Source organism: Athene noctua, chromosome 1 (genome assembly GCF_965140245.1).
Source record: "Athene noctua chromosome 1, bAthNoc1.hap1.1, whole genome shotgun sequence".
Taxonomy (NCBI): Eukaryota; Metazoa; Chordata; class Aves; order Strigiformes; family Strigidae; genus Athene; species Athene noctua.
Window position 1 is genome coordinate 170,859,838 of NC_134037.1, and position 113,975 is coordinate 170,973,812.

Sequence of the window (113,975 nt, forward strand, 5' to 3'; positions counted from 1 at the left end):
AGACTACTGGGAATGCTGGAGCAGTCTTTCATAAAACTGTCTAGTTTTAGTCACCTGTCTGGCTACTAATTTCAGTTTCAGATCCGTGTCTTTACTGTGGAATCTAGAGGTATTTCCCGGCTTCTGGATCTGTGTGTGTCTTCTTCCTGCTTCCAGACCTGGGGCTGATTCAAGACTTGGATATGCAGCTCACCCCTCACCCCAAATTCCAAAAGCCTGCATGAACTGGCTGGAGAGGAGCAGTGACACCCTCTACCTGCTCTTCTAACTGAAAGAGGCGAACAGGTCTGCAGGGCTCACCACAGTGCCACCATGGTCTATACTACCTTAGCAGTAGTCATGAGCACTTCGTACTCCGCTGCAATCTGTTCTCAGTTTCTGGTGTATCAGATGATTCATAACACAGGGGAGAAGAATAACTAGATATAAACAGCAACTCTCACCATGCTCCTATTAATCATCTCAGAGTATTATTGTCTCACCACATTCCTCCCACTAGCTGATACCCCTCCAGAGTGTTCATGTCCCATATGCTTATGCAGCAAAGGGTGGCTAAACATGTGTGAAGCTGTGCTCATGTGCATTTCCAGTTCTCCCAATAACCAGCGATTCTCCCGTTGTTCCTCCTCGAATCTCAGCAAGCCACTCCCCACCCACATGCCCTCCATCTGCTTCAGGCTTGTTGGTGCCGTTGCTGTACCTGTGTGAGAACAACTGCACAGAGCTTATCCTCAGAAACATGTCAAATGTGGCTTTCTTTCCAGTCTAGAAGGAGGAACTGTGGGAAGGATATGGAGATCTCCCCTTTCCTGGTTTCTGAGACTTTTGAAAAAATATCTTTTCTGTAACGATCACAACACAGAAATGATCTGGCTTACAAAATGCTCTTCTCTCCTACACAGACTTCAAAACACACCCCTTGCACGGATCTTTCTTTGGAGAATGCAGCCTATTGACAGTACTCTGCTATTGTTGGTATGAATTGTTATAGTGTTTCCTAAGTTTCCTTGTTTCAGTAGGTGGGAAAAATACAGCACTTCTCTGACCTTTTGAACGGCTTGTTTTTCTTAGTTATCGGCATAAGTCAATGTGCAATATGTAAAAAGGGTAGAAGAATATACATGTGTGTTGGTCTGTGAAAGTGGGGTCAAGTGGGTGAGAGATAGAAATGGTATAAATATAGGTATATGGATTTATCTTCTTTAGGCTGTTTTCTATATGTAGTCCACCCTGTTTCTTGGCCTCTACATGAGCAGGTATGTCCATACTTACCCTACACAGTGCCATTAGCACTAGAAGGTTCTCTGGAAATTTTTTTTATGCTAATGAATTCAGCTCAAGCTCCCTAATGGGTAGCTCATTTCTGTAACTGGGTGGTTTTTCTCTAACTTAATCCACACTACTTAAAAACCCATCCCTAATGTATATCTTCACTGGGCTAAGCAATAATATTTGTTTTCTAAATGCCGTTAGTTTAATGTGGGAGTTTTCTGTGTTTGGCACAGAAGTGGAAAAAGACATGTTCTCACTGCAGTTGTGTTGGAGCTCACCTGAGATACTTTCAATTACAACAGACACTTGGAAGCTGCAGATTTCCACATATCAAAAGGCTACATAGTTGTCCCTGCTGAAACAAAACGGGGAAGGGAAAAAGGAAGAAATAGTTTTCTTTTTAAATATGTGTAATAGTTCAACTGACTAAAATGGCTTTTGAAAAATTTCAGAACAATTCTCTTCCTCCTGAGGTTAAGTTAGAAGAATTGTTAAGAGAATTAGTCTGAAAGTTCAGAACTGAAATCACAAATTGAATAGAATATCTACTGGAGATTTCACAATGGAAATATTGTCCCGTTGAGTGTTAATAACATATTTGCTGTTGCTTTCTGTCCATACCAAAGAAAAGAGGGAAAAAAAAAAAAAAAGTGATAATAGAAGGCTAAATGCTTTTGTATAACGCGATGTTGCGATTTCTCTCCTAGCTGCCAACAAAAGCAACACTTTGAATTTTGGCTGATAATTCAGATGGGAGAATTTCAAAGCAGTTTACAGATTAGCAGAAGAACAACTGTAACATGAATAGCAACAGAGTCTAAGCAAAACACCAGCAGGAGAAAGTGTAAGGTCTCCACAAGAAAACACTGTGCATCTCACCTGCAACCAGCTAAGTCCCTTAAGTACAACCGGCCCTTTACCTTTGCAGCCACTACACCCAAGAAGCACGAGCTTCAGGGAAGTGAAACAAGATGTGAACTGGGCAGATCATTTATAGCCCCTCTTTTCTAGTGATGCTTGGAAGTGGAACTTTCTGTAGCTCTGAACTTAAGCAGCAAAGCATTTTTTTTATCCTTTTGTGGTGCCTCCACATTATAAATTTTTGATGCCTCATATGTATTTTGAGACCCGCCTGTATTGCTTACGTCATCCTCATCCTTGATCATTTCTATCTTCAGCACCCAAAATAAGATCACCAATGGATGATATGGATCATGTCCCCTGGCCGAGTCTTCAGGTACACGGTTTGTGAAAAATATTTCTGTGGACATGCTCTGTCCTGCATGGGAGGGGAAGAGGGAGGAAAGATAATGCAATACATTTCCTCTATTCTTGCTTTTGCAACCTGTTGATCATCTGTAAGTATTTTTTTTTTTCCCCCTTTAGATAAATTGCCAAGTGTCCAGAAAAGAAGATGCATTTATCATAAACTTGGAGATGCTAGAGACATGAGGAGCTTAGTGGTCCCTAAGACTATCTCTTGAGACAGCATTCCTAAAAAAACATTATTCTTTCCAGGTCTTTGTAACAGATAGTGAACCTTCTACTCTACCTTAAAGAAAGCTCAGTGATATTTCCTTCACTTTCCTTTTGCCTCTTACCAAAGAGGCAATAGAAGACCCAGACTGTTTTCAGATCATGACAAAAATGGGAAAAATCAGAAGGCTCCAGAGGTTTCACCAGAGGAGTTTTCTTTCAGCTCTAAACAGTAAGAATGAGGAAAGAAGATATGGCTTTGCCATAGCCTGCTGAGTCCATCATTTTTCTTTGTTAGTGAAGTACAGTATCTGTGTTCATAGCACAAAAATGCAGCCAACAAAACCTAGACATACCATATATTTCATGGGTTTAGCAACTCATAAAAGTTGAGAGCAGCATCTGATTTATCTCAGCAAATGGCTCCAGTTCTCAGGAACATATTTTTTTAATCAAAGGAGGTGTTCCCTAAATTAATTCTCTATTTGAATCTCCTTTCCCAGGGATATGTTTACAGAACTATTTGTAATATATTATCTACTTCATAAAAGCATTTTGAATGCTTTGTTAATGCAGTGTGGTGTGACTTTCCTGTAATCATTGTTTCTTCCCAGTGGTAACTAACATGATGATTAGTAATTGCTGCATTATCAAACAGTGCATGAGCTCATTTTCTGGCCTAAGCAAGTTGTTAGAGTTTCATAAATGCTCAGCCACATACATTTTTCTACTATACTAACCTATTACAAAAGAGACCACTGAGAAGATGACAAATGACCCATAGAGGGACAGAGGAATATTTACTTTCCTAAACGATCTGGGATTTTACTTGCTTGCTGCCTATGATGTTGCTTCTTTCCAGTGTGAATTCAACGGATGCCTGGCCCCTGTGTACCACAACATACTGATAAGAGGATAATGACAAGTGATGATTTTATACAAATATTTGATGTTCAGCATGGCCTGGTTTTAAATAGTGAGAGCAATCTTTACTCATCTGTGACCATCCAGCATGGCTGTTTTACAGCCCATCCCTGCTCACTCCCCTACCAACTTTTCTTTTGTCCCTGAAGCCTAAATCCTGATATGACACAGAGATGAAAAATCTTCAGGCTGGTCTCCATTGGAAAAAAAGTCTATTGGTCTTCACGGGCCTCCATAAATCACCAGATGACCTTCTTTGTTCCAGAAAGGAAATCGAAAGAGGAGCATGACAGATACATATTTTTGATTGGTTAATACCTAATTTTAACTGGTAGGTGAATATATCGGAAAGACAAGGCAGAGGTTTTTTAGAGGGATTTTTTTTTTCAGTAGAAAATGCCGGTTTGGAAAAAAAACATTTTTTTTTACTTTTACATATGCCTTTCACTAAAATATTTGCAGAAAATGCTGAAATATTCTATTCTTACCTTTTTGCTACAGCTTTTATGTTACGCTGTTATTTTACATGAATGCAAAATGAAGTCTAACTGAGTAAGTCCAAAGAAAACAATTTGTCCTTAGTGACTGAACATTTCCCTCCATGAAAAAAATGTGACAGTCACTTTTATTTATGATACAGAATGAAACTAAATTTTGAAGTCCTGCAGCTTTCCCAAGAATGGGATGACTGGTTTCTGACTGTCCCTACTTCTGGGGCAGTTGTGAGACAGGCAGCAATGCTGATCATGCCACAGAAATGGGACCAAAGGGATGCAGCACATGACATAGCCTGAGGTCTCTGCTCTGTAGCACAGCATCCAAGGTGCCACAAAAGCTCCATTAGGCAGTGTCCCTGGAAAACTCCCTTTTAAACCCCTACAATTGCTTTTTAATTTCTAATTTATTGGTTTGGGGTTTTTTTTACTTTTCTCTTCTAAGGACTGTTTTCACAGTCTTGACTTGCTTTTTCTTTTCTCTCTCTTATGCTCTCTGTTGGCAGTCAATATGTAGGTTAGAGAACAAGGAGGAATGCTTTGCCCTTGCCTAGAGGTGGGTAAACTGCCTAAAACTTCTTCATGGGAGACGTATTCAAATCCCTGCAGGAAGGTGGAAACATGGATGATATAAGACTAGCCTATTTCATGGTTTATGACTTTTATCAGTATGTAAATGAAAGACAGCAAGTGGCTCTTTCAAACTTTCACTGTTAAAGTGTTCATTTGGTTATAATATCAAAAAATAAGCAATGAAAGAGATGGTAGAGAGAGTCAGAGACGGGGATGTGACTAGCGTATGAACTGAGTCATCTTAACCTATACTCAGGGCTGTGTTGAAGACTCACTTTTTGATCTGAGGAAGTAATTCACACAGATTTTCAAAGAAGCCATTAACCTCGGGAGTTCAAATTAAAACACTGCAAGAGGGACTCCTGTCACTGGAGATGTCCATATGTGAGGTGGTCACTTATACCCTGTTTATGGCTAGGACAAAGTAACAGCTGGGTCTAAGACATGTTACCTCTGGACTACTTTGGATATCCACGTGAGGATGAAATGCATCTCTCTCAGAAATGCCTGTTTCTATCCCCAGCCTACAAGGAAAGCTGACACGGCTAACTCATGCCCAAGTATCAGCAGTGTAGATGTCTGAAGTTATGGGAGAGGCATCTGCCCTGAGGCATCTTGTTTCATGAAACTGCTGAGTGGTTGCAAACTCCCTAACCTCAGATGACACCTGTATAACGGGTATATTGGAAGCAAAACCATTTTCTTCTGATCCAGTACATGGATCTTGCAAAAATTTTAAATCTGACAGCCTGGATTTTTTTTTTTTCCTCAGGGAAAATATGTTCTCAGGATCATGCCATTTCTGCTTCATGATTGTTAAGGCTCAGGGCAAAAAATAATAAGCAAAGTGAAAAGATGTTATTAGGAAATCACAGATACTGTTAAGAGCCTAAACTATTGTGCTGTTCCTTTCAGAACACAATTGCTTAAGCAAAAATTGCCTTGTTTTTGGAATTACAGCAGGGCTTGGGTAAGATCAGCATCATGTGTATCTTACTAATGGAGATGTTCACCCTGGCAGTGTCAGCGCCTCCCCGGTTGACATTTCTCGTGTTTATGCATAGCTGTAAAACTGCTACAAATCTCAAATAAGGAACAAGAATCCCTAAAAATTATAAAGTGTCAGAACAGAGAAACAGAGAATAGAGAAAACTCACTCAACACTCCCTACCCATTCTATCTATCTTTCCTGTGAATTACTAAAGAAGGATAAATATCTTGAAAAGATCAAACAGAAACTTCTTAGCTTTCGAATAGCAATCCACTGTACTAATGTGCATCCCAGGCCAAATTCAGCCCTCATGTAAGTGACTGGAACACTCATGAAGTCAGGAAATTCATGGAGTCAGGCTTATGCCTAAATTTGGCTTCATATGTTGTATGGAAGAGCTCATATTCTCCTTTCTTGGAATGAAAATACAGTCTTCAACCAGGATGTGATATACCCCTTCAAAAATAATATACAATTCCTTGTAATAGAAGCTCAGCTACACCAAACAGAGCTTTATGCAGCACTCAAAAGCAAAAGAATAAAGAACTGTTACAGTCGTAACACAAGCTGGGATGAACATGATGCGTATCTGACTTCTGGTTTAAATTCAGCAGGCTTCTCTATTCTAAAAGAACAAATGGATCTTGTTTCCCCAAGCATATGGCAGCAACACATGCAATTTACGTCCCATATGGGGTCTCTTTCAGGCAACCGTCAGACTATAAAATGTCACAAGAAATTGCTTTAGATCCCCATTATATAGTGCAGACACTTAGCATTCCCCTTCGTAGCACTGTCCATAGCTCCAGGAGAGGTGCTTTTAATATAATTGTTATTTGTGCTGCATCAGTACCTGAAAGTTAGGGAGCATTGCAACACCTCTGCCACCATACTGTGAAAAATGTAGGATTCCTTCAGATACCCGTGGTCTAATTTAGCAGTAGATGAAACCAGTTGGTGTGACACATAATGAGAAAGAATGGGACAGGCAAAACAATGCTCTATGGTTATTACATTGCATATTTTATCCCTTGGTCTCAAAGCACTTGGTAAACAGGATAAGTAAAATTATTCCTTTTTCAAAGAGGGGGAAACAGAGGCACAAGCAGGTGACTTTTCAGAGCATGCCAAAGCACTGGCAGAGCTGGCATCAAAACCTAAGTCACAGTCCAGTTCTTTATGCACCTACTCACACTGCCTCCTCCTCACATACTTTGGTCCTGTTTAAATAGATCACGCAACATCTATGAATAGTTCAGTCACATATATGTAAATGTGTGGGCAAAAAAACCACACAGAATAGGCTTTTTTATTTCCTTGGCTGCCTGCACAATCATGCTTAATTGGCACCGTTGTGTAGGCAGCACAATAAAAATGCCTAGCAAAATGATCAGGCGCAGATTTTAAAGCCTTCCTTCCATGATGAAGAAAGCATGAGTATACTCAGTGGGAAACTAGATATCCAGGCAAATGAGGCTAGAATTTCTGGCATAGCAGAGGATGCAAATCAACAAGGCATTAAAGTAAATAAACAGATAGAAGCCTGGAAAGGGAACAGAGAATATTTGTCCTTGATGTAATTACAAGGAAGATAGCAGCACAAAGGGATAAAACAGGGAAGGAAATCACTTCATCAGTGTAAATGCATTAGGGTTTAGGTGTTTTTGATAGGAAGGCCAAGAACAGGAAGGATTCATAAATTTCCAGCACAGTGGACTATTATGAACACCATGTTGGGCACAGCAAGTAACTCAGATGGTGTGAATTCAACCTTACAGTGGACCTGAAAGACAAGGAGAGTGGTCAATCAGAGATCACTGAGGTCAAGGAGAATGGTGACAACTAAGGGAAAGGGAGTAAGATACAAAGGATATTGAGGTTTTAGCCTAATAATGTGACTACCACATTAATGAGACACTCTTATAAGCACATACAAGTATGTAGTTGGGTTTCAGAGAAGGTACTGTGAAATTCTCTTTTCAAAGGAAGAACAAACAGAGGAGGCCATTGACAAGAAGCATTAAAGGAATAACCAGAAAAAAAAAAAAAAAAAAAAAAAAAAAGAGATCTTGAGAAGGGCAGAACTGTCAAAGCCAAAGAAAGAAAATATTTCATCGGGGTGTAAAATTGATGGCACCAAAGCCAGTTATGAGGCTTAGGACCTAAGGAAGATATGGAACGGTAGCTGGGAAAAATGAGATGGCATGTAGTGTAGAAATGCATGAGCACGGGACCACTGTTCATACCATTTCACTTAGCCTTGCACAGGAGCATATGAGAGAATTTTAATTGTGTGGCAAAAGCCTTGTCTTGAAGGATATTACTTCTTTTCACAAGCCAAGCTTATATCATATTCTTCAACCATCCTAACGGTGACCCTGCTGTTAACACAGCTGACTTGAAATGGCAGTGCCATGAAACCCAGATAACTGTACTCTGAAAACCCAAGCATTTCACAGCACATCACATAGCTGGTCTCCAGTCAGTAATTTGCCTGCAGTATTGGCCCCTTAGCAAGAATTTGCAAAATCTGGAGAATTTAGGCTGGGCAGGAGCATGCTCAGTGCAACCCTCTGAAGTTCCTACAGTTCCTACAATCTGATGTTTTTCTTTTACCTCTTCTAGTTATCCTGGCTCTTTTTATTGAGACTGTATATTAAGTCACTCTAGGCTTCACCTTTAAGTTTGCATGCTTCAAGTTTTTGATGTATGGTTTTACTAAATTTTCTTTAGTTCACTCAGGCAACAACTTCCCCAGTGCCAAACACCCATGCCCAGCCTGCTGTCTGCAGGAGGCTTCACATTTACTCCAGTGAGACAGGTCAAGCCAGTCAAAGTCTCACTCCTGGGAGGCTCACACTGGGGTATAAAACTGACAATGACATGAGGACAGCAACACTAGTGCTCAGGCACAGTAATTGCTCAGCAGTCCATGAGAGAAATATTCACAGTATAGAGTAAGCAGCCAGCACGGGGAGACCAGAGTCCAGAAACACAAACATATTGTTCCCCCATGGAGACCTCTAGATGACTTGTCTCTGCCTTCGTCTAGACTGGAATTAACCTTACGAATTCAGGTAATTATTCTTTGTCCTGACTCTTGTGTGAGCGGCTTCAGAGAGCCTTCTCCCTGCTGTCTCCAGCAACATCAGTCCACAAGGACATTTCGGATCTTAATTGAAAGGGAAATGTTTACCAAAGGTCAGTTCAAGTGGAAGAAAAGCCCCTTTCATTGTGGCTGGGGGGAAAGCAGAGCAAATAATTATCTCAAAGGAGGCATGGAGAGCCTTTGTGATTTGTTTATTTGGAGGCAGGTGGGAACCAGTGTATTTCCCCCTTCTTTATTTTTGCCCAGCCTTTACAAACTCAACACATTTCTACCAAAGACATACATCTCAGCACACTTCTCAGGACTGTCCTTTTTTTCCTACACTTAGACACACACATGATAGATCACACTGTTTATAACTTTGTGTGGGTTAGTGCACAGGAATGTTTAAATAAATGGTTGGAGTGGTGCATGTCACTTGCTGATGACCACCAACCACTTTGAATGCAAAACAGCATTCAGATACCAGAAGGGTATCCCTCTTGGATTTCACCTGACATCACAATGCCAATGCTGATGCAGAGTGAAGAAAAGGATGGGAAATTGCAAAGGACGTGCTGAAGATCTCCTGAAGGTTTGAAGCAGATGCAGAAAATACATCATGAACGATTTTAGCAAAGTCTTCTGCCAAACTGGACGTCTACTTCTGTGCTGTGCAGAAATTTCTCTATAGACCCGGACATCTCTGGCAGCTCTCATTTTGTTCCAAAATTTTCCATCTCAGATGAATGTAGGATCACTTCTCTCTTATTTTTGTGGTTGCTGACAATATATGACAGAAATGAAAGAACACATTGTATTCATTATTTAAGAGTGGGTTGACTTTTTCCTTTTAAAATGTCTCATTTGAGGCCTTTGTTCTATACTGTATTATACTCCTGGATGTTGGGAAGCTGAGAGATACATCGGGATTCTGGGATAGAGAGATGGGAATGGACAGAGGAGGCACAGTCGGTCCGTTTTACAGATTATTTTGATGATTCTGGACATGCTGAGAGTCTCTGAAAAACAGAAGTAAGATCATGGCTACAAGACAGTCCTCTGACAAGCACGTCAGTGCAAAACACTGCAGGTGGCTCCAGGATGGTCAGACCAGGAGCTCAGGGTGTCTGGGAGTCCAAGCCATGGACTTGGATGCTTGGGAAGGAGGTTATACACAGTTTGTAGGCTCTCGGCTCTCTGTGCCCTCACCAGGTAAACACCTGGGTTAAAGGACACATGTTCTCTTCAGCAGCATGGTGAAAACTCTCAGAGAAAGTAAAACATTTCCTAAAGAAAGATTGAGCTCTATCATGAAAAACTCTCTTGGCAAAGTCAGTTCTGATACTGAATGTCACAACTGCAGCTGAAAAAACTGCCATCAGTTTTTCCAGAGGTTTCACAGATAAACGTCCTCCTGCTTAAACATGTGCTTAAGTATGTCCCATGTTTGCTTCTGCAAACAGCCACTGTAATACATGTTCTCTGTCATCATCATGGTATTAGGCAACCAGGCATCTCTGTGAACAATGGCTCTCCATCAGCTGGTTGAAAAAGAGGACTGCTTCAAGGAAAGGCACTCTCTACCTCTGTTGGAGATGGTCCAGACATTTAGGATGTAAAGGCTAATCCAGTTAAGCCATGTAAGGCAAATACTCTGCAGACTACCTTTTTCAACCGCTTAGACTTTGGCATAACAACCCTGACATGCTGCCAGTACAAGGGCCTTCTTTATTTTTTAGAACAGCCTTTGACACCTGTTTTACACAGGCAGCAGTAATCTGGAGACAGGTAGTATGTGCTAACTTTCAGAGATACTGAATGCTTAAGGTCCATGCAGTTTCTGTGAATTTATTTCTCCCGAAGGTCAGGTCCCATGTCTACAAAGTAGCCTGACAACTCAGCAGGGCCCCTTTTATTGTCACTTGCAATGTATGATGTTCGTAATAAACATGCGTGTTCTCCTTCATCTGTCCACCTTAGTGATAGGGAGGAGTAGGAAAACCCATCATGGTCCTAAGCATTAGTAGCAGGCACTGGGAAACAGCCTTATCCCATTGAAAAATGAGGCAAGTCCTGAAAGTTACAGGAGAAGCAACTGCCCCGGCTAATTGGTGACAACCTCACAGGAACACCTTTGTGAGCGGGAAACTCCCATAGTCATCTAGATTGAAATAGTGGTATTACGTCTAGCTGCAGAGATGGGAACAAGAAAGGGTTGACTTTCTGATGTAGTCAGAGCTAAAACCTTCAAACTGGCAATAATTGACTGCCCCCACAATTCAAAATCCATTCTGCCTTTATCTGATACAGATTGGTCTCAGTGACCTCTCAGAACACCAGAAAACCTTTTCCTTGGCAGAACCAGTTATTATCCTGCAGTATGAATACCTAAAAGCAATGTGTGCATGGTCACTACAATAGTCTTTCAGAGGAATTTATTTAACATGTTTTCCTGAGCCCTTAATTGCAGTCTTGTGAATCCTAGTTACTACCCTGACCGAATCAACAGTATTTCTGGAAGAATAACTATAATCTTCTGGTTTCCTTTTCCCAGGAAGGCAAGCAGTAAAATAGATAGTTCTGCTGTACTGCAACTTCCTATAGCTGTTTTTGATTGCATTTTCTTCCCTAGTGTTACAATAAGAATTAAACTCCTGTCTCTGGAGCAGTTTTCGGATGCTCTCTTGCTGTGAAGAGATGCTCTGAAATGCCCAGTGATTCACAGCTCTGATATTTCATGTCTAATGGAATTATTTCTGGACGGAATTGTTACCTTTCCTGAGAGAGAGACACAGTCATAAAGCCAGTAGGAGACAAATTGTATGTGTCTACCCTTGTCTCCTCCACAGAGCTTCGAAAAATCAAATTACTTGGTCACACTTTTAAAAATTCCTCCTATTTCAAGAATGTGTAAGCAATTTAAAGTAAAACATGGGGCACTGTAATTACGCAAAACACAGGAAATTAAGGGTTACAGATAGACTTAAGAAAGACCCAGTTGTGTCACAGCACAGAGAAGTAAGAGAGGGGGATCTGAAAGCTCTCAGTACTATCAGTAGCTCTGCATTATAGGATTATATGTCTATGAGGCATATGTATAGATCATCACATGAGCTGTGTTTTGTAATTGGTGGACTGGGATTAAGATATTTTATTACTTGAAGCCAGTCTGAGTTTAAAGCACATTGAACCTCCCCTGTGGTTTTTGCCTCCTCCCCTTGGTGGTGACTGTCCCCAGAGGACCAAACAGGGCTGTCCTGCCACAGGGGAAACCCCCAGGAAAGGTACATGTGTCATTCACCCTCTAGTGTCTGGTCCTCAGAAATCCCCCAAAACTGCTCTGGGATTTAAGTCAGAAATCTGAGTTGTAGAGTGGGTCTTGAAAGCCTGCTGGTGACTCATGCAGGGATTTGGTGGTGCTGGGAGACATTTCTTTTCAATTAGTTAAATTCCCAAAGTAAGCAAATATCCTTCAAATAATATCAATTACGAAATATTCTAGTCTGCCCAGGGAAAGTGCAATGCACCATCGGTGGGGTGCCTCACACAGGCAGGTTTACAGGATGGGTGCAAACTTCGCCCTGCTTGAGGCTACAGTGGGCGGGGGGCTCAGCCCCACAGCTCTGGGCAGGGGGTCCCGGGCAGCCTGGCCCTCTGGCAGTGCAGTGGGTGCAGGGTGAGGATCAGCCCATCAGTGGGACAGCACGAGCTGCTCTTGAGCAGAGTGGTTTGCAGAAAGCACTGCGGCTAAAGCCTGCCCATGGGAAGAGCGGGCCCCAGGCATGCAGGAGAGCGTCCCAGGCAGAGGGGTGCATATCCCATCCTTACGCCACTGGAGAGCATGTCAGGCTGCTCTGGCAGGGGGTGGCGTGAGAGGAGAGCACTCTCACACCTACATTTCTAACCTGGCTCTTCTACAGCCCTGTGGGGACCCTAATGTGCCTTTGTGCAGCTGCCTGTACTTGGACTCAGTAGTGTAATTTTTCTGTGTGTACACTAGAGTGTCTCGTTTCAGGTTCTCACAGGTTTTCTTTCTTCATTACCCAAGAGAAGCAGCTATCCATGAGCACTGTCTCTGGTGGAGAACCCAGGGAGTAGTGGGTGGCAGTTTGTCGAATGTAATTCTGTAGCACAGTAAACACCCAGGCCACATTCATCTGGGGAACAGCATAGGAAGCATGATGGGAAAGGCTATGGCCTCCATTTCATGACACAAACAGAATCCAGTTTCTGCCAGACAGCTTTCTGTGCTGTGTGCGCCACCCCAAAACAGGTGTTTTAACATCACTGAGTTGGTGTTACTGTGATCAGCCTGGTCTTTACCTTCAGAAACTGGTGCCCCATGCTGGGACATGCAGAGGGTTTGTGGATCCCATGTGCAGTACCTGGGGGCATGGGAGAATTCCCACCTTTCAGGGCTGGGACACCAAACTGACTGCACACCCAACCCCATATGCCCTGCTTCCCACCAGCGGGGAATCAGGGCATGTGAGCAGCAAGGGAGCCACGGCGTGCTCCTCCGTGCCCGCTAGTCCAAATTGTCCAGGAGCGGGCCCATGGCATGTCCCGTGGAGAACATTCACCTCACATTCAGACAGCAGGTGAGTGCTTCAGATGACCATGCCGGAGAGGACAGAAGTCAGTAAGGTGTGAGCGATACTGTTGAACTTGCTAGGTATGAACTGGAGAGGTACCTGTAAAGTCCCATAACCTTTGTGAGTAGTTTAGCTTTCTCCCTCCAATGAACATTATTTTGTTCTTAAATCACCAAGCATGACCTGCATCTGCCCTACCCACTCTTCAGTTCTCTTCTCCAGCTATTGCTGCTGTTCCTCACAGTTGGACATAAGTATTGGCTAAACTAAATAACTTTGATCGGCCAAGTTTACAATTTTGATGCTCATCCCTCTTTCTAGATACATTACGCTTGTGTTGGAGCGTAATTTGCACGGGTGCCAATCCCCTTAAACCAGGCCCTTTAGAGAACAGCAGAATTCAATAGTCCTCTAACATGTAACACAGACCACAAGCAGCTTTCCAAGGGATTTGGCAGGGTCAGGCAATGCTTTGACTGTGGTTGTGAAAGATCTGCTCTCTGAATGGAGTCACCTCAGATTGCTTGCCCCTAGAGAAAAATCCTCTACACACATACACATGGAAGGGATCATCAGTATTTACAGAGTCCACAAAGGTTTAGGGTTTCTTCAAAGAGTTGGTAACAAGATTGTGTAAGAATCAAATAACCTCGCAAATAGCTGTATCCCATTAGTCATGACAGCAAATGCTGAGCTGAATAAAATGTTTATTGTGGCTTATGGAGTGTCTCTGTACACATAACCTTGGGCAAGACCCAGAAATTCCAGGCTCTGCATTTGAAAGGCAGCTGGTTAAATAGCCATGGCAAAATAATCTAAAAAGCACTGTTTATTTGCTCAATACATTAACCAAGTGATTAACTGAGTAATGGGAGACCCAGAAGAAAGAAGAAACTTTTCCCTTTGTGTGAAGTCTGTTTTTCAGACTTTCCACCAGTATCACACATTCCTGGAAAACAAAATGAAGCTCAACTAAGTCATGAAAGCTCTCCCCAGACTGAATGATCAGCTTGATGTATCGCTCAGACCTTCATGCAGCGCCTCCTCCCTCTCTTGCAAAATTTGAAAGGCAGCAAAATAATTATTACTAACTTACTGGCCTGTCTTACGCGGTGTAAACATTAATTCGGGAGTTCTGGAGGACTTCACACAACTAAACTTGGGTGCTTTCTTGATATTTAATTAATCTTATTAATCCTGTATTTCCCTCTTAGTAACTCTGCTTCTCACAGGAGACTGCTTCTGCTACCAGACAATGATTAAAACTGCTGTAGATTTTTTCCTGTGTCATTCCTGCTGTAAGCTCGTGCAAATAAAATATTTGTTTGAGAATTCTGTCTTTTCTTTATTCCTTCCTGGTTGTCCAAGTTCCCTATTCAGTCCTCCCCAAGTTACTGCTCCTCATATTCTTAGGGATATTAATTATTTGCGAATTCTTTCTGCAGGCCTCTCACCTGCTGTAGTTACTGTGCTGTCACCTAGCTCTGTAGTACACAGGGAAAAAATGTTGTTCTTACTCCTTGAGAAAATTATAGAGAAGCATTTTGCCCCTCTTTCTCTAATGAATATCTAATTAATGTTAGATCACTTTCAGAAGATCACGTAAGGGTAACCAAAGAATCCCACCACTGCTGCTAATGAGCTGCAGAACTACTGCTTGTAGAGTGTGCAAATGGCTAATAAGCAATACTGCATTTCTAAGGTGTAGAAGAGGCCCCCTGTGAAGGACCATGAAGATACAGAGGGAGTGGATAGGGTGCCAAAGCACAAGACCTAGGGCCATTTGAGATGCTGTAGCATGGCCTTACTGGCCAACCAGTTTCTGCTCTAAGTGCAGGAATGTCACATCTGCCAGGTCTGTGCAGATGTCTCTGAGACCCTCAGCTGTCTAAAATGACATTAGAGTACCACTGTGCCCCTGATCCTCCCCAGTGCCTCAGCTGGGATCAGACTTACCCTGGTTATATCAAAGCCAGATTTATTACCAGCTTTGGGGCTGTGGATGGGCTTTGGGCAACAAAGTTAGCACACACATACCCCTTGGGACAGAGCACAGCCACAGTGCCTGTCTCAGTGTGTGAGGTCTGGATGTGATTGTACATGGAGTAGCACACAACCAGCCCCACAGGGAGGAGGAACAGGGCAGGGGGGACAGTTGTCCCTTTGTGCCCCTGAGCAGGTGATGAATTAGGCTGGCAGCTGCCCCCGCTGGTGCACGGCCCTGGAGAGGGACTGGAACACAGCACTGCAAATGCATGAAGGTGAGATACCGGAGCAGGGTGTTATTAAATGAGGAGTCAGATGTGGGTAAGACTCGGCATACCCAAACTTGCCCAGGACTGTTCTTTAGGTCAAACAGAAGAGTGAGGCTTATGTGGAAAGAAGGTCTAGGCTATCAGGAACCAGGCAGGAGGCCCTCTGTAAGAAGGCGGAGAAAACAGTATCTTATCCTTCAAGTGCACTCAACAATGAAAACAGCACTTCTACTGATTAAAGCAAGGTAAGTGTAATGACAAACACTGTAAGCTATTAGTGACTGTTACCTGTTATGCATTTGTTTTAAGCCCTTGGAATGCTGATAACTACTTTTTTTCCCCTAGAAAATCTTTCTACATTATTGCTGTTGCCTTTACTCACCGCATTTGCAGTCATCCCTCGTAAATTGAAGTAATGAATTCATGAGAAGTCTGGATGGCATAATAATAGTATCTTGCACACTACCACAACTACCACCTGGCAATCCCAGGATGCTTAACCTGCGCAAGTGGATTAAGCCTCGCAGTGCTGTTCTGCTGTGTGGGGAGGCAGTGAAAGTCCCTTCAGGCAGAACAGAACCCCTTCAGGGCACCGTATTTCTGGGTCCCTGAGGCGGAAAAGTACATGCCTATTTGGTACCAACCCAGCGCCTCTAGGAAGTGTCAGATCTGCTCTGCACGCACTGTGCAGACAGCCTGCACATGTTCAGCAAATCTGCCCTGCCGGGATGTGTCTGGCTCCCAGCACACAGCAAAAACTGGATATTGCACGTGCAGAAATGTGTAGTACGTTCAGTGCTTCCACACAACAGTCAGTCACCCAGGATGTGTGCATTAAGTCTACCCAGCACTTCTAAAAAGCATCAGAATAGCTGATGGTGTGAGCAGTTTGCACAAGACAGAGCAAGGACTATCATCCTTTGCTCTGTGTGTTCACAGGGGACTAGAAGCACATGATATTACCCCCCCGGAAATGTTGGACTCCATTGCCCACGTGCTGTGCAGCAAATCTATGCCTGTGTTTTAAAAATGTCAAGGGGATTTAGATGTCTGGCATCCTGCTCAGATTCCTAAGTATAAAAAGAGTCTGCAATAACCTAGATGCCCATTACCTCTAATCAGAACACAGAGAAGCAAGAGTAGGAGACAATTGTTAATCTGTTCACCATGAAACATTAACAAGACAGCTTTGTTATTATAAATCTGCCTGACTTCTCTGATAGTACATTAATCAACATGATAAAACTGATATTAATGTGTTTTGTGTAAAAGAACTAACAAAGTGAGTTGTCTCACTCTCAGATAGCACTAAAATCAGGTTAGTAAGGATATCTACAATTCTAAGCACTTGAACAGCTCACTAGCTCCAAGAGGACCAATCATACTTTTAAGTATCTTGCTGAACTGGAAACTAATTCACAAAACAGGACCTAATGCAACCAGAAATATACTGTATTGCATACGATTTCCTACACATACTAAACTGGGAAGTAAAACACTGATTTCTGGCACATACACTATTACTCCATCATTGACTCTGCTGAAGTGTAAATGATCACTGAATTATTGAAACCCCTGTAATGTTGTAATGGAAAATGTTAATTTTAACAAGAGACACACAAATACCTGCAAAAACAACAAAACAGTTATAAGTGGATAGATAAACAAATGTATTTTTATTTCTGGTTTGGTGATCTGTGTGGCCCAACAGTGAATTCCAGTTTTTAAAGGAATTAAATAATGTTTTGCATCTGGTCACAAAATGGAAACCCATTTTCAGAACTTTTAAAAAATCACAGACATTGTTACAGTATTACAGCAGGAAAAAAATAAAAATCAACAGATTCTTGAAACTAATCAGAAACAACAAAGAAGGTGTTTTTTAATAGTACTCAAAGCTTTACCTGAAATATTAAACACACACATCCAGACATCATAAAAATACCATTGTCATGAATTTGTTTACTACTGGGAAGGATTAGCTGAAATGTACACCATGTTACAGTGCCAGACAAAATGCAGCAAATTCTTTCCACAAAGGACCGGTATACAGTTCCATCATATGGTGACCTTCATGTTTGCTTAGAAAAAAAAAATAAAAATTAAAAACTTGCTTCTTTAGCCAAAATTCTGTTAGGGAGTGAAGGTCTAGGGGAGATGGACAAAGAATGAACCGGTTCCTTCCAGCCGTCTCTCTGCGGCATCCAACTCTGTGGAAGCTGTTCTATTCCAATTCTGCAGCAATATCCCCCTATGCCAGCCCACAGGAATGTCATGGAGGAAGATGATGCTCACAAGGTCTCTATATTTTTGGTGTCAAACAGGAGTGGGATTTGGAGGTTGTCTGGAGGACAGAAACAGGAGCCAGGGTGCCCAGGAAGTGCAGGCAACCAAGGCAAACCAAAGCACTTCTTCTCTGCGTACACCTCCTGAGGTCAGCAACTAAATGGGACAGGCTTAGGGAGAAGGCTATGTCTGTCATATTACACTATACGAGTTCCAGCACAGCTATGCATAGACTATGTTATGCTTATGGTGCTGGTAGTTAAATCATTAAAGTGCAACCTTGGAACATTTTCCATGATGCTGATCACTAGAGAGGATAGCCAGCTTGGAGCATCAAGAAGAAAAGCAGCTTTTGCAATGGTGTTTATTGTCTTGAATATTTTCATGAAAGTAATGCAATATTATACAGCTAACTATATGGTTTTATTAAAGAATCATTCATTGCCTTGATCCTTTCTGAAGAAGATCTATGTCCTCATGGACCAGAATATTCTGCCGATGAGGAATATTTTTCTCTTGGCAGGAATCCAAGCATCAAAATGTAGGCTTTTGTAGCTGTGGTGAGTAATCTGTCAGCAGGGAAACCATGACAGCCTAGAGGAGGAAGAAAAGAAAAAATCCAATCACACTGGAAACAGATACTCCATAAAAATAAATAAGGGGAAAATACTTCCCAGCTCTAAAGTCTTGTGCTGAAACTTATTGTCCTGACAAAAACTGCACACTTAGATTTATTTGCTAGAATTTCTGATGATGAATCAGGAAAGAGCTTAAAATCAGTTAGGATGTTCTCTGTTGCAGCTGATAGATTTTCTTAGTGTGGACAAAATATATAATGGACAGCCTAGGAGAAATTCAGACAAAGCATTTAGATCAAATGCTGAGGCCTTTCTGGCATATTATATATTGTATCCTCAGCTACTGCTAGGAGATTCTGTAGGCAGCCAAACAGCACATGTGTTTGCTTGTGGATTTCAGCAGAGCTTCCATTAGCATCAGTGAGAGCCATACTAGAATGAGGACTTTGAAATTTATCCCAGTTTAGCTATACTTTCTGTAGAAAAACATAGAAAATCCTCACTGAGGTTAATAGTGTGTCATCTACCCCTCCTGACCTCCCCTAGTACTCCAACAAACCTTAGGGATGGCTGTGAAACAAGACCAATGGGAATGTCAGCTAAATAAAATGTGGCGTTGCACCAGCTCTGCTGTCTTCCCCACACCTGTGTACATAACAAACCCCATGCTTGCTTGGTTTTGACAAGGTATTAATTACCTGGTTCAGACTGTTGCAATTTCACAGCAGCGTTTGACTGCAAGTTGTTCTTTTGGCCCATAACTGGATTTACAAGGGTTCTCCAGGTCTCATTGCCTGTCCTTCCTTTCCCTTCAACCCTTCTCAGTGCGATAGGTAGTCCCAAGCACGAGTACTGAGTACACAGCTGTGCAGCCCCTCGCTGCTACCCATGTTGTAGCTGCACTCAGACGTGTTTGGAACTACAGCTGAGAAAATAATTTACTTTTCAGTTTGCTGTCTGAGCTGAAAGTGGTAGAAAATAATGTACAAACAAGATCTATCCAGTTATTATTTTTATAGCTTGAAAAAATACAAATAGGACATTTTTCTTAACCCTGAAAAAAGATGTGCAGCTGGATCCCAAAGTAAAGGGTTTATTTTCTTTGAAAAAATATTTAGGACAATTAAAAACAGTGCAAAGTTAAACTAAAAAATATGAGTACTTTTTTTTAATTCTTAGGTGAAAACTACGAATGTAACACAAATTTATTAATAACTTTGACCATGTCCAAAAATCTGGAGTTATGGCAAATACAATACTCAACCACTTATTCACTTGGAGCACATCCAGAGTTTGCTTGAGAGATATGACAATGTAATTTCTGGGATTTTTTTCACCTCTGAAAGTTTTCACTAGCTTTTGTCAACATGATGGTTCTAAAGCCTCCAATAAGTAAAAGATTACTGAGATCTGGCAGTAGTTTTCTGAAATTCTAGGAATGCTGAGAGGGGAGTTGTGGTTTATGTTAAATGCCAAGTATCCTCTCATGGTTCCCATGGATCACACAGTATTACCCACACCATAACCTTTCAGGGTCCTTCAAAGCTCTGCTCTTACAGTACTTCCTCAGGGAAAGTTCCTACTGGTGTCAGTGGCAGTTTTTCTTGAGAGAATGTTTCAGAACCTCTAGCTTTAAGTGTTTAGGAAATTACAGTTTCTAAGACCAGTCCCTGGGACCTCAGCATTTACCATGTTTTAAAACTGAGCGGCTGAGTTAATCATTAGAGTAAACCCAGTGATTTAGATACCAAAAAATTACAGCTTATACTGTAGATTTCACTTAGTGATAAAAACTGGGTCAAGCAACAGCAGATTATCATCAAAATAGGTCACATATGTGTCCAGCAGTATTTATGCTACATATATATGTTGCCTATAGTCAAAACTGTGATGTGCTGTGGGGTGCATTTGAAACATATGTATTAACATTTACTATTTATTGAGGAACCAGACTGAATCCAAGTCTGTAGTGGAAGGAAGAACAGAAGCTGACCCTAACCTCTAACTACTATTATCTTCTTTTTTTTACCATAATTGTCCATTTTCTGTTTTCAGCCTCCTGGAAAACCAATGACCGTGGAGAATAAAATACTTCATCATCAACTTCTTCAGGTTTTCTAGGTAAACAATGTAAAAAAGTCCAGTTCGAAGCAGCAGACTTTGCCATCTATAGATAAAAAAGCATATAAAAATAAAGAAATATGTGAGGACATTAATAAAATCTTTTAAGGCTAACAAATTTTATTTTAGCTCCCACTCTTGTTACTTGGATGATGAACTCAGGAGAATTCCACTGACTTCAAAAGAGTTCTTCATCTGTGAAGAAGATGGGAATATCCCCATTTAAGTCAGTAGGAGTTCAGTGCTGACTTCACGAAAGTCAAATATTTGCTCCTGTTTCTCTGGCTTTTGTAGAGGATTAAAAATTTCAGTGACCTAATGGATCAGTAAAGTGCAATACTATTGATAATTGCAATAAAAACATGCTAAACCATAATTTAAAAGGCTATATATTTTTTTTCTTTTGATATTGTCACTCATAATATATTGATCTGATGCCACTGAACAGTGAATTAAAGCACTTTAGGCCAGTTCAGAGACATACCGATCAATAGTATTTTGTGAACTTATGTTAAAATAGAGTCAATCAAACCAGTAATTCTATCAGCAAAGAAAATGTCCTTTTTATCTTTGACAATTAATAGTTTATCCTTTGTTTTCTCTAACTGATGTTGTGCTGATAAGCATTTCAACTAGGTGATTTTAAAGACATGTATTTAATGTTTTATTCATTGACAGATATACACAAAATTGCCCCAAATGCTATCCAGGCATTTAAGAGTTAATCTGTGAGCTGCTCATTCTAAATTCAATATAAGGGATCATTTCTGGTAGCAAAGAGGAAATTCAAAGTTAGAAATAGTTTTTAGGTCATAAAGAAGTAAAGGGGTAGCTCTCCTGTACATGTTCTGGAGTTAGATATTGGGAAGCTCTGAAAGAAGCCAATTCATGTGAACTGTATAAGATAATTCAAACTTTGTTATCTTCATGAGTTTTTCAAGTTGGAGGAAGGTTTGCATGGGGTTGTTCCATGGCCCCACTCAAAAAAAATCAAACCCATGCTTTGCTGATGTTGATTTTTATCAATGCAAACTGTAAAAGCATCAACAAAAAACTAAAACTCAATTTTTACCTGCATTGTAATCTGATAACCTTGAAATGCCTTTAGTCTTTCTTTCTTTTCCTCTTCTTGTCCCATACTTATCCACGTATCTGTAACTAAGACATTGGCACTGTCGGCAGCTTCAAAAGGATCTGTTGTGAGAAGTAACTTGGTGCCATACTAATGTGAATAAAATAAAGAAGATCAGGAAGACATGGAACTTCGTTTCTTTTCATTTATAATGAAAATACACTCTATTCAAACTACTTTACTAGGCTATTTCTTAGGCTCCTACCTCTTTGGAGTACTGCTCAGTTATTTCAGTTATTCTGAGGTCTGGTTCAAACCCCTGCCAAAGAGATGATAGGTAACATATCATGGAATGTATGTAAGATCTTTACTGATCACTGGTTAGAAAAATACTGATTGATCCATTTGCTATGGGAAGAATGTCTTTCAGAACTGTAGAATTTGAGGAAATTATGCTGATTTTGTTGAAAGTTTATTTTGGAGATAAGCTGGTAGAGTGTTTTGATAAGGTAAGAAAAATTATTTCAACAGTTACAGAATGAAATGCTTATACTTCTTTTTTTGTTGTTCTAAGTTGATTATTTGTTGTATATTTTATATTGTATTACAATGCAGCATTCTAAAGAGCCACATCACCAATCTGAGCCAACCAAGATGCAACACTTCCATCAATCTGAAACAACTTTCAAAGACAGAGGGCACTGGATGACTTTGTAACACTTTCTCAAATGGAATTATCATTCTCTGTGATTTATACTGCAGTCATTAATTCCCCTCAGCCCTTCTGAAATTGGACTCAATAGAATTGCCAGTCAGAGAGGGACCTGGGGGTGTTGATTGACAGCCGGCTGAACAGGAGCCAGCAGTGTGCCCAGGTGGCCAAGAAGGCCAATGGCATCCTGGCTTGTGTCAGCAATAGCGTGGCCAGCAGGGACAGGGAAGGGATCTTACCCCTGTACTCGGCACTGGTGAGGCCGCACCTCGATTCCTGTGTTCAGTTTTGGGCCCCTCACTACAAAAAGGACATTGAATGACTCGAGCGTGTCCAGAGAAGGGCAACGGAGCTGGTGCAGGGTCTGGAGCACAGGTCGCACGAGGAGCAGCTGAGGGAACTGGGGGTGTTTAGTCTGGAGAAGAGGAGGCTGAGGGGAGACCTCATCGCCCTCTACAGCTACCTGAAGGGAGGTTGCAGAGAGCTGGGGATGAGTCTTTTTAACCAAGTAATAAGGAACAGGACAAGAAGTAATGGCCTCAAGTTGCGCCAGGGAAGGTTTAGACTAGATGTCAGGAAGCATTTCTTTACAGAAGGGGTTGTTAGGTGTTGGAATGGGCTTCCCAGGGAGGTGGTGGAGTCCCCATCCCTGGAGGTGTCTAAGAGTCGCGTCGATTTAGTGCTTAAGGACATGGTGTAGTTGGGAACTGTCAGTGCTAGGTTGACAGTTGGACTAGATGACCATCAAGGTCCTTTCCAACCTAGCTGATTCTGTGATTCTGATTCTGTGATTGTGTGAATTACTCCTGCTTTGCATTGGAATACTAAATCAGGATTCTGAACTCTGGTTCTGAAAGCTGGCCCTCAAGATATGTGCCTTCCCCACTAAGTGAGGCCCTTGGGAGTTATCCAAGTGGCTGAGAGAAGAATGGGCAATGTTTGCCTTTCTTACTCCATCCACATGGCTTTCTTACCTTGGGACTCGCAATACGCAGGTGCATTCCCAGCTTTGCAGCACTTATCATGATGGAGTGGAGGACGTTGTTTCCATCCCCGATCCAGGTGACAGTGAGTCCATTCAGCCCACCATAGTGCTCCTGCCAGATGAATCAGACAGCCCTGGGATTATGTACCAGGCAAGCTAAACAAGCTGATGCCCTAGGTAGGAGGGGTTGATCAGACAGGTCTGGTGCAAAGAAGGCTGGTTACCTTCAAATGCCAGCTGCATGGATCCATACCTTTAACTGACTTTACTGCAGCTACAAGATGCTCAGGGAGGGGAAGTCTCCTGTGTCTCAAAGGCCCAAGTGCTGCAGCTTTCTCTAGTGAAGGACACATTGACACATATGCCATATGGTAGGGCCCAGGCTGAGAGACACAGCACCAGACACACAGTAACTTTAGCACCAAAGCCACACACTATGAGTGGTGCTCACAAATATCAGTGAATGGTAGAAATTCTTAATTTAGAGTCAGTCCTAATGTCTAGGATAGCACTTCTTCCAGCTTTCCCCCAGATTGTGAAAATATCCCTATTCAGGTTTGTTCTGGCTTGGTTGTCTCTGCACGATGTTCCCTGCAGTCATGGCAGTGGTCATGCCCTTAGAGTGCATGTTAACTGTCACTGCTGTACTGGACAGCAAAGAGCAATACTTTGAAATCAGCTGTGCTGCTCATGGCCTGCAGGGTTTGCTCTCTGTTGTACAGCCAAAGAGTGCAGTGATTTTTAAAAAGTGCGGAGTACCCGAACTTGAAACAGCATTACAGTGTTAACTGTAGCTTTGCCTGATAGCACTTACAGCCTGTATGTGTGTGGCTGCTCCGGCCCTCAGCCACCAACAGATAAGGCCTAAAGAGGAACAAGAGTAACAGGAATTTCATATTCCCAGAGCAGGACAATTTGAGGCCTTTTAGCAAGCCTTGTTTTAAGTATGCATGCTTATAGATAAGTTGATACCAGAAAGTTTGTAAAGACATAACCAAATACTTCTATATGCCAACTCCACCTCATGACTCAAAGGACTAAAGACACAATAGAGAGCCTTTTATTCTTAGTTCAAAACTAGGCCATGCTACAATTGCATTGTAGTAGCTGGAAGCCAGACAGTGCTTCAACACTTTGTGTGACATGATTCAATGCTTGTCAGAGAGGATAAGCATCCACACTGTAGAGCTGTAGTAACTGGCAACCTTGCAAGCAGTCGCAGCAAAGGTGCCAAAAGACTGAACAGGAAAAGGGCTGAGACTACCCCCTCCTCTCCCGGCAGCAACTTCTCCCAAACAAATAGTTGTGAAGTTGTTCCAGAACAAAGTTATTGGTGTTTCTGCCAGTGACCACAACTGTGAGTCAAAAATAGTAGCACTTGAAATATTGAATGACATTAAAATGCTGTTGAAATCTAAACCTAATAGAGTCCTAAGCTGCCTACAGTTTAAGGGCTAGAATTATGTTATCATAAAACTGTAACTTTTTCAGCTGAAGTTTGTTAGCAGCAAGCTCACCTGCAGAGGTTTGATGCAAGGGCATTTACAGGAGAGCAAATCGGGACTTTGTGGACGTGGAAGTTATTTCAGTCTAACAGTTCTGCAGGTCTCTAAGGATCTTTCAAAGTCCTCCCACATCTCCTAGCAATGGTGCTCCTAGGAGAAGGCCAAACTAAAGCATTTATTTAAGGGGTTGTTTCCAGCTAGGGCTTAATGATAGCTGAGACATGAACCCACAGCCAGAAGAAAACGAGACAGCCCTGAGTTCTTTTGATCTCATTGTTTAAAAATAGACATTGCAGCCTGTAATGCTCAAAGCACTGACTAGTGAGTCACAAATATACTGCTATGTTAAATAACTTCCACCTTATTACCAGCTGCTACTCTGCATTGAAAGGAGCACAGTGCATACTAAATACTTCTCTGTTTTCCCAAGCTACTAGCTGTTACAGATAAAATACAAAGTATTGGAGATGTCTGTATAATAACCCTCAATACGCACTGCAAATTGCAAAGCCACATCTGCAGTGACTGCTGTATAGAGTGGACATAGCTGAGTTAATCTTAATGAAGATGTTTTGCTAATGGAAGAAGTTGCAGACAAGGCAGAATCAAGCTGTGTGTGTCTATTTTATATCCTGTGCTAAGCTTTATGCTGCCACTGGTACACAGCTGCTGTAACTCAAACCTCTCCAGCCCGCTATGAGTGTGACTGTACTGCTTACATGCCTACATGCTCAGCTGCCAAGAAAGACGAGATGATTGTATTGGTCAGAAGCATAAAGCTTTGAGGCAATACAAAAGCTACTAGTAGATGAGACATACTCCCCCCCCCCCCCCCCCCCTGTTTTATAGTATATATTTATACAACTGCACAATGAAAATCTTGCTAGAAGTGTTTTGCCATGATGGTAACACTCTAGGTTAAACCAGAACCTTTACAATACATGCTGATCCCCTGAGCCTCTGAAGATATTTTTCCCCTTACATCCCTCTCCAATTTTTCCAGACTCTCTTGTACTGATATAGGCTTTTTACCTGCTTAGGTGTTCTGCAGTTTCTCTTTACATTTGGAACCTGACTTCAAAATACTTATGCTCCTAGTCAAGCCATACAAAAAATAACATATTTGGAAATCTTAGAGCCCTTCTCCCTTAAGAACGTCTCTTTGGCAAACTAGTGATTGCTGCTGTAGTACCACAAAACTTTGGCTTTTCTATTCTCATGAAAAATCCCACCTAAACAATTAATGTCAATTTTACGGTCAACTTTCTCAGCCTGGTACTGCTTTTACAATGTCTCATTCTGTTCTTATCCATAGTTGCAGTGTATCAGCGTATCAAACCCAGGGAAAAATAGGCATGCTCAGTGATTTAGCACTGTTTTATGTTTAGAGAAGACTGGTTTAACTAATTACTGACATTCGTGTCTGCCTCTGCCTAGACTTGCTTCCAGCTAGGCTGAAACTCTGACACCATTATAGATTACTTCTGAAATGTTTGACCACAACAGTCATAACAGCCCTCAATTAAAACAAGCTTTTGAATAATGAATCAATAACTTGTCAAAATTTAAAATGGAAAGCAGGGCCCTAGTCAAAGCTTTTAGCCATTTGGGAGACAGAGCAATCCAGTAGATAAGAAACTGGGCAAACTTGGATCTCTTGGCTCTCAAACTGAGCTGAAGGCAGATGCTGGGCCAGTTATCTTTCTTACTCCCACATTGGTTTTTGTCATGGTTATTAAAACAGTATATTCTAGAGGATCAGTCCAGATCTTAGGTGGGATCTAATTCTTAGAATAATGATGATGATGAATTTAAAGACTATAATAATTTGAGCTCTTTGGGCTCATTGAGAAGTTGAGAATATACGGCAGCCCTCTTCGAGCTGGGCAACATTAATTTGTTACACTGTTTGAAAAGGAATCACTAGTATATTTCTTAAGCCAACAATTTATTTCTGAAAAAGAAATTTCCCTTCAGACCAGTGACATAAAAGGCTAGTGGCATATGGATCCACTCTAATTACCAGTCTGGCCATCCTGCAGTCAGCTACAAGTTAGCTGATTTGGCCAGTGACATTAATATCAGTTGAATCAATGTCAATACCTCACTTTGTCCCTGGAATACAAATTGTGTGATGCTGCCCTGCAGCCAAGCTTCGCAGAGCAGAAGTTGTGAGCCACAGCTTCCACCCAGGAGACTGAGAGGCACCGGGTGGACTCAGCAAGGGGCTGTTACATGTCTTCAGCACATACAGAGAAGTGGCTCTGCATGTGCATAGTACCAGAATACAAACTTAATAGTCTTTAAAGGCTGAAGCCCCAAACACTCAAAGTCTGGTTGCATAATGTTACAACCATTTCTAGTGGGTTATATCCCAAGAGCAAACTCAGCTCAACCCAACTTTTAAGAAAGAGGGTAGCATGCATGCTAAGAAAAACATCTGTCTTGGAATAATAGAGGGCATTAATCCTGACTACAGTATTGAAGGACAGACCTAGCTTTGACATCAGACATATGAGGGGCCCCAGATTTCCCAGGAAGAAGGCACTGGGCAAGAGGAACCTGAAGAATCTCACCCCAGTATTCTTGACAGGAGCACACTTTGTGACCTGACAAGAACACCCTGAATACAGAACAAGAACTGACAGCCCTGAAAATAAACCAGCCACACTGTTTGGGGAATGCAACAGACTATACTAAAATAACCACACTAAAATGCACCTGTGAAAAGGAAATCAGAAGCCTTAAGCAAGAAGACATTCTGACAAAACAAACCAGGAAATCAGGCAGTTTCAGACTGAAGAGAAAGCACTTGAAGAGGATTCAAGAAGGCACATGATAAAATTAACAGGATTTAGAAAATGGAAGAATAAAAATGTACTAAGCATGAACAGGGCCAGAGTGTGTGTAGTGCTCCACTGACAAATGCAGCAGGAGAAAAAAGAGGCAGAAAAAAAAAGTACATTTGGGGTATGTACTGACAGCAAGGGAGGAGCAGTGCCAGGCAGAAAAAAATTTACAGATATAAGGAAGAGACATTTTTAAAGAGAAATAAGCTGCACAAAATCTGTAGCTACATTTACATATAAGACTAGCCGTCTGTGCCACTATTGTAGTTTGCATGTATATATAAATCAAGTAAATTGCCTTTACATTGCAAGAAAGCAGTCCAAATGTTATATATTAACTTTCAACTCATTTAAAAAATCAGTGGTACTATTCAACATCTCTGTATTAATCTTCTGGCAGGCAGTACTCAAATAATATCTTTTTACCCTGCTGAAAATCCCATGAGAAGTTTCATTGTGGTAAGTAACAACTAGACCCTGTGGCTCACACTTCTTCAAGTGTTAATCCTACTTCTGTGACCTGGTGAAGTTCATTATATGACTAAAACGCCATTTTATTACATGCTACTGGCTGTAAGACCAGTCTTCTCCACCTCAGTGTACAGTGCAGAGATGAAAAAAAGCAGCAGAGAGTCAGGTCAGAAAGGGAAAGAGCAGGCAGTGCCAACACCCACAGTGCACCGCTGAGAGCTCCCCTTTGCCTGCCTCTTTCTCCTGGGTAAGAAAGCAAGAATAGAAAGTGGGTCAGAAACCAGTGGTGCAGCATGCCCTTGGCAAAGTGGGGTGGCCACCCAGCTGCCCTCTAAAGACCTCCTGGCAAGGTCTGGGCTAGAGAACATGCTGGAAAGGCTTGGGGAGCAATGGGCACAGCTGGAGGAAACAGTGCTCTGCTTATCAATCACGCAGACTGGGAAAGCGCTGTAAATTTTAAAAAGCTTCTATGTCTGTCCAAAAGCTGACACATTCATTGAGATCTCTGTAAGTGCTCAGTTTGTCATACCTCTCCATGTCCAGTGTTTCTTTTGTTTGAGCATCAACTGTTACGGTCCTGTTTCCTCATCATGTAAAACATGCTGGGACACTCTTTCCAAGATATCCTTCCCAGTGCTTGATGCAAAAAGGACACCTGCCTGCTGTTGCTGCTGCCCTAGGTATTCAAACCAAGGAAAAATCCATCCTGTGGGCTCATGTTCACCTAGAGCTTCTACTATGGCTGCCCTACAGAAGGATACAACAGAGGAGGAGCAGAGGATGATCAATAGGGCATGTACTCTTTCTGCTTATTTCCATAGGTTTCCCCCTAAGATCAGTGGAGAAAGAAATGCATCTCTAGAGGGTGATTGAGATGCTCAGTGGTCTCTCTTCATTGAATGGAGATGGAGTGCAGGACAACAGCACTCTGAACTCTGGTGCCATAGTTAGTGGCCCAGATAAAACCAGGTTTTGGCATAGAGGTATCAATAGTCATGTAGACTGTGAGTCACAGAGTATTCCTGAAGCCTGTTATTCACATGTGATAAGATGCTAATAACTAAGGTGTTTGCAAGACAACCCCCCACAAAACACAACCGTAAGATTCACCTGGTTTACAGTTACACAGAGTGTTTAAATGAAATTATGACATTTAGTGATTGATGACATTCTCATTACAGCTTACTGTTTTACATAACTTGAACAGTTCACTGAGGCTGGCTCAACGTGATCTCACAAACGTACCTTATACTAAGGTTATGTAAAGCATTTTAGTCTAAAGTTCACCAATTTTTGCTGGTCTCTTCACTTTAAGTATTGCAAAGTTTATGAAAAGTACTAATCAAAGTAAGGAAAAAGTAATTTTCACTAAACATAGAAGTCTTTCAGTATTTAAATATTAAGGCGTGAATAATTTAGTATTACTCTCACTAGATCTTTTCCACATACTGAACGTCCCATAACAAAGTCTTCGACACCTGAGAAACACAGCTGAATGAATCAGGAAATTATTCTGCCCTCTCTTTTTTCAAGCAGTGTGATTTTTATTCATTCAAAAAGTAAACAAGGTCAGAGGAGTTTATCATAGTTGTCAAACAGCACTGCAATATAATGATTTTTTTTATAAGCCTCAACTGATTGTAAAACAGCACAGTCCTTCTGTTCACAGATAAACATCTGGGATTCTATGTGTAAAACGTTATCCTGCTGTCAAATTGACTATTTCATTAGATTAAACTATAAAATATGATCTTTTTAAACTATTCTTTTATGTGAGCAAAGTTTAAATAGTTTTAAGAGCCTAAAGACTAGGACTTTGAACTGTTAGCATTAACTGGTTTTTCAAAATGGATTTGTTCAGTCCATTTCCTAATATATGGACAGTGATTATTTTTAAACTGATCACAGGTGAGGGAGGAATCAAAAGTGAACTACTGAGTTTTTTTAAAGTCAGTGGAAAAACTTCCACTGGCTTGGTTGAGCCAACATCTCACTTTTATCTTAATATGTAAAGCCCCCTGCACATTTTTTGAATTGCATCCTAATTCCAATGAAGTATTTAATTTTATGCTTAACTTCAGTCCCAGTACAGCCGATAGGACTATGTAATTGTTTTAAATTAAACAGATCCTTAATTATATTGTTGGATGAAGATCTTTTTAACTAAGTGCCACATAATTACCACTTAGAAAAACACAGGAATAAATGATTTTGAATGTTACTTCCCCAAATACTTACCAAGACTTTGCAAAAAAAGTTGTTATTAAATGGGGATTATATTGTTACCTGAAGAGTTAGGTAATCAGCTAAAATCTGGAGAGGATGGTATAAATCAGACAACCCATTGATTATTGGGATTGTGGCTTCTTTCGTCATTAGGTCCAGATCGTTATGCTTATAAACTCGAGCCAAGATTGCATTTGTCATGCTGGACAGCACCCTAGAGGATAGCAGAAAATACCCAAGTCAAACATAATAAATATAGCCCAGTTGCACTCTTCAGCATGCAACGCATAAATATTGAGAAGTAGTAAGAATCAAATTTTTTCAGCTACCTGAATAATTTATCGTGCCTGAATAACACACTTAAATGAAGACATTTAACAAGCTTCTAATAAATAAGCAGTTTTACTTATTAACAAACTATAGTAAGTAAATGAAAACTGCTGCTGTATTTTATGCTTTTTCTCTTTAGCATTTGATTGTAGCTACAGATGTAACATCCACAAATGTAAACATATCTGAACTAAGATAAGGGATTGCACAACAATGTAATATTTGAAGAATTTGATAACTTCAGAAGAGATAAATTTAAGATTTCTTGAATCTTTTAGCAAAGAAAAATGCATCACTGACTGAATATTAGTGTCTCTGCACGGTAACCTGATCTTTGAGAGGATTAGGAATACAGATCTGTTTTAGTTTACCACAATTCTTTACTGATTTTAATGAACACAGAAACAGGAGGCCAACAACACCAGCCTGTTCTTTCTCCTACCTACACACCTGTGTATTGGCACAGATGGTATCAGCATTGAAGTAATGCCCAGATTTGAAACTCAGTATACTAATAGGGGCATGCAGGAATCACTGTACCACTCTGGCCTTAACCTCACTTGCCACGGTGTGAAAGACTAAGAGATTAGAATAGTGGATTAGCACAGTATAGTCAGTATTCAGTGAATTCTTTAGATAAATTAAATATGGATGGAGCTCGGCATTCTTTGCATTTCTGTGTTATAATCAGGTCCTGAAGACTAAATTTGAAGTAGCATTTTCTGTTTTCATGTTATCTCTAATACGACCTTAAAACAAAACAAGGAAGAGACTGATTAGAAGAGTATGAAAAATCCTTGCAGTATCTATCTTCCTGATTAGCCATGAAGAATTCTGGTATCTTCTCTTGTGAAAATATGGCTGTTAATGCCATGGCCTTTACACAGACAAATCTCCTGATGAAGGTGGTAACAAATATTTTCTACAGACACTCTTCACACAGACAAAACTTTTATAAAATGTTACAAGATTCCCTGTAGAGTGCTCTCTGAAGAAAAGACTGCCGGTAGCAGCTACTAGTGAGAAGAAGGAACTGAACAACTGATAGCAAAGCATTGGAATAGTTGCTGTTTGTGCCATTATTTCTTCTGAACTCACAAGGTTTTTTTCTCTATGTATGTACTTATTGTAGCTTGAAGCATGTGACTGGAAAACCTGTTCTGTTCTGAACTAGCTACCATGGATGGGATGCATGGTCCCTTGTGTTAGCCATCTAACGGGTGTCCACCCTAAACAAGACATAGCTGGTCCTACCAGTCAAGGAAAAGAAGCAATCACATGGGGAAATTGTCCATTTTTCTTAGACATTTTTTAGGATGTCAGGACAGCTGATTCCTACCTGATATGACAGATAAAGAATTTAAAGAAGATGGTTCCTTTACAGGATATACCATTAGGGGCAATTCAGTTATAACCAGTTACCAACGAGTGAAAACTGCTGGATTTTGTTCCTTCATCTGTTGAAAGTAGATACTAGACTAAACCTTTACCAGCAAGATATCAGATAGTCCTTCCGCCAGCATTTCTAGATGTCATATCTTACAGTAAGAAACTCAAGTGGAAATTGAGTTTACTCTTTGTGAAATCAAAACCAAATTGAACTCAGAAAAAAAAAAAAAATAGACCTCATCTGAATAGATTAAGTCTCCTGTAATCAAATCAATTTAAAGGAAACCATGTAAGACTGGGATTGCATAGGTAAAAGACCTGGCTAGATAACAGTCTTTAGTAAAGGTGAAGTTTTGGAAGGTGAGGAGGAGTAAGCACAGGGGACTTTTAATTTAGGGTTCCTATTTATCACCAACTACAAAGTGGTTTTCTTTTTTCATTCTTTTTGCAAGATTGTGAGCCTACAAACTTCAAAATCTGAGAGCTTGGAAATATTTGAGTGTATTTGAGTGCTGCATCTCTCTCTTTTCAAAATAACTTTTATTTCTACAGAGAAAAGCTGGAAATTTTTACTCAAGTGTATCCTCCAAGGAATTCAAAATTAAACAAAAATAGAAGTATGCCTTTTTGGTGTGGCTGATCTCTGGATTTGAAAATGGGACATTAGTATATATTTTGAGTAGACTATTGCTATCCAAGGTAGTGTTTTAGTTTTGTTATGAAAGTATGTATTGATTCAAAAGGTTTAAATTTCTAACAAGACTACTTCATTGTCATTCATAGTCTTACTGGGGCATATGGTGGATGTGTTCTCAGTAAGTGGTGAGAAGTAAACCCATTCTCCATAGATGCAGAGTCATCCCTTAATAATGCCAGTGGACTGGTAAAATTATCCTATGAGTTCTTCAGTGCTGTCACTGAACCTTACGGCCACTGAGCTATAGTAGTGCACAAAGGAACTGCTCTACTATGGAAAGATTCATTTTACATAATATATCAGACGTGGTAAACAGCACTGAAAGGCTTAGAGTTCCTTAACGGATGGTAACTTTTTGCTCCTGTGTCAGAGTAAATGTAAATGTCTTGTGAAGCGTGGAAGAACTGTATTATGAGCAGGTAATAAGTCACTAAAAATATGTTCACAGCATAAATGTTTTCAACTCTTACCTGCAGCAATTCTAATAAAAACTGTGACTTTTATAGATCTGTGCCCCTTTTGCTTTAAGTCTCAATCTCAAGTACTTCTAAAGCCTTCAGAGACCTAGACACATGGCTGTAAATATTTGAAATACCCTCGGAGTTTACTACAGGCATTATTTTTTTGTTCTTACATTAACTGAAAGATGTTGGCTTGTTATCCTTCATTTACAAGAAATGTCAAGGAATTAACACTTGGGTTGTTCTTCTGGGCAAACTGCTCAGCCTTGATTATGCAAAGTCAGTAATAATTCTACTAATGAGAGTAGGAGTGAAGCAGAGCATGTGGGGTTCTGTAAGGACCTGGGAAAGTCCTCACTCCACTGTAGCAGGTAAGTGCTGTGACTCAGCAGAGGTGCAAAATCCCCAGGCCAGGGTCATAAACAGGGGCTTGACCTGGAAGAGCAAGTAGTGGCAGAGAAAAGGTGGGCTAAAAGCTTGCATGGGAAGTGGGTATTGTAGGAGCTTTCTCCACAGAATGGGGACTCCTCCAGAATGGCTGGAAGATTTGCTTGCTTCTACTTTTTGCCTTATTTCTTGTAGTTTACTTCTTCCCTTTTGCTTGTGCAAACAAAAGTCATTCAAGAACCAAAGATTCATTGGCCCTTTACTATCCCATTTGGAAGAAGAAATGAAAACTGGCTGTCCTGGGTCAGCTAGGATAGGGTTAAGTTTCCCCAGCACAGAAGGGGGAAGGGATCTCCAGGCGGATTATTCATACCATGCTGATGTCAGATCCGGGCATGGGAGCGCGGGAACTTTTTCCTTTGTGGTTTTGGTGGCGGAGAGCATCGCGAGCGAGCTGTCTGTAACCATTGCGGTATTTCTCTGTATATCTTTTGTCTTGCTTACTGTTATTACTGTTTACTGTTGTTATCATTGCTACTGTTGTTGTTCAGATTGTTTATCAAACTGTTGTATTAAATTTCTTCTTATTTTAACCCGGGGTTTGTGCCTCACTGCCAGCCTGACCGGCTGAGGGTGGGGGAGGGGCAACAGCAACGTGGTCTCCAGTCCCGGCAGGGCCTAAACAACCACAGCCTTTTTGGCACACCAACGTGGGGCACAAGAGGCCTGAAATAAGAATCAAAAAGGGACAGACCCTGACCAGAGTGTGTTAGAGCAATCTGTTGGGTGTAATTTTTCTGTTTGTATTTGTATTTGTTTGATAAGAAAATGTTTGTAATGCTGGCCCACTTGCTTGCGTGGTGGGGCTGGATTAATCCTTATATCCAGTGTATGATCCCTGTGGTGGCGCTTGTTATCGGTGGAAAATGTATAAGGGGTCTTATGTTGTTATACGGGCTACTGACTGTTTATAATGTGTTTGTTATCACTGGGGGGGGGGGTGGGCCGGTACCTGTTTGCTGCCTGGGCTTTTGTTAGGGGTCTCACCCCCTCTATGGGTGAACCAGGGGAAGAGATCCTCTCGGTTTTGAGGAGTTTCAGTTACTCTTGGAGCCTGCAGGCCAGTGTGATTGCAGTATAACGCTTTCTGAATGCCTGATTTTGGTTTTGGCCATGCGGCACTTCTCTAACTTCTCTAATAGCAGTGCCCGGAAACCTGCCCCGAGGTCAGATAATAGTGAGTGGCAAGGGGTGTGGGAAAAGATGGGCAAAGGCCTGAGTCGGTGGTCGCCTCCAATGCTTTGGAATTTCACTCCCGAACAAATGTAGAGCCCTGAAAAGCTGATGGAGTGCTTAGAAAGGGTGTGTTACCAAGCTGGCAAAACCCAGGAGACACAAATCGCTGCAATGCATTGGGGACTTGCCCATGCCTACCGTGTCCTCTTTAATACCACCCACTGCCCTCAAGGGGGAGAAAAGGCTACAGAACCTGAGAGTGAACTCACTGAAACAGTATCTGGGCCAGGGGGACAGGCAGAGCCAGTCTCAGTCGCCTCCACCAGCACAGCGACTGAGCCAGACAGCCAGCCAGTGCCGGTATCAGTCGCCCCGATACAGAAAACAAAATATACCAGAAAGTCAGTTCGCAAAGTCGGGGATGGGGATGAACCAGGCCCAGCACGGGAGCAGGAGGAAGGGCCAGAAATGATCGTCCAATCTCTATCCCCAATTGAGTTGCGAGATATGCGGAGAGATTTCAGCCGCCTGGGAGGCGAGCAGATTTGCACCTGGCTGCTCCGATGCTGGGACAATGGAGCCAGTGCTTTTGAGATGGAGGGGAGAGAGGCCAAGCAGCTGGGATCTTTGGCCAAGGATGCTGGCATTGATAAGGAAATAGGGAAACAGACTCAAACCCTCAGCCTTTGGAAGCGACTCCTGTTCAGTGTAAGGGAGAGGCACCCCTACAAGGATGATATCCTATGTCAGCTAGGCAAATGGACCAGCATTGAGAAAGGCATCCAGAACCTCAGGGAACTGGCTGTGTTTGAGATGATCTATGGTGATCTGAATGATGAACAGTCACCCATGGACCCAGATCAGGCCCCTTGCACACACCTGATGTGGCGAAAGTTCCTGAAGAGTGCACCAGAAGCACACTCGAAAGCATTGGCAATAGTGTCCTGGTGGACAGACACCCACACTCTAACAGTGGATGAAGTGGTTGGCAAGCTCCGGCAATATGAGGGAAATCTCCCTTCATCTCAGCATTCCTGGGTCTCAGCTGCGGAGGAACTGTCTCAGAGGGTCCAGAAAATGGAAGAGGACATGTCCTACGTTTCACCTGCACGGGCTAATGTCTCAGCCATTAGAAGTAAACATTTCCCCACCCAAGAGAAAGGCAGCAGAAGGTACACACCACGAGGCACCCTGTGGTTTTTCCTCCACAACCACGGAGAAAACATGAGGAGGTGGGATGGACAGCCCACTGCCGCCCTAGCTGCACGAGTAGAGCAGCTGAAAGGGAAGACCATCACAAAAGGGGAGTCCTCCAAGAGGAGCGCAGCTCCAGTGTCCAGTCAGAAATCCCCCAGGCAGAACAGAATGGCAAACGTTATGTCTGACCCTCTTGAGGGGACCAGTAAATAATTCTTGCAAGAAGTGAGTGATGATGAGCAGGATTAGAGGGGCCCTGCCTCCAGCCAGGTGGAGGAAAGGGATAATCTGATTTACTGGACAGTGTGGATCCGATGGCCTGGCACGTCAGACCCACATGAATATAAGGCTTTGGTGAACACTGGCGCACAGTGCACCCTGATGCCATCGAGCTACGGTGGGGTTGAATCCATTTGCATCTCCAGAGTGACAGGGGGATCCCAACAGCTGACCCTATTGGAAGCTGAAGTGAGCCTGACTGGGAAGGACTGGCATAAGCACCCCATTGTGACTGGCCCAGGTGCCCCGCGCATCCTGGGCATAGACTACCTCAGGGGAGGGTACTTCAAAGACCCAAAAGGGTACTGGTGGGCTTTTGGTGTAGCTGTCCTGGAGGAGGTTCAACAGTTGTCCACCTTACCCGGCCTCTCAGAGGATCCCTCAGTGGTGGGGCTGTTTAAGGTTGAGGAGCAGCGAGTGCCGATTGCTACCAGGACGGTGCACCGGCGGCAGTACCGCACCAACCGAGATTCCCTGGTCCCCATCCATCAGCTGATCCGCCAACTAGAAAGCCAGAAGGTGATCAGCAAAACTCACTCACCCTTCAACAGCCCTATATGGCCAGTGAGAAAGCCTAATGGCAAATGGAGGCTAACTGTGGACTACCGTGGCCTGAATGGAGTTACGCAGCAATGAGTGCTGCAGTGCCGGACATGCTCAAGCTCCAGTATGAACTGGAGTCGAAGGCAGCCAAGTGGTACGCCACGATTGACATTGCTAACGCGTTCTTCTCCATTCCGATAGCGCCAGAGTGCAGGCCACAGTTTGCGTTCACTTGGAGAGGCATCCAGTACACCTGGAATCGATTGCCCCAGGGGTGGAACCACAGCTCCACCATTTGCCATGGACTGGTCCATACTGCCCTGGAGAAAAGTGGGGCTCCAGAACACCTGCAGTTCATTGACGACATCATTGTATGGGGGGACACAGCCGAGGAAGTCTTTGAGAAAGGAAAGAAGATAATTGAAATCCTCCTGAAGGCCGGCTTTGCCATTAAGCAAAAGAAAGTTAAGGGGCCTGCAAGGGAAATTCAGTTCCTAGGAATAAAATGGCAAGATTGGCGTCACCACATCCCAATGGAGGTAATAAACAAGATAACAGCCATGGCCCCACCAGCCTCTAAAAAGGAGACTCAGTCTTTCCTGGGCGCTGTGGGGTTCTGGAGGATGCACATCCCAAACTACAGCCTGATTGTGAGCCCTCTCTACCACGTAACCCGTAAGAAGAACGATTTTGAATGGGGCCCTGAGCAACAACAATCCTTTGAACAAATTAAGTGGGAGATTGCCCAAGCAGTAGTCCTTGGGCCAGTCCGGGAAGGGCAGGAGGTTAAGAACATGCCTACACCGCAGCCGGGGAGAATGGCCCTACCTGGAGCCTCTGGCAGAGAGCACCTGGGGAAACCCGAGGCCGACCTCTGGGCTTTTGGAGCCGGGGATACAAAGGCTCTGAAGCTCATTATACACCAACTGAGAAGGAGATACTGGCAGCGTACGAAGGAGTTCGGGCTACCTCAGAAGTGGTCGGCACTGAAACACAGCTCCTCCTGGCACCCCGACTGCTGGTGCTGGGGTGGATGTTCAAAGGAAAGGCCTCCTCCACGCATCATGCAACAGATGCCACGTGGAGTAAATGGGTTGCGTTGATAACACAATGGGCTCAAATAGGGAACCCCAGCCGCCCAGGGATACTAGAGGTGATTATGAACTGGCCAGAGAGCAAAGATTCCGGGATGTCACCAGAACAGGAGGTGACACGTGCTAAGGAGGCCCCACCATATAACGAGCTGCCGGATGAGGAGAAGCGATATGCCCTGTTCACTGATGGGTCTTGTCATATTGTGGGAAAACATTGATGATGGAAGGCTGCTGTGTGGAGTCCCACACAACGGGTCACTGAAGCTGCTGAGGGACAGGATGAATCCAGCCAATTTGCAGAGGTGAAAGCCATCCAGCTTGCTTTGGATATTGCTGAGCGGGAAGAGTGGCCAAGGCTCTACCTCTACACCGACTCGTGGGCAGTGGCGAATACCCTGTGGAAATGGCTGCAGCAATGGAAGCAGAACAACTGGCAACGTAAGGGTAAAACCGTCTGGGCTGCTGAAGTATGGCAGGACATTGCAGCCCGTGTGGAAAACCTCGTTGTGAAGGTGTGCCGTGTGGATGCCCATGTACCCAAGAGTCGGGCCACTGATGAACATCGACACAACCAGCAGGCAGACCAAGCTGCTAAGATTAGAGTGGCTCAGGTGGACTTGGACTGGCAGCGCAAAGGTGAACTGTTCATAGCCCGGTGGGCCCACGAGACCTCGGGCCACCAAGGTAGAGATGCAACGTACAGGTGGGCTCGGGATCGAGGGGTGGAATTGACACCATTGCAGAGATCATCCATGGATGTGAGACTTGTGCTGCAATCAAACATGCCAAGCGGGTGAAGCCCCAGCGAAATGGAGAGCGATGGTTGAAATATAGATATGGAGAGGCCTGGCAGATTGACTACATCACACTGCCACAGACCCGCCAAAGGAAGCACTACGTGCTCGCAATGATGGAAGTAACCACTGGATGGCTGGAAACTTACCCAGCGCCCCATGCCACCACCTGGAACAGCATCCTGGGCCTTGAAACCCAAGTCCTGTGGTGACACGGCACCCCAGAGAGAATTGACTCAGACAGCGGGACCCACTTCCGAAACAACTTCATAAATGCCTGGGCAGAAGAACGCGGCATCGAGTGGGTCTACCATATCCCCACCACGCACCAGCCTCTGGGAAGATCAAGCGCTACAATGGACTGTTAAAAACCACATTGAAAGCACTGGTAGGTGGGACCTTCAAAGACTGGGACATGCATCTAGCAAAGGCCACCTGGCTAGTCAACACAAGAGGATCTGCCAGTCGAGCTGGCCCGGCTCAGTCAAAACCTCCACGTGCTGTAGATGGGGATAAAGTCCCTGTGGTGCGCATGAGGAATATATTGGGAAAAATGGTCTGGTTTAGTCCTGCGCCAGGCAAAGGTAAAGGCAAACCCATCCACAGGACTGCTTTTGCCCAAGGACCTGGGTGTACCTGGTGGGTGATGCAGGACAATGGAGAGGTCCGATGCGTACCACAGGGGGACTTGATTCTGGGTGAGAACATGCCGGGAATTATGCTGTGCCTGTGTAAATTGTTATTTTGGTATTGCTAACTGCTAAATGGCAGCTGGACATGACGCAGATGATATAGAATAAAGGGGTGGATTATGTCCTGGTTCAGCTAGGATAGGGTTAAGTTTCCCCAGCAGAGAAGGGGGAAGGGATCTCCAGGCGGGTTATTCATACCATACCGACGTCAGGTCTGGGCGCAGGAGCATGGGAACTTTTTCCTTTGTGGTTTTGGTGGCGGAGAGCATCGTGAGCGAGCTGTCTGTAACCATTGCGGTATTTCTCTGTATATCTTTTGTCTTGTTTACTGTTATTACTGTTTACTGTTGTTATCATTGCTACTGTTGTTGTTCAGATTGTTTATCACACTGTTGTATTAAATTTCTTCTTATTTTAACCTGGGGCTTGTGCCTCACTGCCAGCCTGACCGGCTGAGGGTGGGGGAGGGGCAACAGCAACGTGGTCTCCGGTCCCGGCAGGGCCTAAACCACCGCACTGGCCTATACATAGCACATCTATTTGTGTATCAGACCACACCTGGGTTTGCTTCAGGCTTGGTGTCTGAATGTCAGAAAGCCTCCTGATGACAGTCCTGCACATCTGGTGGGATGGCGCTTGGAGAGGTTATTACAGGGGAGTGCTGCTTAAGGGCCCTGACTGCATCCTTCCCCTTCCTGGATGTTTGACTTCTGGGGCTCAGAGCCAACTTTGCAATAGTGCAGCTGAGGGCTACCCCTCCACACTGATGTCAGGGAGGAGAGGAGGCTTCCAAACAGCACTGTGAGAAGCCTCCATCAGGGCCAAGTCCTTTCTCTTGGTCACGTCTCTTGCTGCTTTGTAACTATGCCGGTGCTGACCCTGACCTGGGCCCCATCTGCAGGCTGATGTCCCAGCCTGTCCTTGGCCCACCCCAACCCCACAGAGGTGCCCAGTTCCCTGGGCTGTGGCTACCTCCAGCTGCCTCCCAGCTGCCCTACTCCCTGGCTGGGGGCAGGGGGCTGGGTGCTGGCTGACGAGACCCTGTCCTGTCTGACCCAAGAGGATTTCCTGGCACCTGAGCCTCCCTAGTCCCCAAAGAGCCACCAGCCCACATGGCGCCCTGACATGCTGCTCTGAAGACTCTCACCATTTGTCCTTCCCTCTCCATTTACAAGTGCCACAGTGCAGTTTCATATTGGCCCTGGTAAATTAATCCTTCCTTTGTCTTCACCTATCACGTTTGGTGGCACTGCAATCCTTCCACATCATTTTGTCTTGGAGCCTGAAGTCAGTCCTTCCCAAATGTGACACCCTGCACTTTTTCATTCATTCCCCACTGCTCTGGTGTGACCCATCCCTTCTCAATTTCAGTTCCTTTAAGCTGATGTAAATAACTGATCTTCGTCTTTCCAGCTTGGCATGCCAGTACCCCAGCTCACCACATCAAGTTCTGTCTCTTCAGCCCCTGTCTCAGCACCAGCCACCCATCTCCCTCCTACTGTGCCCTTTGCCAGCACCTTCTCCTCCTCCCCCTTACAGTGGTCCAGTGAGAATGCAAAAAAAAAAAAAAGGCAAGATGCTTGGAGAATAGTACTTATTTACATCAGTGTGGGGGATGAAACTTGAAAAACCCTCCATCTCTCATGCCAGTAAAGTTGTAGCAGGGATGCATGTGCTCTGAGGCACTCAAATGGCACACTTTGATGAAGCTATAGCTGTACTTCTTAAACTGGGGTTATGTCTCATGATGTCTGAAGAATTTCTTTTGAGGGGATGTATTTGAATCTCATGGCAGTGTGTGATCTCTGCTGAACGGGACAGAATGGCCACTGGATACAGTGGTCTAATGTACCTCAGACTTGACTGTTAAGTCTCAGACTAATCTGTTCTCTCTGTAGGCCCACACATTTACACGACTTCTGAATCTTTTAAACTCATAGGTACTAAAGCAAGGCAGTGAGACACACTTTTGTTGAAACATCTGAACACTACCATTGCAGCATACTTTGATACTGGCAGAGCTAGGTTTCTAATGGGGAGTGAACACAAAGTACTTTGAAGCCTCAAGAGACTGAAATTTTGACTATTATCAACACCCATATGTCTTCCACTTCCAGTAGTCAAAAGCAAGAAAGGAAAATTTCCAATTGTAAAAGACCAAATGTTTGGTCTTTTTCTTACGTTTTCCTTGGATTTCATCACAGAGAGAACAGCAATATAGTTCTCAAACAATCTCTCCCACTGACTGTGAAAAGGGTAGTATACAGCAGAAGCAATGGAACCTTAGCTGGCTGATTGCATATTTTCAATTGAGCCTGATGAGCTTGTCACTGCGTATCTTTCACCAGAACAAAAAGGACCTTTTGGACACTACTAACCTTCCAACAGCTGAGCCTAACTGAATTGACCTCAGGCTGCAAAAAGGCTGCCTAGAAAGCAGCACAATACTGAGGCTGTATGAGTCTTTAATACATGGAGTACTATGAAAAATAGCAAGAGTACCTGCAAAAGATAACCTCATGTTCTGCTTACTTTCTGCAACATCAGAGGGAATCCACTGGAAAAAATCTTTGAGATCAGTTCTTCCCTGCTATGGCAATGGGAATAGACTGTTACCTACCAATCCCTTCATGCATGCGGGACTGGGCATGATTAAGATCTTCCAAGAGGGCCGGTAAGAGAACAATGCCATAGCCCAGCCTCCACAGCAGTCCTGGCAGTGGGTACAGCAGTGAATGAGGGCACATGAAATAAGAAACTGGAGGCAAATTGTTGGCCAAGTTTGGTGATGCTGAAATAGGGAGATCAGAGTGGCCTTCAGTGTGATCCTGTCACTGCAGGTAGGCTAAGGCCCACCAGCAGCTGGCCTAACTAGGCTAAATAAAGTCTTTGCTTTTTGATTTGCCAGTCAGTTGTACTTCTAGCTCCATGAGGAGCAAGAGAACCAGAAGGTTCTAGTATTGTTTGAATATATGTGCTGTCATCAGTGGAGCTATACTACCGAGGTGCATAAAATGTTTCCATTTGTGTGACTGTCACTCTCATTAACACTCCATGTTCCAAATTTGATAAAAATATTTCTTGTTGTGAGATGATTTGGAGAGCTAGGTGGATGGAACGATAGTATACTGAACTACAGATTCTGTGAGCTGATCTGCAAATATTTAAGAAATTTGGAGTGCCTTTTGACATTTTCCAAAAGAAAATATTATCTTCCAAAATTCTGTAAGATAGGTTTCAGCCTGATCAAGTACCAAATACATGGTGAACAATCAAGTGACATTTTACCAACCTTGCTGTATCTGTGAGACTCTCATTAGTGCCCAGATGTATGTCTTGTGTTGTAAGGAAGGAAGGATGTCCTCCAAGGAGAGCAAATCCTACAGTGAAGGCAAATTAAAAAAGAAATTAAACACCAGCATCTCATATTTACAGCCATGACTCAAAATCTTCTTCATGTAAAAGATATTTACAGCAATAAAAGTAAAACTTATCAGGGCATCCAAACATTTGAAACACTTAAATTCTGACACGCAAGACACAAATAAATGTATTTTGGAATAAAACCACTCAAAAGTGATGCTTTGCTGAAATCCTTAGGCATGAGTTCTGATCTGTGTTCATAGGAACAGTCATTCAAGCTGTAAGGCTACATATTGCCAAAAGCATTACTGTGGCTCCCTGTTAAGAGCTAGGTAATCCATTCATCATGCTGAATTTCTACTTCAAGGGCCTTCGCATCCTAGAAGGGCCATTTGAGTCACTAGGTGAAATTCCACACCCTTGCAAGAAGCTTCAATTATAGTCACTCAGATAGAAAACCCTAAGTCTCCTCATACACTATAACAAACTAGAGCTTGGTCACAAATGACCAAGTGCCTCAAAAATTACAATGTGACAGAGAGAAAAGATCTCAAGCACTGCCAGCATCCATCCACTCTGCAATACTTAGGAATTTACAAGGTAAGCCAAGGAACTGGGTGGATGAGGTCTTAAGAATGAAATCCATTTCTAAACAGGAAACCATGGAAAGACCTGAGCATCACTTAAGAACATAAACCACTTTGGGGAACTTAAAAGATGGCTGGACAGTATTTTGAATAAAGGCAAATTACATGCTAAGGGAAACTCTTAGGTTATGTCCTGCCTTATTTATGTCGCACCATCACTAGAAAGCTACCACAAGCAACCAGCTGACACAGACAGGGAGGAAAACACTAGACTCTCCCTGCCTTTGCCTGGTTTAAGCCTAAAGCCCCCCTCCACCGAATCTCAAATGTAAAGTCCATCATGGCCACATATTGGGAGGATGGGTCCTGAGGGGGACTGTTTTATGAAATGTCACAAATGGTTTAACATAAGCCTATCATGGGACACAGGGTTCTACAATTGGGGATGTACAAAGTGTAGGATTGGAACTGGGCCGTAGGCAGACCTGTAAGGCATTTTCTGTGCACTGGGGAAGATTTTCCACATAAGAACAACTCCCTTCTAGTAAAGAAAGTGTCAGGGAGACCTTGCCCTATCACTAATACCCATGATGAAGGAAATATCCAAAGGATTTCAGTGTGGACAAACTAACCATGTCAAGACAGCACTCTGGGGGAGTGACAAAAATCTAGAAGGAAGCCCATCTTATTTTTACTGGCAGGAAGAGAAAGGCTGCATACAGCACAGAAGAGCAGAGACCCTCCTTCTGTACTAAACTGTTATCTCTTGGAGATGCTAACAAATTTCGTGCAGTTAAAAAAAATAAAAATAAAAATAAAAAAAAAGGTTAAAAGCTGCTTGGGCTGATTGTAGCCATTAGATGGCACTGCAGACATCTCCAGGACTGCAGCTTCAACATGATGTTTGTACAGGCCTGACAAAGATTAAAAAGTTGATCCCACAGCTACTCTTCAAAAAAAGGATTAAACCAGGAGTGAACACTGAAACCTTCCACAGATAAAACCAAGCAACTAGGTTTAGGCGGCAGGCCTGGGTCCCACAACTGGATCCCTAACACAAAGCAATCCTTATTAACTTTCATCCCATGTGGGTAGCAGGGTTGAGGTGAGGTCTTCCACTTTGTGTCAGTTCAGCCAGTCTCTAGACTTTAAAATGCAATAGCTAAAAATAATACTGGAAAATCATTGCCTTTTGACTGCCTCAATTTCCTTAAAAGTCAGATCAAAAATAATGATGTTCCAGACACCACATGAAGGGCAAATCTCTGCTCATTTTATTGAATGAGCCTGATTTGACTTTCCCTTTGTCATCAGTAAGGGAATGATGACATCATCTGACTCAACAAGATTACAGTCAGACACAGCAAGCTTTTAAGAATAAAGCATCACTTATTCTACTATTACTTTTGCTGTTAGAAAGCACCATACATTTGCTGATTGCTCTACCGTCCTTTCTTGGCTATTCAGAAGCATATTTCTATTAAGGCAGGAAAAATGTTTAGGTTTCCTCAAATACTTTCACCTCCCTCTGCAGCTCAGGCACAAACACTATATTTTTATGGGAACATGTATGCCAACTGTTGCTTAGACACTACAGCCTACCTATTCAATGCAAGTTTTCAAGTCAAGACCTCAAGGATGAAACGTTGTTTGTAGTAACTTTTCCTGTCCAGCTTCTTGTGGTTTTTTTCAAAGTCATATACAATTATGTCAGTGATTTATCCCCACAAGTTCCACATAACACAACAGCTCTGCATTTTAGGCTTCTAAATGCATGGACTTTAGTAGATGTTTCACAGTCCCTGGACATGTTCTGTTTTCTATAAATGATGCCCAGGTAAAAAAAAAAAAAAAGAGGAATCTGGCCATTTATTCAGAATTACAAGACATCAGGCAGCCCAGTTGGAGCTACCACCTGGAGTCTGTGTACATAGCAGAGTCCTAATGTGTTGGGCTTTCTGTTTGTGAACCGGCCATCTGTGCAGGGCCTGGGAACATATTTCCATCCAAAACTTTCCATCTGGAAATACATGAGCTCTGTGCTCTACTTGGTATATAGTTGCAGAGACAGAATATTTGGTTCAGATTCTTTCATCCAGACTACTAGTAGAAAGAAAAAATTATGACTTTTGAAGATATGCAGGCACCAATCCAACAAATAAGCACATGCTGTGGTGGTGTGTTAAACTGGAAGATTAATTCTCTTTGTTGTCACAAGCTGGTCACATCCAAAGCCACATGCTAAGTGTTTATATGAATCTTGGTATCTTCAACAAACTGTATTAAATGTTCACAGAGCAGAGGCAGAATAGATTATCTCATGCCCTTATTACTGTTAGTTTTCAAAAGTGGACAGTTCTGCGCCTCAGGCTGTGACACATTACATTACTGAGCCCACTTATGCAAACTCTTTCATGTAGGACATTGGTGGTTGTACAGACATAGGCTAAATCTCCATTCCGGCCTGTCCCTGATACACTGGGTAAGTTAGTGGGTCAAAGTGAATTCTCTAGTTCACAAGTTCAATACACAGCTGTGGGGCTGCCCTGCTGTCACCAGGACACATACACAGCCATCTTCTCAAACTCAAAGGAAGGATCCTTTTTTGTATTTCAAGACATGTCGATTTGAATTTGTTAGTTTCCCTCATTACCTGCCAGGACTTACAATCTAGAAAGTATTTTTCAGTTTAGACTGATAACAAAGAACTCTTCTAAGCAGCAATTACAGGAATATAATAGCAGTTATTATAATATGATAAGCAGTTTTTTTAAGCTACCTCTCTAAGTGGAGAGTAAGCTAAAAGACTACTCTTGTCCCCTCCATAATGTGGCCAAGCTAAATAATACTAACCATTCCAACAAAAAACAGACCCTGTATGCCTACCATGTAATACCATCCCCACTACATTAGAACATATGAAGTGATGGAATTATTTCTGCGACTGTACATATTAGTCTTCAGGCATGGACATCATGGTGTTCTCACCCCATTGTGTAAGAGGAGTGAGTTGGGAGTAATTCCACTAAAGCCAGTGGCAGTGAACCTCTGTGAAGCTGTTAAGACCTTGTATATTGCAGTGCACAACAAAAGAAGGTATACAGAGCTTTTCTGCCTGTATTGTTTCCTCTCCATTTCTACACTGTGACATAGTGTCTACAATCAGTGTCTTTGTTTATTTATGACTTGCTCACTAAAACGTAACTGCAATTGTATATTTTAAGAGCAACAGTGACAATCAAAATATTTTACACCAGAGCTATAACAAAACCAGGGCATTCACCTTTATGCTGTGCCTGAGGATGTTTATTTTACAAGTAATATATGACCACGTGGAATACTTTTGCTTTCAAAAGGTACACAAGATTTTATGCAGAATGGCTATGGGATTCTGATTACAAAAAGATGACATTTTCCAGTATAATAGCAGAGATGTCACATTTTTCCAATATAATGGCCAGTGATAGCAATAAATCTAGTAGGCTCCACAAAACTGGATTTACTCAGCCAATACCCTATGGAAGTTACTTGTAGCTCTTCATTAAACACACAACACCACTACTACTCTTAGAAATGGTAAAATAATAGGAGTTTCAGAAATTAGAACAAGCTTATATTTGTTCAAGAGAGTAAAGGGGCTATGAATTATACCACAAGGAGTTGTACACTATTCAGTACAGTTTCAATGTCATCAGAATAAAACAGTTTAGTGGCACAGTATGTTGGAAAAGTCACAATCTTCAACCATTCTCTTACAATGCATTATAAATTAATGTTTTGATAATCTTGGGAGCTGGGAGAAATGCTCAAAGGCTGGAGGAAAGCAAATGTTACCCATCTCTTCAAGAAGGGCAAGAAGAAGGACCCCAGGAATTACAGGCCAGTCAACCTCACGTCGATTCCTAGAAAGGTCACAGAGCAGCTAATCCTGGACACCAAGAAAACAGTCAGGAGTAGTCAGCATTGCTTCACTGAGGGGAAGTCATGCTTGACCAATTTAATAAACTTCTATGATGAAATGACTGGCCTGGTAGATGAGGGGAGAGCAGTGGGTATTGCCTACCTGGATTTCATTACAGCCCTTGACACTGTCTCCTGTAAGATCCTCATAGACAAGCTGTTGATGTATGGGCTGGATGAGCAGTGAGGTGGCTTGAGAACTGTCCAGGCCCAGAGGGTGGTGATCAGTAGCACAAAGTCTAGTTGGAGGCCAGTGACTAGCAGTGTGCCCAGGGGTAAATATCAGATCCAGTCCTGTTTAACATCTTCATTAATGATCTGGATGACAGGGATGAGAGTGTGCTCCCACAAAACTGGGAGGAGTGGCTGATACACCAGAGAGTTGTATTGCCATCCAGAGGGACCTTGACAGGCTGGAGAAATGGGCTGACAGGAACCTCATGAAGTTCAGCAAGGAGAAGCACAAAGTCCTGCACCTGATGAGGAACAATCCCATACACCAGTACATGATGGGGACCACCCAGCTGGGAAGCAGCTTGGTACAAAAGGACCTAGGGATCCTGGTGGACACCAATTTTAACATGAGGCAGCAAAGTGCCTTTCTGGCAAACGTGGTAAACGGTATCTTGGGCTGCTCTAGACTGTATTGTCAGCAAGTGGAGGGAGGTGATGATCCTTCCCCTTTATTCAGAACAGGTGAGCCCGTACCTGGAGTGTGCAGTTCTGGGCTCCTCAGTATGAGAGAGACATGGACATATTGGAGAGAGTCAGTATGTCCATGTTAACAAAGGGCCATGAAGATGACTAAAGCATCTTTCATATAAGGAAAGGCTGAGAGCTGGGACTTCATTGCTTAGATAAGAGAAAGCTCAGAGAAAATCTTACTAATGTATTAAAAATACCTGAAGAGACAGTGCAAAGAGGATGGAGTCAAGTTCTTTTCAGTGGCGCAATGGGCACAAACTGAAAAATGGGAGGTTCCCTCTGAACATCAGGAAACACTTTTTTACGGAAAAGGTGACAGCACTGACACAGGTTGCCCCAGAAGGTTGTGGAGTCTCCATCGTATGCTATTCAAAAGCCTTCTGGACACCGTCCTGGGTAATTGGCTCTAGGTGGCCCTTTGTGAGCAGGGGTGTTGGCCCAGATGTCCTCCAGATGTTCCTTCCAATCTCAACCATTCTGTGGCTCTGTTTGTTTATTTTTCAGTAATGGAGTTGTTTATAGGCATAGGGACAGCAGGACTTCTGAAAAGACTTCCATGGTGTTCATATAGGGAAACAATCTCCTTGACACTGTGCAGAGCAGATTTTGTAATCAGTGCTTTCCAAGTATCTACTCCTTTATAATGAAACCCATTGACTTCATCTAGTTGTTCCTAAGAGTTGCAGAGTTTGTTTAGATTAATCTAATCACCAGAACCTCATCCCACAAGTGACTTCTTTCAAGATATTGAAGGTGTAACTCATGGGAAATGCTGTTTGAGATGACTCAGGTATTTTATAAATAAACACTTCCATCCACTTCAATGTCCACTTTCACTGGACATTAGAAAATCGGTATTAAATTATCTTATTTAGCTAAAAAGAACACGTGACCCCCACATTTGTTTTGAGTTAGGAGTTCCAAAGGAGAAGTCATGTATGTTAAAAAGTAGCTGGAATTTTTAGAGTTTCTATGGACAGAAAAACTTGTCTCTGCCTTTGAAACAAAGTCTTACATTTAGGGGACTTGAGACCAGTTAACTGAAGGTGTGAAGTTAATGCACAGAAGTTAAACTGCATTAAACTCCCTTGTGGAAGCTCTCACTCAGAAATAAATTGGGTTTATTTCACTGAAGCTTAATCCCTCTTGGATTAATTTATGCGCATTAACTCCTATTCTTAAGTTAATTCATTTGAACTTTCCTGAGCTTTCTCCTTCCATAAGCCTTCAAAAGCCAAGGACTAGATAGTGCTTCCCTCAGAATACAGAAGCATGAAGGATAAACAGATTCAGAGAATCTGTCATTACCTGCCCATGTACCAGTATGGCAGGCAACTAGAAACTGGACTAGAAACTCCAGAATTAAAAGTGGGTGATCTTCAAGGCAGGGAATGCACAAGAGAAACCCATTTGTAAGTCCTGCTTATCTGGAGAAACCAGAAAGCAACGAGTCTATGTAAAGAGAAGGATCAGCAGGCTGTGCCAGAAGATAGAAAGGCAAGTTCAGAAATGCTTGCAGTTAACATATCTGCTTCTTCTTTCCATTACTTTTACCTTCTCCCTTACACCTTGTAAAGAAATGTGAATACTCAAGTTTCCTGTCCCTTTGCTAGGGAGAAATCAGCCTAAGGGATGGTGGGTCAACTTAAATGTGAGAAGGGCAAACTTCTCCTTCCTTGATGCATCACTAATTCATAGTTATTCCTTGCTAACATGCAAGCACATGAATGATTTATTTCAGCAGTCCCACTGACTTCAGAACAACTGCCATGTAAACAAAGATATGTATGTGTTTCAGTGTTTGCAGGACTGTATCCTAAAAGAATAGCATTCCAGTACCTGATCTTATTAGGCTGATACCTTGGAGTCTCCATCAAGTTATGTTCTCCTGTAGGTAATCATGTTAATTTTTTCCCCCCTAATTTATATCAAGGAATTGCTACGATTCCCAGCCTAAACACATATTCCGAAATGTGTCAATGGTAATACACAATACATCAGAAAAATACTTATTAGAGCTTACACATATTTGTGATGCTTACTAAAATAGATGTTAGGAAATGTGCATCTTGCCAGTACAACTAGAAACTTACACCAGAAATGCTTACTTCTGCCTGTTGCTTTATTTCTGATCTATCATGTTTTGGAATGATCTGGCAAAATTTCAGTGACCAAAACGATGTGCTTGTGACATTAATATGCAAGATGAAACACAATTAGCTACCATTCTTTTCCTATTTTTGCTTTTAAACTTTTGGTTTCTCTTGAGTAGAAATTGCTAGATACAAAATTATGCAGTGTTTTTCAGTGCATACTCACAGTCTACAATTTCATATAAAATCTAACTGTACCATTGTTCAGACCTACCTGTTTCTGCAGATAATCTTGTTCTTGTGCTTCTCTTCTCAAAAATCATGGCCAAAGATTTTCCTTGCATCAAAGGCAAATACTGGAATGTGAAAATTGAAGGTATTTCAATTTTATAGTCACTATACACTTCACACTGTGAAATACTTCTTTCACATTTTAATTCAGCATTAGAAAAGTTACAGGGGTGGTTTTTAAACTGTAGCTTTATTCTCTTGCCCTTCAAGGAATTTATTAGCAGTGGAAAAGTTTAAAGGGAAAGGAGTAATTCAGGGGACAAAAAGTAACGGCATTTTGGCACACAATTTCGGCTAGCATGAAGGGGAATTTTGATACTACCTAATCCCCTGCAGGGAAGTGTCTTCCATTTCCTGCATTTAGTGCTGCATGTACACCATATGTCGATGGATGGGGTTAGCTGACAACAGGGAGTTAGCTTTGCAAAGCTGTTTAACCTTTTCACTTGCAACGTCCTCTTAAGTATTTAAAGAACATCTCTGAAGACTTTACAGGAAGGGTCTTTGATTTGTAGCATTGACAGTATTTAAGAGCTCAGGTGATGTTGTTTAGAAGGAGATAGCTGAATGGTTCATTCCCAATACTCTTCAGAGCTATATTTATTTCAACATCTGAGTGACCTAAATGACAGTTATTTTACCTCTCCTTTGTGTTTTATCCTTTGTTTCAAATCTGAGGCCATCCACAGCAAATACTTTAGCTCATCTGCTGTATAGTTCTGTAGAGTAAGGAGGTCACGACCTTTCAGATGAACATTCATTTGAGCTGATGGTCCGTACCTGTGTCAAAAGAGGAAAAAATAGACGGTTTCTGTCATTCGACATTAAATTGTATTCATGCTAAATGAGCAAGCAGCTGAAATCTCTCCTACTCCCCTCATTTGACCCAGCTGGATCAGCTTGATAGACTGTGTTAATTAGTTTAAATAACTTTTACTGTCAGACAGACACAACATGCCACTATGTACTACATTGATCACCACAGTAACAGCATCTCAAATTGTATTATAAACTGTACATTAGATGTAGTTTCTTCTGCCTTCTGACATGCACATGACTCAACTGCATGCTGCCTAACCAAATAAACCCAAATGCATAAAGCCAGGCAGGGCTTGGTAAAACGGCTTACACATAGACCGCAAAGCTGCCCTTTGGGGGCAGAATATGAGGAAGGGATCTTGGTGCTCTTTCTCTCTCCTTTGTGCTTTGTGGATGAGTAGATGCTTGCCATGTTCCACCCCCACTGACACAAATAGTGGCATTTCTATAAATGTGTATGAAATCTCTTGATTACACTGGGGAAGAGTGTAGAAAACCCCAACAAAATAGCCATGTGCTCTGGTCCATCTCCTACCACACAAGAAACATTCTGAGCACATGCAGTGTATTTATTCAGTGTATTCTGGCCTCAAGCCAGATTTAAGATTTCAGAATCACATGAAGTTGGATGTTGATAATCACCCATAGAAGTTATATGATCAAATTTCCTCTTGCTTAGACAAGGTGTCTTAATGAAAGTCATGTCCAAGCCCATGGTCCACAGGCTTAAGACTAATACTGATTTGTGGAAAAAATAAGCCTGTTCAACTTGAATAGAGTTATAAAGCAGGTATGTTTACTCTGGCGCTGGGCTGCAAGAGGATCTCTCCACAAAGCTTGCACACCCACCGCACATTTTACCAAAAACTTATAGAGTGCAGATATCCATATTCATTGGATTACATAACACAAACATACATACACATGAGTAAGGCTGGGTTAGTTAGAAAGGCTGATGTCAGCAGTTTATGTCATCTTTGCACCTGCGCATTGCCTCCTGGGGGGCGTCTCTGGGGGTCTTTGGGAGGAAGGCTCGTAGTCTTTCTCACTTTGTTTTTTTCCCTGGAGCATGCACAGATTCTCTTGGCCAATTTCTTGAATAGCAAGAGAGTTTTTCAGACGGTTTACTTTCTGTCTTAACTAAGAGAACCAATAGAACTTCTACCGTTCATATATGGCTATCTTTACTCATTTGCAAAATTCCAACTAGTTAGAGCCACCTGTTACTCAAGGACAAAAGTATAATATTTTGCTGAACATTGTAATCCTTGGTAGATTTTCACAGTGAACTGCTTTGTTTTGATGAACACAGTAGTCCTTGGTAAAACTCCACAGAAGAGTCTGGGCAAGCAGGATTCTTAGCAATATTAAAAAAAATACTATAACTTGCTATAAGTAAATAGGTTGCTAAGCAGTTGTCTATAAGTAAATAAATCTCAAAACAAGTAATTATTTCTCTGTATCAATACAGAGAGTGGCAGCTCAGCCCCTTCTCTGGCACTGTTTCTACAGCCTTCCTTAGCATAACACAGCCTGCACTGTACTCTTGTGAAGGTTTGGGTGGGTACAAGCTAAATATGTCTTTTTAACCAAAGGCAGCATTTTCAGACTGATCTGATGGAGTGGAGACCAAAGCAATGCAAACAAATGGACTGAGTGCAGCTACCGCTTTTGTATTTCCAAGTAGGCTTCCCTTTAGTTTGCCTTTGAGGCCAGGCTCAGTTACAGCACCTGCCAGTTGCCAAGCCTTAGAGCTCACAGCTAGGAAAATTCAGGGAAAAAATACAGAATCTCTGTTCATTCTTCTGTTAACTCTGATGAGTAAAAGCCCTGGTAGTGAATAGGCCTATTATGGCTTCTAAAGATTTTGGTATTATAATCTGGAGAGAAAGACTTTTTCTGCAGAATTTTGTGGTATAGGCTCCAACTGAAACTGGAGGCAGAAAGCAGCTCTTAAGGGAATGGTACCACACATTATTACTGTCTGTTGGTCATCACAGCACAAACTGCACAACTTATCAAGTAGCAAATTTTTTTCTTTAACTGAAAATATCTAAATGTTGTGTGTTTTCCTTCGGGACACCTTCAAAGTGCTTTAGATACACATTATAACACCACCATTACTAAGAAGACTTTTTTCACAGTGAAAAGGATTATGTGTAACTAATGTTATGTGTAACTAGTGTAACACAGTGAAAAGGATTATGTGTAATTAAGCAGAAACACCAAGAATATATGAAGAAGTAGCCCATGCAGATGCCCTGCAGATTCATATTGCTGGAACTCAGCATATGCTGTCACTTATCAGGGCAATGTTCTCCAGAGATTATGCAGACTGCCAGAGGATCCACCACTAAGCTAAACACCAAGCACCACAAAGATTCCCACCAATGTTCACCATCAGAGTCCGAACTCTGCACAGGCCCCCAGACTGCAAGAGAGCTGGACTTTTCTGTAGCACCATGCAGAGTGGATTTCTTGTTTTCTAAGTTTAATGTTGCTTGTGTATTTTCTTAGAGTGTCTCTGAAAATTGATTCTTAAGTGAAATACAATCTAAACTGTATGTGTGACTTAAGTAATAAAAATTTGTGGCAGTACTATTTTTAAAATAATAATGCACATTTCCAAGCCATAAAGACTAATCTTCATAGCATTACAATCATTACTAAAATAAAGTTGCATGTTTTGCTGTTATCCTTCCATCCCCGTGCTTGCCTCCAAGCTGAGGTAAACAACCTAGAAACAGTTAGGAAGCATCCAAATGCCCCATTTTTTAATTTGAAGTGGGTGTTACAGACCTAGCAAAATTATTTCTTGTACTTCTATAGTCAACAGCTGCAGAATAGAATACACCCGACCTTATAAGGCTGTGCATTCATGGGTCAGGTAGCTTCCACCATAGCATGAAAAATAGCCTACCAAGGTAAATTACTGAAATCCAGCCTTGAATACCAAGGCTCTTAGTCGATATTCAAGGGATTGGCTCTAACTTCAATGTGTATATTCTGAAGGAAATTAGTTTCATATCTGTGCCTTTTTTATTATTATTATTATGTTTCAGAACAGGAATTTGCTCCTCTATCTAGTTCGGGGGAACAAAAAATACATATCCTGTTTTAAAATCTGTGCAATTGCTTGCTGCTTGGTGACTCTACTCTCCTTTGCTGCACTGCTTCTAGAGCAGCTTTGGTGCTACTCCTTGAGTTTCTAATTGCAACCTACAATTCCTTTCAGGGAGTTGGAGGTTGTCTAATCTTAACCCTGACAAGCAGGAACTTCTGTTCATTGGTATTGTTCCACCAGGATTGAGGAGTGGACTGAGAAATATCCACCACTAATTTCTCCACGGGTAGAGAGTGAAGCACTAAAATTGGTTACCCAGAGAGGATTTGCAATTATTATCCTTGGAGATTTTTGAGACGAGGCTAAGCAAAAACATAGTTGACTCATACGCTGCGGTCAGGATACAGCAGAAAGTTGGACTAGAGGTCTGCTCCTGACCCATGACAATTCTGTTTTATTGCTATGACCTTCAAGAAATGTGTTCCTGTTGTCCACAACCTCTGACAGACAGACAGAAGTGGACAAATAAATTCCAGAAGAGGAGCATGAGACAACATACCAAAGTTAAAATGTAACAGGCAGAATTGCAAGGTCAAGCAGTTGGCTTACTCCTGTCTGAGCCAGGACAGTAATTACTTTAGACTATTAGCACAGACTGAGAGATACTAGGTTATCCTGCAGTAATAACCACAGTGTGCTTAACTTGTAATGCTCATAGACAGCGGTGATAGTTTATGCCAACATTATGAAATAATGTTAAAAAAACCCTAAAAATAACAAACAACATTATGCAGAGTGTTTAACAAATTGGATGACTTTATTGGAAAACCAGTTAGTGCAGTTGTTTTCCAAACTTGCTTTCTGATCATTTCTTCTAACCAGCGAAAGTTCCCACTGATTGCCAGCAGTGAAAAACTAAAATCCTTAAAAAAATTATCACCCAGGCTTCAGGACCATTTTAAAACTGTAGCAAATATATCACAGAACTTGGAAAACATTTGTTTTTCATGTGGAGTAATGTAGAAACGATAAATAAAAACTACTTATTGCGTATTAGAATTCCTGTGAATGTGAAGTCCCCATATATTGTTTTCTAGCAATAATCATTTGTTAACACTGTTAATGCTATTCTTATTGACACAAACATAAAAACCTAGGAAGATGTGGAATTAAGTTTCAAGTCTTTAATTTTAACCTGATTCAGGAGATGTGACAAGCATGAGAAGCAGCTTACTGAAACACAGTCCTACAGGTACTTTTCTGAAGGCACGGTGGACAGGCATGTCTATGTGGCTGAAGAAAGAACCCAAAGCCAGGTCACAAGGGACAGGTCTATGTGGTTCACTTTGAACATCATATCACATCATGCTTTTCCTGCATGCCTTCAGTGTATATAAAGACAAAAAAACCCCAAACAACCAAAGCTAAGATTCATCTTGCAGCTTCAAGGAGAGAATTTCCCCCCAGTATTGGCCATGATAATTGTTTAAATGCACAAGAACTTCCTGCACTTTATTCAGACAGTTGTTTATTGATTACAGTACCTGCAGTGTACACTGACCTCAAGAAGAAACATTCCTTCTTGACTTTGCTGCTAAATCCCACAGAAAGAATTAACAGAATTTCCTAAACGCTAAAAGGGAAAATCTTCCAGTCTCCCAAAGGTGCAGAGCTCGCTGCCTTGGGAGGCAAAAGAGCACTAAAAATGTAGGGGAAAGTGCCTTTCTCTGAAACAGTCCTTTGGAAGATTCAGCTGCTTTTGTCTCCAGCTTTCTGACTAAATGTCACTGAACGCCAGACAAAACTAAAGGATAAGCTTACCAAAACTGTCGTAGCAGCTGATTGCTGGTCCCTGTTGGTTTTGCAGTACTGAAGAATTTCCTCACTTTAAACAGCATTTTCCGTTTGTGTTAGACTTCTCTCAGTCCCACAAATACAGTTATGAGGAACAAAGGCATGAAGCAGAGAGCGAACCGTGCTGCTGTGCAAACAAGAGAAAACCAAGAACCCAAGTCTTTGCTTTGGTTGTTCCCAGCCAGGGCTGGGCCGGGTGGGGGCTGACACTGAAGCTTTTCCTTGGTCAAACTCTACAGATAGAGATTTCTCACAGGGCCCATTGCACCACTCACAGTTTGTGCTCTTCTCTGTGGGATCATCATATCATATCTGTGTCAATACCATTTCATATCAGTTCTGTCTTTGCTAAATATTTGTACAGGAGCACGTGCTAGTAGGAAAAGGCAAAAGATTTGTCAGGGCTCAGCATGAGATGGGTGTCTCACCTGTGGATGGGACCACGACTGCAGCGGGGGCTCCCTGGCCCCAGAATGGCCTGGGCAGGGACTGATGCCCCCAAGCTGAGCCGAAATGAGGGTCCTGGGCGCACGGCTGTGGGGCTGGGCAGGGCGATTAAGGCTTATTTGTGCCTTCAGAGTCCTGACAGAAATGGGGAAGGGCCACATTAAAAAATGTATATTTTCCGGGGGTTTCTTTGGACCAAGTTTTCAGTTGTGCTATGGAACCATTAAACAGCTCTCAGTGAGGCCCAGAAACTTAAATACTGCAGCCTGCATACCCCCTTACATTAAAATGCTTGCTGTATAATCTGGTGTTGGTCAATTGCTAAATACTAAAGTGATTTCATTTATATTTCTACCTTCAAATATAATTGTCAGATAAGATTTTATGCCAACTGCACTGTAGGTGGTTTTGAAATATGACCATTACATTCCTCCTGTGAGGAGAAGCATACTTGTGTAAATCAAGGTGATGGCATATCTGTCAGAGAAGGTGATATGCTGAAATTGCAATGTGAGGATCATGTAATTAAAACACATAGAAAAAAGTTTGACTTCCCCAGAAAGAGAGACTGCCATGAAAAAGTCATGCAGGGTGATAGCTCTCAGTGGGATTTGTTCAGGTCCCCTCATACCAAACCAACCCTGAGGCAATTAGAAAACACAGTAGTTGCCAGGGGAAATGTCAGACAGAAGCAAAACCCAACAGAAGTGAATGGGAAGGGAATGGAGGAGCCAGAAGAGTTGCATGTATAGAAGAAAGTTGGGCCATGGTTTCCCACTTGGTTGCCCTTCTCTGGCAAATGACTCCCATCACCTTCAAGCCCAGCCTCTGGGGACTGAGCATGTGTGACTAGTGGTACCCAGGAGAAAAGTGGTCAAGGTACCAAGGCCCCCAGTCTCATCCTGCAGGCCCACAGAGAGGGAACAGTGCCAGCGCCCCTTTGTCAAGTCACTCCTGTACAGGGACTGACTGACCCCAGTACCCAGGTGGACCAATTCCCTTGTAAGCTCCTGTGAGCGAGCAGCAATGCCAGGCATGGGAGGAGAGTTGGACCAGCATTGGCACTGTTGCTGGTGTGACGCACTTCTCTTACATTTGGGGTGACAGTGCCATCTCAGAACAGAGTCCTGGAGCCACCCCTCATTCCTGCTAGCTGCCCCTGGGCTGCCAGGGCTCGATGTGCTACCATGTGAAAAACCGACTCACTTGTCTCAACACCATAAAATGCTTCAGTGTTGAAATCAGGATTGGACTGGTTCGGTGTATTTCTATATTCCAGGGCTTGGTATTGAAAATGGAGTAATTGCAGTACATGGGTTGAGACACAACTGGTGAAGAAAGAATTATGTATGTAAGAGAGAAGTAGATTAGGACAAAGTAATTATATTGATATAGTCATCTAGTATGAACAGGAGGCCTTTCTCCTCTCTGAGCTGGCAGAGGACTGACCCTTGACACCTACTTTCTTGAGAGGAAAGAGCAATCAGGGTAGGGAAAGGCAAGAAAACCAGTTATACAGCGGTGGTTGTGGGGTAGTGCACCCAGAGTGCCCATGCTGCTTCTTTTCAACCTGAAAGAAACCTCTTAGGATGCCAATGTCCTTTCACAGCTGACCTACTCCCTGGCCTCCTGCCCTCAGGAAGAGTCCAGTGTCAGTGCCTTTCTTTTGCAGAGTAGGGCTTCGGCTGCTGGGGCACCTCCAAAGGGTAACAGTTCCTAACCTGCTGCATCCTGCCATGCCCACAGTTGCCTCTTCCAGCGGCACGTTTTGGACACCTGGGACAACATGGCATAAATGGTCCCCTGCCAGCACAACATCTGCTTCGACTGGGTGCAGTGGTCATCTAAACCAAAACCAAGTGCCCACTCTATAAACAACCTTTCCCATCATCCTGCACTCAGTGATGGCCAATGAACAGGAGCTCAGTGTCTGGCCACTCACAGACACTGGTGGTAACTGCCCTTTCCTTGTCATTCCTTGTTCAAAGACTTCCTTACCAGGTCAGCCATCTTACCATCAGAGAATGTGTGTCCCACTTTGTGAGGTGGCTCCCATCTCTCCCAACCCAATGTTGATCCTCAAACAGGATCCCAGAGTCATAGAAACCAAAACCCTGCTGCAGACACCTTCCCACGAATCTTCCTAATTATTTCATAACCCATTTATATTCTTGGCAACCACAGTATCTGGTTAACTACAAACTCAGGCATCACTTCGTGAAACAATGTTTGTTCAGTTTTATTTTCAACAGCTTTTGCTGGATATCCCTTTGCTCCACACGCAGGAGAAGCAGGGCAGAAAGCACCAGAGGGATACTGGGGTTCAAAGAGCTGGAATTCCTGCCTCATGTAGGGGCAAAAATCACACTTTCTGTTCCCTTTTGAAAACATGGCCACCCTTCTTAGTGTATACTTATATGGAAAACTCATCTTACGCACCAACAACTGTATTGATCAAACTCTGCATAAAACAAGGCTTAAATTGGTTGTCCAGGCTGCCAGCTGCAGCCTCGATTGCAGTACATCATCCTGAAAGCAAGACTCTTTTCTTTCAGCAAGGCATATGTAAAACTCACAGGAATAACAAGAAAACGGAAATCTATAATCAACCATAGATTTTTTTTTTTTGGGGGGGGGGGGGAGGGAAAAGCTCTGCTGGGAGTTTGGGACTGCACATTCAATATGGTTAAAATGCTACAAAGCCCCTGGACCTACTCCAGTGGGGTCTGCACAACTGCAGTCACCTAAGAGTGTCCCTGGCTGGGTGGATGATTGAACATATCAGAAGAATTTACTCGAACATCCTAGTGAAAGAGAGACCACCAAACAGGAAACTTGTCTTTTAGGGCAGCAGAATCCCCACGCTGAGAAAGTTTCTGCGTTACGTTCAGTTCATTCAGCTGAGGCAGGGTAGCCCCTCCATTCACTCAGCAGAGCAAGCAGACGTACCAGGACCCTCGCTTGGCTAAGCAGGGAGCTCAGGCACAGCCCCGATGCCGGACGTCTGCTTCAGGAGCCGGAGGCCCGGACAGGAGACAGAGGAGGGAGAAACGACGCCCAGGGATGTAGGGACGGTGCCAGCAAAGCAAAGCTCTGCCGAAGAGGAGACTCGCAAGGGGCCTTCAAGGGAGATGATTCTTCCTGCCCTCCTTTCAGCACCCGTGAGGCCCCGCCCGGCGTGCCGTGGCTGTTTGTGCTGCCCGAACCCGGGGAGGCACGGACAGAGCCCCGCCCGCCAAGGGGAACTTGCAGATGGCGGGGAAGGAACCGCCGGCCCCGGGGGACTGACCGGCCTCCGGCCTCCAGGTGGCGCCGCCACGGCCGGCGGGGCCTCCTCCCGCGGCGGGCGCCGCGCCGCTTCTCTGTGGCCGTTGCCCGTGGCAGGGCCTGTGTTTACTTCCGGCGGCCGCCGTGCGTGGGGCCGCCCGCCGCCGGCTGCCATGGCCCAGCCCGCCGAGGACGAGCTGCCGGTGCCCGGTGAGTGGTGCCGGTCCCTCACCCCTCACAGGGCACGGAGCTGCGGGCCGGGTGGGGCCTCGTCCGCCTGGGGCGGTCCTTGCCCGTGTCCCCCACGGCGGCGGCGCTGGGCGCCCCGCCGGCCGCCTCCCTGCCCCGGCGTGCGGCCGCGGCCCCTGGTGGCCCCGCGCTCGCTTCGCGGCCGCCCCCGGCTCTCTCCGCGCTGTAAGCGCAGGTGCCCCGCGGCGCGGCGCCGGGTTGCGGGGGCCGCCGGCTCGGGCCGCTGTCTGCCGGCGTCCGGGGAGAACTGCCTACGCTGGCGTCGGAGGTTAGACGGGGGCAGCCTTGCTGTCGTCACCGGCATGGTGTAGTGGGCAGTGTTAGAGAGGGGTTTTTCAGTTAATAAATGAGTTTGGGTCCGTGGTTTCACCTACAGTAGTTCTTAAACGTTGGCTTGGTGCCGAGACGGCAAAAACCTCATTCGTGTTCTGTGGGATTTAGTTTTTTGAATTGGTAGGATTTAGTTTCCAAACTGATGGTTTAGGTTTCAGTTGTGAAATAAATGAGATACAGAGGACGTTTGTGGAGTAAAATGCCCGCTTTTTGTATTCAGTGAATTAAGAATATGCATGTATTTTTGTGTTAACGCTTCTGAAAGAGAAATAAACGAACAAAAGAACTCTGCTTTGGCCCAAGTGCCAAAGAGATCACTGTAAGCATGTTCATATACGCAGCATAGCTGCCTGGCTGGAGACAGAACAGACTTTTTAGATGCTTTTTAGCATGTCTATGGTTGTAGGTGTGTCTACATAAAATGAGGAGAAACTCAACCCTTTCTTTAAAAAGCTTGCATTCGTCTGCATAAGGCTTGTTTTTAATAAGATAGTGGAAATGAAACGCACCTGGAGAGGTAGTAAATACAATTTCATACATGGCTGCTGAGCCTGATGCATAAAATAACGTCATTTGCAAATATGGAAAACTTTTGCGTTAAAGGATCTTTTCACAATGAATATCAGATGTAGAGTTTAAGAGATAACTTTAGGTGTTGGAGCTGGGGTGCAGGCTATTTTGATTGTTTTCATTGAAAGTAAATACACGAAGATGTTTCAATGTTACTATCAAATTATGTGTAATTTTACAGCAGCAGCTTAGTGTTACTGGGTGTATTTGTGTTATCGTAGCTTAGATGTTAACAAACGTCTGCAAGTGAAAGATTTGGTTTTCTCTTTGTTTTCCAAAAAATTATTCTATGCTTAAAGCAAGGTTTGACATTTTAAGATAGGAGCTCTAATTGTGCTTTGCCACATTGTCTGCGTGGCTTTTGGCAAATTAATTAAACTTGTAAGTAAGTTCATTTATTTTCCTGTAGAATTAATATTTTCTCTGTCAAGTCACATGATTAGCCAAAAGGTGAATGAATAGTTAAACATTCTTTGTTTTAAAACAACATTGCTGACACTTGAAAGTGGGAACAATTGAGAGAACTAGACAAATTAGAGGGGCAGAAGAGCTGTCTGGACTTTATTTGGGGGTGGTTTTGTTTGGGTTTTTTAGATCATGGTCTTACCATCAAAGACAATTGTGCCAACTCATGTTTTGAAGGCTGAGAGTTTTTTTATTTTAGGGGGCCAATTTTAGAGCACATGTATCTTTTCAGATGGGTGGGGAAGAGTGGTCAGTTTGGAGCCTGTCACCTCTTTACAGTCTCTCTCTCTCTAATCCAATTTGGAAAACCCGTTTGAATTCAAGTATAAATGTGAGAACTCTTGGTGTCAAACCTGCTTTCAGGATAAACTTTTTATTTTGCTTTCTGGGGGCAGTTATTCAGAGTTCTTTGTTCTTTCTTTTACACACCCAGTAGTTTTTCTTAGAGAGTAAAGTACATTAGTGTACTTTAAAATAAATTATTGTATCCTCAGAACACACTATACTAGCAACAATACCTATTCTATTAGCAAATTCGTGAAGGATAAGAAAAATCGGGACTAAAATGTGAGCCTGAAAATGAAGTAGTCTTGGTGAAAGAAAAGAAGAAAACACTTCAGCCATTTTTTAAAAAAAGAAAAAGACGGGAAACTAAAATGTGCCTTTGAATTAATAGGAAATTATTTCAAAATGCATGAGGCAAAATTTGTTTTCACTAAAATTGACATATTTTTGTGTTTTAGAGTCGGGTGCTGTTTTCACATTTGGAAAAAGCAAATTTGCAGAAGATGTTCCTAGCAAGTTCTGGTTCAAAAATGACAAGCCAGTACTTATATCATGTGGAGATGAACATACTGCTATTGTTACAGGTCAGTATTGGAAATGGACTATATGATAAAAAGTTATGTATTTGGACAGCTTGGAAAGTTATGATTCTTATTTGAATCCTGAGGTAATATGTCAAATGAGGTGGTGGAGAGGAGAGAGGACTGTTCTGTGGGAAATGTTGGATGCCTTTGAAGTTAGCGTGAGGTCACTGAAGATTTTCGCAAGACATGCCCAAGAACTGTCCGGATGGAATCTGTAATAACTGAATGTATCATACAGGATTTAAAGTAAGCATGACTGTTCAGCTTGAATATTTGTTATGAATCCAACACTGTTCAGTAGTCAGTCTTAAATATGGAGGTTTGTATCATCAATTTAAACAGTATCTGTTGAACACAGTCAACAAGTGAACTAGGAATCTGCCTGAAACAATAGATAAAATGGTATCTTTGAAATGAAGATTTGATTTACTGTTAATGGTCAACTGAAAATAACACTTGAAAGAGCAACTCAAAAAAACTTCAGAAAATCCTACTAAAATCAGAAATAAATTGCAAAAGCATTCAAAGAAGCTCACGTGCAATACAGTGAGCAGTGTTAATGTTTATTTTCATTTCTTTGAAATGATGGAAACAATACTAGTTGAAGAACTTGTTCAATTTATTTTACATGGAAAGGACTATTGTTAATGATCATGTGTGTCTATTGTATTGACAATCAACTGCTGATAGATAATAAGACTTTGTTGTTATGAATTTTATATGCATATTTTCAGGACTTTTTTTGTCGTATTTATTCCTCATCGATGCCCAACTAGTCATTGCTCATTAAATAATTTCTTGAGGGTTTCTCGCTATGTCTTCGAGCAGAGTTGAAGATGCTGGATTTTTAGAATGAACTATTCCAGGCGTGATAAAAAAAGAGTGTAGATTTCATGAACTGCAGAACATCTTGAGGTGAAATTACAGAATTAATTTTTCAAGCCTAACTTCATAGAAGATAAATTATCTATGAATAGTTTATTTTGAAAAAAACTTGACAATTTGTCTTGGATTGAACGAGTTCTATTAAATTGCCTGTTGCATAATAACCTGGGGCACTGTGACATTTTCCTTTTGAAATTTTTTTTTAATATAGCCTTTTGCATGCCCACGCCCAGTTTGAAATAACACTAGTATAATTCTCAGTTTAGACAGTCAATTTAAATTGCCTTCTTGAGTTCCCTCAGCATGTGCCTGTGCCAGCACTGTTACCCTAATCAGCAACAATCCCCTAATTCCCATGGCACTGTAGTAGTAGCTGCTTAGATAGAGATAAAGCTTCTGAAGAAGTTAACTTGCATAGGTTTGCATGCAGCACCATTTCTCTGGGAATTTCCCCTTCTCCTTGATCTTTTAATATATGCAGCATGTTTCAAAAAGTCTCTGTAGCTGGCCTTTGCTGCTGTAGGTGCAGATGTGTCATCAGGGAAACTTCTAGATAATCAGATCTTTATTTTATCAAGGCTTTTGAAGAGAAGAAACTGTAGAAGTATGAGTATTTCTTTGGTACCAAAAGGCTTTTTTGGACATTGTAGAGACAAAAGCGAGGGTTAAGTACTGATCAACAATGCGCAAAGGTAGAGAAACCGCAAGAGTCATACAAAAAATTGAAGAAGGGAGACAGAAAACCTTTGTCCCTCATCTGTTCTTCACACCTGTGCATGCCCGTGTGCACCTCGCATTTTTGCTGTTAGATGGAGTTGGATGATACAGTGGAATTACAGCCCTTGGTGAATGACATTGAACTGCAGTAACACCTGGAATAAAAGCTCCAGAAGTGCACACCGATAATGACTTTACTGAGAAGGGTACAGACCTTGTGGGAAACCAGGAGCTTCTTGAAATCCAGCTGAACCTGACCTGAAAGAGGCAAAAGACAGACATCACTGAGGAAGGGAAAGTATCTCAAGCAGGTGTGTGTTAATGCATGCTTCGTTTTATTTTCAGTCTTTATTTATGGGTCACAAAATTCCCCCCTCCTTTTTTTTCAACCTCCTGGAAGAGGTAGTGGGACCTTATGTATGTGGGGGACAGTGAGAATATGACAGATTCAAATCTAACAAAAATATATCAGTTTTACACTAATGCGTCTCAACAATTATAAGTAAAACAATCACCCAAACTGATACAAAACATTTCTTAAAGCTAGTTTTGGGCAGGAGAGACAGCTACATCAAGGACTGAATGCAAATGAAGAAAATATACAGGAGCTAGTATTTAGCATTCAAAAAAATATTCAGAAATTTTCAATTCTGAATTGAAAAAAAACTTCTTTCATCAAATACAGCATCAATATTCCTATATGACTTTTTGGAATAAAAGCCCAAAGTAAATATAAAGCACTCTATTCTTTGGCTTTCTAGGTCAGGAGTTGAGTCCAAAATTTTATTTACATACTGTGTCTGTATGTTGGAATAGAAAGGACAGGTGATAGTTACTTTCGGACTTTGAGTTGACTGGCTGAGCGAGTTGGAGAAACATTTGTTTCTCCAGTTGTGGAGTTTGGGATTGAAATTGTGTCTCTTTATTGCTTTACTCTTTACCTTTAGCAGCATCTTCATTAAAATGTTCAAGCAGGAATTTTTTTAAGCAATTGTTTTCTGTAGTTCTGCAGTATATCTTCCAGCATCACTTGTAATGTGTTTAATAATGTTTCTTGCCCCATTTCTATATTTTGTGGCCCAAGAATACTGACAGTCCACTTCCTGCATCTTCTATAACTGCAGTCTTTGGCAAGACTAGTTAACTTTTATTTATCATGTTGGGATCTGGTGTGATGTTACGCATATCTTTAAGAATCTCCCCCCAGTACCTTTCTATTAATTTTCTTTTGTACCAAGCACTTATAAAGTTAACAGCTGTCTTATTGTTTATTTTCCTTGATTAGCGTATCCTAGGTAGCTTGCCCATATTTGATTAGAGAGTGATCCTGTTCACAAGGGGGAAAATGCTGATGAAGGAAGACACATTTTCTGAATTCAGAGCTCTGGAGAGAACTGAAGTCCCCAGCACAAGAGGGTAGAAGGAAGGAAAGAATTATCAAGTGTATAAGTAGGAGTGAAAAGAGGTGCATATGGAACCACAACAAGATAGTATGCTCATAATTTTGAGTTTTGTAAAGCATTAAACATTCAACAATTCACACCAAAGAGACCTTGGAATCTCTCCAGCTCTTTGGACACCAGATTCCTGCTATTCTTTCTGCCTGCCAGCAGGTCATCAGAACATGGCACAGTATCTTTTGCATTAACTGCAAGGGGAAAATGAAAGATTAGTACATGTTTGTGTTGATCTTTGATATGTGTAAGAGCAAGCAACATACTGTGCTCGTTTTGTTTGTGTGATGCTGAGTGTCCTAAGCGTGGCTGTTCTTATTGCTCAATAAAGCTTTTATTTTGAGAATATTGTGACTTGCCTAACAAAACTGATGTCATTCCTATTTTCATGAGATGTATTTGAATTGTATATGAATTTTAAATGAACCATTGCCATAGTTTATTCACAAAATAGTGCAAATAAATTTTAAAAAAATCATGGTGCCTGGCATGTGATACTCTGTCCAAAATACTACCGTGTAGCTTCTCAATAGAATCTTGTAATAAATGCTCGGAGTCTGTACATTGTTTCCCCATTTCATTTCCTTCCCACACTAATATAATTTAGTAAGCCTGAGGCGGGGGGAATATGTAAAACATACCTTTAAACGTAGGTGATAGGAATACTTGGCTACCTGCTATTATCTTGAAGCATGTTGAGGATTTCAGCTGGTATTTCCCTGCTGTTGAATGAATTGTCTTTAGTAGCGCTTCATGAGCCTAGGGAGCACATGACAGATGGGGCTCCCAGGAATCACAGTTGTGATAGCAGCTAATCATATAAGAACTGTACTGGCTAGGAGACACTCTCTTCCTGAAATCTCTCACAAAACTGCTGTTCCTAAACATGTAAGCATCTTTTGGCTTCCCTTATAGCCCTGAATTAATAATACATACTTTGAAGAAATATTCCAGTCTTGCATCAGAATGAAAATGGGCACTGGTGTTGGAAGTATGTTTTCATCACCAAAACATTCTGAGTAGCCCCTTTCTTTAGATCCTGTTCTTTCCCTTCTGCTGCCCAGTCATAATCTTACTCTGCCAGACCTGTCTTCTTCCAGCCATTCCAGATGGCAATTAGCCACAATCTCTGTATGTCAGCACCAAAGTGGCAGTAAAAGACCAAGAGCAATCTGAGTTTGCAAGGTTTTGAAATATGATTTTGACTATTTGTCTGCTGTTGAATTAGTTCTCACCTCAGTGCATCTGTCGTGATGACTGGAGATACCTAAGTATGCAGTTATGAAAATAGGGCTTCTTGAGTACAAAATTATGTTGTTTCCTGGCCAGCTTAGATTTCATCATGTCTGCCCCAAAATCTGATTTGCTGTACAGATTCAGAAAGGTTGTTTCATTACAGGCATTTGTTTAGGTTCCTCTACACTGCCTATTAATTTTCATTCATTGTCTGAATTACCTGCTTCTGTTTTCTTTTTTTCTGTTACACTGCTGAGTGTTGGGAGCCTGAAATTTTAAAGGCTGGCACTCAGTTGTAAAAGAATGTAAAAAAAAATCCTCTCATCTGTTCAGCATTTTGACTTACAAGGCAATGCCTGAGAATTTAAAGACTGGTATAAGAAACAGAAGACTACAGCATGAGAAGCATGACCTGTTGGAATTTTGAATCAATGAAAGAGAATGTGCTTAAATTAAATTACAGTAGCTTGGCATCGTATTCCCTCAGCAGTACTACTGTCTTATAAAGGCACTTAAAAAGTATAAACCAAGGATACAAGGAAGCATATACCAAAAATTCTTTCTGTTAAGGTGCATTTTGCTCTTAGTAACAGACAGCTCTCTATGAGTTTGGATATGATTGCCTTATCAATATCGGGATGGTGATATAAACACAATTAGTAAAACACCATGAGCATAGACTTGACCTCAGAGTTTCTTCCAACTTGGAAAGACACAATATTGACACACAGCCTCACATTCCAAAAATTGTCAAGTATAACAATTTGATTTGGACTTTAGATTCTAGTTATTGTTATTTGTTGGTGTTTTTTTGTTTTGTTTTGGTTTTTTTTAAACTATATGGTTGTATTTGAGAAAATAAATGTGGGGTTTTTTTAACAGATTAAGTATTTTTGTTATATTTTAAATATTTCAGTATCATATTTCAAAGTTTCTGTAAATCACATTCAGAATCTTCACTGGGAATCTACACTACTGAAGTACAAACAGCCATAATATTTTGGCATTATTATATGGAATTGCTGTTGTGAGTTGAGCTCATGTGATAACTGTTGATGGCTAGGGTGACAGATTTTATTTATGGGACAGCCTTGTGATGGAGTCTAACTCACAAAGCTCTGCAGACCTTCATCAAAAGTAAACAAACTCCCTTTAAAAGTTGTAAAAGGTTTTTGGGTTTTTTTTTGACAAATCAGTTTCTATTGTTTTGCAAAGATTTCTGTTGGAACAAGGATTTTAATCTTTGGGTGTGAACTTTACAGTTTTACAAAAGGCAATAGTTTAAAAATTAAATGGAATTAATTAATTTTAATGTATTAGTAGTCAGTTTTGTCTAATTTGCATGCCTGATGACGGAAGTTTCATCTGTTCATATACCATCCTCTTAAAAAAACACCGGTTATTCAGAATTACAACAGTTCATTGTTTGTAATGGTCAAACCTGCAAGTTCAATGACACATCATACCAATTTCTGAAAGAGGATTCTAGTGCTGCTTCTGTTGAAGATTTGTAAAGTAATGTTTGCATTTAGGATTACAAAACTCCCTGTCTGCATGGTGTTTTTATGCATTCCTTCTTTATATGCAGAGTAACAACACAGTTTGGGAACACATTGGAAGATTTATCAGAAACTATTCTATAGAAGTACAAATTTGTAAATCATTTTAAGAGAAGACATTTAGCAGTAAAAAAAATACCCCCCTATAAACAGTTAAATAAGCTGAATATTATGAATTTGTGTTTGTATTAATTATATAGCGGCATTTTTCACTCCTGTCTTTGGGGTAAAAGATGTAGGTGCTCAGTTAAATGTGCTGTTATTTCATAAGTAGGCCTATAGATACTGTGGCTTCTGAACTGCAGGGTCTGTCCAAGGGTACAACATTTTATTTTCTGAAGAGCACTTTATCTGTGCTGTAATTGAAGGAGAGGATGTTTGTTCTGCTTTTTGTCCCTTCTTCTGGCTGGCGATTTCTTACTTAAACAATGCGATTACTCCTTTCATACTGAAAAATCACAAGGGTATTAATTGTTGTCGCACTTAAGTATTGAATTGCCTAATCTTAAACCTTACATTAAAAAGGAAGTAAGAAATAGCATAGTGTGTGAGTGACCATCTTGTCTTGAATGAGGTATTCAGACACTTCTATGGATTCTGACTGTGCATTTTTTTTCAGGGAATGGTAAACTATACATGTTTGGCAGTAACAACTGGGGCCAGTTAGGACTAGGATCAAAGAACACTGTCAGCAAACCAACATGTGTAAAAGGTTTGTTTATTTTTTCTTTTTTTGTCTTTTTGAAAGGAGACCCTTGTGAAAATGTACTTCATAAGATGCAGTTCCAAAATAACTGATTTGCCTTCTTTACTCGTCATGTGTAGCGTATTACTGCACAAGCTCATAAAGGTAGCTTAAAAGGATCCCTGATTGATTTTCCATCAGTTCCAGATTCTGGGTCCTTTTCAGTCTGAAGATTACAAAGAATTCTGTCTTTTTTGAGGGCTCTCATTTTATGTAATATTTGCCTTTTCTGACAAACCACATCTTCATTCTGACTGCAGAGGCATGAGTCAGATAAGTGGTCTTTACAGTGTTGTCCATGTGTTAGAAGTCAGAGTTCCAACAGCATTGTGTCACCTTTGTATCACTTTTGACTTAGCACCTCTATAAATGAAAAAATCTACCAGGAACTTTCTACAAGTATTGCTACGTTTTTAGCAAGTATAAGAAGTGCCCAAGGGGACATGAATGTTAATATATTTGTATGAAGCAGTAAAATAAATGCCCATATTTGTTCATGTGTTGTAAAATACGTTTTCATTGCCCTGTTATCTTCTTGATCTTTCCTAGCTGGTTTTGTCTTGTCAAACAAAACTAAGTCAATACTTTTTCCATATCCCCTTACTTATGTCAAGTCTGATCTATCCCATTAACACATTTCTTTTCACCATTAAATGTTTATCCTTATCCTTTTTGCCAGCAGATTGATCTCTTAGCTTACTGTTAAAAACAAATTATCCTGCTCGTTAAAACTCTCTTCTTCCTGATTTAGTTTATTCTACTGTCCTTTATCTGCTCCTCTGTCTAGTTCACTTCAGAGGGAGAATGCAGCTACTCTCAGATTCACATCTTCAGTCAGCCATGTGAGAGATCAATTCTTACTTTGGCTTAAATGGATTGGGTTTTGTTTTTACTGTCAAATTGCAATGGAGAATAAAAGATGAAGAGGAGACAGCAATTCAAACCAGACCTGTCATCCATTGAAAAAAGCCACAAGGAGGGTACCTTTCTTCTCTTGGCAATAGGCAGCAGAAGAAATGCCTGGAGCTTTTCTCACTAGCTTTCAGTCATCACTTGGCTTTGGGAATGGGGTTGCAAGGACACAGTTTCTGCTTAGTGCCAAATGGTTGTGGCTGCATGTTTTCTGAGAAAATACCTTCTGGGATTTGACAAGAAACTAATGAAATTGGTTATGAAGAATTGCCAGCAACATTGTAAATATAGCATGATTTAGCAAATACAATTGATTAGCCAGCCAAAGTGAGAGGCAGGTTAGGGAGCACAGGCTTCTGAAGAGCTGATTAAGATAATCTCTGAAGTTGGAGGCAGAGTTTTGGGATATAAAGCAGCAAATTAAGATTGTAGGAAGAAGCCAACAAAGCCAACATTGGAAGTGCTATGGTTCCAGCCTGGTTGTAGTGGTAGGTGTCATGTAGAATAGGCAGGAACCTGGATTTATATTTGTGTCAGTGTGATAGACCGGAGACAATTCATGCTTAAGTAGATAGATTTATTTGGTGACTTGGTAGGAGGGACTTTAATCTGAATGTTATGGAGCTGATGCAAGTTGATTTGGAAGGACTGAAAAAAGGTTTGTGATAGGTATGATGGTTGTTGGGTTTGTCATAGACTAGTGCAGTGGAAAAGCAGTTAAAGATATATGCTATAAAAATAATGCTGTTTTAAGAGCATTGTATAGGGCACATGGACATGACTGAGAGAAGATAAATTGTTGGCAATGATCAGTTATTGGAGAGAGAATGGAAAAGTCGATGAGATTTTTTTCCTCTGTTTCTGAAATGGAGTACACTTGCCATGGGAGAAAAGGCACCTCTGTATTTTCTCTCTTTCCCACCAAAATAACTCTTGACTCTTTGTGGATACATTTCTAGTCTTTCACAGTGACCAGACTACAGAGAAATACATGCAGTGGATGGGTGGTAATTGAGCTGAGACAGGATGGTATATGCAAAAATTTTAGGCACTGGTCCACATAGGACTGTCCTTTGCAGTTGAGTTTAGTGATCAATAAGAGGGCAGTGCAGAGCAAAAGTCTAGCAAAAAAGGTAGCTGTGCATAATGAAGAAAGATAGGGATGATAAGACAAAAAAAGGTTTGATTTTAAAAATCTAAGTGGGAAAAGCATAAGAGGGAGTTAAGAATAATAAAGTTAATGAAAACTGAAGACAGCTTTAAGCATGCCTTTTATCCTGCAACTTGATACATTGTTTGAGGCATATCCCATAAATGGCAAATTCTGGGGAATGTGGCATTGTGATGAAGTAGCCATTATCAAGTTAACCTGAGTGTCAGCTATAAGTTTTCAAGGTCTATATCTGTTTTCTTATCTTGGGGCAGTTCTCATTTAGTAAGTCATATACTAGTTTCAGATGGGCAATGAATCTTGTAATCACTCTTTTGGTAAAAATACAAAAAAAAATCAGAGCTCCCTTTAGAGCACAGAACATTTTGTTATTGAACCAGGTATCAGCTTGTTTATAACTTTCCCCCCCTCCCTTTGGCTTTAATTCATAGCTTTAAAACCAGAAAAAACAAAGCTTGCTGTTTGTGGAAGAAACCACACTTTAGTTTACACAGGTATGTAACCTATATTATGTACATATTAAAGATAGATTTCTTCCTTTGTTTTCATACAAAATTACATTAGGAACCCCAGGAGTGTTGAGGAAGGAAAAATAAACAAAAATGGGACTGTTAAAACTTGGGGTTTTGATATCCAGTTCTTTGAATGCTTGATTTATTCTGAGCCAATGCATTTATAAAATAATGTTATGTAGAAGTTTGCTACCAATAGACAGATGAAAAGATTTCTTGCTGGCATTTGAGGTGTGGTTAACAATTACCAATATTTCATTTAAGCCCTGTAAAGGTATATTAATATTTTTTGTACATCTGTACTCAAATTTACCTTTGACAAGTAATTTACCTTTATTAGTGTTGTTATATGTTTGAGTAAATGTAGTAGAACTGAATGTTTTCAAGTCTTCAAATTTTGTCACATTTTGGTTAGACAAGATAGTCTGCTATTTCAATGACAAGTTACTTTATTAAGCTATAAATAAATGAACTGTAAATTCAAACTAAAAAATAAATTTTTAGAGAGACGGTATACAGAGAATTGATGCAAATTCTTGTCATGCTTCTAAAATTTATGTAATGGAATAGTCATCTTTTTGGTGGCAATCCTTTAGCTTGCAGTAATGTTATAAAGAGGATTGTTTGATTATTAGGAGGTTTATATATGTGGAGGCCTTGAGCACTGTAAATAAGACTATTAGAGTAAAACAGAACATTTTAATAACAGTTGAGTATGCAAGACTGCACAGGGTAAATATTAGTCACTTTTTAGTGTACACACTGGCTAGATAATTTGTGGCCATTTATAAAGCAAGGACCATTTATAAATTGTATGTCAGTTGCTTATCACATTTCTGCCTGGATTTGTTTTATTAATAGGCCTTATCTTTTTCATCATAGATGAACACTTTAGATGTGAAACATATTAAAATTAAAAATATAAATCTTAATTCTCTTAAGTTGAAGATGTCAATCATCAGCTTTAACCTCAAGATTCTAAAACAAAGACCTAGCTAAATAAATTGAAAGTGATTTAAATATTAAAATTAGTATAATATTTCTAATAAAAACCTAAGTAAAAATATATTTAATTCACAGTACTCAAACCTATCAAGTTATGCATCTCTTTAATTTATGTACTAATGACATCAGTTTTCTTGCCTGTGACATCATTCACTATTTTCCTCCTGCTTTATCTTAAAATATACATTATTTGAGGAAGGAGCCTTTTCTGACTGCCAGAGCTATACTAGCAGTCATTTTCTCAGAACTCTTGCAGAACTTCAAATTATATTTACTTTTTAGATCAGTCACCAGAACGGTGGGAAATGAAGTCAATCTAAGTACATACAAGGCCTTTAGAAATTTCTGATCCAAATGTGTGCAGGAAAGGCTCCTTGCTATCTACAACAGAAACTGCAAATGCCAACTTCAGGATATTTCAAGGGCAGTAGACCCCAGCTTTTCTGTAATGTCTTTCCATTGAAAATTAAATGACTTGCTCTAGTTTCTCTGACTTTTTACCACTGATGAGAATGTCTTCATTCTGTGTATTACATGTGCTTTTCTGTATGCAGAAAAAGGAAATGTGTATGCTGCTGGAGGTAACAGTGAAGGTCAGTTGGGATTAGGTGACACAGAGGAAAGGACCACATTTCATTTAATTAGTTTTTTTACCAACCAGCACAAGATCAAACAGCTAGCAGCTGGATCATACACCTCAGCAGCAGTAACTGGTAAGAGCAACTGCTAATAAAATCTATGAGTGTCCAGCCTGGTGTTCCAGGGAAACATTTATTACAGCATTCTGTCTGCATATGTGGGTGTAGTTTCTATGCCTTCTGTCTCCTTTTCCTTGTAACCATAGTCATTTTCTGATAGCAAATTGCCTGTTTCAACACAATCTGGTAAGAGGTGGCAGTCTCATTAACTTCCTACAATTTTTGTGAACGTAGACCTTTTCCATGAGCAATGGCCTGCAATGGGACCTCAACCTATACTAGTTTAATAGAAATCCTTAAAAAGAAGAGATGGTATGAATACTCTCAAAATGGGAAAAATCTCCAGTTCATTTCCAGGGAAGTCATCTGCAAAACAGGAATCTTATGAAAACTAAGTTTTTCTGATTCCACTTCTTACTGCAACTATTTTGGTCTACTCATACAGGCTACACAGCTGTGACATTGCTGAGAGAGGCCTAACCTATGACCTATTTCTCTGATGGCAAAATTATACAGTTGTGACATGTTGAAATCCACACAGTTGTAATACTTTCAGTCATTAGATGGGTCCTTTATTACACTGTAATGTCAACTTCTCAAGTTTTGCTATAAAGCAGCTATTTCTGGACACAATTAGGATAAGTTATTGAGGCTGTCATTTCAGAATGTGACAGAGAGCATAAGAGTGCATAAGAGAGATGCTAGCCTGCTCGTTTTGTTTTGTTTTGTTTTGTTTGTTTTTTTGTGACAATTACTAACATTCGCTTGAAATTTGTAAGTCAACCTTGAATTATTTTAGTTCCCAAGCATGTCAGTAGCACTGTAGATGGTACTTTTTTGTTCACAGCTTATTTACCACCAATAATATGCAGGGAGAAGACCTCATCTCTTCTCATGTTGTTCACTACCTTTTTTGGTTGTGGGTTTTTGTTTTTTTTTTTTACTGCTGCCATTGGTCTTTGTGTCAATAGAGTCTAGTCTTAATAAACCTGGAACAGCTATTGTGATAGTTTAAGGAAAAAAAATGAAGCTGGGCAGTGTAATCACCTGTGAAGAGAACTGAAAGATAAGGCAAGAATAAATGGGATGTGTAGCAAAGTCAGAACAGAATAAATTTGGAAGAATGAGAAAGTGGTGACTTGCTACTAGAAAGGAGAAGATGCCTTAAATTCAACGTAATGTTTTCATACTGACCTCTGGCAACTGAATTGTCTTACACACTCAGTCTTCCTCTTTTTGAAGGAATGTTTTTATATAATACTTTTCCTGTTGCTATTTATGGTCTAACATCAGTTGATGACTGAGTGTTGTGTGTCACTTTTGAAAAACTTAAGGGATACCCTCTGTTTTGTTGACTGTTTTGTTGCATTGTGCTAAATACCATTTTATGTCCCTGAGATCATGACATTTAGTAGTATCATACACAGAGTTTATTAAATACTCTTAAATGGGTAAATTACCTTTTTATAAGTTTTGGTTTTAAATCTGTTAACCATGTGTGTCTTCATTCTAGAGGATGGGCAGCTTTTTGTGTGGGGTGACAATTCAGAAGGTCAGATTGGCTTGGCTGATGAAACCTATGTCAGTGTACCTTGTGAAGTGGATGTGGGAAAACCTGTTTCCTCTGTATCCTGTGGATATTATCACTCTGCCTTGATAACAGGTAAGAGAATAGAAATAGCAGTTAATGGAGACAAGTCAGTGGTTCTCAAATTGTTGTCTTTGTAAAGGTAGCTAAGGAGGCATTCATTACTTTTGGAACTAGATATGCCATAGCTGTTAAAAACTGCCATGTGGCAGAAAATCATCTATATAGTTTTGGATCACATTGGAAGATTTTACCAGAGACAGGTTCTCTAAAATGTGGTCCTAATTGATTTATTCGGGAAACTTGTATGTAATGTCCTGTATAATTGTTTATTATTGTTGAATTAACTATACTGTGAGAAAAAATGGCAGTTAATTTTCTGCATTTGCACATTGTTGTGCAAAAGTATATTAGAAATAAATGACTATCTTATCACACTTTAATGAAAGTTATGACAAATATTGTGGATTAATACTATGGTTTCAATAACCAACTTTTTCTTAATCATTTTTTTGTGATGATCAAGGAATCATCTTCTCTAGAAATATAAATATTGAATAGACTTACTATGTTTTGAGGAAAAAATAATCTCACTTGCTAGCTGTGCAAGATTGTTGTCAAAGTTTGGTGTTATGTCTTAAATTTTAAGTTTTGAAGTCAGTTAAACATGCAGTATACAGTATGAGGAGAAGCCTGTATCTGATCACCAAACCGGCCCAACTCTGTGTGGCTTTCCACCTCTCTCTTCCTAGCTCTCTGTTGTTTTCCAAAGTGATGATGCCACTCATTTTTTTAATAAAGCCAGTATGGTGAATTTATCAGTTAGTGTTGATGGTATTATATATGAGCAGCCACGAATTCCTCTCAGCCATATAGATTTACATTAATAAGCTTTAGTACCCTCAGAGTAATTAAAGATTTCGAAGGATCAATAGTTTTGATTGTAAAGTTTTCAATGGATACCCAGGAACTATTCCATCAGATACATTTCTCAGGTTACTTGATAAATGCTATTTTTCCTTGTACAATATCTATATAGCTCTCTGAGAACATGCTGTTAACAGAATGAGGACCTCCTGTGGTGGATAAATATTAATTAGGTGTAATGCTGGTAGTGTACAACTTTTATTACAGATGCTTTATTACAGTAAATGAATGAAATGCCTCTGACTGATCAGGAGCTCAGCACCTGTTAGGCAATCTACAGCTTCCTGAACTCAAAATAAATGAAAAAAAAAAATAAATCCTTACTTCAAGGATATAGTAAGAAGTTGTGTATTTCTGCCTTTGAGCCAAGAGCTGCAGTGGGATGTGACAAAAGCTCTTATTAGAAGAATGGCTGAGGACAAGTATCTAAGAGCAAGAAGAGGACAGTGTGTGCCACGTGTTTTAAGGAAGTGGAAACTTTTAATGGAGGCGAATGAGAAAAAAGGATTAGGATGGGTAAGAAAAATGGAGCCTCTTAATATATTAATAGGAAGATGAACTGGTTATCACCTGTGAAATGGGGAGTTATTGAACCCTATACAGTTCAAACAGGCCTGGGTGTGAAATGGAAAATCTTAATTTTCAGCTATAGTATCTGTAAATCCTGCACAAATTTGGCTTCAGTCTGCCTTGCCGAAACTACTGGCATGCAGATGGCTTCTTTTGTGGTGAAAGAATAATTTTTTTTTTTTTTTTTTTTTAAATTTCCTTTAGGTCCTTGCTGACAGTTTTATTTGACTGATACTTTAACTACCATAAAAATGTAGTGTTTGACATCCAGGTACTTTTACTGAATTGTTCTTCTGTTGCGGTAGTGTCAGTGTATATCCAGACAGTGTTTAAAAACCAAGCTCATGCATTTAATCTAATTGTACTATAGTCACACACTATTGTAGCTGTGAAGTTAGCCATTAAATTATGAATTTAGAAGTTCAGCAAGCTAAGTCTGTTTAAGTACAAATGTAGCTACCTTATTTTTCTTGCAGCCTAGTTAGGAAGTCAAGGCACTATGCTGTTAAAAGATTTTGCTTTAAAAAAAAAAGGTGATTCTTTTATTAGGGTTCTTTTTTGGCTTATGGAAAACGCTTGCCCATAGGACTTCCTAGACTAGCTCAGAACAGTGGTTCACATCCTTAATATTTTTCCTCTTAGGGGCAGAACATAGCAAACTAAACAATTATGGAGTATTTGGAATATTCATATTTCAGGGATAGGGTTTTTTTACCCTGAATTGCCAGTTAGTCATTGAATTATGCTTTGAAGTATGTTTCAAAGTTTTCCTAGCACAGGGAATCTTCCATGTATTTTTATTGTATGGTTTTATCTTGTTACACTAGAATTTAGAGTGATTAGTGTTATTTTTAATATATACTTTTGGAGGAAATCTCTGGAAAATAAAGTGGTTTTATATTTCCAGAAATTAAATTTAGACTGTTCAGGTGAGTGTATAATCTGTATTAATTCCCTCAACATCAGTGAAGTATACCAGAGGAACTTTCTTAGGTTGTGGTTGCTGTTACCGTGGAAGGAATGGGAGAAATTCTGTTAATAGAAAGATTTCTCCACCTGCAACTTAACAGTTATTAGAATACTGTAGAATTACTACATATTGACTTTTTAAACATCAAATAATGTACTGTCATTATTAATAAAACATAGGGTGTAGGACTTGATACCTGTTGTTGGGCTGAACTCATGAGCATAGTGCCATATGGTTCCCTTTCTTAATATATTATGGTTGACATAAGCTGTACACTGGCTAAGCAAACTGTTAGGATCACAGGCGTATCTGGGTTAAAACTAAAAGGTGGTTAATGAGGACACTGGAATACATAATATGGTCACAGAGTGCCCTCTCCAGGGCAGGATGTTCATTAATAAGACACTATTGAGAAGAAAAGTGAAGTATGGATTCCAGCTTTTTTTTAAAAAAAAACCTAATGTTGTTATTTCTTTGAAACAGCTGGTTTTCAAAAGGTTTTTTAGTAGGTATTTGTCTTTAAGGTGTTTAACTAATATAAAGCAAAGTGCAATGTCAGTGAAAAGTAGAGTGGAATCCTGACACAAACCTTTAGTAGATAAAAGCATGTTTTATGGAAATTGTACAGCATTTAATCATCTGAATTTGTACTTCAGTTCTACAACCCTCCTCTCACCCGAAGTTTTTCTTATCTACTGGATTTATCTAAAGATTTGTCACCTTTCTTACTTTTCCTTTTTAGAATGCCTTTTACTTTTGCTTTTTAGAACGCCTTCTTTGCAGATGATAATGCAACTACTAAGCATGTCAGTCACCTCTATTCTGCTCTACCATGTACATGTGGGCCCCACTGACACCAAAAGTAGTTGTAGAATAGAAGAACAAAATACGTTCTGAAATATTTTTAATAAAAAAACACTACTGAAATTTAGATTAGGCACAAGCACAGGCAATGGCTAGCTCATTTCCATATGCAAATTAGGAAGCTAGTCTGGTTACTCACTTCCTCTATGAAAGATGATTGTTTGCTCTGTTTTGCTCTCGCTTTGCATCCCTCCCCTCTCACTGAAGAGGGGACAGTTTTTCAGAAAGCATTAAACTTGGCAAGCATATATAGCTCATTTGTCCACAGGAGGAGATGGAAGGCAGGAAAAGCCAATGTATCTAACCACTACTTTGGTGTTCTCAGCAGAATTAGATCTGAGGAACCAGAAAGGAATTGAATATATTAGACCTCTCTGGTGTTTCCCCTGCCTGAACTGTATACCGTAAGCAAAGTCAAGATAGATTCTCACTGAGAAGATGTCTTTTCATAGAGAGCTTTGCAGGTTCATTGAATTCCACTTTTTAATGTACTTTGTCATTATTTTAAGGACCAGTTTTAATATATCACAGAAACATGGTGGGATGTCTCCCATAACTGGAGCGTGCCAACTGATGGCTACAAGTACTTTAGGACGGACAGACAAGGAAGGAGAGGTGGTGGAGTGGCGCTGTATATTAGGGACTGTTATGATTGCTTTGAGTACAAGTGTAGTGAAGATGGGGTAGAGTGTCTTTGTGTCAGAATTAGGGGGAAGGTCAACAGGGCAGATGTTGTAGTAGGAGTCTACTATAGGCCACCCAACCAAGACAGAGAGGTGGATGAAATATTCTATAGGAACTTAGGAGAAATCTCATGATTGCTTGCCCTTGTTCTTGTGGGAGACTTTAACTTCCCAGACGTCTGCTGGAAATACAGTGCAGTAGAGGGAGATCAGTCCTGGAGATTCCTGGAATGTGTGGGAGACAACTTCCTGACGCAGCTGGTGAGAGAACCGACCAGAGAAGGTGCCCTGCTGGATCTCCTCTTTGTGAACAGAGAAGGACTGGTGGATGATGTGGCAGTTGGAGGCTGACTTGGGCACAGCGATCATGAAATAATAGTTCTCTATTCTTAGAGAGGCCAGGAGAGGGCTAAGCAGAACCGATATCACGGACTTCAAAAGGGCTGACTTTGTCTTGTTTAGGTACCTGCTTGACAGAATCCCTTGGGAGACAGCCCTGAAGGATATAGGGGTCCAGGAAGGCTGGGCACTCTTTAAGAAGGAAGTCTTAATGGCACAGGAGAAGGCTGTCCCCATGTACTGTAAGAGAAGCTGGTGGCAGAGAAGGCCACTCTGGCTAAACAGGGAGCTTTGTTGGCAACTCGGGGAGAAAAGGAGAGTCTATGGCCTATTTGAGAAGAGGCTAGCCAATCACAATGACTACAAAGGTTCTGTAAGGCTATGCAGGGTGGAAATCAGGAAGTCTAAAGTCCAGCTGGAAATTAATCTGGCTTCACCAGTCAAGCATAACAAGAAATGTTTCTATAAATATGTCAACAGCAAAAGAAAGACCAGGGAGAGCCTCCATCCCCTGCTAGACAGAGGAGGAAACATGGCAACAAGTGATGAGGAAAAGGCTGAGGTGCTTAATGACGTCTTTGCCTCAGTCTTTAATAGCAAGACCAGTTGTTCTGAGGGAATCCAGCCTCCTCAGCCAGAAGACAGAGACTAGGAGAACAAACCCCCCCTGCAATCTAGGAGACAGTCAGTGACCTGCTGCATCACACAGACACACACCAGTCTATGGGACCAGACGGGATACACCCGAGGGTGCTGAAGGAGCTGGCTGGGGTGCTCCCTAAGCCACTTTCCATCATTTACAAGCAGTCCTGACTGACCAGGGAGGTCCCAACAGATTGGAAATTGGCTGATGTGATGTCCATATATAAGAAGGGTTGGAAGAATGATCTGAGAAATTACAGGCCTGACAGCTTGTCTTAGGTGCCTGGGAAGCTGATGGAGCAGCTCATGCTGAGTGCCATCATACAGCACATGCGGGACAACCAGATGCTCAGTCCCAGTCAGCAGGGGTTTATGAAAGGCAGGTCCTGCTTGACAAACCTGATCTCCTTCTACGACAGGACAACCTGCTTATTGGATGAGGGAAAGGCTGTGGATGTTGTCTACCTTGACTTCAGTAAGGCCTTTGACACCATTTCCCACAGCATTCTCCTGGTGAAACTCTCTGCTTGCGGCTTGGATGGGCACACGCTTTGCTGGGTAGAAAACTGGCTGGATGACTGGGCCCAAATAGTTGTGGTGAACGGAGTTAAATCCAGTTGGTGGCCAGTCATCAGTGGTGTCCCCCAGGGCTCAGTGTTGGGGCCACTCCTGTTTAACATCTTTATTGATGATCTAGACGAGGGGATCGAGTGCACCCTCAGTCAGTTTGCAGATGACCCCAGGTTGGGTGGGAGTGTTGATGTGCTCGAGGGTAGGGAGGCTCTGCAGAGAGACCTGGACAGGCTGGAGCCATGGGCTGAGGCCAACTGGAGGAGTTTCCATAAGGCCAAATGCCGGGGGCTGCCCTTGGGCCACAACAACCCCCAGCAGCGCTACAGGCTTGGGGAGGAGTGGCTGGAGAGCTGCCAGTCAGAGAGGGGCCTGGGGGTGTTGATTGACAGCCAGCTGAACAGGAGCCAGCAGTGTGCCCAGGTGGCCAAGAAGGCCAATGGCATCCTGGCTTGAGTCAGCAATAGCGTGGCCAGCAGGGACAGGGAAGGGATCTTACCCCTGTACTCGGCACTGGTGAGGCCGCACCTCAATTCCTGTGTTCAGTTTTGGGCCCCTCACTACAAAAAGGACATTGAATGACTCGAGCGTGTCCAGAGAAGGGCAACGAAGCTGGTGCAGGGTCTGGAGCACAGGTCGTACGGGGAGCGGCTGAGGGAACTGGGGGTGTTTTGTCTGGAGAAGAGGAGGCTGAGGGGAGACCTCATCGCCCTCTACAGCTACCTGAAAGGAGGTTGCAGAGAGCTGGGGATGAGCCTCTTTAACCAACTAATGAGCGATAGGACAAGAGGGAATGGCCTCAAATTGCACCAGGGAAGATTTAGACTATATGTCAGGAAGCATTTCTTTCCAGAAGGGGTTGTTAGGCGTTGGAATGGGCTGCCCAGGGAGGTGGTGGAGTCCCCATCTCTGGAGGTGTTTAAGAGTTGGGTCGACATAGCGCTGAGGGATATGGAGTAGTTGGGAACTGTCAGTGCTAGGGTAATGGTTGGACTAGATGATCTTCAACATCTTTTCCAACCTAGATGATTCTGTGATTCTGTAAAGATCATCCATTCCACAAACACTTCCGTGCTCAGCATTCCCGTGTTTGAGGTGGTTTCAACCAATTTGTCTAATCCAGTCTTGAATAAATACTTTTTTTTCTTCATTCAGTCAAGGGATCAGAGAGTGATCCATTTCTTTTGTTTACTGCGCTTATTTGCCACCACCCAGGTCTCATATCTTCTCTCATCTGCAGAATGGCGCATTTGCCTTTGAGGGGCAAAGATCGTTTTCTATTCTCTTGCCCGTCTCCTTGACATTGTCTTGTGACCTAAAGTTTAGTGATACAGAAAATGTTCCACCCTAGGGAAAGTTCAACACATGAGAATATGACTCTCATGAGAGGAGAAAGTGAAATAGCCAGGTTCCATTTTCAACATAATGTCCTTACAATGCAGATGTACTGGACACATACTGTACTAAAAATTTTTCTGGGTTTGTCTGGATTCTTTTTATGCTTGATAGTTGTTCTTTATAGTTTTTAGACTAGTATTTGCCTTAAAGGAATGTGTAATGTATTCAAAAATTGCTTTAATAAATGGTTTTATCTTTGTTAGCTGGATTATTAAGTTGAAAAACTGTAATAAACTTGATTAGTTTTGGAAGTCAATGGAAACTTGGCCATTTGAATCTCTAATCTTATTATCATGATTGGATTAATATTTGCAGTGCAGTAGTGTTTAAAAAGAAGTGCTGGTCTCTTCAAAGAAAACTGCATAAGTAAACTCCCAAGTGGTTTTGGTGGTTTATTAGCTTGCTTCTAGAAATATATGGCAGATAAAAGAGTATTAAAACAATACTTACCTTCCAAAAAATACAGAGTTCTTTCTGCTGTTGTGTTTTTTTTTTCTTTCTTTTAATTTAGAATCCCTAATAAAATATCTTTTTGTCAAGAGAATATTTTGTTTACAGAAAACCTCACATTGCAGTTGGTTTTTTTGTTGTTGTTAATTGGGCTGCTGTTTTAAAGCAGAAAATTGCTGCTACTGCAAATAACTGTGAAGTATCAGCCTGTTCAGAGTATTTCTGCATGTAGGTATAAAAATAAAGATCAGTATTATAGGGAAAACAAACTAAACAGAGAAACCTAAACACAGTCCATTGTTTACAAATAAAATTAAATATACTTTTCTTCAGCTGAGATCATCTACCATTTCTTAAAAAAACAGACAGATTGAATGACTTCAAAACACCTCTTAGAAAAGAAATGTAGAAGAATGCAACAAAGGTATTTCTACACAGATACATGCAGGTAAATGAAGTGTTATAATATTATTGGGGCAGTTTGTGTGTTCTGCAAGGAAAACGTTAGAATGATAGAAAAAATAAGGACTCCCCATATAAGAGAGGAGGGTTGTACCTCTGAAGCTGATAGTTGGGAAATACAACTGCTATCCTGTTCCATTGTCTTGCTGAAGAGAATGTAGCTCTGTGCATAGATTGTGGGTAGCTGCTCATAATAGCCTGAGCTCTCTTAAACTCTACAGGAAGCTTGACATTCAGTAAGATTGTATTATTGTCATTCCGTGATTGCCCCTCTGTGCAGTTAGAGCATTCAGTAAAAATGAGAAGTCCAGCTGCTACCCTTAGTGGCCCAGGAGCCTGGTACTTGAGTTTGTGTCGTTGAGAGAGTCAGAAGTGATCTTAGAAAATACAGAAACCATGTAAAATAGGTTTCTTTGGGGTTTCTTTGACTAAGGCAGAGGATAAATTTCCTTGGTCTTATAAGCTTGACAAATAAATATTGTGCTATCAAAGTTAGATTCTAAATCTTTGGTGGAAGTGCTGGGTTGCAACTTTATGTTGAGTCTTAGGACCCATTTTTCATTTAAAGCGGGAATTTGGCTTTTATGAAAAAACACCCTTCTTAACAGTTTTTGCTCTTTAAGTATGTCATCCTTTTTTTCCAGAATTTTTAAGTTAATTGATAAATATATGCATTTAAATTAATTTGAAGCTGAGGCCTATTAAAAAATGTATAACCTCTTTTTTTTTTTTGTCCTCAATGAACTTTACCATAAAGTAAGAGTCATACTTCAGATTCTCTCTATAGTTAAAATTAAATGAAAACCTATTCTCAGGCTTCCTTTGAAGAAAATAGATCATCATTTAGACTTTTTGCTTATTGTGGACTGTCAATACCAAAGGTAAGATACGTCACAGATCAGCATGACTGCTCGAGAATTACTTCATCTGAGAGGGTGGGAGGAGAAGCACTGCTTTATTAAAAGGCACAGTAGTTTAATGGTTTCTCAGAATGAATCAAAGCCCTTCTGATGAAGGGTCCTGGCAAAAGCAGTTTGTGCTGCTCTGTTCTGTATCCACTGCAGTAGTCACTCTTTATCATGAAGTAATCAAGAGTCAAGTGCCACAAAGGAAAAAAAAAATATATATAGATTGCTGGCAATAGAGTTTTCCAGGAACAACATTTTGAATCTAGTTTATCTATTGGATTTACCAGATAACTTAAATGAAGATTTATTACTAACTAGTTGACCCATTGTTATACAAAATGAAAATGTGGTTTTGAAACCTGAAATTCTTTCTCATTTTTTATTCATGCAAAAGGAAATTTTGAATGAGTGTATTGCCAGAGTAAAGCTCAGGAAAATGCAGTAAAAAATGACACGTTTCTTACTGACACCAGTTTTGACTTTCTCATCATCAGAATTAAAAATTCAAAAAGATAAAATTTCTTTTCTGTTTTGGCTTGGTATGGTGTTTGTTACTATGTTGATTATGTAACTGTAGCTATGTCTTCGAAATTCCTTTAGCAGGCAGCTCCTACAATAGTTTAAAAATGTCTTTATCTTGGTCTAGCTCCATGTGAGAGTTTTGTTTATCCTTGTGCTTTGTTACATCCTACTGGGATTAAAAAACCCCTTTTTCTTACATAGTAGCGTTTGATGATTTTTTTGTTAAGTAATTTCAAATTGGGATTGTGAGCCACAATTTGCTATGAGGACACTGCTCCATAAATAATCTTTTTCAGGAGTGGAGAACATTCAGCTTTTAACTTGAAGCTTTCCTGGCAGTAAGGAAATGTTTTCTACCTAAACCTCACTCTGACTTATTAGAATAGTTGGGGGCCCCTTAGCATGGAAAATCAGAAATGTAGATGTAGATAAATTGTAAATAAAGATGTAGATAAATGTAAAAGATATAGATAAATGTAGATAAATTGTAAGTATAGCAATGGAAAGTACATTTTACATGTTCCTTTTTTAACTATAGTAGAAGTATATATAGAATGCTGTCTTGAGTGGTAATTCAGACTTACATAGTAGTGAAAAAGCAACGGAAGTGATTGGAAAAGATGAAACAAATGAAACTTGACAGTAAATGAATTCAAAAGGATTGAACAGTTTTGGAACGGGATACTTAAAAAGTCTGGGTGAATGAAAAGGGTTTTCGTATATGATTATGTAGCAGACCAGAAAGAAGTTACAGGGAGAGATCTGTAAAGACTTCTCAGTCTTTTCTTGAACTTAATTCTGGTGGAGTTATTGCTGTAGAACCACTGTTGTATCCCTGTTGTTGGTTATATAGCTCTTTTCTTGTTGTCTAGTCCATGCACAGTTTCATGTCATTTACTCTACTTTTTTCCTGTTTTCTCTGTATCTTAGAAGAAGAAAGTGTGGATTTTCCATCAAAATTCCATACAAAACGATATTCTGTTTTAATTGAGATTCTTACAAGCAACTTCAGTTGACATAAATGTAGATTACGAAGGGAATTATAACCTTTCAAAAGCAGGATGTATATGGGTTTGTTTTTTTCTTGGCTAGATTCCTTGCAGGCTAAATATTGCAGTTCTCATCTTGGAGGGGGCTAAAATTTAGCCCCTTTCTGTCCCATCAAAGCAGACTGGTTTGCACAACTGTTTGGACATTATACAAATGTGTTCAGTTATCCCGTAATGTTCATACACTTTTCTATTTCACTGATTTGTGTCTGCAGCAGTCTTGACAACCCATCCTTGCTTCTGAGTGCATGCTGGAAATCCTGCTCTATTCTGTATTTTCACAGGAGATGGTGAGCTCTATACTTTTGGAGAACCTGAGAATGGGAAACTGGGATTATTGCCTGAACAGCTGAAGAACAATAGAGTTCCACAGCCTGTACTGGGAATTATGGAAAAGGTTAATAAAGTTGCTTGTGGTGGAGAACACACAGTGGTGCTGACAGGTATGCAATTTAACTGGATTTTTTACAGCCCTGTAACTTAATCAGTGAAGTCAATTTGCTGTAAAGAATTTACATGCCACTGAAATGTAAGATGCTGTAGTGATCCTAACTGGAAGACCGTTGTACATCAAGGAGGTGCAAATCCGCATAACAGTTAACCTAAGTGCAGGTCTGTGCTGTGCTGCACATACAATTTGACATTCAGGCCTGTGCTTCACATATCCTTTGGCTACAGGATAAATTTAGCTAATTTCAACAGAGGAGCTTACAGGCAGATCCTACTTGGTATCATTGGTTACATCACTTGCATGTCCTTGCCTTTGTCTAAAACTCCAGCAGCAAGTTCCCATGTGAATGTTCTTTTTATTTGACAGTAATAGAGTTGTTTTGCTTGTAAGAAAATCCTGTAAGAGCTCAGATGACCAAAATGGGGTAAACTTCCGTAGGTGTAATATGTGTAGGCTGCTGTGCCTGGCTGGAGACCTATTCAATTCCACACAACTCAGGATTCCCACCATCAGAAGGAATATAAGATTATTGATGCTATCTTCTTTTTCTTTATAGTCTTACCTCCAATAAATAGCATTTTAAGAGATACTTTGCAGAGTCCGAGTACTTTCCTTACTGGAGTTGTAACAAGCCAGCACCTCCTAGTGCAACATGGATGATTGATGTTTCTTTCCTCTAAAGAGCTTGAAAGTTGTGTTGGTGTGAGGGGGAAAATTTTAGGGGAAAGCTTCCATTCTGTAGCAAATTTAAATGACCTTGAATATTTAGGAGGGTATTTGGGAATTCACTTTTCAAGTAGCTGCCTGTTAATAGTGATGGTTTGGGTTGGAAGTTGCTTTACAGATCATCTAGTTCCAACCCCCCTGCCACAGACAGGGACACCTTCCACTAGACCAGGTTGCTCAAAGCCCCGTCCAACCTGGCCTTGAACACTGCCAGGGAGGGGGCAGCCACAGCTTCTCTGGGCAACCTGTGCCAGTGTCTCGCCACCCTCACAGTGAAGAAATTCTTCCTTAAATCTAATCTAAATCTACCCTCTTTCAGTTTAAAGCCACTACCCCTTGTCCTATCACTACAGGCCCTTGTAAAAAGTCCCACTCTGGCTTTCCTGTAGCCTCCTTTAAGTACTGGAAGGCCGCTATAAGGTCCCTCTGGAGCCTTCTCTTCTCCAGGCTGAAAAACCCCAACTCTCTCAGCCTGCCCTCACAGGGGAGATGCTCCAGCCCCCTGACCATCTTGGTGGCCTCCTCTGGACTCACTCCAACAGGTCCATGTTCTTCTGATGTTGGGAGCCCCAGAACTGGATGCAGTACTCCAGGTGGGGTCTGACGAGAGCAGAGTAGAGGGGGAGAATCCCCTCCCTCGACCTGCTTGTCACTGTTCTCTTGATACAGACCAGGATACATTTGGCTCTCTGGCCTGCGAATGAACATTGTAGGCTCATAGTTAGTATTCTATCTGCTAATACCCCCAAGTCCTTCTCCACAGGGCTGCTCTCAATCCACTCATCACCCAGCCTGTATTTGTGCTTGGGATTGCCCCAAGCCATGTGCAGGACCTTGCTCTTGGCCTGGTTGAACTCCATGAAGTTCACACAGGTCCACCACTCAAGCCTGTCCAGGTCCCTCTGGATGGCATCTCCCTTCCTTCCAACGTGTCCACTGCATCACACAGCTTGGTGTTGTCAGTGCACTTGCTGAGGATGCACTCAGTCCCACTTTCTGTGTGACTAAGAAAGATGTTAAACAGCACCCGTCCCAATACCGACTCCTGAGGAACACCACTTGTCACTGGTCTCCACTTGGACATCGAGCCATTGGCTGCAACTGTTTGAGTGCAACCATCCAGCCAAATCCTTATCCACTGAGTGGTCCATCTGTCAAACCCATATCTTTCCAATTTAGAAACAAGGATATTGTGTAGGACAGTGTCAAATGCTTTTCACAAGTCCAGGTAGATGATATCAGCCGTTTTTCCCTTATCCACCAATGCTGTAATCCCATCCTAGAAGGCCACCAAATTTGTCAGGCACAATTTGCCCTTATCGAAGCCATGTGGGCTGTCACCAATTACCTCCTTATTTTCCATGTGCCCTAGCATAGTTTCCAGGATGATCTGCTCCATGATATTGTCAGGCACATAGGTGAGACTGACTGGCCTGTAGTTCCCTGGGTCATCTTTTTTTTTCCTTTTAGAAAATGGAGGTTATTCAAATAATGCAAACATTTGTCTATATTTCAGTGGCTTTGTCTCTCTTCTTCCACCAACATACAGTCTTACCCTGGCAGTATTCTGTCATAAAATAATTTTTTTTACTTGAAATCAGATTATCATTATTAGGAAAAAAAATACCATAAATTTGAGGCCAGAAAATGTACAAATCATAGCATTATTTTATGGGTTATAAATTGCAGTTTTGCAGAAAGTATTTGATTATCATTATTGATTATTTTTTTAACCATAAATCTGAAGCCAACCAATAGATTTTTTGTTTTGATGGTATTTCATGTGATAAAATCTCATTATAACAAATTACTGTTACAGAGATTTAGTAGGAAGATGTAGACCTGAATGACATCATTATTATAGTGAAATCTGTAAAAGAGCTAGAATGAAGAGAAAAAATATAAATGCCAAAAGACAAATACATTGAAGAAAACACCGTAGTAAGTCAGTGTCTTAATATGTAAGATTTATTTGCCTGTGGAAATAGATTTTGTAGTAGAAGGAAAATAAGAAATTCAGTGCTGGATTAGCTGGCAGTTGATGATCAAAGCATTGTATGCCAGAAGATCCAATTGAGTCAAGAGAAGAGGAAAACAATATCCTGCAACAAAATACATTTTTCTAAAGATTAATAGTTGCTGTGACAGGAGTGAAAGGTCAGATAGATGTTTTTAAATATGATTCAGTTATTATTAAATATGCTACATCTGTGAACTTCTGCCTAAGACACTTTGAACAAGAGTAGAGGATAATGGAAATACTGTCTCAAGTGAAAGACACTTTGTCAGGAGTATTGACATACAGAAATTTTTCTACTCAACATTTGGGGAAAAATTGGGAAAAGATCTAGATTTGGACACTGTAATCATTTAGAAATGGGTGTAGCATACATGCATTATAGGCTTTGCACCGGAAACTTAACTTGAAATCGGTACTGAAGCATATATTGCATCTTGAGATAAGTGGTGTGACCACAAATTGAGAATTCCGATGAGGGACATACCTTTAAAGAGGAGTAGAAACATTTATACTTCTTCTAAGCTCATTTTCCTATATTAAGAAAGTAGTACAATTTTGAAGAAATTCCAAATTTCAAGTATCATCTTCCATGCAAATGGGTGCTTCTTGGCTTTAGTAACACAATACATACTGATGCAGTTTTCATCTTTTCAGGGTCTTTCCAGTTTTTCAGGGTGTCGTTTCAGTCTTAAAGAATAAGAAACAAGTGTCTGACTATTGTAAATTCCCCTGTTTCATCTATCTCATTTAACATAGGAATAGGATAGGATAAAATGTCATATGGAGAGACTGTTGCACATCTTGGCTCATTTCTTGGCATCAGTTCTACTTAGGCTTTATCAAATTAGAAGAAAGCATAATCCCGTTATCTTACTGAGTATAAGGCAAATTTCTTCCTGACTCTCATACATAATTAGTCTATTCCAAAGCACTTTGTGTGATTTCTTTTTTATGACTGTCTTATCTATGCTATTGACAATTTTGTATGGTAAGGACCACTGTTATCTGGGTTATTAAATCAAGTTACTGTCTGGAATCTCTCCAACAAGTATCAGAGTAAATGGTAGAAAGTATATATTAAAATAATTCTTTTTTTCTCTGAAACTCTGAAGTGGGAAACTAAATTTTTTTTTGAGAACAAAAAATTAAACCATTGAGAGCAATGATTTGGAAAAAAACTCTTTAAAGGTTTTAGAAATGTTTAATATGGTATTGGAGACCATCTTCTTTACAAGTTTATCGTTACTTCTGCCTTTAATATTTGCAGTTGTTCTAGAGAATAAACAGAATTGCAGTTGAAAATTCTATCATGCAAAAGCATTCTCTCACTGTAGCAGCACAAACCTATTCATTTTGTGACAGTCTATCAGCCAGATCAAGAAGATCATAGCTTCATCCCAGACGACTTCTCTCAAGACTAAAAAAAAAAATGCATCCACTACCCACAATGCTTGCAAATGCTTTCTACCAAAAATGAAAGCTGTTGGTATTGTCACTTTCAAAAGAAATATGAGAGAGCAGCAGTCTCAATTTGCATACTTTTTCGGATAAGCTTTTTAAAAGGTAGAATAATAATAATTTGTGAATCTAGAAATTGGAGAGGAAGGAACAGATGATTGGGAGTGGCCTTAATATCTTCCAGTTTTTTTCAGATGATCACAAATCCTCTGGAAGTAATCCTGTCTATAAAAGGATATATTGCCTCCTTTTATTCTCTGAAAGGAGGGAAAACAAAGATGTTTCTTCAAAGGCAAAAGTGAAGCAGTCCTTCGAGAATAGATTGTTTGACATAACAATACAGCGCATTAGTGTGTTACTATGTAAAATGTTGGATTTTTCATCTTCTGTCTCAAGGTCTTTTAAAAAGAAAAAAAAGTGAAGATACCCTTTTGAAAGAGGATGAAAAGGATAAAAAAGCTCTACCTTTTCATGACAGAACTGACTATTCAAACCATATAGGCTTATCTAGATTTTTCAAGCCGTTCTTTGAGTTCTGAGGAGAGGGGCTCCGAGGAGGAAGACAGCGGTGGGGGACCCTCCTGAAAGCATCAAAACCCCATGGCAAAACCACAAGGCTTGAAGGCAGAAGCCCGGGGAAGAGGGAGAGCCTCTAGTCGCCTCCCCCCTGAGCGGGAAGAGTGAGCTGCTGCTGACGAGGGCAGCGGGGACTCAGAGTGGGCGGAGACTGGAGTGACGACCCCCCATGCCCCTCATGGACAAGAGCAGCCCCCAGGGAGCATGAGTGACCAGGAGCACGGCAACAAGGGCCTGGCATATCAGAAGGGTAAGGCGTGGCAGTTCGAGTGGACAGGGCACAGTCCCTCTTCAGGGTCTAGAATTTATCTGAGCTGGTTCAATTTTACCGTCCTCCACAAGCAGACTGAACCATGGTCTCCACTCACATCAAAACCACCACCAGAAAGAACATGGCGACCCAGACGGAGCTGCCACGCAGACATGCAGTGGTGCAGGTCCCGGGCTGCGGGGAGTGCCTGAGCCTGTCAGTCCTGCCGGAGGGCAGCAGGGACAGCACCTGTGTGCACTGCCATCAGCTGGGTGACCTGCTCAGCCTGGTGGCGGAACTCAAAGAAGAGGTTGAGAGATTAAGAAGTATTAGGGGGTGTGAAAGGGAAGTTGGTGGAGTAACACTCTAGCACCCCTAAAGCAACAGGAGCAAATGGAGGCTCCAAACGAGGCAGGTAATCCCTCATCCTCTGGCTACCAGGCAGAAGGAGGGGACCTAAGAGATGGGGGAGGTTGGAAACAGGTCACCGCTCAGGGAGGCAGGAAAATCCTCTCCTGACCTCCCTCACCCTCCATGGTGCCCCTTCTCAATAGATTTGGGGCCCGGGAAGTTTTGAATAAAAAAGAGAAGGAGGAAGAAAATGAGACAAACAAAGGAGAAAGACCAAGGTCCACCAAGGCTGGGTCATTCTAGACCAGGTATTAAAACCAGTTCTAAAAAGAACCCCAGAAGAGTCATTGTAATGGGTGACTCAATTCTGAGGGCTGTCAAAGGCCCCATATGCAGTCCAGACCCACTTCATAGGGAAATCTGCTGCCTCCCTGGGGCCCGAGTCAAGGACCTCACAGCTAAACTCCCCACTCTAGTGAGACCCAAGGACTACTATACTTTCCTGTTTTTTCAGGTAGGTGGTGATGACATTACCAGGAGAAGTCCTACAGCAATGAGGAAAGATTTCACGTCCTTGGGGAAACTGATTAAGGGGTCAGGGGCACAAACTGTGTTCTCCTCCATCCCTTGAGTTGAGAGATGGATGAAGAATAATACCAGAGAACTTAATAGATGAACTTGTGGCTCCAAGACTGGTGTTACCAGCAGGGCTTTGGATTTTTCAATCATGGGTTGGTATACAGGGCACCAGACCATTTGACATTAGACGGGATGCACCTGTCCCAGAGGGGGAAGAGGATCTTGGAGCAAGAGTTAGCTGGATTCATTGACAGAGCTTTAAACTAGATTTGAAGAGGCAAGGGGTCAAAACATCGGCCCATCTGAAGTGCATGTATACCAATGCACACAGCATGGGTAACAAACAGAATGAGCTCGAAGCTGTGAAGAAAGGGGAAAATTACAATGTTGTTGCTATTACAGAAACATGGTGGGATGTCTCCCATGACTGGAGTGTGCCAATTGATGGGTACAAGCTCTTTAGGAGGGAGAGACAAGGAAGGAGAGGTGGTGTGGTGGCTCTATGTGTTAGGGACTGTTACGATTGCTTCGAGCACAAGTGTAGTGAAGACAGGGTGGAGTGTCTTTGCATTAGATTCAGGGGGAAGGCCAACAGGGCAGATGTTGTAGTAGGAGTCTACTATAGACCACCCACCCAGGACAGAGAGGTGGATGACATATTCTGTAGGCATTTAGGAGAAATCTCACAATCGCTTGCCCTTGTTCTTGTGGGAGACTTTAACTTCCGAGACGTCTGCTGGAAATACAGTGCAGCAGAGGGGGATCAGTCTTGGAGATTCCTGGAATGTGTGGGAGACAACTTCCTGATGCAGCTGGTGAGAGAACTGACCACAGAAGGTGCCCTGCTGGATCTCCTCTTTGTGAACAGAGAAGGACTGGTGGATGATGTGGCAGTTGGAGGCTGACTTGGGCACAGTGGTCATGAAATAATATTTCTCTATTCTTAGAGAGGCCAGGAGAGGGCTAAGCAGAACCGACATCCTGGATTTCCAAAGGGTTGACTTTGTCTTGTTTAGGCACCTGCTTGACAGAATCCCTTGGGAGAAGTCCTGAAGGATATAGGGGTCCAGGAAGGCTGGGCACTCTTTAAGAAGGAAATGTTAATGGCTCAGGAGCAGGTGGTCCCCAGGTGCTGCAAGAGAAGCCGACACCAGAGACCACCCTGGCTGAACAGGGAGCTTAGGCTGCAACTCAGGGAGAAAAGGAGAGTTTACAGCTTATAGGAGAAGGGGCTAGCCACTCACAATGACTACAAAGGTTCTGTGAGGCTATGCAGTGTGAAAATCAGGAGGTCTAAAGTCCAGCTGGAAATTAATCTGGCTTCACCAGTCAAGCATAACAAGAAATGTTTCTATAAATATGTCAACAGCAAAAGAAAGACCAGGGAGAGCCTCCATCCCCTGCTAGACAGAGGAGGAAACATGGCAACAAGTGATGAGGAAAAGGCTGAGGTGCTTAATGACGTCTTTGCCTCAGTCTTTAATAGCAAGACCAGTTGTTCTGAGGGAATCCAGCCTCCTCAGCCAGAAGACAACTGGGAGAACAAACCCCCCCTGCAATCCAGGAGACAGTCAGTGACCTGCTGCATCACATAGACATACACAAGCCTATGGGACCAGACAGGATACACCCGAGGGTGCTGAAGGAGCTGGCTGGGGTGCTCCCCAAGACGGTTTCCATCCTTTACCAGCAGTCCTGACTGACCGGGGAGATCCCAGCAGATTGGAAATTGGCTGATGTGATGACCATATATAAGAAGGGTTGGAAGGATGATCTGGGAAATTACAGGCCTGACAGCTTGTCTTAGGTGCCTGGGAAGCTGATGGAGCAGCTCATGCTGAGTGCCATCATACAGCACATGTGGGACAACCAGATGCTCAGTCCCAGTCAGCAGGGGTTTATGAAAGGCAGGTCCTGCTTGACAAACCTGATCTCCTTCTACGACAGGGAGACCTGCTTATTGGATGAGGGAAAGGCTGTGGATGTTGTCTACCTTGACTTCAGTAAGGCCTTTGACACCATTTCCCACAGCATTCTCCTGGTGAAACTCTCTGCTTGTGGCTTGGATGGGCACACGCTTTGCTGGGTAGAAAACTGGCTGGATGACTGGGCCCAAATAGTTGTGGTGAACGGAGTTAAATCCAGTTGGCGGCCAGTCACGAGTGGTGTCCCTCAGGGCTCGGTGTTGGGGCCACTCCTGTTTAACATCTTTATTGATGATCTGGCCGAGGGGATCGAGTGCACCCTCAGTCAGTTTGCAGATGACACCAAGTTGGGTGGGAGAGTTGATGTGCTCGAGGGTAGGGAGGCTCTGCAGAGAGACCTGGACAGGCTGGAGCCATGGGCTGAGGCCAACTGGAGGAGTTTCCGTAAGGCCAAATGCCGGGGGCTGCCCTTGGGCCACAACAACCCCCAGCAGCGCTACAGGCTTGGGGAGGAGTGGCTGGAGAGCTGCCAGTCAGAGAGGGACCTGGGGGTGTTGATTGACAGCCAGCTGAACAGGAGCCAGCAGTGTGCCCAGGTGGCCAAGAAGGCCAATGGCATCCTGGCTTGTGTCAGCAGTAGCGTGGCCAGTAGGGACAGGGAAGGGATCTGACCCCTGTAGTCGGCACTTATGAGGCCGCCCCTCGATTTCTGTGTTCAGTTTGGGCAAAAGGACATTGAATGACTCGAGCGTGTCCAAAGAAGGGCAATAAAGCTGGTGCAGGCTCTGGAGCACAGGTCGTACGGGGAGCGACTGAGGGAACTGGGGGTGTTTAGTCTGGAGAAGAGGAGGCTGAGGGGAGACGTCATCGCCCTCTACAGCTACCTGAAAGGAGGTTGCAGAGAGCTGGGGATGAGCCTCTTTAACCAAGTAACAAGCAATAGGACAAGAGGGAATGGCCTCAAGTTGCACCATGGAAGGTTTAGACTATATGTCAGGAAGCATTTCTTTCCAGAAGGGGTTGTTAGGTGTTGGAATGGGCTGCCCAGGGAGGTGGTGGAGTCCCCATCTCTGGAGGTGTTTAAGAGTTGGGTTGACATAGCGCTGAGGGATATGGTGTAGTTGGGAATTGTCAGTGTTAGAATATCAGTTGGACTAGATGATCTTCCAGGTCCTTTCCAACCTAATTGATTCTGGGATTCTTAAGTCTGTATACCATTTATACTGAAATTCCCAAATCCATTTACTAGCTCTGGTGTTGACAGATGATTTTTACATAAATATTTACTGTATTTTAAACAGCTGCTTAAAAATAAAGCTGTTTTAAGAGTGAATAGCCCATTGGCATAGTATTAGTAGTAGTAATAACATTCAAGGGGAATGAATCTGTGTGGAGAGATATAAGCATACCTGTCTGTTTCTGGTTTTCTTCCATGGATTTTTAACTTTGTCTATAGTGTTAAATATATAGCAAGGAATGAATGAATCTTAAAAACGTTCTTGGAGCTCACTCAGTTCTTTCAGCAAATACCATGAGTTTAAAAAAATCTGAAAGTTTCATAGATTTTTGCCTAGGACTATTTTATTTATTGTGACAATGGTCACAGAGATTAAAGAACTGTTATGTACTCCAGAAGATGCCTGCAAAGGTGGGTGGTACATGGTTGCAGGGAAATATCCCTGTTCTTCAAAAAAAAAAGTGTTGGAAATAAACGTGAAGCATTCACAGCACTCAAGTGCCAGAAGTCACTTGGTACAGTAAAGCCATTGGCTTCTGCGCAAGCTCTGAAACCATTTCTCTTCATCCTTCAATGACCCTTCTCATGGGCTGCTGCTGTGGATGCAGCATTTCCTTCCTCGAGGTCAAGACAGGACTTGTGTTCTTTTTCCTGTGGGTGCTGTTAATATGGCTGAGCCTTTCTTGTGATTCACTGATGCACTGGAGGCAGTGCTGCTTCCCTCGTGCTGCTCCGGCCGTATGTCTTTCCTTTCCCTTTGTACCACTCTGGTGCTGCCTTGGCCATTATACAGGAAAACTGTATCAGCAAAACCCCCAAAACCTGGCTTACTGAGCTGAGCTGGCTCACCACATAGCCAGGTGGGCAGCAGAGACAGTGCTAGTGGGGACCGAAGAGAGAGAATGGGGGAACGAGATCTGCCCTTTTGCTTGCAATGTGTTTTATTTGTCTCATCCAACCATATCCTTACTGGGACTGAGGACAGTAAGAAGGGGGTGACAGTGTGGCCATGTCTCCTTTTGGATTCATGCTGTAGGCCAATTCATTTACAAATTCAAGTTCAGAATGATGAAATGGACCTCTGTCATTTTATTACTAAGTCTGTGAGGTTGCTTTGCCATAGACTTATCTTTCCATGTATTTACAGAGACAGATTGGAGGAGATACCTCGCTTCTGCTAAATGAAATTATTACTGAGGTTTGGCCTCACTTCTGCAGCAGAGCAGTGAATCATTTAAGAAAGGTACAAGGTTTTTGCCTTCCTGTGCCTTGATAACTGACTAATAAGCAAATTTAGGAGGAGCAAAATTTAGGTGCCCCTGATCTATATAGGCAGTAGAAGAAATCATTCTTCTTATAAAGGCACTCTAACATGGTTTTGGATTGGCCTGTTCTCCTCATTATCCATAGAAACAGGAAAAGAAGTAGTTTCCTGTACTTTTAAGATTCACATTTGAGAATATCTCCCTCTACAAACAAATGCAAAAGGCATTGCATGCTTCAAGCTAGGATTAAAGAGAATGTGAAAAAAAGTCCAACTTCACTCAAAATAATTATGTTAATCAGATAATGGCATATAATTTGAAAATTACAAGATTTGCTAGTTTACAAAGAAATGTCAAGACAAATGCAGTGCTTCTAAAGATAATTTATTGAATCAGCCATCCTGAGAAGGTAGTTTACTAAAATAAAGGTGAGACTTTGGTTCCCTTAGACAAAGCTCCTGCCTTTCAGGTGTAGTCTCTTGATTCTTATGCAGAAAGTCTAAATGTTACAGCAAATTTATTACTTTTACTTTTTAAAGAGCCTGAGAACATGTTGCTTTCATCTACTCAATTTCCAGCAGAGGGAGCTTTGCTATTACATTTAGTAATAAAACCAGCTTTAATCAATATTTTTCATCTACAATCTGAAGAATTATGAGACCATTGTGGTTTTTTATGGTGTGAATTCATGACATCTTAATATGGAACAATTTAAAAGGGACAGAAAGGGCAAACCCTTTCCTAGAAAGAACATTTCCATATGTAGTGTTACAGTACTTCATCATGGTTCCTTTGAAATCAGAAAGTTCAATGTAAGTTAGTGGGTGTACTATGGTAGTAACATGGAATCTGGTCTCTTCTCTGCTTTCTCTTTCACTGACAGTAGTGAAGGATTAGTTTGAAGGAATGGTAACATAATTTATTTTTCATATTTCTCCAGTTTGTGGCTGCTCTGAGAATTTGGTTGCACAGTTTAAACTACTTTTGTGGCACTGAAACTATTCCAGTTGCCTTGCTTCCTTGACACAAAGAAGTGCTCAAAAATTCTTTGTGGATTGTTTTCCATTCAATTCCACACATTCTGCCACGGGTGCCTATTCCTCTCTTACTTTTGAAGGTGGTGAGATTTTTGACCTGATGGTGTTGTCCCACAAGCGGAGCCGTTTACCCAGTGTACAGTACACCAATATACACACAGAGCAGAGGTATTTTTTTGATTTCATGTTTGCGCAAAGATGGGTGCTAGGTGGTAATTCCACAAAGTCAGCACACTGCACACAGGCGACATATTTATACACTTCAAACTATACGAATAAATGTTTGTTGTAATGACCAGTGGTTATTTTCTTATCACTTTGTACCTCATTGGTTAACAACATGCCTTGTCTTGATTTAAAGTTACAGTCTTTTTATTATTCTGCTCAAACTCAAAAGGGGGGGGGGGGGGGCAGGTCTTTTTGGTCTTAATTTGAGCGGTGATCTCCTCCTGCTGTCTTTACATTTCCCCCAGTTACCATAGATTTTTGCTGACTTCATGCTTCTTTGGCAATTACTCAACTTTCAGCACCTTCTGGGCAGGATGTTCCCCTGTTATCAATCTTTTAGTGTCTCCTCAAGGGCATAGTCATTAGTAAGGCTTGCATTGTTCATCCAAAGTAATGAGACTTACGTAGTAAATCCATGTCTCCCTGTCCTCTTTAGATTTAAATGCAATATATCTCATTCTAACTTAAATAGTGTCACTATAATTTAGGCACTTACCAAACATACGGTTTTACACTGGTAGCATTTTCATTTGTGCAGCAGAGGCAGGCATGCTGTGTACCATGTTCTTAACAAAGATTTAACTATATATTACTCCCAGGCCTCAGGTATTTTGCTTGATTTAGAATATTTTTTGCCCTTCTCAATCTTTCCCAGGTTTTCATAACAATTTTTCAAGTATTTTAAGTAGTACTTCTCTAGCTTTTCTTTTGTTGCCTACATGCAGAAGAAAAAGGATCAGGGCATAAAATTCTAGGAAAACTCCTTTTCCCAAAAAACCTTAGTCTTTGAATTTTGCTTTTCAAGCATGACCTCATCAAGATTTCCAAGCTTCACAGCCTTCCCCTGTTGTGACGGAGTGCCAGGGATGGACACACCAGCAATCTTTATTGCTTTGGATAAACTCTTATTCTTTTTCCTGGCACAGCCAGTCCATTAAACGGACAAAATATAAAGGTGGAAAAATGATTGTTCTGTCACGAGATAACACAGTTTTAGTGTTCTCTGTTTTTAACACAGGGCTGATTTGGTAGCTGTACAGAATATTGATACCTATTCTGTTATTGTTCCAGTCTCTTCTTACACACAAATTAGTACTGATTTAAAGAGTTCTAGTCTATTAAGTTTAGGGTCATGCAGGTAACCAGAAACGAAGATGAGACTATGGTACTTGTAAATGCACATATATGTAAACATGTGGTCTTGTTTTAATTGCAGTATATAAACTCCCATAAATTTTTTGTTAGCTGATATTTTGTATACATGGGATAAGTGAATTATTTTGCAGTTATGTTAGAAAATATACTGCATATTGAACCATTCAAAATTTTTTTTCTGTATATATTTTAGTGCTTCTTTTCCTCTTATTTTGTTGTATTTTTTTATTGATAAATGTAATTGATTAGTTGATACATTTTTTAACTGATAAAACATTGCTTTTTTGATGCCGATGTCATTTGACTTCCATTTGGCTAATAGCGGGTTATAATATATATATCTCTCAGCATATTTGTTGTTAACTTTGCCTGTACATTTTCAGAGACAGATGTATATACTTTCGGACTTGGACAATATGGGCAGCTGGGACATGGTACTTTTATTTTTGAAACTTCAGTACCGAAGTCTGTGAAACACTTGAGAAGGCATAAAATATGTAACATTACATGTGGGGAAAATCATACTGCTGTCATAGCAGGTATGTGAGTGAAAAATTCTGAAATGCACTTTCAGTGACTCTCTCTGATACTGTAAAAGCTTTCTTTATAAAATGAGCAATAGAAGAAGACATATGCAAACTTACTAATTCTAAAGGCTGTGAGCTAGTGAGAAAGCCAGATTCAATATTAGGAGTTTCTGATTCACAGCTATGCCATGCATAGCTCTCCCAGTATCTCCTGGGGAATTAGAACTTCATAATTGTGCCTTGCTAACAAGTATTCTTGTTTAGAAGCCTTTTTTTTTTTTTTTCTATACAATTTCAATCTTATTATTTTGTTGTTGGTTTTTTTTTTTTTTACAAATTGTCTAGACGAACTCTCATCTCAGACTACTTTGCCTGAAAATGTACGTATTTTTTGATCATATTCATCTGCTGAAAATCTAAAAAGAATTGTTCAGGTTTTGCTTTTGGAAGAGAAATATTCCTTACTTGCATGGTCTGTTACTTTGTAATGGTTTTGTCCTGGTTTTGTATTGAATCTTTGTTATTAATAACATCCTTTTCTTTCCACATACAGAGAATGGCCTCATGTTTACTTTTGGAGATGGGCGACATGGCAAGTTAGGCCTTGGAGAAGAGAATTTTACAAATCATTTTGATCCCACTCTGTGTTACAATTTCTTGAGGTTCACAGTCCTTTTGGTAAAACTTTTGTTCATGCTTCTCAGACATCAAAATATTTCTCTTTTAATGTAACACATTACTAATGAGAGTTGAAATCTCATTATAGAATTATTTCTATAACATTTACTTAGTAAACAGCACAAATTGAAAGAAAAAAGAAATTATAATTACTATACTGTTCATGTAGTTTAGAATTTATTTGACTTGGACTACACATACAGACTGCTTTTTAGGGTTTTATTCGTAAGTGTTGTGCTATAGTGTTTTGGTCTACAGAGTTGTGGTAGCCTATAATATTAAGTATTTGTTACTCTTAAGTTGTTGGCAGCAGGGGGAAACTAATATCTGTTCTAAAAACATCAGAATGTGATCTTTTTTAATGTTAATGATTATTTGTACAGTGGGAGAGTTTTAAAGCTTAAGAAAATTTGAGGAGTTGCTTTTTTGAATCCAAACAGGATGAGAAAGCAGAAATATGCTTTTCTTTTAAGGGCATTGTTTTCATCTATTTCTTGATTGCTAGCATCAAAAATACAGTCCTGAGTCAGGATTGAGCAAAATTTGGGACAAAAGTCTTTTGATCACTTCTGTTTGTTTACTAGACTCAGAGTTTAAGAAAGTTTTATGAGAAGTGGTAAGGGTTTTAAATTTTTTAAAACGTAAATATCTGATCTTTATGTAAAAATGCTTTGTTGGAGGGTGTAGGACTTGCTTTACATTTTGTGGATTTTGTGATAAAAAATCTAGGTTTATATCACTGAAGCTATTAGTATTGCCCACATTTGACTTGCATGAAAATAATTAGCTGAAATCCCTTGAAAATCAGTGGAAATTTCTTTCTTCTGTATCAGTAATTTGAAAGAGTTATCTTGTGTTCTGTTCAATACAAATATATTGTGTTTAAGTAGGAAGAAATTAACATAGATCAGTAGTCATTAATAAATGTAATTAAGTACTTTTATCTTGCTAACATCATTAGGACCTGAATTTGAAGCAATTTAATATCTCTTAGTTTTATTATGTTTTTCTTATAACCTACACCCCTAGAGATGGTTGTAAGAAAATGAGATCCTTGTATTGACACATGCAAGTGAAATAATCAGACCTTTTTTTGGTGCCGTAGGTTGCTTGTGGTGGTTGTCACATGCTAGTTTTTGCTGCTCCAAGACCTAAAGGATCTGAACAAGTGGTCTTAGAAGATTTGTATGAGAGCCGTTTGACTGCTACTTTTTCTAAAATGAGTGGAGACTCACTACTAGCAAACACCTTCCAACTAACATCAGCACGAATGCGACGTCGAGAGAGGGTAAATTCAGAGCTGTTTGGAGTTGCCATACTTTTAGGAAAGCTAAAATCACAGCATATACCCAGGAAATAAATTTATCTCCTTAAAATACATGTTTAATTTTAATGTATAAAAAGAAGAATGAGTATGTGCCCTGGCCACAAAATTGATGCAAGTACAAGATAGGTATTGGTCAGATTTACTCGCTTATTTCTATGTAAAAGACTCAAATTAATTTTATGTTTTTTAAAATTCTAAAATGTAGACCCTGTTCCTTTGCATTTTTAAAAATATCTTAGAAATATTTTTTTAAAAAGAACAAGAACCTGACTGTTTTTTGCTCTGATTCTTTGAATATATTCAAAAAGTTGCTTGTTTATAAAATATTAAAGGAGAAAGTTTCACAATCAGCTTGAAATGATCCTAAGATCCTGTGGCTACTTAAAATAGCAGTTTCTTCTCCTTTATCTCCACTACACATTCCATGTCATTTCCTTGAGTGGATCTTTTCACTTACCTGTATGAAAACTAACTCTACCACAAGACCACATTAATTTTGTAAAAATATATTTATATTGTGGATTAAATACCTCAGTGTTATTCGAGACCTGTATTTTCATTTTAAATAAAAATCAAAGTTCTTTTTCTCCTTTGTCTATATTTTAAGACTGCTTGAGATTTTTGTTTAGTAATGAACTAAAATATCCCACTATGTAGCTCTCTACTTTTTAGGACTATAAATAATTAAAATATCAAAGAAAATTTGTTTATGCTTTGTATACGAAGTTACAACACGGTATCATCATCTAAAAGAAAATACCACTGTTAAGTGTGAGAGGCTGCTTACATCGTATTTTTCTACTCTTACTCTTAATTTTTTTTATTCTTCTAAAGGAAAAGTCACCAGAACAGTTTATTCGAATGACACGAACTCTGCCTCCACTGGGAGAAAGCTTCTTAAAATCTTCACTACCTGTGACTAGCAACACTAGCCAACTCTATTTTTCTACAAGTCTTCCTAAAGCTGAACCTATGAAGGATAGAGACCATAAAAAAGGTGAAGTGTCCCCGCATCTTGCTGCTGTTTTCTGTTAATTATGTAGTTTGGCTCTCATCATTCATAAACAAATGCCCACTTTGAACATGGAAGGTTTACGTTCAGTCTTACCTCAAGAGGGTCTGGTAGCATACAGACACGGAAGTTGAGAAATGCATACAAGAAGTTGCCTCACATTGTTCATGTTTGGAAAACATGCTTAGAGATTTAGAGGAGCATTGAGTGAAAGAAAAACAACTTCTAAATTGTGCTTATGGTTCCTCAAGCCTGTAGAAATAGGACTTCACAAAACCACTGTAAGATTAGTAACTGCTTTCTCTATTTTCACAAAAAAGAAAAATCATTACAGAAAAAAAATTTATTAGGAACAATTTTAAAGACACACAAAGACCTACAAGACACCTTGGATAAGAAAAGAGGTCTACTAATTCTTACAGGATCTTTCTTCTTCACTTGGAAATTCAGAAGTACTCTTCACTCCCTGTTATATAAGATAATAAGGATTTGCAATATTCTAGCTAATGCCAAAAGCTAGGATAACAATGAAACTGATACACTGCTGGACTTTTGCATAGATTCTCTAGAGCAGTTCTGGACTTCACCTGGGTTCCTGGGCACATGTGATTTCCTGGGAAGAGCAATGCTGAAGAGTGTAGAATGCAGTGTTTCTGTGTAAAAGTTAGCTCAGATTTATTGGACAGTCAAATGCAATTTGAAAGTAATTAATTCAGTTAGAATTAAGTGATTATTTGTAAAGCTGCCAGCATGTCCATTAGCATTTCTGGTTCCAGGAAAACAATGCAATTAAATTTGTATTGCCTTTAGAGTCTTCTAAGGCCTAAAACCTCAGGTTTTGTGCCATGTGAAAATGGTTTTGTGCATGATGAACTTAAGGGGGACCTCAAAATGATGTAGGTACATTTTTATGATGCTGCATTGCAGTTAAACTCACTGTGTCTCCATCCATCCACAGATAATGTGCAATGTAGATAACAGGACTTCAGCTAATTTAGTCTTTTTGGTACACTATTATTAAAGGGATTAACCAAAAGAAGCTTTATCCCATGTAATATTTATGCTTTGCATAATACCTGCAAAAACGGTCAGAGATCTACAGTGCACTGAGGCCAGGTTGCTGAGCTAATGTAATAATGACAAAAAGGAGGTGGAAGTGTTTCTGCTATGTCTTGGGCTGAGGGAATGATAAATCTCAGGACTTCAGTCTTATGTCAGTAAAATAGAGATAATCCCTATTTTACAAGAGTTTGCGTTCTGTTTGATATCTATTGCTTGTTCCTGTGGCATTTGTTTACTTCTCCCTGTTTTACCTTGAAGAAAAGAATCATCAAAAAGATAAACCTGGTGAAGGCTCTGCAGAAGAAGATTCAGATAATGAGAATAATGACAGAAACCTTGGAAATACAACTGACATCCTAAATATGGTAATATATTCCACTAATGAATCTGTGATTCGATCATTTTTATGCAGGGGGAGAACAAAGCAGCTAAATCATGTTTCAAGTTCTAGTACAGAGCTCCTGGCTAGCTCAGAAATTCAGGAATACTGACATACTCTTAAATGAGCATGCAGGTAGTGCAGCCCCTCCCCATGCTTTAGCTCTGGATATCAGAAAGAAAAGGAAAAGGATAGCAGATACCACATGGTGATCTCTGTCTCTGACCTTCTTCTTCTTGATGATTTCCAAGAAAGTTAGTTGCAGGAAATGAAGCAGAGAGCTGTCTTTTCCTGTTCTAAGAAGAGCTTTTTGAGTACACAGGTGGATTGTATTAAAGGGAAGACTAAAATACAGACATTTTGATTATTTGGTGATCCCCTAACATGTTCCTACCTATTTCTTTTATTTAAAAAATATGTTCCCTTATCACTTGTACACCTTCCCAAAACATTTTGTTCTTTTGGCAGATAGGGCATGTCCTGGCCTTAACACAGTTCACTGCAAAGACTGATGGGTTTTGTCTTTTTTTAAACTTCAGTGGAATGGAAACAAATGAGCAACTGTGGACTCAGCTCAGAATATGTTGTCAGTTATGCTGGAGGGATTGCACATTTTACAGTAATTATTACTTGTTTGTACTTAACAGTACTTAGTAATTTAAAAATCTGTGCATACTATTTATTTAACAGTTATAAGACTTTATTTTCATTTTCAAGAAAAAAATTGTTTTCAGATGTGATACACAATGTGGCCTTCATTCATTTACTGAAGCACTGTTTATAACATATTGCACACTTTATCTGCTAGTCTTCTTTCTCCTTTTCATTTTTGTACTCATCATGAGTCAATTTAAAAATGTTTATCAGAATGAAACAGTATGTTTGAAAAAAGTCTGTCGAGGAAACTTGTCAAAATACAAAAAAAAAGATTGCTCTTGAATCTGATTGAAAATAATCTGTTACAGCATAGTTTTTTCAGTTTTTCTAAACTGTGGCAACATACTTCTTATTGACAAGTATGACGAGGACAAAAATCTTTCATATTGATGATACAAATTCTTGGGAGTCAGAGATCAGAACTGTCCGTTCTCACTGTGTTGAAAATGAATGTGGTGGTTAAGCATAAGCAGTTAACAGACAGCAGCAGAGAACATTATCTTATCATTTGAAGTGTATGGGAAGGGATGACAAAAATCTCACTATACTTGCCCACCTAGTAGTATTCTACATTGCCTTGCCTTTTGGTGTTTTTTTGCTTTATGTGGAAGAAATAAAGGCATTAGATTCCAATGAAAATTTCTGCTACATAACATTTCTTTGAACATGTTCTTTCAAGGCTGTGGTATCAAACCGGATGTTAAATTGAACCTTGTGAGGATAAGGGCATAAGTTGTTATATTTCTAGCCACGACATCATGGTGAAGTGGAAGGTGGATCTAAAATATGTTTGTGGGTTGTAAGCGAGGGCATATAGCTTTCTGATTCTATAAAAAGTTTTGATGTTGACATCTAAGCTGGTTACCGCTCACTCTCTTTATAAGCAATAAATGAGGGAATGGAAGTGAAATAGGTGAGTTGAGTGATCATACAGATTTGTCTCAACCTGACCGTTCAGTAATATTAAAACATTCATATAATAACTCTGTTTAGTAGAAATGGATTTTGATGCTGCTTCCTCTATTATATTTATTTTTTTAATAGAGATCTTATTTTTTGCAGACACATGCAATGAAATTGAATCCCAGTGACCAGTCATTAAAATTATCACCACTTCAAAAACAAAAGGTATTGTAACTAATAATATCTATATATGTATACTTATACTGATGTTTAAAAGATCTCTAGTTCTTGTATTATCCTTGTACTTATTGTTTTGCTTTGAGTTTTTTAAAAAGCTAGGCAAATTTTATTCACCTTCTCTTGCTAATTTTCTGAATATCTATGAGTTAAAATCCTAAAAAACTGTCTGAAGTCAGAGAGAATTTGTGCAGGCATGTAGAACTCCTCATATCCAGCATAGTTTGAGATGATAGTATATAATACTTCACCAGTTTAAGGAGCAAGAGACTATTATATATAATTTGTAACTTAAGCTGATAACATACATTTCTACTGTTTTTTTGATATTAAAATATTTTAATTGACTTGTGCAATACAAAGTAAGTAAAGGTTTTATTTACAGATATTCACCATGGAGTATATTTAAAGGAGCTATAATAGTGTTTTTAATTATTGAATTAAAATTCTTTAGTATTATGTTTCTGTTTCTCCTAAAATGATCCCAGCATTTCAGAATTTTGGTATATTTCATTATAATTTTTATTTTATATTTAAAAATTTTTTCTGCAGAATTTGTTAAATAAGTGTAAATTTTAAAGCAGAAAGATAACAGATTTTCAAACTTACTAGAAAGAGCATAACAGTGAGTGCATCAGAAGATTTCCCAAGGAGAAAGGTGGAAGAAGGTGTAAGAGAGCTGTAGTTCACACAGCCTCATGCAATTGCATGTTCTTTAGCTTATGGGACATGATACTGGCTGCACAGTTCTTACTGCATTCACTTTGCTTGGATAGTGAAAAAGGTGTAGTAGTACATTTACCATCAACTTAATGTTACATTCTTCTAATATGTGCACTTGTAAATTCATTTCATGTAAAATGCTCTACCTTTTGTGCTATCTCTCAGTCCTGTCACACAAATTGTTTCTTTTCTTGTTTAGATATTTTTGCAATCTTTTTCTTTTGCTGTCATTTGTCCTTAATGCTTTCCTTCTTTCTTTTTAATTTTCTGCTTCTCATGTGGAATAGAAGAACAATAAAAATGTGAAACTGAAAAGAGATGGTAAGGGTGGGCTGAAAAACAAGGATTCTGATTTCATGAAGGAGGGGTCAAAATCAGACTCTGGCTCTTTACAAAAGGAGTCTTCACTTTCAGAGTCACCAGGACAAGATTTAGGAAAAAGTAGTGCCTTTGTAAGAAAGCCTGTGGCCAATAAAAATACAATGAAAGGTAAATCTGAGCATGCACAAAGTGTTAGTACTTTTGGAAGTGGTGTTCAACAAATTACTAGGGACAAATGCAGATTAGTGAAAAGGGAAAAAGAATATGTGGAAAATATTGAATTCATCAGAGAGGATGTAACTTACAATCTTCCCACTGAAAAACAAATTCTGACTGAAAAAACAAATTCTTCCAATAAAAAGTCAAAAGTTGTCAAATCTAAGCAATCTCTTAAAATAGATGTACTTCCTTCTGCATCTAGGGATCAGCCCCAGACTGATTCATTAATTGTACAAAAATACAATCCTATTAAAAATCAAGGAAGTCAAGAAGCAATAAAAAGTCAAAACAAAATAAAAGATGCTGTTGAAAAATCCAATAAATGTGAAAGAATATGTGTCAGAGAAGAAGAAAGTCGTGAAGGACAGAGAGGGTTTAAAAAAAAGGATCAATTTTTGAAACAAATAGCTGTAAGTATGTCATCATCTTCAACTGAGGAAAGTAGTAATGATCTTCCAAAATATATATTTAAGAGTAGGGAAAAAAAAGATAACTACTATGAAGGCAAAGAGGTCCAGAAGGCAGTGAAAACAGTACAGAAAGTGAAAAGTTTGGACTTAGAAAAAGAAGACAGTGAGATCGAGGAGTTGCAAGCTACAAACAACGAGAAAGAATATGTAGAAGGGACTGATATAAAAAGCCTGAGTGAAGAAGAAACAAACTCTGAAGCTAAATCTGATGAAGACAGGCAGTTACAAATTAAGAAGGAGGAATCTAATCAGGAGAGTGAAGGCAGTGAAAAGGGTGAAAATGTAAAAGAAAAACTAGATGAAACAGTTGACAGTGAAGGTGAACTAGGGGAGGAAGAAGAAGAAGAGAGTGAGGTTAAAAAAGGTAGAGATGAAGTTTCAACAGAAAGAGATGAAGAGGAAGAAGATAATGAGGAAGAAAATGAAAGAGAGGAGTCACAGGCTGAAAGAGACAGTGAGAATGAGAGTGCAGGAGAGATTGAAGAGATTAATCAGGAAGATGGCAAAGAGCAAGAATATGAAGTTGGGTTGATGGAGGAAGAAGACATGCTGAGTGAAGGAGAAGAAGATATGGAGGAGGAGTATGCAAAAGAGGAAGACACTGAAAAAGAAAAGGAGGGACAGGTTAAAAGTGAGGGAAGATATGAGAGTGAGGAAGGAGGTGAAGATAGAGAGGGGGAAGAAGAAAAAGAGTTAGAGGCAGAAGAGGAAGGAGGCGAGGAAAAAGAAAATGAAGAAGAAAACAAAGAAAGGGAGAATGAAAAAGACAAAGAGGGTGAAGAGGAGGAGTTAGAAGAATCATTGGCAGAAAGGGAAGAAGAAGAGGTATCTGAAGAAGAACAGGAAGAGGAAGTTACAAATAGGAGGAATAAGGAGGTGGGGGAGGATGGACTGGAAGAAGCAGGAGAAGAGGGGGAGGATGAAGTTGAAGAGGGAAGAGAAGAGGAGGAGGAGGGAGCAGAGGCAGAAGCAGAAGGGGAGGAGGGGGAAGAAGATGAAAAGGAAGAGGAGGGGTGGGAAAATGAAGAAGGGGAAGGGGAAGGAGAGGAAGTTGAAGAAGAGGGAGGTGTTGAAGAAGAAGATGGAGCAGGGGAGGAAGAGGGAGAGGGTGTGGAAGAAGATGAGGGAGCAAGGGAGAAAGAAGAAGTAGGAGAAGGAGTGGAAGAAGAGGAAGAAGGAGTGGAAGAAGATGAGGGAGGAGGGGAGGAAGAAGGAGAGGGAGAAGAAGGAGTTGAAGAAGATGAGGCAGAAGAGGGAGTGGAAATGGAAGAGGAAGAGGTAGAGGAGGAAAAAGAGGGAGAGGAGGAAGAGGGAGAAGAGGAAGAGGGAGGGGAGGAAGAAGACAGGGAAGAGGAAGAGGAGGAACAAGAAGGGGAAGAGGGAGGCGAGGAACAAGAAGGGGAAGAGGGAGGCGAGGAACAAGAAGGGGAAGAGGGAGGCGAGGAACAAGAAGGGGAAGAGGGAGAGGAGGAACAAGAAGGGGAAGAGGAAGAGGGGGAAGAAGCAGAAGAGGAAGAAGGAGATGTGGGAGAGGAGGAAGAAGAGGATGAGGGAGAGGAGGAAGAGGGAGAGGAAGAGGAAAAAGCAAAAGGTAAAAGAAAAAATTACAGTAATAAGCTTCCACAAAATAAAAGCAAAACCAGGAAGCCAGAGAAGACAGAAAGTTCTGCCTTACTAAACAGCTCTAGACAAAAAATGAAGTCCAAACAGCATGTAGCAAATGGTTTACATAATTCAGAACAATTTTGGAACAATGTGCTACCTCATTATTTAACACTGAAGTAGCATAGTCTACTGGAGATGCATTTTAAGGCTATTCAGGAAACTTTAGAACTATGGCAGATTGATTTTTATTACATTAAAAAAATTTAATCTAGTCAAAATATATTATGATGCATATACTTTAAGTGCCAATTTATTTAAAAAGACTGAAGAAAATGTTTAGATTTTATAAGCTTCTGTGAGAGAAATCATACAAATTTTTGACACAGTCATTTACACAATCATCTATCACATATGACAGATTAAAAAAATAACTGCTGAGGAGGTAAAATGTGTTTGCCTCTTAATTAAATTATAATGTCATGCTGGCAACATGAATTATACATTGTAACAGTGTAATCTTCTTTGCCTTTGAATCAGATTTCTTAAGATAATACATCAGTTTTAATTGGATAGCTTACTAGTTAATGTGCCTTATCTGAAAGAAGTGTTGGTAAATTATCAAAGATGCATATTTTTAAATTTTGGTATCACTCTATATTCATTCTCCCTACTTTTCTTCTGTTCATATATTGGTAAAATGTTTGCGTACTCAGCAAATTAAAGGACAAGTTGCCAAATTGACATGGGTTGGTAGATGAGAGGTAAATGGAAATGCAGGCCTGGGTAAATGGAAGCCTGGGCTTTTTCAAAGGCCTTAAGGTTGACTTTTTGTTTTGGTGTCAGCACACAATTATATGCAAAAAGACAAGCACAAGTCTCAGAATCTGGCCTAGATTACATTAGAATCAGAATTCGTCTGTTTAGGGATAATTTTTGACTATAACATTTGATTATGAGATGTAATTAAGCATTTGAAAATATTTATTGGTTTTATATATTTATGATTATTTACTTGTTTATACTGTGCAATACGCAAAAGGTTCTATATCTGCCTACAAAAGACTACATTACATTAGTCATCTAACTAAGGTTCTCAAGGAGGGGAATATTTTGTTGCAGTGTGAAGTGTAAATATGTTTTCAGGATCAGAGCCTAAGCTTCTCCTCGTTGGAGGAGATGTGTGTTTTTCCCTCCTAAAAATCACATCTGTGATCTCCGAAAAGAGGACCATTTAATAAACCAAGAAGCCAGATGGAATAGTAGAGAAAGTGGCATGAAAGTCTGAGTTCTTTTTGGAAAAGACAAAGTATGTTAATACTTCTGGAGTTTCCTTAAAATACACAAGCAAATCTTGCAAGTTATTTTTGTGAGGTGTTGCATTACTGTCTCAACTATTAGTGGTCAAACTGGCAAAAGAAGGGGTAGAGACTCATCATACACCATTATTACTTAAATACTATGCTAATGAGTGGTCTGAGAAATTTTTGTAAACAGATCTCCATATTGACATTCTCTAGAAAAATAGTTATTTAAATCCTATGTGAAAATAAGGACAGGGGAAGAAAGGAATCAGAATGAGTAAATGTTATTCAATAAAAGTGTTAATGAAATCAATACTTACGTTGAGATTATGAAACATTTTTAATGTTGTTTTGTAACATACTGGCATTAAACTATCTTTGACACAGTGTCTGCAGAATTTATTTCCTAAAAAGGCTGTAGTAGATTAATAGTTTGCCAGTAGATTCTAGTCAAGTTTGAGTCTTCCTACCACAGTCACCCCTTCTTATACTGCATTTGAAGGTAAGATCACTGCAAGAGCACTCATGTGCTGTGCCTAACTATAATAGAAAATTAGTCCAGCGACTGTATTTTGTCCCTGTGAAATCTGTTTCAAGCTTTGGGATTTTCTGGAATACATTGTCTTGACATCAGCATGTGTAAATCTTTGGAAGAGGGTAAGTATCCTCATGTTCTGATAGAGTGGAATATTTTAACAGTTAAGTGCACTTTCCAAAAAACCAGCTCTCTATCACTGTGGAGTCCTTGATTATTTCACAGAAGTGCTGCATTATCACTGAACTCCTCTGAAAATTCTTACTTTCGAAACTAAGTGGAGCTAGAGCTGTGTTATTTTATTTTTCTTAGGAAAGATTAGGATGTTACTGTGGCTAAACTTAGAGTAATATTGAAAAGTATTTTTATAGGCCTAAACCCATGTTTCTTAGATATGACATCTACTTATCTGTGATTCTAAAATTCAGCTTGGAAGAAAACCGTGCTGTGAAAAAAAATCTGTTATTTCTTGTGAAAAATATTTGCTAGACAGAGGGGGAAAAAAGTGAGAGCACTTTGAAGCAAGTGATTCCAGTTCCACACAGGAATATCTCCACATTTACTGTTTGTCTGTAGCTTTTAATCTAAATCCTTAGGCAAATGGGGACCATTTGTTGTACATCTCCTAACATGCGCTGGTAGCATAAAGCTTCTCAGGAGAGTAAAGGAATCCAAGTTATGGGCATCTCCTCTTCTTTGTTTTGTCTGGATGAAAATTCATTGAATTGAGAACTGATTTTACATTGTTTTGTGGATCATTCCTGTGGTAAGGGAAAAGCGGAGCATTACTCCAGCACTTCTAAGGTTTTTCCACAGAATCATTACATAAATGGTACACTGTGCCAACGTTTCTGGGCTTTGGGGGGACTTTGGAACTCCATTAGCGTAATGAGTGGAATTTTATTTAGTTTGACTCATACTGGTTTATAAAGTTTGGTACTTGTGGTTTTGTGGAAATTCAGTGTGTCCTTGGTATTTATTATGGGATACGAAAAGATTTATATGCTGTATATAAAGAAACATGGCAGAAGTACTCCTGAACTAGTTTTTAATAGAAAAAATCCCACAATAGAGAAAGAAAACAACAGACAATTGCTTAGTCCGATATTTTTTTTTCTGTCAGTGGCTACTGGTAAATGCCTGGCAAAAAATACAAAAATGGAGCACACGTGTAGCGTTACTTCTCTTGTGTAATTGTTCAGTATACCAAATATATTCAGTATATTCAATAATTTGTGGTTCAGCAGATATGTCTATTATGTTTAATAGCCATTTTTTTCCCATGAATTTCTTTCAATCAATTTTTAACCCATTTGACATCCAGTACATGCTTTGGCAGACAATTCTTATATTACTTTACACTTTGTTGGAAGAACTAACTCATTTTTTTGTCTTGAATCTGTCTTTTGGTACCTTCATTTGATGTCTCTGTATTCTTGTATTAGAAAAAATAACATCACGAGCAATCCCTCTTCGTGATTTATTCACTTATGGTTGTCACATGGAAAAACTGTTCAGCCATGTGGTTTAAATCAAATCAAGATCAAAGTGGTTTATTGATTTATTAATAACAGTTAACCAGCAATCAGCCAACTACCCATTCAAGATCAAGGGCAGCAATAAAGCAGGTAACAACAACACTAGGCATCGATAAAATGTTAATAAGCACCTGCAAATTTCTGAGTACCCTTCTGCGGCTAATCTCAGAAATTTTAATCCCCCTGCACACTCTCACATATGTGTTCACAGAATTACACATGAACATACTGCCTTTTATAGCAGTCATGAATTACAAGCATATGTTCCATTTTTGGGGAGCAGGGTGCAAGTTTGCTCTTGCCACACAGCTCCTGTTAGAGATGAGGGTGCTCTAGATTACCTTTGCACATGCTGTAGCATAGTTCTTCTGTGATGCCTGCAAAATTTCAGCAAGTAATTTTTTTCCATTATATCTGAAAATATGAAAATGTTTATTCAGATAATAATTATCTCTGCATAATTGATGCTGAATAACAAAAATGTCTTTTTCCAAACTACAGAAAATGTCCGGTTTTCATTCACTGCTTTTTGTCCCAGTGTCTTATCTGGATAGATACATGGTTATTCTTTAGAATGAGACCTTTAAGAATCATGCAGAAAAGGACATTCAGTTTTTGTTTCCATTACTTTTAGGTTTTTTCCCTAGCTTTTCTTAGCGTTAGCCATCTTTTAAGATAAATTCTAGCTTACTTTATCGAAAGATGACTCTACCTTCTAGATCTTACCTCTCAGAATAGCAAACAGACTTTTATTTTTATTAATTGAATTTGTGGTGTGAATCTAGTAATTTAACAAAAGTACTGTTAAATACTATAAAACAAATGAGCTTCTAAAGGCAGAGCATCTATTTTAGTGCAATCTGAGTTTTTTCTTAGTGCTTATAGGCTGTATTTATGAACAGTGAACTCACCTGAACTTCTGTGTATTATCTTTCATTTTATACTGAGTATTATGGGAAGCAGAATCAAACCTAGAAACAAAAGGATCTTCAGACAAAAGAATGTTGTCAGATCTGTAAAAAGGAAAAAAAAGGGCAAAGTAAATGTAAAAGGGCAAATTCTCAACTAATTTTTAAATGTGCAATTCAAATAAATGACAGCGTTTAGTACTGTGATACTCTGAGCAACTGAGCAAATACTTTGCTCGCACAAATGGCAAATGTACAGTTTTGTCCTCAGTGAAGTTCTGAGCATGTTCATGATCTGAAGTCACTTAATTGAGCTGTAATATTTTTATATACTTTTTTTGTAATGGAGAGAGGAGAGGTTAGCTTCTGCATACTGAAAGGATTTTGGAGAGATAGCTTTGGCATCAGAAAATTGCACTGCTGAGAGCTACAGAGGCTTTATTTTTCTGTTGCCAGAAGAAAAAGAAAGTACACTTAATCGCTGTCCTTTTTCAGGATTTGTGATAGTGCCTATTGCTTCTTTTCTCAGCAACCTCATGCTATAGCAATCTGAACAAATATTAATCCTATTATGATATCTCAAAACCCCATACTTAGTTGTGAAAATATTTATTATCAGCACCCTGAAATGTCAAGTGTAAAGATATTTACCATTCTGGCTTTCATAAATGTCCCAGCATTGAAAAATCAGACATCCCTCTCTTTCTGTCTGAGGTTGCTTGCAGGGCAGTCTGCTGGAATGTCCCAGGTTCATCATTACAGGTTTAGAGCTTTGTAATTTCTCATGAATTTCACCTTTCACACCGAGTTGCGTTTGTGGTTTGTGTGAAATGTGAAGTGTTTATGGGTTCATAGCGAGAGTGAGAGAGTGAGCTACACAAAGGTAGCTCTAAGCAGAATTTTATATTAAACAAAGCCTTTATCTGCAGCTATACTTGTATGGATATAGATCACAGTAGTATTGAAGA

The 113,975-nt window shown here is 40.6% G+C and overlaps 2 protein-coding genes across 2 annotated transcripts; one reads left to right on the top strand and one right to left on the bottom strand.

The window, feature by feature from the left end:
• Positions 1-18,491: 18,491 nt before the first annotated feature.
• Positions 18,492-56,355, bottom strand: OTC (ornithine transcarbamylase). The gene is made up of 10 exons (XM_074929547.1): positions 56,279-56,355; positions 51,216-51,354; positions 50,558-50,639; positions 42,868-42,955; positions 30,537-30,690; positions 23,415-23,537; positions 21,994-22,047; positions 21,729-21,878; positions 20,565-20,702; positions 18,492-18,551 (listed from the first exon to the last, which is right to left on the bottom strand). Exons 1-10 carry the CDS (start codon positions 56,353-56,355, stop codon positions 18,492-18,494), a joined length of 1,065 nt encoding a protein of 354 aa, XP_074785648.1.
• A 3,801-nt stretch (positions 56,356-60,156) lies between these two features.
• On the top strand, positions 60,157-110,401 carry RPGR (retinitis pigmentosa GTPase regulator). Its single transcript, XM_074905344.1, is given in 17 exon segments — positions 60,157-60,235; positions 62,386-62,511; positions 68,982-69,074; positions 71,622-71,684; positions 73,262-73,420; positions 74,919-75,068; positions 85,632-85,790; positions 98,989-99,144; positions 99,686-99,810; positions 100,916-101,098; positions 101,972-102,134; positions 103,470-103,576; positions 105,310-105,375; positions 106,000-106,038; positions 106,041-106,055; positions 106,398-108,558; positions 108,631-110,401. Coding segments are annotated over 17 exon segments (4,077 nt in total). The 5' UTR covers positions 60,157-60,198; the 3' UTR covers positions 108,906-110,401.
• Positions 110,402-113,975: the final 3,574 nt, after the last annotated feature.

What these genes read in the sequence shown, in the direction of transcription:
- OTC (XM_074929547.1), bottom strand. Translation starts at nt 56,355, where the DNA reads ATGCTGTTTAAAGTGAGGAAATTCTTCAGTACTGCAAAACCAACAGGG. An exon ending in CTGATTACCTAACTCTTCAG is followed by an intron (nt 23,538 to 30,536) that starts GTAACAATATAA and finishes TTCATCTGGCAG; the next exon opens with GAGCACTATGGTGGGCTGAA. An exon ending in CTGAGCAGTACTCCAAAGAG is followed by an intron (nt 21,879 to 21,993) that starts GTAGGAGCCTAA and finishes TATTCACATTAG; the next exon opens with TATGGCACCAAGTTACTTCT.